General features: G+C 48.2%; 1 protein-coding gene across 2 annotated transcripts; it reads right to left on the bottom strand.

Moving 5' to 3' along the window:
* Positions 1–48,100: 48,100 nt before the first annotated feature.
* RAB34 (RAB34, member RAS oncogene family) lies at positions 48,101–141,643 on the bottom strand. Of its 2 annotated transcripts, none has more exons than XM_078680106.1 (11): positions 141,498–141,643; positions 139,042–139,142; positions 125,496–125,587; positions 89,912–89,980; positions 76,420–76,521; positions 75,821–75,885; positions 71,061–71,112; positions 70,840–70,921; positions 69,617–69,707; positions 67,988–68,095; positions 48,101–50,565 (listed from the first exon to the last, which is right to left on the bottom strand). In XM_078680106.1, exons 2-11 carry the CDS (start codon positions 139,093–139,095, stop codon positions 50,498–50,500), a joined length of 783 nt encoding a protein of 260 aa, XP_078536232.1. In that variant the 5' UTR covers positions 139,096–139,142; positions 141,498–141,643; the 3' UTR covers positions 48,101–50,497. The 2 variants fall into 2 exon arrangements, with proteins under 2 accessions (XP_078536232.1, XP_078536231.1); XM_078680105.1 differs by having other exon boundaries at positions 89,912–89,977; positions 141,498–141,617.
* Positions 141,644–144,179: the final 2,536 nt, after the last annotated feature.

The raw sequence follows: 144,179 nt of genomic DNA, 5'->3' as shown, positions 1-144,179 counted from the left end.
ATGGATGGGTGAATGAAAGGATGGATGAATGAGTGAAAGGGGTGATGTTTGGAGTCAAAGGGGGTCATTAGGATGGCGGATTTCCCGCATACTCCGGGCCGGCGGAAGCCACCGCCGGCCCGGAGTATGCGGGAAATCCGCCGAGGAGGCCTGAAAGACCCACCGCCAAATCAGGATGGCTGGTGGGTCTCCCAATCCGTCCGCCGCTTTTCCGCCGCGGTCGGAAGGCGACCACGGCGGAAAAGCAATAACATGGCTGGCGGTGTCTATCAGACACCGCCAGCCATATTAGGATGCAGGGTGAGTCATGCTTTTCCGCGGCGGCTTTTCCGCCGTGGAAAAGCATACGGACAGTCACTTTGGGGGCCCGTTGCGGGCCCCCTGGGTGAAGGTTGCGTGGGGGGTGCACATGGGGCCCTTGCGTGCACGAAGCGGCAGGCACCGCGCGGTGCCTGCCGCTTTGTGCATGCAAATGCACACCTTTCGTTTTTTGCATTGCGGCGGATGCTGCTTCAAGCAGCATCCGCCGCAATGTAAAACATACAGGATGTGACCGCCAGGGTGGCGGTCACATCCTAATTGCTATGGAGGGACCGCCGCTGCCCATGCGGACGGTCCCTCCAACTCAGGGGTGGCGGACGGACGCAAGTCCGTCCGCCATCCTAATCGGCCCCAGAGTTTGGATGGGTGGACGGATGGATGGATGAGTGAAAGGGTGGATAGAGGGATGAAAGTGAAAGGATGGATGGAGGGATGGAAGAAAGGATGGATGGGCTTATGGATAGGTTTGGAGATAGATGGATAGGTTTGGAGATGAATGGGCGTACAGACAGAATGGTGAGAGACTGACTGATAGATGAAAGAATGAATGGATGGCAGAATGTAAAGGTGAAATGATGGATATCAGTGGGTGAATTATGAAAGGATGAAAGGATAGATGCTTGGATGGAAGAGACAATAGAGCTCCTATGGGGAGGGTCACAGTGACTTGCTTCGTGCCTTAAGAGCTTTGGTTCAAAGTGAGGGATGTTTCAATTCTTTGGCTTCTCCCTTGCTCGCAAATCAATACACTTGTTAATGCAAGTTCAATTTAATTGTGAAACTATCTTCGTGAACCGTGCGGGCCCCACTGTGTTATTCCTTGCAAATCACTTGCACGCAGAGTGTCAGGCAATTATCATGTGCACGTTTAATTATCGTTCAGAAATCGCCTTTGTGTATGTGCACAGCATAGTTTTATCATTCAAAAAACTTTACTTGGCTTTACGCTTTTAAAAATATTTTCTCACACACGTATTTTTGCGTGAATAAATCTTCCATAAGGCGTTCGTTGAGTGTCCCGTGGCTAGCATGTCCTGCTACGCTCCTGTTTTGGGGTTTTCATAAGTGTTTTCTCAGCTCATTTTCCTTTTGGAGATTGTTACAGATTTACTTCTGGCGACAGCAGGAGTAAATCCATTTCCATAGTTTAAATGGTCAAGGAATACCTCCAAAATTGGTGAGGGTGTAGGTGATGTTAAAAAAAAATCTACGATTGACTCATTCAAGACATTTTTGCATGCGTAGCTGTACAATGTTTATAGATTTTCTTCCAAAACTCTCTTCGAGATTGAGGAAGTTTGAATTCACAAGGCATTTTTCAGGAGAACTCCTGGAATCATTTATGAGTTTCAAAAATGAGTAAATATAAGCTCAAACCTAGGAGTAAACCTACTACAGATGTACATTTATATATTTTTTAGAATTCATCCCATTGTTAGCTATTGCAACCGTTTAAGAACAGTATTAGGTAATATATATATGAAGCCCCGGGTGACAATGGACTGTTTCCATGACATTACGGCTTAATAATATCCTACCCATGGGGTGGCTTTGATTTTTTTGGTACCCTGCTGGCTTCTGTCCCCAATTAATAGCACACAGAGTCCTGTCCTCTCTGAAACCAGAGAGGCATTCACAGCCCAAACCGGCAGGGTTGGCCCGAGAGCCCGACAGATCATATTCCCGCCCATAATTACACAACTTCATCTGCAGGGCCTGGGATCGCACCAAAATAGCCCCTAATTAGAAGTTAGCAGTTTTCTCCCGAAGAGAGGGCGCTATTATCTCTTGATAATGGGTATTTTAATATATTTGATAGATGCGGTACTACTCGCATCATCTGTCATTTACAGCGCTTAGAAACTGTAGAAGTTGAAGCTGAAGCGCTATGCAGTAAAGTCACAGTCACACAGCAGCTCTGCTACCGGCACATGAACTCACTGAGCTATCTTGATGCTGTGACCTACCTCCGTGAGCATCCGGAATAACATGATGGGAACACTGTGAATGATGCTGGAACACCGAGACAAAAACATTCAACAAAAACACTCAGGTTTTATGGGAACTTTGGTGGGAGTTCAGCCTATCGGGTTTCGAGGACCCAGGAGCAGATCAAAGGCCGCGGCTCCTCTGTTCTGTGTTTGAGGAGTCTTTAAAGCGAGTGTGTCACGGGAGCCGGTGGGACAGGGGAGGGGGCGGGGGCAGATGGGGGCGGGGTGCCACCCAGGCTCTAGGCTGGTACAGTCATGGTCTGAAGACATCAGAGGGCGATGCTCTGAAAAAAGCCCCCCCCCCCCCCCACCTCAGGCAGGGTCATGAAAACAGGAGCCACCGTCGCTTCTGGAGGTAGAGGCCAGCCTTAAATTACAACCGAGGGGGACTGCCGCGGGCTGCAGTGTCCATGCAGCAAGATGATGGTAGGATAGCTCAGGGGGTTAACGTGCTTCCTGCTTAGCTCTATGTGTCATCTGTAGGGCAGATTTCAAGCCCAGTAGGGACAACTTAGCTATTTGTTGTTGGAGAATCGACAATGTGACTACCATTGACTTGATAAATAAATATATGGGGCCTCATTAAACCTTTAAAGTAAATGATGTAAAAGGAAACACAGGACAATATATTCATGTAGTGGCTGAGCTGAACAACGTGAAACAAGACAAGTCCACCCCGAGTCTGTTGCACCCCTTTTAGCAGGCGGGCGGAGGGAGGGGGGGGGAGCGGGACGGAGGAGAGCTGCGGGCGGAGGGAGGGGGGGAGCGGGACGGAGGAGAGCTGTGGGCGGAGGGAGGGGGGAGCGCGACAGAGGAGAGCTGCGGGTGGAGGGAGGTGGGGGAGCGGGACGGAGGAGAGCTGCGGAGGGAGGGGGGGAGCGGGACGGAGGAGAGCTGCGGGCAAAGGGAGGGGGGGAGCCAGACAGAGGAGAGCTGCGGGCGGAGGGAGGGGGGGAGCGGGACAGAGGAGAGCTGCGGAGGGAGGGGGGACGAGCAGAGCAGCTCTGGAAACCACCACCGTTAAGCAGAAATGCCTTGGAGAAAGCATGGTAATTTTCGCATTCGGGGGCGTGTGTTTTGTTGTTCTGAGTGACGGGTGATGTCACTGGCGAAAGAACAGCAAAATGTACGCCCCCAAATCCGAAAAGGACGGAGCCTATTCGGAGGGACAGCTCTCTCCCCCAATGGCTGGCCTCCATTTAGGAAGCCAGCCAATGGGAGAGAGGCAAAAACAGAGGCGGGACAAATAGTCCACACTAAGCAACATAAATCTCGGTACTTCCGGTTCTGCCTTCGGCAGACCGGATATTACCTCGACCTAAAAATGGGTGGGGGGTCTGGGGAGGCTATGGCACAAAATTTGTTTTATAATTGGCCAGTATTAGACCGCTGCTGTATTGTATTTAGTTGCTGCCTGTGTGGTATGCAGTACCAATAAACACTACAGTTCAAAGAGACCTACGGTTGCCTCTGGCATTCTAACGTGTGGGCAGGCCTCTTGCTGACCTTCCTTATTTAGAACAAGAAGGCATGCACGAAAGAAATGATATTGGTGAGCCATCCCCACATGCTCAAGTCGTAAAAAAATAACAAGTAGGGGCAAATCTTAAAAATTGTGCCATGCACCTAACGATGCCGCATGAAACGTTTGGTCTCGAATAACGCTAATCTCAAAGACATAAAGTATCTCCATCAACCTATAAAGTGTCAAAGCAGAGAGGTGTTACTGAAGTAAGTGACCACATAGTTCAGAGAAAATGTTTCACAGGTGTAGGAAACAGACTCTATATATACTACACCAAAATAAGGTATAGTGTGTATAGAGTCTAGGTGACCCCAGAGGTAGGCAGAGGTGAAAGTTAGATAGAACCTTACTCTCTATTTTTGGTAGAGTGGTCAAGCAGTAAGGCAGTATCAGAGGACAGTGTTAAGTATTTGATGTACACACTCAGTTAGCAAATTAATTCACACACTCAAGAACTGAGCTCTAGGCCAATTGTTTTTGTATAAAAAATATACTGTTTTAATTTTAGAACCAAGCAAGTCTGGCACAGGTAAGCATTAAGCACTTTACACTAATACGTTGCTGAATGTATAACAGTTTTAAAATGCAATAGGACTTGTACTTTGTTTGATTTACAAGGGATGCAGAAGGTTGCACTACTTAGCAAATACAGTAGTGCATTGAAATGAATAGGCTTTTTCAGTAAAGTACAGGTAAGTTACTTTTTACGTTACTTTTCTAACTCAGTGCTGGATACCTAGATTCAGCACTGGGACATTACCTTCAAATAGGTAAGTAAATATGTTTTGGTTATTCATGCGATTTTCAAAGAATATTTTTCGATTTCAAAACTCCACACTTAGAAACTTTTTGGAAGAAAATTGTCAATGTTATCCTATGGAGGAAAAACAGGTTATCGGTTCAAAGGTAAGTTATTGACTGTGGGAGTTTAGGTTCTGGGGTTAGACTCAGGGGCCCCCTAGGGTCAGTAATGCACTCTTGTTACACCCTCAGAGGCACTAGGGGGCCGGGTGCAGAGTGTTGAGGCCCAATGTTATCCAACGGGGGGAAGGGGCCTCCGGTTAATGGCTGCTGGCAAGTTGTGGGAGCAAGGCTCCTAGGGCTAGATGTAGGTAATAGCAAATTACCGAATGGTAAATACCGAATTTTACCGATTCGGTATTTACTAATTGGTAATTGCTATGTAGGAAAAAAAATTGGTAAAAATACCGATTCCGTAAGATTCGGTAATTACCGATTCGGTAATTACCGAATCAGTATTTGCCATTGATTCCTATGGGCCTTGAAGCCCATAGGCACAGGTGTACATGCACAGATGTGCATGTATACTGGAATTCGTTATTTACCATGTAATAGTATTACATGGTAAATAACGAATCGGTAATGGCCTGTGGCACTGTTTTCAGTGCCACCTAAATCTGTATTTACCGATTCGGTAAATTTACCGATTCGGTATTTTCCAGAATCGGTAAATTTACCGAATCGGTAAATATACCGATTCTGTAAATTAAGCCTACCTACATGTCAAATCACAAATACCGGTCGGTAACGGCCGAAATCGGCCGTTACCGACCGGTAATTGGCGACCTACATCGGGCCCCTAGGGTATAGTTCAGGGCAAATGGGGAAAGAAAGTAGCACAAAAGGTGAACCCTCAGCGGCACTGAGGCGGCCGGGTGCATAGTGCTGTTTCGACGTCTGGCAACCCTGTTGTTTCCAATGGAGAACCTCTGGTTTGCAAAAGCACTGAAGGCAGGGAGTCAAAGGACCACCACTTCCAGAGGTAAGTTGGGCAGTTAGGGGTAGGTTAGGAAAGGTCTGTTTGGGCACACAATGCCGTGGTGCGTCGGGTGCAGGGGTGCCTTATGGGGTCAGATCTTCTTAAGAGCTCCTGGTCCCGATTAGGGGAACCTTCTGGATTTAGACTGCAGGCTTCGGCTGGAGGCTTGAGGCAGGTCAGGGGGCACTGGATCTTGGTTCAAGATTGCTGGGGTGACCTCCTCGTGGTGTTTTTCCACTTGAGCTCGGGCCGGGTTCGGCAGGTGCAGAGTGGGCTGGATTCGCGGTTTCCGGCTGCGGCCAGAAGTTGCAGTTGAACAAATCCAGTGTTCAAGGGAGAAGCAGTCTTTGGAACTGAAGGGGCAGGCAGGTCCTCCGGGGTTTTTGAGGTTGCTGGCTGCAGGACACACCAGGATTTCGCAGGAGCAGGTTCGAGGTGAGACAGACCTGTTGGGCTGGGGCCAAGTAAGTCGTCGTCGTCCTCTTGTTAGATTTGCCCGGCTGTTAGGTCCTTCTTCTTTTCTTCTTGTTGTTTCCGGATCTGAGGAAGCAAGGTTCAGGGTGCCCCGTAAATACTAGATTTAGGGGCGTTACAGTTAGGTAGAGGGCAGGGACCAATGGGTCCCTTCCCTGGGGTGGGTACACCCCCTATTGTGCCACCCTCCAGTGGATGGGGGCACGAGCCTGTCCCTGGTTGGTTGGGTCCCCCCATCCTCAAGATGGTGGGGATTCGGATTTGTACTTCACCTCGCCTCCCCCACCTGAAGGGTTCAGTTGGCCGAGGTGGGCACACCTCTCTTCCTCTCTTGTTTTTGCCGCCCAAAGTGGGAGGCAGAACCAGTGGGGACCAGTTGCTGAAAGCAGTAAGTGGTCTGGGGAAGCTCACAAAGGCGGCATGCCTTTGAAGCTTCCCCTTCGTGAACCCTGCCCATTCTGGGGGAGAAGACTTGGCACCTCGACCCCGAGAGCAGCAGGCTCTCGACCCAGGGGTCCAGAAACATGCTTGTTGATGGCAGCCTAAGCAGCCACTCAGTCGGGACACTAGAGGTGGATAACTTTTCAGGGGGCATCTCAGAGATGCACTCTGCGTGCATTTTTCATTAAATCGCACACTGGCATCAGTGTGGATTTAATGTTTTATTTATTTATTTTAGAGGTTTTCTATAGCGCTAGCCAGACCACAGGGTATCAGAGTGCTTTACAACATGTTAGAGATGAGACAAAAATACAGGACAAAGGCATGGTAGGAAAAAAAATACATAAAAAGTTCAAAGGGAAGCTTTACAGTTCTGCTGAGTGTCGGTGGTGTGCCGTTGAGGTAGAACAAGATCAAAAAGAAGCTTTACAGTTCTGCTGAGTGCCAGAGGCGTGCCGTTGAGGTAGAGAGGTCGAGGAAGCCGAGGTATGGCATTGCGAATGAGTGGTCAAGAGGTAGTCTCAAATCCTAGGGAAAGGCAAGACTAATGCTGGAAAAGTTCTCTTCGTGGTGCCGACCCAGGGGATGAGAGTTCGGAGAGAGGGTAGGAGGTAGGTAGTGGTTATGTGATGACTGAAGGCTGCCCGTTGGGGGCATGCTGTCAGGTGACAGCCTGTGGAGGTGAGAGCATCACGTAATTGCGTTCGGGAAGGCGCGGTTGAGGTAGAGGGTTTTTAGGAGGCTTTTGAATTTTGGAAAGGAGGGGGTGGTTCTGATGTTGACTGGGATGGCGTTCCAGATTTTTGGAGCGTTTCCTGCAAAAGAGCAGGCAGCAGTCTTTTGTTTACGCATTTTTAGGGGAATGAGTAGAAGGGAGTTGGAACTCCTGAGGGTTTTTGCTTGTCCGGCTTTCTTGAGTTTGGAGGCTAAGTATTCCGGTTTCCCTGTGTGCAGGGCTTTGTATGTGAGGCAGGCAGTTCTGAAACTGGCCTGCATTTCGACTGGGAGCCGTTTTAGATCTCTGAGTGCAGGAGAAATGTGGTCAAATTTCTTGAATCTGGTGACCATTCTGGCTGCAGCATTGAGGGTGCCGGAGAGAACTGCGTTCCCATAGTCCAGTCTGGGCAACACCAGGGATTGGGTGGTTTGCTTGTGGTCAGAGGGAGGGATGTGGGGTTTGATTTGGTTGGGGAGCTTCAGATTGAGGAAGGCGCTCTTGGCGGAATTCTTGATGTGATTTGACATGGATAGTTTGTGGTCAAGGGTGATTCCCAGTGATTTGACCGAAGTAGCCAGGGTGAGATTTCCGTTGAGGGCATCAATGGCTTTCAGCCATTCAACGATTTGCGAGTTTTCTTCCTTGTTGGAGGCAAGGAGGATCTCAGGTTTTCCCTGATTGAGTTTGAGGTGGTTCGTTGATAGCCATTCTTGGACTTCTTTGAGGGTATTGTTGAGTCTTTGAATTTCAATAAAGGAGGAGGTTTCCAAGTCTGCATATAGATGAAAGGGGATATTCGCTTTTTTCAGAATGGAGGTGAGAGGTTCCATGTATATGTTGAACAGTTGAGGGGAGAGAATGGAGCCTTGAGGGACGCCTCTGTTTACTGGGACGAGTTCGGAGGCAAAGAATTTGATTTTTACTCTTTGGGAGTGGCTTTGGAAGAAGGAGGAGAACCACTGGAGGACCACTTCGTCTGCACCTACCCGCTCTTTGAGAGCTTTGATGAGAAGACTGTGGTCTACAGTGTCAAAAGCAGCTGACAAGTCTAGGAGGATGAGGAGACAGCAGTGGCCAGTGTCGAGGGAGTTGAAGATGTCGTCCATGATGTTGAGGATTGCAGTTTCGGTGCTGTAGCCTTTTCTGAAGCCTGATTGGTAGTGGTCAAGCAAATTTATGTTGTCAATATGTTTATTCAGTTGATGGAGGACACATTTTTCAAGGACTTTGGCAAGGAAAGGGAGATTGGAGATAGGTCTGAAATTGTTCAGCTCGGTTGCGTCTAAGCCTGGATTTTTCAGAAGAGGAGTGACTTGGCCGACTTTAAGGCAGTCTGGAATGGTGCCAGATTTTAGGGAGCTGTTTATAATTTCGCACCAAAGTGGAGCCAGGGAGAGTTTCTGCTCTTTGACCATTTGAGAGGGAATGGGGTCAAGGTTTTGAGATGATGGCTTGGAGGAGGAGATACTTTTGAGGATCTCCGCTTCTGAGATGGGGTCAAAGGAGGACCAGGTTGTTGCTGGTCGCCTTTTCGTGGTGATTTCGCTTGTCTGAGAGCAGTCTTTGTCAGGTGGAAGGAGGTTAAGGTTCAGAGAAAGTTCGATCAAGTTGATTTTTTCGTTAAAGAAGTTGACGAAGTTGGCGCATAAGGTTTTTAAAGGCTGGACGAGGGATGTCGTTGGCTTGGACGTTTGTTTTTTAATGATGTCAAAGAGTTCTCTTGGTCTGTTTTTGGCCTTTTCCAGCGCGGAGCAGAAAAAGTTGGATTTTTCGTTATTGATATGTTGTTTGTACTTTCTTCTTGCTGCTCTGAGTTCTTAGAAACAGCTGGAGGAGGGGTCCTTTTTTCCAGAGACGTTCATTGGCTCTGAGTTGCCTTCTTTCCTCATTAATGTCCTTGTTGAACCAGGATCTGGAGGGAATGTTCCTGGGTTTTTTCAGTTTCAAGGGGGCTAGTTCGTCAAGGATGGAGGACATGGTAACGTTGTAGTGGGTTGTGAATTCTTCGGTAGAGAGGCCTTCCGGGGAGATGGGCAGGCGGGAGGATATTTTCTCTTCTAACTCATCTGTGTTGATCTGCGATAAGTTTCTCGACCATGATGGGGGGATTGAGATGGAGGGCAGAGGCAAGGTTTGATGAGGGAGGTGGAATAGGATAAGGTGATGGTCTGACCAGGCGACCGGCAGGATGTGATCTATGGTGATTGCGTCATGATTGGCGATGATGGTATCCAGGATAGCTCCTTTGTTGTGGGTTTCTTAAGAACTGTGCTGGGTGAGGTTGTTGGAAAGGAGAAGGTGACTTAGGCTTTGTACAGGAGCACTGTTTTTATCATTCCAGTGGAGGTTAAGGTCGCCTAGAATGACCTTGTTGGTATCTCGGAGAGAGCAATATGCGATTAGGTCTGATAGGTGTTCTGTGAACGTGACGGAGTTGCCTGGGGGATGGTATAGGAGGTGGCAGTGCACTAGGTTATTGTTGGTGGTTTTGATGTTGGCGGTTACGCATTCGAGGGAGTTGTATATGATGTTATCGGTTTCGGACATAGATAGGTTATTGTTGTGGATGATTGCCACGCCTCCGCCTTTTTGGTCTATTCTATCTTTCTTGATGATAGAGGAACTCCGGGGAACGAGCATATCCAGGATCGGAGGGGAGGAGTCATTGAGCCAGGTCTCGGTGATGAAGGCAATGTATTGTCATGGCTGAGAATGGATTCGGCTAGCTCTGTGGCGTGTTTCGTGGCAGACCTGCAATTTATGAGCATGCAGTTAGTGCGGTGGGTCTCTTTCATAGATTCCGCGGGGATGGTGAGGAGGGAGGAGGGGGGTCTGAGGGGTTTCTGGACAGGTAGCTTAGTTCTGGTCCCGGTGATAACCTGGATTGCGGAGTGCAGGTCGAGGGTTTGAGGGGAGGAAGAGGAGGAGGCCAGCTCGATCGCTTCCTCCGGGGACATTGCTTCCATAGCCCTCCTTGGTCTCGGGGCCTGGGGATATGGTGGGGTGGACTGACTGCTTAGGGGGCAGGGGATTCGGAGGCCAAAGGAGGGTGTTGAGGGGAGGGGCTGGAGGTGGTGTGGAGGGGGAGTAAAGAGATGTTGGTTAGGATGAGACTCATGCCCTGTAGTAAGGTGAAGAGTAGGCAGTCAATACTGGTGAGGCGGCGATCTGTCCCTTCTTGACGGTGGGTGGGTTGCAGCTGGGGGTGATCTCTTCGGCGAGAGGAAGCGCTGTCGGAGTTAGTATGGCTTATATTGTTAGTGGATGTGACGGGTTGGGTTATGGGGAGTGACAAGGGATGCGAGGGATCGGGTAGAGATGGGCTATTTTTCTTGTTACGGGGAGGATGACGGGGGGGAGGCTTGCGGAGGGGGTTGTGGATACCCAATACAGGATGTTGGGGGTTCAGGGCCGGAGGTTGCTCAGGGGGAAGAGCTGTAGCGGGGGGGCCACGACTTTGGAGAGAGGGGGGTTTCCGATGGTCAGAGGGTGCGCTACGGTGGAAGGTGTAGCAGGAGGCTGAGTGTGGTGAGAGTTCCTTAACCCCTTCCACACTCATGACGAGCTGGGCTCGTCATGCAGTAGCCTCCCAGCACGCTCATGACGAGCCCAGCTCGTCATGAATAATGGGTTTTTGCATATTCCAGCACAGGGCTGGAACTCATCGAGCATCGATGTGGTTAAGGGTGATTGACATTCCAGGCGGCGGGTGAGCGAAGGGAGGGGGGAAGTATGGGGGTGCTGATTGTTAGTAGAGAGGGGAAGAGGAGGTCAAAAGCTTCCAGGTTGGCATTGTTGGCTTGGATCAGGACTGTGCCGTTCGAGTAGATGGTCACCGAGGTGATCCCACAGAGTGGCAAGGGGGAGGGGGCGTAAAAGGAGAGTTTGCAGCTGAGGGTCATCTTAGTAGTTTTGGGGATTTGGCATCTGTCTCTCAGAAACGATATCCAATAGGTGGCTCGGGTTGTGTGGAATATGAGGTCCGTTTTTAATTGGCCCAAGGCGGAGGAGTGATATAGGTCTGCAAAGAGGGATTCCGGGAATTGTCTGATTAGTTTGTGTTTAAGGGTTTTTTTTGCTTTCGGAGAGAGGATGGGTGGGAGGGTGATCGAGAAGGAGTTATGGTGGTGCTGTTTTATGTAGGGAGAGGAGAGGGGGTTTAGGGAGGGAGACGAGGTGAGAGGCATTCTAACTGGGCAGATGGTGAGGGATTTGTGAGAATGGTGTCTAATTGAGGAGGGGTAATTAGTAACCAGGGGAGCGCGGCGGTTAGCCGCTGTGGAGCGGAGCTGTTAGCGGAGGCCCGGGGCAGGTCAGAAATTAGGGGGAGGGAGCTCAGTCCAGAAGTAAGAGAGGGGGTAAAGAGGAGAGGTCGTGAGGGACCGGGGGAAGGGGGAAAGGGAATGGAAGCTTCTGATGTAGCGCGGTTTTCCTGAGCCGGCTTCCGGGTGCCCCTAAGGAGGAGGCGGAGTACTGAGAGGTGCAAGGCTGGATGTGCAGCCCAAGTTGAGTCCAGGGTGAGGAGGCAAGAAAAACTAGTGAAGTTTGATACCAAACTTCTCAGTTTTCAGTGTAGCCATGATGGTGCTGTGGAGTTCGTAATGATAAACTCCCAGCACCTTATACTCATAATGGCAGCACTGCACTTACAATATCTAAGAATGGGCTTAGACACTCATGCACCTCTACCCTCACCACTGGTATAGTACACTCAAATAGAGGGGTGACTGTTCTATGCCAGGGCAGTGGGTTGTAGACCTGGCACACAGGGATGTGTGCCATTTCGACTCTTCACTTTGTTCTGCAACAAAACACGCAGCCTGCAAAGGCAGTGTGTGAGTATAGTGGTACAGCCCTTAGAGGCCTTCTCTGGTCACAGTGCCCTGGTACCTGTTGTACCATTTACCAGGGGCTGACCTGTGCCAGAGATGCCAATTGGGTTTGTTTTGGGGAAAGAACACAGGCCCTGGGAACCTGATTGGCAGGGACCCAGGGCACACCAAGTAAAAGTGCATCAGTAGTCTGGCAAAAAGTGGGGGGGGTTACTGCAACAGAAACCCACTTTCCTACAACAGGGTACAGGAAACAAACAGACACACACATCTTATATTGGTACAGGTATAAAAACACGCTTCTGAATCAAAGCGGAATGCAGAAAATTACATGAATTCACATTAAACATGTTAGACCTTCGTGTTACAAATACACCAAGCGTGGGTTTGCTATTCAGTCTGCACATCTACCGACATTGTAAGTCTACAATAGAAGTATCTATACTCTCATTAGTAGGAGGTGCTCAAATTGGCATCTTAACACCCACCCACCAGGGTGTAAATAAATCTGAAGACCTTAAAGATCCAGATCAAACATTAACCACACTGCACCAGCGCACACTCGATCATTAAATCTATAATCCAGTAAAAACTTTTTTGAAATGGGAAAGAATTATGAGAAGAACTCCCTCGTAGTGAAAGTCCTTGGACCAAGGACTTTCACTACGAGGGAGTTCTTCTGATAATTCTTTGCCATTTGACTAAAGTTTTTACTGGATTATAGATATAAGGATCGAGTGTGCTCTGGTGCAGTGTGGTTAATGTTAGACCATCGATTTTAATAAAACGAATAAAGGGAGCGCAAAGATTAAATCTACATAGAACAATACGTAACGTTGGTACAGAATTGTCACCTTACCTCGTCAATGGTGATTTGAGCCGCAAAAACGCTGTGTAAGCGTATAAGTCTATCTAATCAACTTTAAGTAGGCAGAAATGAAACCAAAAAGTTAACATCAATGATGGAACAAGTATCAACCCCATACGTTGCCAATAAACGTTTGCTATGTTTTAAAAAAAAAAATCTTTTTACTATTAACAAACAAAAACTAAATAATAAGCATCAGGCAATCAGCAATAACTTTACAATAAACACTTGTACATTACCAACCATCATAATGTAAACACCGAGTTTCCTTGTGGATCATGTAGACTCCAGCACTGCAGCATCACTTTGCACAATTGGAGGGGCACAGATATTTCCTCTATATCTGTTCCAGGCGCCCCAGATCTTCCCCCACTTTCCAGGACGACCCCTCGCCTCATATACCGAGCTCTCTCTGAACATACTCCAATCAAGGTCTTCCATCCATTTCCCTATTTGAGCGCCTGATTAGCACCCCATAGCTGCGCGATGTTACGCTTTGCGATCATACATGCAAATGTCATCCATTGCTTCCCATGTGTTGTGAGATCCGAGGGTTCCCAGACATTCAAAATACATCGCCGGGTCTCCATCTGTATCTCCACCCCCAGTACCTCCCGGAACTTCTCATGAATCTTAACCCAATAGTGCTGTATCTACGAACAGTGCCACAATACGTGCATGAACGTGCCAGTCTCTCCACACCCTCTCCTAAACCCCCCCTCTGCAGCCAAACCCATCCGCACCAAGCGAGGCCCCGTCATGTAGAACCGGTGCAGAATTTTCAATTGCACCAGTCGTAATCTCATTTGGATGGCTACTGTTTTAGGGGAGGACACCGCTTCTCTCCAGTCCTCATCACCTATGACTAACCAGTTTGCACTCCATTGTTCTCTGAGTGTTGCTAGCGGGTCCTCCATGTGATTAATCAGTTTTCTGTAGATCAGCGAGATGGTTGGTGGGGAGATGTCCATCCAGTACTCGATCTTCCAGTGGGGAGGCCTCAGGAGGAGCAGTGCCCCGGGGAATATTTGTCAGCAGGGCGTGTCTTATCTGAAGGTATCTGTATCTCTCGCTCTCACTTAGCTGATAGCTATTTTGGACGGCCTCAAATGGAATTATCCCATCTTTCCCCCACATATCTTTGACCCGTGAAATCCCAATAAGGTCCCAGCGGTCAAATCCCTTAGTTTTCCATAAGTTACCTAAGCCCTCAGAGCTCTACAACGGAGTGGCCTGTGTGATCCTTCAATCCCACTTGAGATGTCGGTTAACCATGTGCCACACCCGAACGGCGTGCGCAGCCGGTCCAACGAGGTGGATCCTACCCGGTCTAGCGTAGAGGACTCTCATATAGTCACGTCCTGGCATCTGGCCCTGGTCCATAGCATATCCGGGGTCCAGAGGTGATCCATAGATTGCATGATTAATCGCCGCCAGCTGGGAGGCCCAATAATATTTACAGAGATCAGGCAAACCAATTCCCCCATCATACCATCGCAGTGTAAGTTTAGAAAACGCAATACGTGGTCTACCTTCCCAGACGGGCCGTCTCTGAAGAGACTCTATGCACTTGAAATAGGAGGGAGGCACCGGATCCATAGCATTCTGAAGCGCATATAAAAACCTGGGCAGCGCCATCATTTTAAACAGAGTGGCGCGTCCTAGCAGGGAGAGCGGCAGCCCCCTCCATCTCTCCACATCACGTCGGAGCCGAGCCAACGGAGGCCCCAGGTTATTGTCGTATCGTAGCTTCGGGTCCATGGTCATAAAAATACCCAGATATAGAAAGCCCGTCCGTTCTATCCGGAGGGGACAGTGGTTCGGGATGTCAGGTGGGTCACCACTAATCACGAAGAGGACTGACTTCCTCCAGTTAATGGCAAAGCCAGAGTACCTCCCGAATATGGCAAGGACGTCTAGGAAATTAATCAGTGACTCTCGGGGAGTAGTGAGATAAAGCAGAATATCATCCGCGTATAGCGATATCTTGTCCTCCCAGTCTAGCGTCCATCGTATCCCTCTGATCGACCTGTCCCATCGCACCCATGCCGCGAGCGGCTCGAGTGTCAGTGCAAACAGTAAAAGGGAGAGAGGGCATTCCTGTCTCGTGCCATGCCCCAGGGGGAAATCCGCGGACCTGTGATTATTTACCGCAACTCTAGCAAGGGGGCATGAGTACAAGAGGCGGATCCACCCAATTAACTCGGGCCCAAAGCCCATTTTACTCAAAACTGCACACAGATAGGGCCATTCGACTCCGTCAAAGGCCATGGTGGCGTCGAACGACAAGAGGACCGCTGGTTCATGTATATTCGATGCACTAGCCAGAATCCCGTGTAACCTCCGTATATTTAGCGCCGTGTTATGGCGAGGCATAAATCCTGACTGGTCCGGATGGATGGAGGCTGTAATGACCTTCACTAGTCTGGTAGCTAACAATTTTGCCAATATCTTGGGCTCTGCATTTAGCAGTGATATTGGTCGGTATGAGGAGCACTCCGTCCGCGGCTTACCCTCTTTATGAATGACTACTATATTGGCTATACGCTGGTCATATGGGAGTACGCCCTCCTCCTTGCTCTCAAGAAACATTTCTCGCAGAAAGGGTGCCAATTTATTGGCATTCGGTTTATACAGCTCTACGGTGATTCCGTTTGGGCCTGTGGCCTTCCCGGAGTTCACCCCCCTGATCGCCTGCGCCACCTCATCATTTGTGAGAGGAGAGTCAAGAAATTGCCGACAGAGTTGGCATCTGGATATCTTTTAGCATATCTGCGTTCTCAGTCTCTGTATATGCATTTGCCGCTGTGTAAACCAGTCTATAGTAGGACGAGAACTCCTCTACTATCTGTTGCGGATCTGTAATTTTACCTAAGTCGTTTGAGTGTAACTCAGGCACCAGTCTCGTCGCCCCCTCCCCTCTCTCTAACCACGCAATCAACTTCCCAGCCTTATCACCATGCTCGTAAATCCTACTTTGAGTGTCCGCATGTTACGCCCCAGCCCTCTCTCTCGCCAGGTTCTTATACTCCTCACGGAGGAGTTTCAGACGGTGTCCCACCTCCGGGGTGTTAGTCTCCGACTCCTCCCCCTCCAGTGCCACCAACTCTGCCTCTACTCTATCTACTTCTTCGCGGCCTTTTTCCTTCTTTCCGGAGATCAGCGACAGTGCCTCTCCCCGAATTACTGCTTTGGATGCCTCCCAAAGGGTGCTCTTTGACTCCACTGTTCCCACATTATCGTGGAAGTAGCGGTCTGTGGCCCGACTCATCTCCTTCTTGATGGAGGGGTCCTTTAACTGCCATGCATTTATGGGAACAACTCTGCCGACATCTCTGTGCCCCACCTCCATGCGAAACCAGACCAGCGAGTGATCGGAGATCCCTCTGCCCAGGTGGCTCACCTCCCTTACTCCGGCCACCTGCGGCGACGGCACAAAGACAGTCTATTCTCGAGAGGGAACCATGAGCAGCCGAGGAGTGAGTATAATATTTATCTAACGGATTTCTCAGTCGCCATCCATCAATCAAACCAGTGGTCTCCACAAACTCTAACAACCAACGACTAGATGACGGTAAAACTCAGGGAGGGGACCTATCCAATTCTCCATTCATCAGAGCATTAAAATCAGCCCCCACAATCAATACTCCAAGGGGCAAGGATAGAAAAATTCTACCCAGATCTCGAAAGGTTTCAACCTGGAGGGCTGGTGAAACATACACGGACAAAAAGATCACCGTCCTTCCCTCCCACAGCCCAGAGATCCCAATATACCTACCGCCACTGTCCATCGAAGTGGCCTGAATCGTCAGTGGGAAGGAGTATGTTACTAATATACCCACACCCCTGGATCCCGAGTTAAATCCAGCATGTGCTACCAGTTTGTACCCTCCCCTGTGCAACGCCATACAGCTATTACCAACCAGATGTGTCTCTTGTAACAGAACGACATCGGGAGCATGTGTCCTAATCAACTGGTTAACCACCCTGCGCTTTATTTTATCTCCCAACCCATTCACATTCCAACTGAGCACGGTAATCCCCAATCCTTGTCTACCTGTAGACATTAAGGTGGTACATTTTGTCGATGTCACCTGATGCATGAGAAAAAAAACAATAAAAACAAAATTCGCAAAAACCAAACATATAATATAAAATGCGTCTGATTCAGAATTAAAATAAAACCTCTCATTTTCAAACCCCCCTCAACTCTTGTCCCACCTCCCCCCTCCCTGTCCCTCTGCCTGAAGCTTGCGCTCATCCTCAACTAGCAGTGTGCCCGTCTCCCCAACCTACTCTAAAGCTAACTAAACTTAGAAATAGAGAAGGGCCCAGGAACCGACCCTCGCCACCCCTCCCCCGCCACGCTGCCCCTACACAGTCATGTCCCCAAAACAATCCCTTCGGATTAGCAACCTGTAAGGAAGCTTCATCCCCCCGCCCTCCCTCTCCCGCAATGCGCATGATGGTTCAATCCTACTTCAGCACCGTGCCCCATAGTTATTGTTCATCCGCGTCTTCCCGAGGTGGACCTTTGGTATCTGTTGCACCCGTACTGTCAAGCCAGTCCATCGCCGTTTCAGGATTGTCAAAAAACCAAGACTTGCCATTATGTTCCACTCGAAGGCGGGCCGGAAACATCATGCCATATCTCATTCCCTTGTCTCGCAGTCTCCGCTTCACAGATAAGGAGCCTTGCTTCTGTCTTTGTACCACCTGCGTAAAGTCCGGAAAAAAGGATAGAGTCGCATTCTCGAAGTGCAGTAGAGGTCCCACTCGGGCCGCCTGAAGTATGACATCCCTGTCACGAAAGTTTAGGACCCTGGCAATTACAGGGCGGGGGGGTACCCCTGGCCTAGGCCGGCCCCCCGGGACCATATGTGCCCGTTCAACTGTACAGAAATTGCTGAGGCCCTTCGGTTTGAGATGATTAAGTATCAAGTTTTCAACAAACAGGTCTGGTGCTTGCCCCTCAGATTTCTCAGGCACCCCCAGGATGCGAACGTTGTTCCGCCATGCCCTGCTCTCGAACTCATCCAGCTTGCGATCCGCGAGAACCCTCGAGGCCCTAAGATCACGCACCTCCTGTTGCAGTTGGTGGACGTCGTCGATCAAGCTGGTCGTCTTTACCTCCAACATCTTGACTTTTTCACTAGTCTTTGTAAGATCCACACTAATCAGACCCACCTCTATGGTGACCGTGTCAAGCTTGGTGTCTAGGGCTTCCATTTTCTCGCCCAGGGAAGTTTGAACGCCCGTTATGGCAGCCATGAGATCTGCAAGCGTCGGTTCCACCAACTCCGGAGCATCTTCTTCCCCTTTCCCTTGCGGCTTTTTGGTCTCCACCAGGGACCCCCGGGGCAGGGTGTACCTATCAAGCCTATTAGATTGAACATTTTTGGATCCCTTAGCGTTCCGTGACGACGCTCTGTCTTGGTCCGTTTTGGTCGCCATTTCACTTCTGTTCTACCACCAGGTGACTTCACGCAGTGTGTTTGCGCTCTGTGGCCCCTGCAGGTCGACCCGCCAACACGTCACTGGGCAGTTTTCAGCATACCCACTCCGGACTCATCCGTTGAGTCGCCGGTGGAAGCCGAATTCGAACCCTTGGGCGTGGGCCGCTACTATATGTTCAGTGCTCACTCCTCGCTTATTCCCCAAGCATGGCACAGGGCGCCCGCCCAATGTATTGCTCCCACCGGACTAGCACTCGGTCATTACCATGCCCGATCTCAGGGGCTCACCTCGGTTTATCCAGTGCCTCACTCACTGCAACTGGGGCACCTCCACGAGTCCGAGGCTTGCCTTTATCTGTCCCGTTGCCTGGGGGGATAGAGGGGGATCCACCTGTCAAGGCTCCCATGCTGTCAGGCAGCACACACCGGGCCGCTGTCTCATCTGCGGGGGTCAGAGGCATTTGTCAGCACCACTTGCGCACAATCCCTTGCCCAAGGCGCTCCCGGTCCTCAGACGGGCATTCACGGTGAGGGCCCAGCCACAGTCATGTCAGAAGGCTCCGCCCCCGCCGGGGCGATATGGTACACACCGTCTATGGTCTTCCCCATGGCGCTATCCCGGCAATCGTGGGCTTCACTTATTCTGGGGACAGTCTCCCCAGTCCTGCACAGTCAATATGTATCGAGGGCTTCCAGCCCCCGCCGGTGTCATTCAGGGCCGTCACACCTCCAAGCACGGTCTGGGGCCACTTCTCCCCCAGTCCGGCAATGTCTCCTGCCCCCACCGGACCCACAGATGTCCCGGCAATCACTGGCGACCAATCGGGGCGAGTCGGGCCCAGCGCGTCTTTTGGCCCCGCTGTTATTGCACTCCGGGGCGGTTCACCATTCACGCGAGGCCCCGGTCTGATCGCCCGTCCGGGCCTCGATCTTTCAGACGATGTGCATCCGTCCCCGAGTCTCGGGGGAGGCTCGCTCTTTCAGGCGCTGTTGCCGCTTCTCTTAGCTCACACGGGGGCAGGACCGGGGAATCAGGATATCATCAGGATAGCGTAGCGGGAGAAAGGGAACGGCGGAGCCGACCCCCTAAGCGGCCATCTTGGTCGCCGGCTTGGCTCCTCCCAACGTTTGCTATGTTAGCGTGGTTCTGCGCATTTTGTAAAACTAACGCCGACCCATTTTATGGCATATAGATACATTTTAACGATGTTGAGATCGGGACATCAGGTTGTACTATTAATGATTTAAGTGTCAGTAAGAAAGGACTAGGCACAAAAGACATGTTCATGCATTGATGTCTGTGAGACCACATTAGGAAGTGAGAGACAAAGCAACGGAGCATGCATGCACCATGTGAGTTACCAATAGATGGTCGCCATGTTGGTGTGGTTCATAACATTACGCAAATGTAAACAACCGGCCATTCTATGTCATGTAGATAGATTCTGATGCTGTCAATATAGAGAATCAAGTCGTACTAAGTGTGGTGTAAGCATCAGTATGAAAGGACACTGTACATAGGACAAGGTAATGTAGTGATGTTTGTGAGACCACACTAAGCGGTAAAAGACAACAGGGTAGCGTATCCTAATATTCCACATAATACTCCCATGAATTAGTTGGGTGATGAAAGATAGAAGCATGCACAAAGCCCATCCCTAAAAGCAAACATATCAAAGAGCATTCTTGATGAGTGGATAGACGGGTAATGGTTCTGTTGTGCAAAAGACATTAAACATGTCTTCATATGTTATACAATTTCAAGCTCGGATAACACATTCGAGCCAGTCTCACTACCCCCACAATTGTGGATAAACGTGCACATGATTCTATAAAAAGACATGCAATTCCTTATCTATATTTAACCCCTGTCCCACTGCTCGCAACCTTAAGATCCAATTTGTTTCCCCTTGCCTCAATCTGAGCAGTCTATTACCCCGTTTGCGTGAAGGTTTCACTTGCTCTATTCCAGCTGATATTAATAATTTAATTGTCTTAATGTAGCTTGTTGTAAGGCAAAGCAATGTGATGGTTTGGAGTATTGTTGCGTAATGCTCTGACATGTTCTTGAATCCTTTCTTTCAATGGCCTAACTGTGCTGCCAACATATATTAAGTCACAAATGCATTTTATACAGTAAACAACACATTTTGTGTTGCAATTGATAAAGGAACAGATGTTAAACTTTTTGCATGTACTGTGTTTAAAAGTGGTGCTGTTGTCAGAGTCAAAGCAACAAACACAACAAGAACCACATTCATAGAAACCCACTGGGGGGGGAAGTCGGGGGCAGTGAACCACAAGTCCTTTTTGAGGACTGGCAAAAAACTAGGGACACTAGTTTACTACCGATTACTTCCTCTAGAGTGTCATCCCGGTTGATTATATGCCAATGTCTCCTCAAGATTTTGTACACTTCTGTACTCAATACTGAATAAGGAGTAATCCGTGCAACCTTTCCCCTGTCTTTGATCTTGTTCTTACTCTTTCGTAGGTAAACTTGCTTGACTTTATTACATGCTTGCGTTAGTAGATCTCTACTGTAACCTTCTCATCACTACAATTCCTCTTGATTCTAAGCATCTCCCCATAAGGGATTTCCGTGATTTGTGATAGTGGATGAGCATTGGTGGCGTGCAACAGTGAGTTGCAAGCTGTGGGTTTTCTATAAGGCAATGTAGTGAGTTGTTTATCTTTAACCGGTATGCTGATATCTAAATGGTTTGTTTTTGATACCCTCTGCTCCTTTGTGAACGTTAGATTGTATACTTTATTGTTGAGATACTTGAAGCATTCTTCCAACGCATAGTAGTACCAGACCATAGCATGATAACGTCATCGATCTAATGCCCCCAATGCAGGATGTTGTCCAACCACTCTGCCGTACTCTCTCTCCAGATGTTTCAGTTCATACCATCCCATATAGAGGTTAGCATATCAGGGTGAAAATTTCGCTACGGTAGCTACTCCCTGAATCTGACGGAACCAATCACCATTGTGTGTAAAAAAAGTTGTTCTCGAGAAATAGTAGAATCATCTCCAATAGCATATTCGTATGTTCATAGAGTTCAGCTGGATGGTACTCTAAAAAATGTTGTGCTGCCCTCATGCCCAAGGTCATCGCGATGCATGTGTAGAGCGAACAGACATCAAGCGTGACAAGCAGATGTCCCGTTACCCTTTCCATATCTGCTAGTTTACTTAGCAGTTCTCGAGTATCCTGTGGGTATGATGGTAGATTTTGCAATAACGGTTGGAGAAATAGATCAATGTACTCTGATAATCTCTCAATACGAGAGCCTATTCCCGAGATGATCGGCCTATCTGGAGGAAAACCTTCTATCTTGTTGATTTTCGGCAAGATGTAGGGGTAGACCGGAGCATCATTCAACAGATATTTGAATTCCAAATCCATGATTAACCCCAGATCCCTCCAGTGTTTACGTCTGTTCTCCACTTTCAAGTTGGTTTGTGAGAGTGGATTTCCTCACAGCTTAAAATAGGCTTTATCATCTGATAATTGGCTATCAATTTCTCCAAGATATTCCAAGTGGTTCATAAGTACCACATTGCCCCCTTAGTCAGCTTCTTTGATCGCCAGGGTTTTGTCGTTTTAGCATATTCAATGCTCTTCTTTCCTTTACTGATACGTTATGTCTTATCTGTTTAGTCCCAATGGAGTATTGGTCTTCCAATTTATACAGGTCCTGGGTTACCAATGTCGACAACTGGTTTATCAGATTATCAGACGGAAAACAAGGAGTGAGTTTAGATTTGTTCCTAAGACCATTATCACCCTCAGGGAAAGTTGCAATGCCCAAATCTGTAATCAATGTCTGAATGGAGATTATATCATCTTGATCATCCAGGGATAACAGAAGTTGGACGTCCCTGATACCCCCTACGGTTGTACTATTAACACTGCTCTGGCAGGGTTGTGCGACATGTTCTTGTTTTTTTTTTTTAAACTTGTATAGTTTATGTTTTCTAGTGAATTTAAAACAAGTGATATGAAGTGCCTTAAGTCTGGCAAAGAGCTGGGCCAGAAACTCAGGCCTCTGCTAAGCATTTTTATTTCTTTCCAGTATGCCCAGGCTTTATGAATGAAAGAGCCCACCTGAGTCCAGCCTCGACACACATCTGTGAGGTACTTTTTCCATTTTGTGCAGCAGAGTTCTAGAGTCGAAGCTTTGTATAATATTCAAAGCTGTATGAGCGGAACCCTGATATAAAAGCGATTCCTCGAGGGCCCACAGTGCCTCCTACCATTTCTCCTCTTCTAACTTCAACTCCACTGCGCACGCTGTTCTTCTCATCTTTTTTTTTTGTATACTCTGTTTATTGAGCATAGCAAGAAAACAATACAATAGCGATATAGTAACCAGTTTCACTAGGCATCGCAGACAGTTACAATTACCAAGAGCTCTTGTGTACTTCAGCACCAATGCCACCTCATATGTCATCATCTGGCGCTCCCCTGCCACCACTCGCTCCATCTGTATGTATTCCTCGGGCATGAGGAGGACTGCAAATGTTCCCTCTGAATGAGTTCCATTTTCCCCAAACCTTTTCCCACTTCCGAGGGGATCCTCTGTTTTTATAGACCTCGACCTGAGCAATCATGCAACAGTACATGTCTCAATCCCAATCCATTGGTGTTGGCTGCTCTGCTGCTCCCCACCTCCGGGCAATATTGCGTTTTGCAATCCTGAGGCCCTTAGTAGACCACAACTGTTTGGCCGATTCATATTGGTTGCTTCCCATATATTCAGTAAGCGCAATTTCGGGGACAATGGGATGTCCCACCACCTGTGTCTTTTATACTCGTAACTAGTGCCTCCCAGTTTGACTGAATCGAGGGACACTCCCAGAAAATATGAAAGCCAGTGCCCTCTTTTCCACATAACCTTTTGCACCCAGCCTCAGCTTAGCTGGATGGGAGGCAATTGTGATGTTATCACAACTTCCCGGGACAATGCCAGTGCCTCCATCCACTCCTCCTCCTCTAGAAGCCCGATGTCAGCTTGTAAATGTTCACGTAAAGTGAGGAGCGAGTCAGGTAAGTTATTAATAATTTTTTTATAGGTAAGGGATGCATTGCATATGCTCGTATTGGAGCCTGTCTGTCAAAGCCCGTCTGAGCGCCTGCAGTACAGCACTGTGCGGTAGAAATGACTGTTTACACTTTTCCATGTAGGAAAGACTACAATTCCCAGAGGCCTCGGCTGAGGCTACTTCAGTCTGGGTGACACGCATCCTGTTGCGTGTTATCCTGTTTACTGTTCTCGATTCGGAGGAAGGAGGTCGCGTCTTGCTGCTTGCTTGGGGCTCGTCCTGGACGGCTGCAGTGGTTTCTTCAGCGTTCAGGTAGGAGCGGCCCCTCGCCTCCAGGTTACCCGTCATTGAGCGGAGCGCTGTGTTGATCCACGCGTTGCCGTTTGTTTTGAAGCGCGCAGTGAAGGAACTGCTGCGCTTTGCATTTCGTTTTGGGATTTGTCAGAGGAGCGGAGCGGAGTGGTAGGGCGCCACACGCTGCCGTGTCTTCTTCTTCTATTTTGTTTACTTTTGTGGCCATACTTGTTTTACTACTACGGGAAGTAGGTGGTGCGTGGTGGCGGTTGCAGCTCCGCGTAGCCAGAACAAGCGCTTGTAATTGTTCTTTGTTTTGGACATTTGTTTCTATGTACTCGTGGAGCGCTGTGGCGGTCGCAGCTACGCGTTGCCATAAGGATTATAGAAACGTCTAGAAGGTTGTGTTGTTCAGGCGGTGCATATATACTTTCTTTTCAACAACCTTCATTTATTATTTACATTGCTCTCTTCCTTTGTTGGTACCTGAGGACTGCCTTGTGTTTAGGGTGTACTTTTCCCGACGGAGCGGAGTGCAGTGGTTCTTGCTTCCCACGCATTACCGTGTCCTGGATTCTGACACTTTCTCAGCTACATTGTTCCCTCTCAGTCCTGTTCTTCTTTCATGGTGGTGACTCCCACCCGGAATCCCTTATCGTGCAGGCTTAGGCTGTGATTCAGGTATGAGAGGAGGTGTCCTGCCTGGGTCATGTGTGTGTCAGTACTTGATATCAGACAGATGTTAACCTATGTATGTTCCCTATAGGTCTCAAGCTTGTCTATCTAAAGGGGGAACAGAGAAAACCCATAGAAAAGTCCTGCCTTTTACCCCACAGGTATTTAGTCTACTAATAAGTGCATTAGATATTACGGTGTTGCACGATCGGTGGTCTTACCCCTGTATGTTCTGTCGTTTCAGGTACATCCCTTTCCCAGCTGTTCCCTTCCTTCCCTTCCCTGTTTATTATTTTACTTTTCCCCTCGCCTAATGGCTCAAATCCTCTGTTGACATATTATCAGAGTGTTTGTGACGTTTGGAGGTGGGCTTTATATTCGTCACCCGGATCCTGTGGAGCGTACCTGACAGAATAACACGCCCACGAATTCAGCTACACCCGATCCGGGTGGAGACTATACGGCTACCTTGGAGGATGTGCTTCAGGCGTTGGTATTGGTGCAACAAGAACTTGCTGCTTCCAAGGCTGAGGCCTCTGCCCTTAAAGAAAAGGTGGACAGATTGAGTAGGAACCCCTTTGATGCCTCTCCCTCACAAATCCAGGTTACGGTTCCTCCTCCTATACCCCTTGCCAGCCCAGAGAGATATTCAGGGGACCCGGCAAAGACCCAGATTTTTCTGACTCAAATCATGATGCATTTTTCGTGCAAACCGGCCTCCTTCCCGACCAACCATTCCAGAGTGGCTTTCGCCATTTCCTATTTGATTGGGGATGCGGCTAATTGGGCCGTACCACTGGTGCGCAATGATGACCCTGTACTGAACAACTGGTCAGCGTTTAGGGCCGAATTCGAGCGAGTGTTTGATCGCCGGGCTACTACCTTCAGTGCAGACCGCGAGTTACTGACACTCAGACAGGGAAAGAGAGACCTGATATCCTACATGACTGATTTTAACAGGCTGATAGCTGAAACTGCTTGGCCAGAGGAAAAAAGAATGTCCCTATTCTATCAAGGGTTGAGGGATGGCCTCAAGGATGTTATAGCCCAAATAGATCCTCAGCCAGCCACCTGCACAGACATGATAAACCTGACGTTACGTTTGGATAGCAGGATGAGTGACAGAGGGGGTGATCGGAGAAGATGGGATAGGGGGTACCTTGGGTCTGAAGCTAGCCCCCGAAGAGCATTAACGGCTCCTGAATCAGGTTCTGAACCCATGGAGATCGGGGCAGTCAAAGCCCCATTATCCAAAGAAGAAAAGGAACATAGGCGAGCCTTGGGCCTTTGCCTCTATTGCGGCAAAAAAGGCCACTATGTTAGGGACTGCCCTACCAAACCTAAAACCAGTGGTGCGTGGAACCGCAGCAAACGGTTGGCCATCACGGCAATGGGGGCAGTAGAAAAAGGAGGTAAGGCAGACTCTTCCTTCGATGCCAGTTCTCCCCCCTATCAGATCCCTTCGTTAACAGTCATGACACTATTAGAGACTGAAACACACATACTCCTTCCCATGTGCCTAGAGAGTCACTGTCAGATTCATCAAGTGAGGGCCATGATAGATTCCGGGGCCACTGGGAACTTCATCGATAGTGGGTTGGTAACAGCGCTGGCCTTGGAAAGAGTGCCAAGAGACGTTCCGGAGGACGTATTGGCCGTGGACGGAAAGCCACTAAAGTCAGGAAAGATCACTGAACAAACCGACTCTTTGGTGTTGTCAGTGGAAATCCCGGGAGGTCATCACAGAGAAGTATTGACGCTGAATATCATTGAGGCACCTCAATACGAGGTCATTTTGGGTATGCCCTGGTTGAGCCACCACAATCCTACTATCGACTGGAGGTCCAAGGAGGTCCGGTTTGCATCCGAGGAATGTAGAGAGCATCTGGTTCCCTCATGTTTGACGACCGCAGCGGTGTCTTATCTACCTTTGGTAGTTGCCACAGCTGCCGAGAAAATGGTGATTTTGCCTCCGCAATATAAGGCCTATGAGGAGGTGTTCAGTGAAAGCATGGCGGAACAACTGCCTCCTCATCGTCCTTATGATTGTAGGATAGACTTAGTGGATGGGGCTACTCTGCCTTCTTGTCGTGTGTATGCCCTCTCGGTTCCTGAGACAGCTCACTTGAAGGAGTATCTTGACCACTATGTGGACATTGGGTTTATCCGTCCCTCTAGATCCCCGGCTGCCTCCCCTATGTTTTTTATCAAAAAAGCCAACGGAGAGTTAAGAGTGTGTGTCGATTACAGGGTGTTAAACAAGAACACCGTCAGGAACAGATACCCCTTATTACTGTTTTACTGGATCAGGTGAAGGATGCTCGAATATATACTCGGCTTGATTTGAGAGGTGCCTATCACCTGGTCCGAGTAAGAGAAGGTGATGAATGGAAGACTGCATTCAAAACCCGTTATGGCCTTTTTGAGTATACTGTAATGCCGTTTGGGCTGTGCAACGCCCCGGCGGCATTTCAGTATTTCTTGAACGATGTTCTGAAAGAATTTGTGGATGTCTGTGCTGTTGTGTACATAGATGACATCCTCATCTATTCGGACAACACCATACAACATCAAGCTCATGTGTCTCATGTTTTGCAGAGATTGGGTGAGAACAAACTATTTTGTAAATTGTCCAAGTGTGAATTCAGTGTGACTGAAGTGGAATTCTTGGGGGTGGTGTTGAGTCATGCTGGATTACAGATGTCAGACAGAAAAGTGAAGGCGGTGCAGGATTGGCCGATTCCGACGAGCATGAAGGAAGTACAAAGCTTTTTAGGGTTCTCAAATTACTACCGCAGATTTATAGCACAATTCTCTCAGGTGGCTGCCCCATTATCTAAATTGTTAAGAAAAGGGGTCCCTTTTCAATGGACAGAGGACACCGACAGAGCCTTTCAGACCCTGAAAGACGCGTTCACTTCTGCTCCTATATTGGCACACCCTAAACCTGAACATCCTTTCATCGTTGAAGCTGACGCTTCGGATGAAGCTGTAGGGGCCATTCTGTCTCAAAGGAATCACCTCACGGGCCAATTGCATCCAGTGGCATATCTATCAAAGAAGCTCAGTCTGGCAGAGAGGAATTACACCATAGCGGAGAAAGAACTGCTAGCTATTAAAAAGGCATTTCAGGAATGGCGCCAGCACCTGTGGGGGGCTGCGTTTCCTGTTACTGTTTACTCCGACCACCGTAATTTACAGTATATGAAAACTGCCCGCAACCTCACTCAGAGACAAATGAGGTGGATGCTTTTTTTTTCAGAATAGGACTTTGTTATCACCTTTCGTCCTGGGGCTGACAACAAAAAGGCTGATACCCTATCTCGACAACAGCAGGGGGGGTGTCAGCGGAGATCGCCAGGCTGGAACCCATTGTGGAACCCGGAAAGGTGTTGTGTGTGATACATGCTGACTCGTTCCTGGATCGCGTTAGTCGAGCAAAGACCCCAGGGGAGTGGGTTGTGTGGGCTACCCAGGGGAGTGGCCGCACACTGAAGAAAGGCCTCCCTTTTCAAAACGCGAAGCTGTTCCTCCCAAGCGAAGCGCTCAAAAAGACTGCCTTTGAATGGTGTCACGATTCCCACTTGGTGGGACACCAAGGGGTGTGTAAGGGGTGTGTAAGACTGTGCAGTTGTTACAAAGGTACTTTTGGTGGGACACGATCAAGAAAGATGTCGTTGCTTGGGTAAGATCCTGCAGCGTCTGCGCTATGGCAAAAACCGAAACTGGGAAAAAGAAAGAGTTGTTGTGTCCGCTACCAACTCCCAACAGACCATGGCAACACATCAGTCTAGACTTTGTAACTGGTTTACCCCCGGATCAGGGTATGACCGCCATCCTAGTGGTGGTCGACAGTCTCTCCAAACTAGGACATTTCATCCCTTGCGTAAATTTGCCTACAGCAGGACAGACAGCCCAGCTACTGATGTCCAACATCATCAGGCTACATGGGATACCTGAGGTCATTGTATCCGATCGGGGTCCGCAATTTATCGCTAGGTTTTGGAGGTTTTGGTGTCAGGCCCTGGGTATCCGTTCCTCTCTTTCTACCAGCTTCCATCCGCAAACGGATGGACAAACGGAGAGGTTGAACCAAACCCTTAAGAAATATCTCCGGTGCTATGCTGCAGATGCTCATGACTCATGGGTCTCGTTATTATGGATGGCTGAGGTGGCCTATAATAACGCCTGGCACTGTTCCTTGGGGGTATCTCCATTTTGTGCAACATATGGGTATGATGCTAAAATCCTTCCCCTTACCATTCCTGGTGTCATAGCAGATCAACCTACGGTTCTGGGCCAGATGCGAAAGATTCAGGCAGTGCACAAGAAAATCAGGTCTCATCTGATAAAGGCAAAGAAGGAATACAAGAAGTACGAAGACAGACACCGAAGACAAGGACCAACGTACGCAGTGGGTGATAAGGTGTGGCTTTCGACCAGGAACATCAGGTTCAAACTCCGCAGCATCTTTCACCCTAAGTACATCGGGCCTTATGTGGTGGTGAAAAAGCTCAGTTCGGTGGCATACAAACTGAAACTGCCTGGTTCGCTTCGTATCCACCCAGTATTCCATTGCAATCTGCTGAAACCTGCGTTCTCGGACAGGCGCCTCCTCCGGTTTTGTGTGATGGGGGTTTTGAATATGTGGTGCGGAGCATCAAGGACTCAAAGTTTCGGAGGGGGGTGCTATGGTACCTGGTGTCGTGGAAGGGGTATTCCGTGGAGGACGACTCCTGGGAACCGGTGTCCAACATCCATGCTCCGGAGGCTATCCGTTCCTACCATAGACGGTTCCCTCTGCGCCCTGGTCCTGGTAGGCGCTAGAAGGGAGGGCATACTGTCAGAGCCCGTCTGAGCGCCTGCAGTACAGCACTGTGCGGTAGAAATGACTGTTTACACTTTTCCATGTAGGAAAGACTACAATTCCCAGAGGCCTCGGCTGAGGCTACTTCAGTCTGGGTGACACGCATCCTGTTGCGTGTTATCCTGTTTCCTGTTCTCGATTCGGAGGAAGGAGGTCGCGTCTTGCTGCTTGCTTGGGGCTCGTCCTGGACGGCTGCAGTGGTTTCTTCAGTGTTCAGGTAGGAGCGGCCCCTCGCCTCCAGGTTACCCGTCATTGAGCGGAGCGCTGTGGGGATCCACGCATTGCCGTTTGTTTTGAAGCGCGCAGTGAAGGAACTGCTGCGCTTTGCATTTCGTTTTGGGATTTGTCAGAGGAGCGGAGCGGAGTGGTAGGGCGCCACACGCTGCCGTGTCTTCTTCTTCTATTTTGTTTACTTTTGTGGCCATACTTGTTTTACTACTACGGGAAGTAGGTGGTGCGTGGTGGCGGTCGCAGCTCCGCGTAGCCAGAACAAGCGCTTGTAATTGTTCTTTGTTTTGGACATTTGTTTCTATGTACTCGTGGAGCGCTGTGGCGGTCGCAGCTACGCGTTGCCATAAGGATTATAGAAACGTCTAGAAGGTTGTGTTGTTCAGGCGGTGCATATATACTTTCTTTTCAACAACCTTCATTTATTATTTACATTGCTCTCTTCCTTTGTTGGTACCTGAGGACTGCCTTGTGTTTAGGGTGTACTTTTCCCAACGGAGCGGAGTGCAGTGGTTCTTGCTTCCCACGCATTACCGTGTCCTGGATTCTGACACTTTCTCAGCTACATTGTTCCCTCTCAGTCCTGTTCTTCTTTCATGGTGGTGACTCCCACCCGGAATCCCTTATCGTGCAGGCTTAGGCTGTGATTCAGGTATGAGAGGAGGTGTCCTGCCTGGGTCATGTGTGTGTCAGTACTTGATATCAGACAGATGTTAACCTATGTATGTTCCCTATAGGTCTCAAGCTTGTCTATCTAAAGGGGGAACAGAGAAAACCCATAGAAAAGTCCTGCCTTTTACCCCACAGGTATTTAGTCTACTAATAAGTGCATTAGATATTACGGTGTTGCACGATCGGTGGTCTTACCCCTGTATGTTCTGTCGTTTCAGGTACATCCCTTTTCCCAGCTGTTCCCTTCCTTCCCTTCCCTGTTTATTATTTTACTTTTCCCCTCGCCTAATGGCTCAAATCCTCTGTTGACATATTATCAGAGTGTTTGTGACGTTTGGAGGTGGGCTTTATATTCGTCACCCGGATCCTGTGGAGCGTACCTGACACTGTCCTCCAGTGGTGATGATTCCGGTATGGCCTACCCTGCTGGGACTACCCCTCCAAGAGCATGTCGTATTTGGGAATATCAGAAGAGTTCTTTCTCCGAGAGAAGGATAAGTTTGTGGGACGCTATACGGGGAGGCTTCCCGTCCCAGTGCAGGTTCCTAACCTCCCCATCTATGGACCTAAAGTATGTTTCAGGAATCTCATAGGGCGTGTTTTGTAGAGCGTAAAGGAACTGCGGCAGGGCCATCATTTTAAATAATGCCGCTGTTCCCAACCGGGAGAGAGGCAGGGCATGCCAATTTTGCACATCTCCCTCAGACCAATTGAGCAAGGAGATTACGCTCTTAGAAAAAATCCTCCCTAGTGGTGACATATATACCGAAGTATTTAAATCCTTCCGTCACAATTTTTGCTTCGCAGCCTGCAGGCAGGACGGGAGCAGGCCTCCGCAGGGGGAACCCCACCGACTTGGACCAGGAGATGGGTATCCCGAGAATCGACCGAAGATGGGGCAGATTTGGAGTATCTTATCAATGGAGGATGGCGGCAATGCTACATATAGGAGCATACCGTTTGCGTAAAGCAAAATCCTATCTTCGTGGCCCTCCATCCATCATAAAACTCGGATAATTGGGTCCCTGCAAATCCAGCTTGCTAAGGGCTCCAGTATAATGGCGAGCAGCAGTGGAGACAGTGGGCAACCCTGCCTTGTTCCTCGATTTAACGTAAAGATGATTGATATTTGCCTGTTTCCTACGACTTGTGCCAGAGGCGCTGTATATAGCAGCTGCAGCCATTTCATAAACTTTTCGCTCACCCCTATGTGCTCTAGAACTGGGAACATGTATGGCCACTCGACTGTGTCTAAGGCCATACGTGAGTCCAATGATAGTGTTGCTGTATCTTCCCGGATAGAGTCCCTTCGGCCAAAAACTGCGTTCAATCGCCTCAAGTTAAGAGCAGTGCTGCCCTTTCATAAACATTTCGCTCACCCCTATGTGCTCTAGAACTGAGAACATGTATGGCCACTCGACTGTGTCGAAGGCCATACGCGAGTCCAATGATAGTGTTGCTGCATCTTCCCGGATAGAGTCCCTTCGGCCAAAAACTGCGTTCAATCGCCTCAAGTTAAGAGCAGTGTTGCGTCCGGGCATGAATCCGGACTGGTCTGGATGCACAAGCTTGGCCACAATTGGGATCAATCGTCGAGCCAGGACCTTTGGCTAGAATTTTGGCCACCACGTTAAGGAGGGAGATCAGCCTATAGGGGGAGCATTCTCCCGCTGGCTTACCCTTCTTTTGTATGACTACGATCGGCGCTAGTCTCTGGGCGCAGGGTAATACGCTCCCCAGTCTACTTTCTTCGTACATATTGAGGATGTGAGGACCTACTCTGGTGGCAGTTAGTTCAAGGAGCTCAATTTGATACCATTAGGTCCCATGACTTTGCCGGTTTCTATGGTGTTTATGGCTGCGGTTATTTCCTCCACAGTACGGTCTTCCTCGAGCGATTCTCTATCGTCTTTTGAGATGGCACGAATTGGGTTGTGTAGGAAAGTAGCTCTGTATATACTGGACGAAAGTAAGGTACAGTGTGTACAGAGTCAACAGTCCCCAGAGGTTTGGCAGAGGCTAAAGTTAGATATAACCTTACTCTCTAAAGTGGTAGCTTGGTCGGGCAGTAAGGCAGTATCAGAGGACAGTGTAAAGCATGTGTTGTACACACTCAGTCAGCAAATGGTCTCACACACTCAAGAACTGAACTCTAGGCCAATTGTTTTGTATCAAAATATATAGTGGTTTTATTTTAGAACCAACAAGGTATCAAAATATACTTTCTCAGAATGAGTTACTTTAGTTTAAATACTTTTCAAATAGGCAATAGACTTTTAAGTACAGTAGTTACAGTTGTTGCAATGGGCAACACAATTTCAAACACAGTGCAACATTGAGCTCAATGGTAATTTCAAGTTAAATGCAATCAGTTACTATATGGATTACTTTTCTTACAACAGGACTGGATCCTATATTCAGTCCTGGGACATTTCCTGTAAACAGTTGAGTAAAAGCGTTTTGGTTACAGTAGTGATTTTTAAGTAATATTATTGTATTTTAAAAGTTGACACTTAGAAACCTTTTCACATAGAATCACCAATGTTATCCTATGGGAGGAAATTCACTTGGCAGGTAAGTAGTGTTATCGTTTACTCAGTGGTAGATCCTGGATCCAGCACTGGCGCATCTCCTGTAAACAATTGAAAGAATGCGTTTAAGTCATACAGGCGATTTTTAAAGAATATTTGTAGCTTGTGAAAATCGACACTTAAAAACTTTTCTGGTGAAAACCAGACAATGGAATCTTATGGAAGGAAATACAAGTTACTGGTAAGTAATGGTTACAAATATTTTTCATGGTCAGTGCTGGGCTAAAAGATGCAGCAGTGGATTCTTACCTGATAACAGGTGAGTAAATCGGAATTCGTTGTTCAGCTGATTTTATATGAATATTTTAAAGTTTCAAAACTCCACACAGAAGAATTTCCAAGTGAAACCAGTCAATGTTACCCTATGGAAGAAAAGTGAGTTATCAGCTTTTGGGTAAGTACTCGACTGGCAGAGTTAAGGTTCTGGGCACAGATTCAGGGGTCTCCCAGGGTCAGGTAGGTACAAGTGGTACACCCTCAGCTGCACAGGGGCAGCCGGGTGCAGAGGTAGTTGGGCCCAATGAGAGGCAGGGGGCCTTCGGTTGGTGGCTGCTGGTAAGCAGGCCATGCGGCTTTGGGAGTTGGGCTCCTGGTCACTTGCTCAGGGCAAATGGGGAAGTAGATTACGACAAAGGTTGCACTGCCAGGGTTACTCGGGCGGCTGAGTGCAGGGTGTTTTTGAGCCGTCGGGCGCTCAATGTTATTCAATGGGAGTCTTGGAAGATGAACAAAGGCTGCAGGCCCGGGGACGGAGATTCTTCAGGAGCGACCAACACTTCGAGGGGTAAGTTGGGATCTTGAAGGATAGGTAGGCACCCCGGAGTTGGGCGCAGGGGACGTGGGGCACCGGGTGTAGGGGTGTCTTTTGACGTCGGGAAATCTTACCCTCTGCTGGTCGCGGTTGTTGGGGTCCCTGGTTGTGAAGCTGCAGGCGTCGTCTAGGTCGTCGAGGAGGGTACTTGGACAGTGGATTTCAAGTCACAATCGCCGGTGGGAGTTCCTCAGGGTCTTTGTCCACTCGGGCACAGGCCGTGCTCGGCGGGTGCAGATTGTGCTGGATTCGCGGTTTCTGGCTAGCATCAGGGGTTTTGCTGTTTGAGCAGAACCACTGCTCATGGGAGTCCCAGTCTTTAAGATGTTCAAGGCAGGCAGGTTCATCGGGTTTTCAAGCTTGCTGCCCGCAGGAGACGCCGGGATTTAGCATGAGCAAGTTCAAGGATCAACAGGCCTGTAGGGCTGGAGCCAAGTCAGCTGGTGTCGTCCTCTTGTTTGCAGCTGCACGGCAGGTCTTCTTCTTGATCTTCTTTCTTGTTTTCAAATCGGGATATGAGGAAGGAAGGTTCAGGGTGCCCATAAATACAAAATTTAGGGGTGTTACAAGTAGGGCAAGGGCAGGGACCAATGGGTCCCTGCACTGGTGTGAGTACACCTCCTATCCTGCTCCTCTCCTGTGGGAGGGGGGCAGGGGCCTAGCTCTGATTGGGTAGGCTTCCCCATCCTCAAGATGGTGTAGCCCGGAGTCGTGCTTCATCTCGCCTCTCCCACCTGAGGGGTGGAGTTGGCACAGGCTGGCACACCCCGTTTCCTCACATAGGGTTTCCAGCCAGCCTTCCCACCAGAGTGGGGGTCAGAACTGATGGGGCCAGTTGCTGAGTACAGCAAGGGGCCTGGAGAAGCTCACAAAGGTGGCATGCCTTTGAAGCTTCCCCCTTCCCATCCTGGGGGAGGAGACCTAGCACCTCACCCAGGAGGTGCATTGTTGCAGGCCCAGGAGAGCGGATTGCTCTCTACCCAGGGGTCTAGCAACATGTCTGCTGTGTGGCAGCCTAGGCAGCCTCTCAGACATGACGTGGATTGTAGGTTAGGTTCAGGGGGCAACTCTAAGTTGTATTTGGCATTAAATCCTGGGTTTAATGTGCTGAGAAGTTTGATACCAAACTTCTCAAACTTCAGTGTAGCCATCATGGTGCTGTGGAGTTCGTAATGACAACCTCCCAGCACCATATATTCTTAATGGCATCACTGCACTTACAGTGGCCAGGAATGGCCCTGGGTACGGTAGGGCCACAGGGCTCATGCACCTGTGCCCACACCACTGGCATAGTGCACCCAGCTAGAGGGGTGACTGATGTATGCCACGGCAGTGTGTTTGTGGGCATGGCACAGGGATGTGTTCCATGTCGACTCTTTGTTTAGTTCTGTACCAGGACACTAAGCCTGCAAAGGCAGTGTGTCTATGTCAGGGTACAGGGCCCCTAAGGGTGGCACAATAAGTCCTGCAGCCCTTAGGGGTCTTCTCTGGTCACAATGCCCTGGGTACCTAGGAGACCATTTACCAGGGAATGACATGTGGCCAGAGATGCCAATTGGGTTTTAGCTTCAACACAGTTTTAGGGAATGTACACAGGTCCTGGGCACCTGATTGGCAGGAGCCCAGGGCATTTTCAGTCAAAGCACATCAGCAATTCAGCAAAAAGTGGGGGCATACCATGCAAGAAAGATGGCACTTTCTCACACAATGTCTGCTAACAATTCTCTAGATTCCTTGATCATGTACGGTGCCTCCGGGGAGTAGAGATGCATGTAGTGAGACGCGAAGGCCTCTGCAATTTCTTGTGGGACACACAGCCACTCACCCTCCGTTCACTTGATTGTCATGACCCATTTGTCTGCCTTTTCTCTTTTATCCACCCAGGCTAGCAACCTACCTGCTCTGTCTCCATGCTCATAAACTCTGTGGCGAATCGCCAAGAGCCTGCCTCTAGCTGTTTCCGTCTCCAAGTTTCTATAATTCTATAGCTTTACCCCTAATGGATGCTGGGTGTTTTCATCTAAGGGGGTGGGGCACTGTTCAATGGATGGCAGGTCTCGCTCCAGAGCCTCTAGCGTAGCAGTCTTCTCTTTTCTGTGTCGGACCATAAGGGAGAGAGCCTGTCCCTTAAGAACCGCTGTGTATGGCTCCCAAATGGTTCAAGAAGACTAGACTGATCCCACATTTTCTTTAAAGTAGTCATCTGTGACTTTTGTGATGTCTATTTTAATATGCGGTACTGTGAGGAACCAGGGACTGATCGATATGGACCTGCACTTGGATCTCATACCCAAGCTATCTTTTGCCCACAATGGTGCATGATCCCCCTAGCGAAGTGTTTGATTTCTGTGAAGTATTGTTTGTCTTCCGCGACCGTGAGGATGTGGTCTATTCGGGACAAGCTGTTGTGTGCCCCCGAGTGGAAAGTGAACTGTCGTGCTTCAGGGTGCGCTTCCCGCCACACATCTACAAGGCCGAGGGTTGCCAGGAATTCTCCCATTGTATTGCGGGTGCGTATATTGGCTCTTGGCGGGAGACTATCCATCTGGTCATCAAGATGTTGTAGTCGCCGCCTATCACCAGTGCCTCCTCAGGGAAATCCAGGATCATTTTGTTTATGTCTGTTAGTGCCAGGTTGTGTAGTGTAGGTGGCACGTATGCCAATAGTATATTGATTCTTCTGCCCTCCCCGAAACCAGTTTCTCCCACAAATCTGTCTGGTTAGTCCGTGTATATATTAGCCACTGTGTAGGGGAAAAGTTTGCGCACCATGATCCCTGCCCCTGTGGAGCCCGTAGTGAACCTATAATGGGCGACAAGTTTATAGCCCCATCTATTAAGCGCCTCAGTTATATTCCAACCAGGTGGGTCTCCTGTAGCAGCACCACGTCTGGAGCCTGTCTTTTAATGTATTGAAGCACAATCGCTCTTTTAACTTTGTCCCCTAAGCCACTAACGTTCCAAGAGAGTATTCAAAATGATGTCTCTGCCCCCCCCCTCCCTCCCCTCCATCAATCTCTTGTGTTCCGTTAGAGGTCATTTATGTGTTCATTATGTATGCAGCAAGAAGTGGACCGGCATGGTATGTGTGGTCAGCCTAAGTGATTTGTTAGTCTGCTATGGAAGGTGTGTCTTTTGGAGACCCCTGAGTGAACCCTAGTGCTGTTGCAAATAAACAGTGTTACAAAATAAACAACAAACATTATGACAAATCCCCCCCGAAACCAACCCCTTCCTGCATGACGGTTTAAAAAAAAAAAAGGCCCGCTTTACAGAGTGCCCGTCGCCACCCATCCCTGTATCGTAGGAGCCATGTGCCAACCCCCCCACCCCCCCGCCCGCCCACCCCTCAAGTCTGACTGGACAATTTGTTGCAATAGATACATGAATGCAGTTATTATTATACTCAGCTGTCTCTTCTTCTGTATAGTTTCAGTTATCGTCTCTTTCTTTGTCACCGTACCAGGCAGCCAGTCGCTAGTACAGGGTCTTTGCTGTGAGTCGGGCAGCCCCGGTAGTCTTGGAGACCGTGCAACCTTGTCATTGGGAGGTCTTTCGGCATCACTTGGGCAATGGAGTGGTCGAACCTCCCTATTCAGTTCCTGCCGTGCTGTATCATTTATCAGATATTTTATTGTTGAGAGTTCATTCTTCCTGATTTGGTTCTGACGTCTCTGTGTTTTTCCCTGTCGCCGCTCTCGCTGATCTGGATCGGCCCGATCACCAACTGTGCGCCATCCCTCGAGCCAGTCCCAAACCTCTCCTGGCTCGGTGAAGAACCAGCTTTAGCTCTCCGCCTCGACCCTGAGCTTTGCTGGAAACAACATTGCGTACTTTAGCTCCTTCTCTCTGAGGTCTTTTAAACTTCTAGCAAATTAAGCCTCTGTTTCTGTACTTTCTTAGTGAAGTTGGGGAAAAAAGGTTATTGTCTTATTTTTGCATTTGAGAGGCGGTGCGTTGCGGGCAGTTTGGAGAATGATGTCACGATCTTTGTAACTGTACACCCGCGCCAGGATGGACCTGGGGGCATCCCAGCCTTGGCATGCCTCCCGGTACTCGATGCGCCCGCTCTATAGAAAAGTAGTTGGAGAGATTTCGGGCTGCAAATGTTTTGTGATTAGGTCTTCCACAAAGAGATCCGCTGCCGGTCCCTCAGCTCGTTCCGGCACTCCCAGAATTCTGACGTTGTTTCTCCTTGATCTGCCCTCATAATCATCCAGTTGTGTAGCTAATGCTTCGCTGGTAGCTTATAGGTCCAGGACTTGTTTCTTCATGGCTGCCATATCCAAAACCAGGCCGCGAGTCACATCTTCCACTTCCTTGATCCGTGTGCCCATTTTTCTCAATTCCGCCTGCAGCAGAGAGTTATCTGTGGACAATGAATCCAAGCACCCCTCAAGGGAGGTGCGCACACTGGTGATGGCTAACATTATATCCTGCAGCGTGGGGGATTCCTTCTCAGCCTGTTTTTGTTAAGTCTCTTGCTCCGGGGCTGGCTGCCTGCCCAGCTGCCCCATCATGCACTTTTTTCCATGCAAATGTATCCAACTTTGATTGATTCGAGCGACGCCCGCCTCTATTGTCCAACATCATTGCGTTCATGTGGCGCCTTCAATGAGGTAGCGTGTGTGTTCTCCGGGTACTCGCTGCTGCCAGTCAGGGATCCTCACGCGGTCTGTCGGTTTCCCTCTTGTGAATTCACACGCCTTTGCGTTATGTGCTTGTACAGCTGCAATATTCAGGTGTAGTTTTGACTTTGGGCTATGGCCGGGCAGTGATTAGTAACTGCTGTGTGTTGCTGCAGTAGTCACAGTCTAGCGTCCACTTCCACTGCTTAAGTCCTGAATCCGCCTGGCCCCCAGCACTTAGGGCCCGCGGTGCCTTAGGATGGTAGCGTGGCACACCCCACCTGCCAGGAGTCTCTGCACACTTTGTTCTGGAGGGTTCTTTGATAAGGAATTTACTTGCCACAGCAGTGGCTCGCTAATTCCATTGATGGTGAACAGCCGAGGGACAAGATCTGGAGCTATTGCACATTAGCACTTACACTGCGGTCTCGCCGTCGTGAATGGTACTGGCCGCTCAGTGTTTTCATAGCGCCCCCAACGTGCTCTTGGTTTGCGCTGATCGCAGACTGCACGCTCTTAGCCACGAGGGCAGTTTCACTTTTTGCCCCGAGGGTTCGGCGCGCTCCTCACCGGTCTAGATGCGTCGTTCTTGGTGGACTGGACACCGGCCCCTTCTTGCTGGTTCCTCTCGCAGGTTTTCCGCTGGCTCTCACAGCCACCCAGGGCTCTCCATCAGTTTGCCGCTGAGCTCAGACTCTAGGCGATTCATCCGTGAAGCGATCCCCTCTGCTGCTGTATCATCGCGCAGGCTGCAACTGTACCGCCGGGATTGCAGACTCCACGTCCGGGTCGTGCCTGCGTCACATCAGGGCATCCCGGCCCACACAGGCCTCAACTTCTCTGGGCTCTGGCGGCCTCACTCGCTGCTGATCGCCATCCGGGTTGTTAATCTGCCGCACCAGGTGTTAGTGCACTGCAGTCAGTGTCCAGTGGATATGGATGTATTATGGATATTAACGGGTAAATGGCAGAGAAGGCCGGAGCTGCACTAGTGAGCAGGCCATCTTCTCCGGCTGTTGGCAACACCCCCCTCTTCTAATCGTTTTAAACATTTTAATTTACTATTCTAACATGGCCGACCACCATATAAGAATTGTAAATTAAAAATGGCAGATACTGTTATGATGCATTTTTTGATCCTTGTGTAATGTTAATGGGGCTAATTTCTTGCACTCTAAAGCCCTTGCACTGATTTTGTGCTATAACAAAACTGCAAAATATATATTAGCTTCATACGTCGTTTTATTTATTTGGTTAATATCGTTTGGCCGTAACACATAGCTTCTTTATTTAACATGCCATAGAATCTAGCTTTAACAGCAAGTATATTTTGTGAAGTGTTTTAGTAATAATTTATCCAGTTGAAGCTGAAACAATACATATTGGTCTTAAATTAGCGGACTAAGTGTCACATAATGAATTATGTATAAAGTCCTCACCTGTTCTATATTTACCTTAGCCACAGACTCGCCGAATTCCAATGGCTATACCTAATTTTCCACAACCTTTAGAGGATTCTTGAGAAACCCTCATGGGTGTTATGCGCTTTATAATTTATTTAGGTGTCTTGTTCAGTACTGTATATTAATTAAACAAACAATCCACATCAAGATTTTCTAAGCGTGGTCCCTACGATGGTGGGGAGCACACTGTGTTCTTTAAAAACCCCTCACACACCAAAAGGACCCTTGGTGTCATGCTTCATCATTGGGGTCTTCGCACCCCTCTACGGGATGCAGCGTGCTGCTAACCAGTGACTAAGCAGGAGCACGTTTTTAGATTGGCTATGTGTGGTGCGTATGAGGTTTCAGTGTATTAACCCCTTCCATGCTGATGACGGCCCCCAGCCGTCATGGCACACAGTGCGCGTGTGCTGATGACGGCTGGGGGCCGTCATGACCACTCCCGCGATCGGAATGTCCAGCACAGGAGCGGAATTCCGGCCGCGGGCAAGGGGTTAAAGTGAGTGGTGGGTTCTGAAAAGTGACAAAGTGAGGTTAAAAAGTACCTGGCATGTGAGGTCTACAGAAAACTTTAGTGGGCCCCCATGCTGGTATTATTAAAAAGAGTGGGTGTGAGGTATTTTGTATGTTAATGTACAACATCTCATGTGTGCCTCGTCAACATGTTTTGAAGCTAGACTTCTTCTTCAGGACGGGGTGCACAGATCCCCACCTTACTCACGTCCCTCGGTAATTCTAGTTAAATTACAGAAAAGTGATATTTTCAAAAAAGGCTAGTATGTGCCTACTTGTCTGTTTCGAAGTTTCTACAATGGGAACCTGCAAAGAAGGACAAAAAGAACACAAAGAAAAAGAATATTATAGGTATTATCGTTGTAATATCCAGTGCTGCTGGTTCAGTTACCTAAAAAATGTTTTGTGAGGGCTACAACTGCTAGAAGTAGTATTTCATCCTATTGTGGTGAAGTGCCCTGTAAAAAAAGAACACAGACAATACACACATAACATTTAACATAAAACACACGCTCTAGTCCGCTAATTTTTAAGGTTTTCTGATTAATCATATAGGAAAGAAACAGTTGTAAGCATACTTGTTGCCAAAGTGCTGGTTGGCACCATGAGCCTTCAAAACGGTGGGGTTGAAGTGCTTTTTGCACCCTGTAAAAAATAAGGTATACTCCTTAATCTGTATAGAAGCCTCATAGTCACTTACTTCATGTGATGGTAAGCGAGGTTGCTTAGTTATACTCACTACTACAGGACAATTGCTGTGCCTTACTTCCCCCGACTGCGGCTCCACTGGTAATGAAAAGAGCCCGTTTTTTTGTCTTAAATACCCACACCAATCGCCTTTAAATATTTACTTAATTGGTTTATGAACTGGGAAAAAAATGGAGGGCCATATAAGGCTTTTCCGGGATGCCGGAGAAATCATTGCTGCCTCCTGTGTAGTATTGTGAAAGCGGCGCGTACGCCGAGCGTACTGGTACTATCGTGCATGTGCTTACCTCTCAACAGTGTGTATAGGTTCCTGGGCAAGCGCTAGGGTGCCGCAGCATACCTCGCTGTTAAATGTTCGCTTAATTGGCTAATGAACCAGGAAAAGTTGTGGGCCATATAAGGCTTTTCCGGGATGCCAGAGAAGTCACTGCTGCCTCCTGTGTGGTATCGTGAAAGGGGCACGTGCGCCGAGCGTACTGGTATTATTGCGCATGCGCTATCCTCCCAACAGTGTGTATAGGTTCCTGGGCATGTGCGTTAGGGTGCCGCAGCATACCTGATGTTGGCTGCCTCTTGCTCAAAGTTGGAAAAAACTATGTAGCGCTTTGGAAGCATCTATGATCTTTGATTTATCAGGAGGTGGTGCTTCACCTGATGTTTGTGAATTTGCTCTTTTCCTTACGTTTGAAACTACTAGGGAGTCTAAGGGTAGCTGTCCTTTAATGTAGGCAGGGTTCCCAGGAGCTGGTCTGTACTTTTTCTTTATCCTTGGGTTTATGATTCTAGCTCGTACAGGATCTTTAAACACTTCTGGTGCGTGCTTAATGACTCCTTTAATCATTGGCAGTATTTGCACAGATTTTTGGGAGTGTTCAAAAGTGTCTAATAAAAAATCTTCCTCTGCCTCATCTGAATGCATGGTGACATTGTGATAGATGTCCAAACCCAATATTGTCTTCTGGAGGAGAAGGTTTAGATGGATATGTAGGTGGGTCAGGAATATCTGGTACATCATGTGGGTTTGGATACTTCCAGTCTGGTGAACCTGTTTGGTAGGGAAAAGGGTCATCTGGGTCTCTCCCTCCCCCACATGCTATACTCATCATCATCAACATCCTGAGGAGGTGTATGTGGTGGAGAACGAGGAGGAGAATTTTGAGGTTAAATGTTTAAAGAAAGAGGAGAAGAAGGAGATCCAGGAGAAGAAGGGTGCAGAGGAGATGTGGCAGCATCCTTCTTCTTGACAGGCACTGGAGGTGTAGGTGCTGTATCTGACTTCCTCTTCCTGTGTGGTGTAGTGGAAACATGTCCTGTTTCTGGATCAATGTAGATCCTTTTTTGTAAAGGATCTGGTTGGAAAAGCTCCTCTTCTTGAGGCACAGCCTTCGGCGACGATTTTTTCGGTTCCGAACCTGTTTGTTGCTTGTCTTTAGCCTTAGGAGCTGATATTGAGTCCTTTGGCGTAGATTTCTGCACTGAAGATATTGTTTTTGGAGCCGAAGCCTGTTTCGTGGACTTAGAAGCGCATCGGAAGCAGGCTTTGCCTGTTTTGGCTTCGAGGGTATCGGCTTCGGAGTGGAAGCTGTTTTAGGGACATGGGAAACAGGCTTAGTTGTTATTGGAGCCGCTTTGTCTCTCGGAGTCAACGGTTTTGGAGTGTCTTTCAGAACCGGGACTTCTTTTTGTTTCGGTGCCAAGGGAGCAGGTGGTATCGGCACATGCGGTCTGCTCGGTATGGAGCTACCGGAAGGCTTCCTTATTTTCTTTGGAGACAGGCTCGATGGCGGGGCTTTCAAAGTGTTTTTTTGGTCTCGACTGGGCCCCGCAGGTGGAGTGTTGACCTTTGCCTTCGATTTCGTTGTTTGGGCTGGGGTAGGGGCAGTGGTACTCACGCGTTGACCCAAAGGTATGGAGTCATCGGAGTCATCTGCCACAGATACGATCTGGAGATCATTGGAATCTTCTTCTGGGACGCATGGACCTTCGTCAAAGATATCCACCGGTCTGAAGCGTATCGCTGCATATTGCGTCGACGGGCCCTCCGATCTCAAATAGTCTTTTTCGATCGAAAGGATGCACATGCTTTGCAGCTGGATTCGTCGTGTTCTGGCGATAAGCACAGGTTACAGACCTTGTGATGGTCACTGTGTGGAACTTTTGCTCCACACTCAGGGGCATCTTTTGAATGGCGTCCTTTCCATGAGGTGTAGGCCTCACGGCATGGGTAGGCCCAAAGGCCGGGGTCGACAACCGGAATCAAGCTAATGAAGTCGAGTCGATGTTTATCGATATTGAAAGTTGTTTGTTGAAGTTTGAAGACATTTTTGTGTGTGGAAGTACTTGAAAAGTAGATTTTCGAACCGGAGCGGAAAAGTTTCATCCGAACCCAGTGGCGGGAAAAAACAATCTAAGGATGGAGCCGATGCTCATTCGCACTATCGTCCAAGGAAGGAGTCACCTATCTCGTGACTACAAAGACTTCTTCCAAGACGACAACAACATGCAATCATCTGAGCCCAACACCAGGTGGCGATCTAATGCAAAGTGTAGGATCTGCAGCTCATATGCTTCGAACATAATCAGCCACATGCAACAAGCGATTTAGGAATCGCAAACGGTGCGAATCTCAAAAATCGGCCGTTTGCGATTCCTAAATCACTATTTGGGATGCATCAATCCAAAATTCAATAAATCGCTATTTTTAGCCATTTCTAAAAATGCGATTGCATTTAAGGAATCGCTATTTGCGATTCCTTAAATGCAATGCATGACACCTAAAACAAATAGCGAATTCGCAATTAGGAGGAAAAAATTACCATGAGGTTGGACCTCATGGTAATTTGCGAAAAAGCTGAAAAATGCAATTTTGTGCATTTTTCAAACTGTCATGTTGTTCACACACATGCCCTTAGGGCCTGTGTGTGCACAACATATGTGCATAGATTGATTTCAGTGGTGCAACAGGGTGTCCTTTGGACACCCCTGCACCCTTGAAATCGCAATCTCAATTTGCGATTAGCTAATTGCGAATCGCAAATTGAGAGTGTCTTCCCATTCATTCCTATGGGCCTTTTGGCCCATAGGAATCAATGGGAAGGGATTCCTTAATTGCGATTCGCAATTTGTGAATCGCAATTAAGGAAAAATAAGGAATCGCTATAAAAATTGTGATTTTTTGATGCATTGCCGTTTGCGATTCCTAAATTGCGATTCCTTAATTTTCGCAATTAAGGAATCGCAAACGGCAACAATGATGCATGTACTTGAATGTTTTTAAAAGTATTCTCAAAGGGAAAGCAGTACTTCCTATTTGCGAATGGGTTACTATCTCTTTTGAGATTTCTGTAAAATATGAATGCTTTGCAACCACATTTCGTTAGTAAAACATTAACACATACCACTACGATATAATATGTGGATGGTACACCCTAAACACACCCGTTCCAAATACTGAATCACAAACCCAAAGTGCAATTCTGAAGAATCGCAGTTTGGTGTTTGTACATAAATAAGCATTTTTGTGGTTTCAAATCGTTTTACTACCTCAAAAATGCTTTGAACATTTGGTGCAGTGATTGTAGCATATGTTGCTGTCGGGGGGGGGGGGGGGGATAAAGGACCAATAAACAGGGCAAGCAGACTAAATTGTGCTGCAAAAAAATAATAAATATATATATATATATATATTTATATATATATATATATATATATATATATATATATATATTGGGCTGAATTCAACACATTCTGAGGACATATTAGTCCCTATTGTGACATTTTAACACACATTAATACTGTCAAAGCTTTCACCCCATTAGTACCAGTTTCACAATAGAACACAGTAGACAGCACCTGCAAGCTGACCAGTTAATCTTAGCAAACGGTCTCTGACTTAATGTAGCACCACATATGGCATTTCTATTTAGTCACTTTCGATCTCTTTGGCTTTTAAAAACTGCTTTATTTGTTGAAATCTACAAATTAGGATTATCTGGCAAGTGTAGTGTATTCATTATTATGTGGGAAACCCACCAGCGTCACAAAATTCAAGTGGCTCTGTACTCCGGATAAGAGGTCCTTGCACCTTTTGCACATAATAGTTCACATTCCAGTACCTCCTTTAGTTTAGCGGAAGAAGTAAGTCCTGCTGTTCCTTTAGGATAGGTTGTTCTGGGACAGAGCAAAAAACCGGACCAGCAGCCACATGCATCAAGCTAAAAGCTGGTCTCAAACTGGCAGATTCTCAGAATCTGCCCCTTTGCGACCAGTATTTTTAGGTCTCGTCCTTTACCATTGCGAAGCAATGGGAAATGGGGGAGAATTCAAGTGCTCAAACGGATTGTCAAACCACCGCTTTTTTCCGTGGCGTTTTCTTCGAGTGCACGTACAGGCACGCGCATTTGGCTCATACACTTTCATGGCCATCTGTTCCTGTTCCTAATGGCCCTCCCCCTCCCCCAGCACAGAGCGCGCATCGCGGCCGCACAGCACATCAAAGGGCTTCTCCCAGCGTGTGCTGTGCGGCTTCTCCTCCCCTAATTATGTGGCCGGCCGTACTTGTGTTTCCTGGCCGCTTCCCGGCCGCTCTTGTATTTAATTAGCAGCAGCAGCATTTCTCCTGCGCCAGGCCACATCAAAGGCTCTGTGCCATTAAAACTTAACTTATCTGCGAGGTAAAAGACTGCGAAGTACTGAAATCCTAACCTGGAAGTAAAACTCCTGATGTACTCACTTGCAATGTAACATCCCACGATGGAAAACCTATGATGCAATGGTGACGTACATACACCCACACCCTACTGCCCTGCATATCTGTGAATCCCAAAGCCGAGTCCAAGTGATCTTACACTCAGGTCTTGCATCAATCATCATTCCGTGTAAGGTGCATGTTTATTTCCCGCCATGCCGCACGCTGAATCACAGTCTTCAAAACTTGACAGATTTATGAACCTTGTGTAAAAGTTCCGCAGTGTCAGCAGGAGCAGCCCGTAATACCATGGTTACACATTTTACAGATTAAATTCATTTTCATGCCCTGAATTGCGCATTTGTTCTGGACAGTAATCCTTCAAGAAAGAGCTGAAACCTGTATTGCGCTTATCTTTCTCCATACTCTTCCAGCAAGAAGTGTATCCTAAAGGAAGCCAGACACACACAAAGGTCTCAGTAGCCTCGGGGGACCGGATGTGTTAGGGATGCCACTCATACATTATTGGCTCGAGAGCATCCTTCTTAGACAGACTGCAGCAATGAAGAGGCTCACACAGAGAGAGAACAGAATGTAAATCTCCAGAATATGATTGCAGAAGCACTGACTAATGCTCTGGCGGGTCCGTCGCTTTGATAATTTGTGCACACCCGGTGGAAACATAAAATATTAAGACATACGCGGTTCTTGTGCTATTCGCCGTTTTACTGTTCTTCCCGGTAATTGAATACGGGTTGGCTTGCCCAGGCGGTTTCAGCTCCCTTCCCTCCTTGTCTTCAAGGACAAGCCTGGTACATTTTACAGGACAAGCCTGGTTATTCCTTGCATAACTACTTAAGATATGAGGTTAATACACATTTTATCTTGTTTTATTTTGATAGATGTCTTTTTTGTTTAGTTTCTTTATAATTTCAACTGACATTTAATCCAGATTTGGATTCGGGATTCTGAGTTCTGCAACAAAATACAGACACCTTCTATATTTTCCTTTCACATTTCAGGAGGAAATACTGGGTGAAATGTCACATCAAAGGCTCTGTGCCACTTTCACCCACACAGCAACACTTACAGACACGCAACGCCACTCACACCCACGCAAGCCCACTATCATCCACGCAACACCACACTCACCCACGCAACGCCACTCACCCAAGCAACACCACTCACACACGCAACGCCACTGACGCGCGCAACGCCACTGACACGCGCAACGCCACTGACACGCGCAACGCCACTGACACGCGCAACACCACTGACACGCGCAACGCCACTGACACGCGCAACGCCACTCACACGCGCAACGCCACTCACACGTGCAACGCCACTCACACGCGCAACGCCACTCAAACGCGCAACGCCACTCACACGCGCAACGCCACTCACACGTGCAACGCCACACGCACACACAACGCCACTCGCACACGCAATGCCACTCGCACACGCAACGCCACTCGCACACGCAACGCCACACGCAACGCCACTCACACACGCAACGCCACTCACACACGCAACGCCACTCACACACGCAACGCCACTCACACACGGGTGCAGATTGTGGGTGCAGATTCAGAGAAAACTCAGCAGCACCACCACCATTGCAATGCAATAGGTCTCGTTTTAACGCAAATTTAAGCTATAGGCCTTGTAAATGGCAAAGCCTTTTATTTATGTTCCAAAAACCAGAACGCAAAAATAAAGGGCATAATCATTTACAATGCTAATAGTTCAGACTCGCGTTATTGCGAGACCTATTGCATTTTCAATGCTTGTTGCATTTGGGATGGATCATCCCAAATGCAAAAATCGCAATTTAAGGAATCTCTAAACTGAGATTCCTTAAATTGCGATTCCATTTAAGGAATCCCAAATTGAGATTCCTTAAATGCAATGCATCAAAGTAATAAAATTAGCGATTTCGCTAATAGGCGTAGCAAATTACCTTGAAGTTGAACTTCATGGTAATTTGCAAAAACTTTAAAAAATTCACTTTTGTGCATTTTTCAAAGTTTCATGTTGCACAAACACATGCCCTGAGGGCATGTGTGTGCGCAACATATGTGCACGGATCAGTTTCAGGGGGTGCAAAAGGGTGTCCTATTGACACCCTGGCACCATTGAAATTGCATTCTCAATTTGCGATTCTCTAATTGAGATTCGCAAATTGAGAATGTCTTCCCATTCATTCCTATGGGCCTTTAGGCATGAATGCGGAGGTATTCCTTAATTGCGACTCGCAATTTGAGAATCGCAATTAAGGAATGTTTAGAAATCGCTATTTTTTAAGCAATTTCTACATGCATAGGCTTTTGCGATTCCTTAATTGCGATTCCTTAAAAATCGTAATTAAGGAATTGCAAAAGCCATCAATGATGCATGTGCCTGTATGTTCCTTGTTTTAGTGAAAATACATTAACAAACAGGCCCCTTATGCGTCTCCATGCAAGATTTCCAATTATGACGTAATCAGAGAGAAAGTAGGCATTTTTACAAAATTATAAAATTAACTTTATTAGGCATTGCATTCCATTATCAGCCAACCACACATTCACACTTGCACTTTATACACACACACATAACATTTCAATGTACCAAAGTAGAAATGCATCACTTGAAGCAACTTTAACAATAGCCATATAACCACCAGCATTTCTGTAGAACACTCATGAGTAATATTGATCTATAGAGCATGTGCATACATACGGCAATATGTGGATTCTGATTCTGTGGCCTTTTTTGTGGTGATGGCCACAGTTCTGTACCATACGTAATACAAAAGTAAAGGTACCTTTGAAACAACAAGATAGTGCATTCCTTTTTTATGATTGCCAGTGCTGCTTGTATCAGGTGATACCTTGGATTGATTAAGGGTTGGAGTGCTGCACAAGTGAGGGTGGGTGATGATAGTGTAAAAGGGTAAAGGAGCAGGATGGTATATACTTATATAAATGCATATATGATATAAGGAGAATATGGATATATGCTGTCCTACATTGGGACATAACACTGGGAATGTGACTCGGTGTAAGTGTAAGCTCTACTGGGAATAACTAAGGTTTGTAAGGTAGAGTACAGGATACATTGACAGCACTTGGAATGTATAAGAGACAAGAAGCAGTCCTACAGACCTCTATGAAAATTAGGCACCATTTTATAACAAAAGTCCGTTTCATTGATTTAATGTGTAAGAGGAATTTAAAAAAAAACGATCCGCTACTTTTATAGTAGGAATGATAATCCAGGTAGATTTGAAAAAAAAACAGGGAACTAAATGGTGTTTGTCTTCAAAAGGAGGGGTGTACACGTTCTGGCTAACAATCTGTGAACTTACTGGTTAGGATGGTGTACTCTGTAGCTATAGGCTTGATAAAATTAGAAAAGGGTCCTATAGGGCCCAAAATGGATTAGGCCTTGGTAAAACCACTTGTAAGTGTTAAACACTTCTAGCAAAACGACACGGTAGGGAGGAAATAAAACCACATTGACCTGCATAGTTAAAACGACGTGACATGGAAACTTTCATATCAACCCATAGATTTAGGGCAAATCTAAAGAGTCCATTTCTTTAGATTCTTTACTGTTCATATTTTACAATACAATCTAATGTTTGATTGAGATGTCAGATGTATATATTGCAAACTAATTCATAACTGCAAAACAGGTTAACTTATATATTATCTCAGTGAAACAGTCTTTTGCTATAGAAGGGGATGTGACACTGGAGTACCGGTTTCAGATGGGATTTGGCTCTGGAGCACTGGTCATTACAGATCACACTGAAAACTTGTCACTCAAGCAAAAGGTATACAATGAAGCACTGGGGACCTGCAACAGGAGAACATGGTGTATAGTATATATAGGACACAGGGTTTGCTTCCGGAGAACAAGATGGACACGATATAGAGAGTACGAAACATGTTGGCAGCACGTACCATTAAGTAGTGGAGGACAGGGGACACTGGTTGCACTGAGGGATTTGGCACTGAGTATATACTTGACCGCAGTGGAGCACAGAATACGTTGATGGCAGATACAGGTAGAACGTGCGGTGCATTTGTGACATTGTGGGAGATTAGGTACCGGAGCGCAGGATATATGAGAGATGTAGTACTGTAATGCAGGGTACATTTGATTAGCACTTCTAGAACTGGAGTATAGAATGCACTGTTAGCGGATACTGGAGTATACATGCACTTGTGACCATGGGGAGTGTATGGCCCAGGGAACAGAATACTTGAGGAATGAGTCGCTGGAGTGTAGGGTACTGGGGATTGGTCCATTGTGAATCTGTTACATGGAGAGTAGATGAGTGAGTACAAGACACTGAGTGCACTGCATTATTTGGCACTGAGTATTGGATATGTGAAGGACGAAGCATTGCTGTGCAAAATTCTCTGAGTTGGGTATAGAATACAAAATGGATTTGGCATTAGTAGAAATCACACTGGGGTATTTGGCACTAGAGTGCATGATGCACATGGATTTGGCAGTGCAGGGTACATGAGAGATTTGCATAAGTACAGGATACACTGGAATAATTGCGGTGTTTCCAATTGAGCACAGTTCATGAAAATGTATAGAATTGGGGTTTTTCCCACTCCAGTACAGAATATTATTAATAATTAGGTACTGTTAAGAGATTGAAACTTGGGCCACAGTGGCACCAGATTAATCCTATTAAGGGGCCGTTTGCCAGGGTAAATGTAATGACTAAACAATGTCCCCTTACTGGCCACTACAACCCAAGGCATGGGATCTGGTAGCTCTTTGGTGTAAAAGTCATGGAGTTTGCCAGTGCCTTGTCTGGGAGAGGACTGGGCTCCTTCAGCACGGGCCCAGGGTATCTGATGGTGAAGGCACCAGAACTTCTTCAGACCGTCTTCACTGGCAGCATTTAGACTTGTTCTTCTTGGCGGGCAGGTACAGGTTACTGTCATTGCTGTGAATTCCTGAGGAGACAAACCGGATCAGTAGTCAGAAGCCTTTCACAAAGTCAGTACAAGACCCAAACCATGAGAAACTAGAAATCACAATTATAAAACTATCCGAAACTGGTTCACTGCTGCTATTACTGCCTGCACTTTAAAAGATCGAACCATTGCTGGAATGAGTGAAAAAATTCATTTTAGAACATTGACCATCATGCAAAACACAGAGTGACCACCTCAGGACAGTGAGTAATCCTGTGGATCTTATAAAATAGATCACACATGTGGATTTCGGAACACCAAGTGACACCATGGATCTCAGCAAACTGAGGGATCACATAGATCTCCAAACACTGAGCAACATCATGGATGTCACAACATAGATGATCACGTGTAAATCAAAACACTAAGTTACCACATGGATCTCTGAACAGTGAGCAATCAAAAAGAACTAAGCACACTGAGGGGCCACATGGATCACATACCAGTGAGCAATCACGCACAACTCACATACACAAGCTACAGTGATCACACAGCATCATACAATCACTACACACCCAAGCTACAGTGATCAAACAGCATCATACAATCACTATATACCCAAGCTACAGTGATCACACAACATCATACAATCACTACATACCCAAGCTACAGTGATCACACAGCATCATAAAATCACTATATACCCAAGCTACAGTGATCACACAGCATCATCCAATCACTACATACCCAAGCTACAGTGATCAAACAGCATCATACAATCACTATATACCCAAGCTACAGTGATCAAACAGCATCATACAATCACTATATACCCAAGCTACAGTGATCAAACAGCATCATCCAGTCACTACATACCCAAGCTACAGTGATCAAACAGCATCATACAATCACTATATACCCAAGCTACAGTGATCACACAGCATCATCCAATCACTACATACCCAAGCTACAGTGATCAAACAGCATCATACAATCACTATATACCCAAGCTACAGTGACCAAACAGCATCATACAATCACTATATACCCAAGCTACAGTGATCACACAGCATCATCCAATCACTACATACCCAAGCTACAGTGATCATACAGCATCATACAGTCACTACATACCCAAGCTACAGTGATCACACAGCATCATACAATCACTACATACCCAGGCTTGAGTGATCACTCAACATCATACAATCACTACATACCCAAGCTACAGTGATCATACAGCATCATACAGTCACTACATACCCAAGCTACAGTGATCACACAGCATCATCCAATCACTACATACCCAGGCTTGAGTGATCACTCAACATTATACAATCACTACATACCCAAGCTACAGTGATCACACAGCATCCTACAGTCACTACATACCCAAGCTACAGTGATCACACAACATCATACAGTCACTACATACCCAAGCTACAGTGATCACACAACATCATACAGTCACTACATACCCAAGCTACAGTGATCACACAGCATCATCCAATCACTACATACCCAGGCTTGAGTGATCACTCAACATTATACAATCACTACATACCCAAGCTACAGTGATCACTCAACATCATACAGTCACTACATACCCAAGCTACAGTGATCACACAACATCATACAATCACGTGGATTTCCAAACACTTATAGACCATTTGCATCTCAAAATACTGAGTATTTTGATCTAGGACACTTGAGTAACCAACTGGACCTGTAAACATGGAGGAAGAGCATGGATTTCAGCATCCTGAGTGACCACATGAATTTCAATACTGTGAGTGGCCACAGTAGACAGAAAACTAATAGCATGAATATCAGAACACTGAGTGATCCGGTGGATCTAAGGGCACTGAGTAAGCATGTGGAAATCAGGGCATCGAGTAACTGCATATATAGGAAGCTAGTACGCATGTAGGTGTCAAAACACTAGTAAGAAAATAATACAAAACTGAGTGACCATATGGATATGCAAATACCGCATACTCACGCGGTTATTAAAACACTGAGTAACACATGAATCTCAAAATACTGACCGAACACATGGAACACAAGATACTGAACAACCACATGAATTTCATGGATCTTTATGCAGCAAGAGATCACATGGAACTGACGACAGTTGCTCATCAAACATATTTGGTATAGTGGGTGACAACCTGGATCTGAGACTGTGGGTAACAACGTATGTCTCAGAGCACGGAGGGACACCATAAACACAGAGTGACCAAGGTGGCTATCTAATTAATGGGCACTGTTCATTTCCCAGAACAGTTAACCATCCACCTTGCATAACTGATCACTGAGCATCCAGTCAGATCCTAGAATAGTGATTCACCTCAAGGAGATCTTAGGGGACCGAGTGCTCTATGACCAGTGGCCTGATTATTCCAAGGGCCTGGTAACTGAAGTTACCTGCTCTATTGAACCATGTTATGTGGGGTTTCACTCTGAGAATTCAGCTGTAAAAGGGGAAAACATGCGATAATCAGTCTGAAAACACTGGTTCATGCTGGCTATTTCCGAAAATATTGTAATTCGCAATATTTCCAAGCCATTGGAATTACTAGGACCTCAGTAACGAAATGGTTACATACGATGAGTATTTTTGCAGCCTGAAGAGTTTTATGGATTCAAATACTTTGAATTTCTTCCGCCATCTAGTGGTTGGGTCCGGAACTGTGTTTTGTCCTTCTTTCTCTCTCTCTCGCTTGTTTTTAGGTCTCGCCTGGCGACCGGACACCGCAGATCTTGGCTCAGCATTAGAAAATCCAAGGCCGGTTCCCCAAAAGTAGGGAGCAGCATTTAGAGGTACAGCAATACAGGGATACTGATTCTGCGATACTTGATTTCCCAAGTACTGGATAGCAAAGAGCACTTCACACACTGTATGCTTTTAATCGGGCTAATAAAATTTGGTTGAACAACAGCAAAACTAAGATACTTATATTTTCCCAAACACACAGAGATTGGGGTCAATGGGAGATGGCAGCGAAATCTTTAATTCCACTTGCACCTGCATTTATTTAGGATTTTGGCTACCAGACATCAATATCCAAGATACCACTTCTCGAAGCTCAATATAAGGTGACCCTCGTTTTATATACGATATTCCAAAGCTCTTCAGAAATCTCTATTCTTTAAGTAATTAAAGCTACATTTCTTCCATCTTTCACCTAGAGCAGGGGTACTCATAGTACGGCCCGGCAAGCCTTCCCTGGCGGCCCGCGGACCTTGCAGACAATTTACCCACGTTAAAAAAAAATTAAGAGTGTCTGCAAACACTGCGCACCGAGACTCTGCTGCTCTGTGGGGGCCCGGGCGATTAATTCCATCCATAGTCAGAGTGGAGCTGCAGGGGGGCTAAGAGGTGAAATACAAAAGCCTCATTAACATACAAATGGTCTTTTAAATGAGGCTTTTGTATTTCACCTCTTAGCGCCCCTGCAGCCCCACTCTGACAATGGATGGAATTAATCGCCTGGGCCCCCACAGAGCAGCAGAGTCTCGGCGCGCAGTGATGAAGCCTGATTGACAGTAAGGCTGGGCACTGCAGGGCCGGGGAACAGGGGGTTAAAACCGAGGCCATTTGTGAGCGCTGCGCTACTCCGAGGCCCGGCTGATAACACCGAGTGATGTGCACTTTCCACAAGTGCATCACGACGGTGACCCCGTTCTCCCAGCAACAGCATCCCCACATGACCTGGCAGGTAATCTCGTACATGGCATCCGTGTGCAGCCAGGGAGGGAGGGAAAGGGAGGCAGACAGGGAGAGTGAGGGAGGGAAAGGGAGGCAGACAGGGAGAGTGAGGGAGGGAGGGAAAGGGATGCAGACAGAGGGAGAGCGAGGGAGGGAGGGAAAGCAGGGAGGGAAAGGGAGAGGGAGGGAGGGAAAGGAGGGAGGGACAGGGAGGCATACAGAGGGAGCGATGGAGGGAGGCAGACAGGGAGAGCGAGGGAGGGAGGGAAAGGAGGGAGGGACAGGGAGGCATACAGAGAGAGCGATGGAGGGAGGCAAAGGGAGGCAGATAGGGAGAGCGAGGTATCGTGTCCAGCGCCATCTTGAAGTCAGGCAATATTGACCAATACCCTGCGAGGGATCATCGGCGGCCATTTTTAAGTCAGGCAAAGAGCCTGAAACAGCAAATAAGCACTGACAAACAACAAACAAGCATTGGCAAGCAACAAACAAACATTGGCAAACACCACAGCTGTAACAAACAAGCATTGGTAAATGCAACAGGAGTAACAAACAAGCAATGGTAAATACAACAGCTGTAACAAACAAGCATTGGTAAATGCAACAGGAGTAACAAACAAGCATTGGTAAATACAACAGATGTAACAAACAAGCATTGGCAAATGCAACAGAATAAACAAACAAGGAGTTGGCAAATGCAACAGAAATAACAAACACAAGCAAATGCAGGTCTGAAACACAACAAGCACGAGCAAAGGCAAGTGCCAAAGTAAAGTTTTAACGCTACGCAAAGAAGAAGAAGAACATAAAAGAAGGTGAATTAAGGAGAACGCAAGCAAACAAAATAAAAAAAAAGAATAAAGAAGAGAAGACGGGAAGAAAACAAAGACAAAGCAGAAAAGGAAGATAAGCACGGAAAACGTCTGAAAAGAGAAACAAAGCAAAATAAATGTTTTGATTGAAGAATAAAGGATAAATAAAGCGCAAAAGAGCACACAAGTGGAAAAAGAGCAATAAGGCAAAGGAAAATGATGGTGCAATAAGAAAAGAGAAAACAAAAGAATAACAAAAGGACAAATAGAGAAAAGAAAAACAACAAAGAAAAGAAAGGAAAATAAAGGAAACAAAGCAGAACAACAAAGAGAAAGAAAAGGACAAAGATCGCACAAGGACAAAGAAAGACGCAAATATAAGAAAACAAGGAAATAAAGAAGAAAAGACTAGGAAAGCCCAGAAGAGGCCAAACAAGTAGAAACAAAGAAGAGAAAGAAGGACCCAGAAGAGGCCAAACAAGTAGAAAAGAAGAAAGGAGAAAGAGAAGAAAAGAAAACAAAAGGAAAGACACAAAGATAAGAAATAAGTCACAGGAAAGACGCAAATATAAGAAAACAAGGAAATAAAGAAGACAAGACTAGGAAAGCCCAGAAGAGGCCAAACAAGTAGAAATAAAGAAAAGAAAAAAGGACACAAAAGGGGCACAAGAGAAAAAGACAAGGAGAGCCTAGAAAAGGCTAAAAGGACAAGGAGAGCCTAGAAAAGGCTAAAAGGACAAGGAGAATAACAGAAGAAGAAAAAAGGACACAAAAGGGACACAAGAGAAAAGGACAAGGAGAGCCTAGAAAAGGCTAAAAGGACAAGGAGAATAACAGAAGAAGAAGAAAAAAAAAAAGGACACAAAAGGGACACAAGAGAAAAGGACAAGGAGAGCCTAGAAAAGGCTAAAAGGACAAGGAGAGCCTAGAAAAAAGGGGTAAAATGGAGCAACACGAAAAGACATACCGCAGGAGAAAGAGCAGCAAAAAAGAAAGGACAAAGACATGCAATCAGCAGAGCGGACAAGCGACACAAAGGAAATAAAGGCAAGAGGCACTTCAGGGCCAGGACCAAAGGTGTTGAGTATAGGGCCAGGACCCAAAGAGTCACTGGCGGTGACGAAAGTGAAAGGATCGATGATAACGGCTGCCCACGAACAACAACGAATAACAAGAAACAGATATCATTTTAAGGACAAAGAAGGCGGAGGAAGAAGAAATGACAGCGACAACGGCAGCCACATGGACGGTGGAAGATGGAGGATAAGGAAGCGATGGAGACACTAGATTCATGAAGAAATGTAGAATGACAAGTACTCTCTCTCTCTCTCTCTCTCTCCCTCTCTTTTTTTCTTTCTTTCTTTCTTTCTTTTTTCTTTCTTTCGTTTGTTTTGCAACAAGGGGGGAGATATCGTGTCCAGGACATGGGCACTAGGACCCTGGGACATCGCAAGGGCGAGGGGACACCGGATACCACATCCGGTCAGGGGGTGGAGAGGAACGGCATTCTGATGCTAGACCTCGAGGCAGGAGGTCATGATCCAAGCATGATGTAAACCAACAAATAAAGGAATACCTGTAAGATGCACATCGTGTCCTGTGTGAGTTCCTGGGTGGCAGGACACGACACGAGGGAGGGAGGGAAAGGAGGGAGGGACAGGGAGGCATACAGAGGGAGCGATGGAGGGAGGCAAAGGGAGGCAGACAGGGAGAGCGAGGGAGGGAGGGAAAGGGATGCAGACAGAGGGAGAGCGAGGGAGGGAGGGAAAGCAGGGAGGGAAAGGGAGGCAGACAGAGGGACAGCGAGGGAGGGAGGGAAAGGGAGGCAGACAGGGAGAGTGAGGGAGGGAGGGAAAGGAGGGAGGGAAAGGGATGCAGACAGAGGGAGAGCGAGGGAGGGAGGGAAAGGAGGGAGGGAATGGGATGCAGACAGAGGGAGAGCGAGGGAGGGAGGGAAAGGAGGGAGGGAATGGGATGCAGACAGAGGGAGAGCGAGGGAGGGAGGGAAAGCAGGGAGGGAAAGGGAGGCAGACAGGGAGAGCGAGGGAGGGAAACGAGGGAGGGACAGGGAGGCAGACAGAGGGAGCGATGGAGGGAGGGAAAGGGAGGCAGACGGGGAGAGGGAGGGAAAGGGAGGCAGACAGGGAGAGCGAGGGAGGGAAAGGAGGGAGGGACAGGGATGCAGACAGAGGGAGAGTGAGGGAGGGAGGGAAAGCAGGGAAGGAAAGGGAGGCAGACAGGGAGAGCGAGGGAGGGAGGGAAAGGAGGGAGGGACAGGGAGGCAGACAGAGAGAGCGATGGAGGGAGGGAAAGGGAGGCAGACGGGGAGAGCGAGGGAGGGAGGGAAAGGGAGGCAGACAGGGAGAGCGAGAGAGGGAGGGAAAGGGAGACAGAGAGGGAGACAGAGAAAGGGAGAGGGAGGGAGACAGAGGGAGGGAGACAGACGGAGGGAGGAGGGAGTGGGAGGGCGACAAAGGGAGGAGGGTGACAGAGTGAGGAGGGAGACAGAGGGAGGGAGACAGAGAGAGAGAGGGAATGAGAGAGGGAGACAGAGAGGGAGAGGTAAGGAGAGAGCAACAGACAGAAACAGAGAGAGAGGCAGACAGAGAGAGAGGGAGACAGAGAGAGAGAGACAGAGACAGAGGGAGAGAGAAAGAGGGAGTGAGACAGTCAGAGTGAGTGAGACAGAGGGAATCAGGGAGAGAGAGAGAGGGAGAGAGAGGGAGTGAGACAGTCTGAGTGAGACATAGGGAGAAATAGGGAGAGATGGAGGGAGAGAGGGAGGGGGAGAGGGAGAGAGAGGTTGAAAGAGGGAGATAGAGGAAGAGAGAAAGGGAGAGAGAGATGTATGTTTGCTGGGTCTGGTGGCTCAGTGGATGAAGCCGTCTGCTGCAGGGACCTGTGTTCAACCTCATGGTCACAGTTTTTTTGTTGCTCTAGCCCCGCCCCCTCCCCCACTGACCCCGCCCACACTGGTGCGGCCCTCGGACACAACCCATACTGTAAATTTGGCCCCCGAGAGAAAGTTTGTGAGTACCCATGACCTAGAGTGTGGTTGTCTTTCCTATAAAATGGGACTCATGGCTGGCTCAAACTCAGTGTAATACCTATTGAATATGCTACTTACCAGTATGCATCTGTTCTTGGCATGTAGGGCTGCTGACATTCATATCTATAGCATAGATCGCTGCCTAGTGTTGGGTCTGGATGATTGGACATTGTTGTCCTGGAAGAGTCTTCGAAGTATCACGAGATAGGTGGCTCCTCCCCTGGACTACAGTGTGCATGGGCATCGACTCCATCCCCAGATTGTTTTTAGCCATTGTGGCGAAGATGGAGTGTAACAGTGTGAGCGATGACCATGCTAAGAGTAAGTTTGAAATTCTGCAGCCGCTACAGGCGCCGGGGAGGAGGGCGGGCGATATGAATGTCAGCAGCCCTACATGCCAAGAACAGATGCATACTGGTAAGTAGCATATTCAGTTCGAGGCATGTGGGCTGCTGAATTCATATCTATAGCATAGAATACATAGCAGTCCCTCCATTAACGGCAGCCGCCTGTGCCAGCTGCAGACGTTTGAAAAAGTGTCTTAAGAACAGCCTGCCCTACAGCTGCTTGCTGCTTGGAGTGCACATCTACACAGTAGTGTTTAGTAAATGTGTGTGGTGTAGACCACGTGGCTGCTCTACAAATGTCTTCCAAAGGGATATTACCAAGGAAAGCCATGGAGGCCCCCAACTTGCGGGTGGAGTGGGCTCTGGGGGGGACCGTTAAAGTGCGCTTAGCCTTGTGATAGCAAATTTGAATACACTTAACGATGCACCTGGCTATACCTGCTTTGGAAATGGGGTTGCCTTTGTGCTGGGCCGAAAAGGCAACAAAGAGTTGTTGTGTCTTTCTAAAATCCTTGGTCCTATCAATGTAGTACATCAAAGCTCGTTTGACGTCAAGAGTGTGGAGCATTCTTTCGGCCACTGTCTCTGGGTTTTGAAAGAACGCGGGCAGTTCAATGGTCTGATTGACATGGAACTGTGAAACCACCTTAGGAAGAAATTTAGGGTTAGTGCGCAGCACCACCCTGTTGGAGTGAATTTGTATGAATGGCTCCTGTACAGTGAGCACCTGGAGCTCACTAACACGTCGCAGAGATGTAATGGCTATTAGAAAAGCCACTTTCCACGTTAAAAACTGAACCTCGCATGAATGCAGAGGCTCAAAAGGTGGGCCCATCAGCCTGGTGAGGACCACATTAAGGTTCCATACAGGAGCTGGCGGGGTCCTAGGAGGGATGACCCGTTTCAGTCCTTCGAGGAAGGCTTTAATGGCAGGCACTCTGAAAACGGAGAGATGCTGCCTGTTCTGGAGATAAGCCGCTATGGCGGATAAGTGTATCCGAATGGAAGCATATGCTAGATTGCACTTGTAAAGGTGTAACAAATAACAGATGATGTTGTGAGTGGATGCATCTAGCGGGTTGATGTTGTGTTCTGTACAGTAAATGACAAACCGCTTCCATTTTGCTGCATAGCAAGCTCTGGTGGTGGGCTTTCTTGCCTCCCGTATGATATCCATGCAGTCGGGAGGCAAGTTAAGGTAGCCAAATTCTAAGACTTCAGGAGCCAGATCGCCAGGTTGAGCTGTTGCGGATCTGGGTGCTGAATGTCGCCATGGCTCTGCGTCAAAAGTCTGGGTGTGAGGTGCAGCCTTTGATGCGGTACCACGGAGAGTTCCAGAAACGTGGTGTACCATGGTTGTCATGCCCATGTTGGAGCAACCAGGATAAGTGTCATTGAGTGTTGCTTTAGCTTTCGTGCCACCAGCGGTATGAGAGGTGCTGGGGGAAAAGCGTACGCAAATCTGCCTGACCAGTTCATCCATATCGCATTGACCTGCGACTGTGGGTGTGGAAACCTGGCGGCAAAGTGTTGGCATTTTGCGTTTTCCCTTGTGGCAAACAGGTCTCTCTGTGGATGACCCCACTGCTGGAAGTACGGGTGGAGTACTGATGGATGTAACTCCCACTCGTGCATTTGGTGGCTGTACCTGCTGAGCAGATCCGCCATCTGATTGTCCTTGCCCGGGAGGTGTTCCGCCATGAGGAAGATGTTCCTCTGAATGGCCCACTTCCACATGCTCTGAGCCAGATGAGACAACTGTGGAGAGTGTGTACCTCCCTGCTTCTGAATGTAGTACATGGCTGTCATGTTGTCCGTCCGGATCAACACGACTTTGTTGCAGAGATGTACTTTGAATGCCTTCATTGCCATGAAGATTGCCATCAGCTCTAGGCGGTTGATGTGCATCTTCCGTTGCTGAGTTGTCCATAATCCCTGCACTGTGTAGTGGAGCACATGAGCTCCCCAACCCTGTAGAGATGCGTCCGTCGTTAGGATGATCTGTGGCACAGGCTCCCGGAACGGTCGGCCCTTGCAAAGGTTGTGTGGAATCCACCAATGCAGAGAGTTGTATGCCCGACCGGTCACCAACACTAGGTCCTTTAACTGTCCGTGAGCCTGATTCCACTGACGTGGCAAGCACTCTTGAAGCGGACGCACATGTAGTCTCGCGTGAGGGACTATGAAGATGCAGGAGGCCATCATGCCTATCAACTGCATGAACACTCTTGCTGGAAGCGAGTGTTGCGGTCTGAACTTCTGGATGAGCGACTGAATGCTGTTGATCCTCACAGGATTCGGCTGAGCGTGGCCGCCAGAGTATCTATCGTCGCGCCCAGATACTGCCGCACATGGGCTGGCTGAAGGTGCGATTTGGGATAATTCAGTGAGAATCCCAGACTGTGAAGAAGGTGAATGGTGTGGGACATGTTGGCGGCGCACAGCTGGGCCGACTTAGCTTGGACAAGCCAGTCGTCCAGATAAGGGTAAATGTGAACGTTCTGCCTTCTGAGGTGCGCAGCCACTGTCGCCAAGCATATTGTTAACACCCTGGGCGCCGTGGTCACTCCGAAAGGTAGGACCTTGAACTGATAATGCCGACCCTGAATGGTGAATCTGAGGGATTTTCTGTGTGATGGATGTAGAGGAATGTGAAAGTATGCATCGTTGAGATCCAAGGTTGCGAGGAAGTCTCCCTGATTGAGCAACGGAAGAACTTGCTGCAGCGTCAGCATGTGAAAGTGTTCCGAGAGAATATATAGGTTTAGGGGTCTGAGGTCCAGAATGGGTCTGAGGGACCCGTCCTTTTTCGGGATTAAGAAGTACAGGGAGTACACTCCTGTGCCTTCTTCTTCCACCGGCACGAGCTCGATCGCCCCTTTTTGCAGCATGACAAGTACCTCCTGGTGCAATAAGTGCAAATGCTCTGTGGACATAGGACGGTGCTTTGGTGGCATGTTGGGTGGAGTGGATGTTAACTCCAGACAATAACCGAACTGTATAAGCTTTCTGACCCACCTGTCTGTGGTGATGGATGTCCAGACTGGCAGGAACTGCTGGAGTCTCCCCCCGAAAGGTGATTTGTGGTCGGGGGGCAGTGGCAGGGTGTCACTGTTTGGTGGCGGCAGAGGAACGGGAGCTGTTATTTCCACGGCCTCTGCCCTTGGCACTGTTGCCTCGATAGCCGCCTCTACTCTGCTTGGTGTAAGAGGACTGCGCCCCACCTTTATTGTATTGCGTTTGCTGGGACATCTGGCCTCTGGGAACACCTCTATTGCCTGAGCGACGAAAAGTATGGGCCCGAAACTGTTGGGACTGGAGAGCCCCCATGGACTTTGCAGTCTCGGTATCCTTCTTTATTTTTTCCAGTGTGGTATCCACCTCAGGACCAAACAACCTATCAGGGTTGACCGGCTGATTGAGGATGGTGGTTTGTATCTCCGGCTTGAAACCGGAGATTCTGAGCCATGCCTGACGTCTCAACATCACACTGGTGTTATGGCCCTGGCCGCGGTGTCCGCTACGTCCAGCGCACATTTAATAGAAGCGTTGGAGATGAGCTTCCCTTCTTAAAATGAGCATCTCCGCCGCCTCTTTATACTGATCGGGTAGATGTTGTAACAGGTCTCTAGTGTGTCATAGTGCGCCCTGTCATATCTGGCCAAGAGTGCCTGAGTGTTTGAGATACGCCAGATATTGGCTGCTTGAGCCGCCACCCTCTTTCCTGATGCCTCCAGCACTTTAGATTCCTTGTCGGGGGGAGGAGCATCATCAGTGGTTTGCGAATACGCCCTCTTCCGGGCATTAGAAACGACCAGAGAGTCCAACGGCAACTGGCCCTTGATGTAGGTAGGGTCGCCAGGTGCCGGCTTATATTTTTTTTCAATTCTAGGGTTGACCACCCTGGCACGTGTGGGTTCCTTAAAGATGTCTGCAGCATGTTTGAGAACCCCTTTTAACATTGGGAGAGTTTTGACAGTTTTTTCAGCTGTGGAAAATGTATCAAAAAGGAAGTCCACGTCAACAGGGTCAGCGTGCAGCTCGACGTCGTGGTTTTTAGCCGCCCTTTCAATGAGAGCATTAAATGCTGCAGAATCCTCAGTAGGAGATGTCTTAACATTGTACACTTGAGTGTCAGGGGCAGTTTGCGGATCCCCTGGGTCCCCTGCATCTGCCCAAGAGTCTTGGTGATCCTCAGGAAAGTTATACTCTTCGTCATCACCTTCCCCAGCATCCCCATCTGAATAAGTGGGTGAGGGTGTGGCAACTCTAGGAGTCTGTGGAGCAAGTGGCTCAACCAGAACCGGGGAATCCGTAGAAGGCTTCTTGCTCTTCAAAGGAATAGTGTAGGACTCCAAAGGCTGCGTGGCCGGGATTTTCCTTTTGTAGAGGGTCAGTTTACCGGTGTTGGCGTCGATAAAGTGTTCCGACTGCTCCTCCATCAAGGGTTGCCGATGCTGCAAGCTCTCAAGCTGCGGAGAAGGCTTCGACCCTGCAGACCCTTGTATGGGCGCGTTGGCGACCGACCTTGGTGCGAAGGCCTTCGGTGCCACCTTCGGCGGCAACGTAAACAGTAGTGGCGTCGAAGACTTTGGTGTTTTTGCATCCGGCTTCGGGGTGGAAGCATCCTTCGGATCGACCGCGGAAGCCTTGTTCCTGATGCGTTGCAGTGAGTCCGACACCTGCTTCGTAAAGGAAGCGGACGGTTTCGTCGACCCGACAGACGTCCTCGGTTCACCAGCGTGTGAAGACTTGAGCGTCGATGTCTTTGTTTTCTCCGGCCGAGGCACAGGAGCAGCTTTCTTAGGTGCGCCGAGGCCTCTGTCCGCGCCGACGGCCTTTGGCGCCGACGACTTTGGGGCGGCGGCCTTGACCCCCTTGTTCGATTTTGGATCGACGCCCTTGACCGACTTTGGCTCGACGCGTTTGGTCAACTTCACCGGGTCGACAGGCGTCTTCGGCTGCGGCCGCCCCGACACATCGGAAGTCGAGGAGGCGGCCAGAGGGACAGACGTCTTCTGTTTCGTTGGCGTTTCCATCACTTTCGGTTTCGTCGACACAGAGGGTTTTACTTTCGGTTTCGTTTTGACGACCGGCGGCTCCGCAGAAGTGTCCGTAGCCGGGCCCGTAGGCGAGGCCGTGGATTTGGGTGCAAGGTCTTGGGTAAGGCCGTGTGGCGATCCCGCGACCTGAGCCTTAGTGATTGTTCGAACGGGGCATAGCTCTTCGCCTGAGCTATCTTCCATGGCCCCATAGGCCTCATTGTCGTCTCCTACCTCGTCGACGACTTCTTCAGCATCGAGCACCTCAACGTCAGCGTCGTAGTTGTAGTCGATCTCCTCCGCAGGAGGTGAAATTTGCAGATGAACTTCTTGTTCGTCGGCATCTTCTCTCTAGAAGATGTCCACTGGTGCCGGGTCCGACTGCTGGGCCTCCAGTCGTGCAACGCGCCGAAGCCGAATCGTCTTCTTCGATCGAAACCGGGAACAAGCCATACAGTTGGCTTCATCGTGGTCCGGCGACAGGCACTTGTTGCACACTGGGTGGACGTCGATGTGGGGATACTTCGATCCACACACGGGACATTTCTTGAACGGGCTCCGTTCCATGATGTGTCGTCGAAAGTCTTGCTGCGTCGACTGGGCCTCAAGCACCAAAGAGTCACGCGACTCCTCGGGACGTCCGACTCGGGAACTGAGCCGGAACAGAGTTAGGCACCGAGCGCAAAAACAATACCGACGGATAGGAAAAAGGCCTTCAGGTCCGAACTGGAGAGAACAAATACACATCCGAACCCAATGGCGGAAAAAAACAATCTGGGGATGGAGTCGATGCCCATGCGCACTGTAGTCCAGGGGAGGAGCCACCTATCTCGTGATACTTCGAAGACTCTTCCAGGACAACAATGTGCAATCATCCGGACCCAACACTAGGCGGCGATCTATGCTATAGATATGAAGTCAGCAGCCCACATGCCTCGAACAGGGAAATATTTAATTTGACTTGACCCACTCCTCCAGCCAATCCCAAAAAAGGTTGTAATTTGTGCTCCTTTGGCAGGACTTAGCATAAAGCTTTGGCACAAATTATGGTTGCAGGATGATTGTTTTCAAGAGTCTAGTTTGAAACTACATTCAGAAAGAGTGCATTGATGCTTCCAACTCCTTTGCCAAGTATCTAGCTCTATCCTTAATGTAAATGGAAGCATTGGGCATTTCCAACTCAAGGCGGTTATAGCTGAACAGCATATTAGGTCCAGAATATTGGATTTTTCAGACTTTAGGCTAAAGAAAGCAGTGGTTTCTATAATGTTGTCTTATGAAATCAGAATGCAACAAGGGTTTCTGAAAAGGACTCTAGCTTGCACAATGATACACAAGATAATCGCCTATACTTTTTTCAGATTCCAATACCTGGGTTTATGTGAAACCGTACCAACTTCAAAACGTGAAGCAAAAATTAGAGTCTTGGCTTCAGTGCATCAGAATTTGAAATGGGCTACTGAGACATGCCACAGCGCTATCAAATTTTACTTTAATTGTGATTTGCTGTATGTTCTGTCTCGGGTCGTGTACTTTTTGCAGCAGTAGAGAAATGATTAATGAGGTTGTCATTCATAAGGAAGGCTAGTTCTACATTGGCAGAATGCATTTGTTTTATATGTTGTAGTTTAAAATGATATTTTTATAAATCAAATGTCTGTTACCAGTTTACCTATCTAATCATGGTTTTAGATACGCTGCTAGAATCAGTAAATTAGGATGTTGATATGGCAATTTTGCAATGGTTTTAATCATGCAATAAACTACATCAGAGATCCTCTGTAATTACTCCTTTGTATGCTTTGCCTACACAGTGCTTGAGCTGTGTTTGTGTAATCTATTGTTTTTAATATAAATCTTAACGGGGGATTACATCCTGTCCCCATGCTTTCCATTTGTTCCTGTGCTTGCTACTTACTTTTCCTCCATTTCTATTGGCTGTAGCATATTTTTCTGCATTTACCAATACTTGTTCCTCGTCTGCTTTTTAATCAGTTTCCCGTAGCTGAAATACTTTTGACATACGCTTTGGTGGAACAATTTTTTTTTTATAAAGTGTTGCCTCTTTCTGCCTTCTTCTCTTGGAAGATACTTTAAACTAAATTAGCAGATTTATATAGCACAATTTATCACCGGGAGAGATTAAGTAATTTGCCAGAATCACAGAATGATGCACCACTGAGACTCGAGCTGGGATCCCCAGCTCCAAAGTCAGCTGCTCTGGCTGCTGTGCCACATCTTGTACTCTTCAGTGATACTTGTCAGGGAGCTCTTTCCTTCGTCACAAGGTTTCTTTTTGTGCAAAGTTTTGCCTTTTTTGCCTTACGTGATACTATGAAATTTAATTAGCAGATTTAGATCACATAGGCGAAACCGATGCATTACCAATGCTTGCTTTATGATGCGCTGCCTAGAATGTCAATTCAATTTAATTACTTTATTCGGATAAAGCATATCAATAAAAGAACAATTTGCACGTAATACATAAAAAGACAAATTCTCATATATAATAAAAACCATCATGTAAAACGGATGCAATAAAAATGTTATTTATACATTGCACATCATGTTGGGTGCGCGAACAGCAGTTTTCAAGAAAGCACCCACACGAAAAACTAATTCATCGTCTTCCAAGTTTAAGATAATCCTATATGCAGCCCCAAAATCAACAAGTGCATGTTTAAAAAAAAATAGGTATTAAAAATAACTTAGTGTACTGTGTATATATAAACCTTCCACAAAAATAAAAAATGTAGTGTAGTTTGCCCAGTCCGACCGTCACACGGGCATGGCAAAGAGTCAAGATTAGCATGAAAACCAAGGGGGAAACATAATAAGAATTTCACTGTGCCAGCCCTTAAACGGAAGAGGAGACCCCGCTCCTAAAGGCCCATAGGTTTAGTGAAGTAGCTACACAGTTGATAATAAGTATTCTTAAAGGGCATAAAAGTAGCTCCAGTTGGTTTCCTGAATTCCCTTTCAAATCTCTCCTTTCTGTAGTACATATATAATGCCGAACAAACAACTTTTTGACTTGCAGCTAGCCATGGGATGTCCATGGCTTTCTCACACTTAAGGCAATCCCTTATAATTTCTCTTTTGAAGGACGCCGCTGGATTTTTCAAACCAGCTAGCCAAAATAGAGCAGGGCGGGCCTTTATGTAGTCTTCGATATAGTGTAAGTTTAATTCGCTATGACAAACATATTGAGGTGTAGAGATAAGGCCTCGAATGTCATCTATAATAGTGCTCAGGAAAACCTTCACTCCTAGCAATGCATCATGTCCATAAAGGCAAGGGCAAAGTGCAGTGCTTTAAATAGGCCGATACTGTCCGGTACGGAGTACCGGCACTCTTTTATTTTGAGAGGGAGAGTACCGGCGCTTCTCAAGAGATATGCTATACTTTGAATTGGAGAGTACCGGCACTTCTCAGAAACAAGCAGGGGCTCTGCTACAGAGTACCTGCACTTCTATGTTTCCATTTCAAGCACTGGCAAAGTGTGCTAGATTTGCGAGGGATGCTGCTACAGTCAAGAAAGAATACTTAACTTGTATGTGTTAGTTGAGGACTGGCATTACCCCAACAGTTGCACTGGAGCTAAGAATTGCCATCCCAGATCTAAAGTTTGGGAGTCACTCTTTTCTGGGGGAGATTGTGTATTACGTAACCGAGCCAGAGTGCATAACATACAGAAATTCAGTTGTGCATGAGCTTGGAACTATATGTCAGCGAATGGATAGTTTGGATAGCTGGAGGGATGACCAATTAATTTGAGAGAGTTTAAAGTACTAGTAGCTTGTTGGTAGTCTTTGTATCAGTTGAGGCACATGGTAGCACGAACTATAGTGAAGACTGGGCTGTGCTCTCTTGTGGTCCCATATCTGAGGAATAATTAGAATGAATTTGACGAGTACTAAGCTGGTTGGGGCATTTAGCAACTGTTTTTCCAACTTTACTAAGTTGATGGTCTTCATTATTCCAATCCCATGTAACGAAGGACAGGGTCTATCTCTGCCAACCTAAATGCAATAGTTACGCTGGTTATGGAGCCAAAGGGTTGAGGTTCTACAAGTCCCTAGATTTCCATTTGTCCTTTCCTGTAGCAGGTTGCTTATTGTACTGTTTGTCTGCTGGTGACTCGGTGACATATTTTCATAATTATAAGTAATTTAAATGTATTGATTAATATTGATGTAGACGATTAAAACAGGTTAACATTCTACTAATAGATTGGCAGGAAATACTGTTTGATTTTTTTCACTTAAGGCTAAATGTAAGATTTTTGTGTCTTCATTTAAAGCTCAAGCTATGCCAGCCATGTACATGGATGAGGGTGTGCCTCCCTTTGTCACAGTCTCGTCGTGGTCAAACCTGTATCATACCGCTGTCCTGTGAGAAAGAATGCTTCATTCTAACATTGATCCTCTTGACACAATAACACATGCTCTAACAAAATATTGGCCCATTTCCTTTTTAAATCGCAGAGCAATACTCACGCACAACATCCCCAATCTTTCTTGAGTTTGTTTTCTCGAGCTCTGCCAACACACTGGACTCAAAAGTCAGCGATGCCACCCGAAAGAAGAAATCCTTCACATTCTCACCTGCAGATCAGAAAAACATGCCTTGTGTTCATCCAGAAAAAACATCTCTGGCTTAAACAAAATATGTTTACAGTTTGTTTCTTGAACTTGATTTCTCCAGAGTCTGGTTACTTTGGTGCCTATAGATTTGAGGAAGTGTAAAAGTCTCTAATAGATTTAGTCAACTGTGTTGGTGCATACTGTCTCAAACTTCAAACTAGGTCAGTGTATGTGTACAGATCATTCTAGAGACCGCAATTTCCTGGACAAAATTGCCATCAGCACACCCTCCTCCTGTTAAGACTAAAACCCTAAGATGTGCCTCTTAATAGAAAAATAAAAAAAATATTTCTTGACAGTATACATTCTCCCTCAGTTCCCTTCCCCATACTGTGTGCAATTCTCTGACTGCACTCCATGGCCCTCACCACAGACCCTGTTCCTTTCTTCACAGCTAGGTTTGCACAATATGACTATTTATACGTGCATCCTTAAGGTTGCTGGACCTTCACAGGCACATACTAAAAATAATTCATTTATATAACAGAAAACCACAGACGTTGGAAATGTTGATAAATGGTTGTTCTTTACAACATAAGTAATCCTTGCTTATGTGTAGGTAAGCAACACCTCGGGTGACAGGAAATACACAGTATATCAAGTACAAAAACTAGTACTGCATCAGATAAGTACTCAAGTCCTGGGGCCATATTATACACAATGCCCTGGAGGTGCAACTTGCATTTGCACCCGCTTTTTGCCCCCCCCCCGGGCACTTTGGTACAACAGAAGGGGCAGCAGACACCTGTGCTGCCCCCTCTGTAATGCATATAGCGCAAGTGCTATCAGAGAGTCTTCCCTCATTTGCATAGGAGCGTGGCCCCATGCAAATGAGGGAATCTCTTTGCCTCTGCGCCCGCTCTGTATTATAGACGTAGGCACGAAGGTAACGAAGATGTTGTGAGCACCCTGATGAGGACCCCCGAGACATTCTCTTGCAGGCGGGTGCAGTCACTCACTGCACCCACCTGCAAGGGGATCTCTCACCCCTCAAAAGTGCAGGCGGGTTGCTGCCTGCATAGTGAAACAAGGAGAAGCTGCTTCAAAGCCGTCCGTGTTTCAATTGAATGTGCTGCCCCCAGGGCAGCACGAGCTCACGGCTGCCCGGGGAGCCGCGCATTTAATCTAATACGGCGCACTCTCCTTGTTAGCACCGAGAGTGCCTTTTGAAAGGTGCGCCCAGCGCTAAAAAGGAAGATGCTCAAAATGATATAATACAGCCCCAGGTCTGTCACAACATTACTTTCAGCAGACAATCTATATCTTCAGTCACTAGTAGAGTGACACAGACATTTAGGGTCTTGACTGTAGAATATGCCCCGATGCTGGCCCCAGCCTTCTCCTCTAGGACAATATTACACGCCATCCCTCCCTCCCCTACAGAACACACTGCACCTCCTGGACAAAAAATACTGAAATAGAGGAAGAAAATATATTACACACAGCACCTGCTGTGCTCTTTAGAATTCTATTGTGACCTACCTGTGAGAGATGAGACAGCCCAGTATTCTGCCTTCATTTCTTTGGCTATCCTGAGAGCATCCTTCTCAATGAGGGAGTACTGTGAGAGAGACTGACAAAAAATACACAAATCATTACATCTGACATAAGTCAACTTTCACTCTATTCCAAGAACCCCACGTTTCCAGGTAAGCCCAGAATGATGATGTCATTTAGATCTAAGGTAGTTTCATGCTGCAAAATCAACAAGTTTACCCCAGTTCTTAAAAGCCTGTGTGCATTGTGCATATTTCTGAAAAACTGAATGAGCTTGGAATGCACCGTGCAGAGGGTAGCTGATGTACACACTTCACCACCCACCTGTTAACTTAAAGTACTGTACTGTTTACTTTTTAATATTATAGATTATTGGATCGAACAGTGGTTGTCTTGTCACATGCTTTTCACTATAGGTTGGCGTACCTTGGAAGAGGACGTGTGATGAGAAGCTTGGGATGTCTCCGACTAATAACAGTGTGGAGTCTAACTGTGTCATTGCACGTCCAGCCCAAGACAGTAAACACTGAGATTGTCACAGTTGTAGTTGAGAACCCCATTAAGCCATTGTTAACTGTGTGCAATGTAGTGAGTAAATGCATGCACTGAATGATGATACGTGGGTAGAGGGGTGTTCCAGTTATGGTTGTGCTAGACTACAGCATGCACGGGTAGCATCAAGAGGCGTATGCGGGCTGGGTATCCACGAGAGGCAGGTCATCATTAAACTAGTCCAGTATGCCAATAGGAAGGACGTGCAGGGGCTAATGAACCTTGAAGGGAAAGGTACGTTGTAGTTTCTTGAGAAGCTTATAATATATCAACACTGATGGTGATCTATGGCAAGGAATTTCAGAGCTCCTACCAGGAGTTAACACATCATGACTAGCTTCGCCTCTGCATCTTTAGTTTTTACTCACTTTCTAAATATTTTGGAAGGGAACATTGTAAAAGGCTTACATATGAACCTCTGTCAATGGTGTCTGCATAGCAGCAGAGTTCCAGGCGTGGCTGCACTGAGGTCCACTATGTCCCGACCCCGTCACCACAGATGAAATGCCCAAAATCAGTATTCAGTGGCAGAAGCACCAAATTGTGGTATATGTGCCCAGCCCACTTGTAGAGTGAAAAAGGACCAGAGGTGGCCCTTGTGGGGCAACCCGAGATGGGTTTGTCATGCAGCCATTTTGTCTTCCTGCCACACTTACACTGAGATCCTTCTTTGTGCCGACCAGGAAGAGCAGGACAGAGGAAGGGTCATTCTCCTTCAGGGCATCCTGAAGCCACTGCCTGGAAGAAAGAAAAAGCCTATATGAAGAAAGAGAAAATTGTAGAAACGTTTCTGTGCTCTGCAAAAAACAGGGGCATGGCCCTAGTTTATTTTCCTCCTGTATCGCACGCAGGCAGGACCTCTCTCCCTTCTGTTTACCTGGTGTGATCCAGAGAAGCGACATCGTTAACATCAAACACGATAACTATGGCTGCAAGAGAAAACAGAGAAATGTCAGCACGAAATGGGGGCTGCCTCTTCTGTGTCAGTGGCATTTACAGGAAATCCTGAAAAATGCTTATTGCTATTGAGGAAGATAGTTAATACAGAGGGAGAATAGAGGCGTGGGAAGGAGAAGCATGACTTATGCTCACAGAACACGTGCAGCGCTATCAGCAGTGCAAGCTCCAATCACGTACAGAGTCCATGCAGCAGTGCAAGCTTCCCTCACACACAGCCCATGGAGCTTTAAGAGATGCAGTGTAACCCTCCCTCACACCAAGAAGACATAAAGCACTGGCAGCTGCAATGTAAGCTCCCTCACACACAGAAGATGTATAGTGCTGGCAGCTACAGTGTAAGCTTCCCTCACACACAGAAGATGTATAGTGCTGGCAGCTACAGTGCAAGTTTCCCTCACACACAATATGTACAGTACTGGCAGCTGCAGTATAAGCTTCCCTCACACACACACATTCACACACACAAGGTATAGCGCAGGCAGCTACAATGCAAGCTGTAAGCATCCCTCGCAGACACAAGATGTACAGCACTGGCAGCTGCAATGTAAGCTTCCCTCACACACAGAATATGTACAGCACTGTCAGCTGCAGTGTAAGCTGCCCTCACACACAGATATGTACAGCACTGGCAGCGGCAGTGTAGCCCTAACACACACAAGATGTACAGCAAAGCAGCTGCAGTTTAAGCTTCCCACACACAAAGAAGAGGTACAGCACTGGCAGCCACAATGCAAGCTTCACTGACACACACAAAACGTACAGCACTGGCAGCTGCAGTACAAGCATCCCTCCCACACAATATGTACAGCGCTGGCAGCTGCAGTGTAAGCTTCCCTCACACACAGAAGAAATGCAGACAAGGAGCAAAATAGCCAAAAAGCGCTATTCCTTAGCACACAGGAGAGGCACAGCAACGGCAACAGTTTAAGCTTCCCTCAGAATGAATGCAGTAATATGTTAAAAAATGCAAATCTGGTAGTCTAACATCTTTCGAAAAGTACCAAACACTTATGAAAGCCACAAAAACATTTCCGACTTTTCAAATTGCTATTAGCTTCAGCTTGAGTACAAAGATGATTAGTTAAACCCAGTTCACATGGAATTATGGGTTCCTCTTGTGTTTTTTCATATAGCTATTAGCTTCAGCTCTGGGAAGAAGGCTATACTGCTGGGTAAAATGGAGCTGTTCCACCAATGTGTTGCAACTTCTAAGATACCTGAATTAGCAAACCTTGCCCTAGAAAGTGTGGCAAACTCAGAAGGGTCACAATTTAAAGTGAAAGTCTGCGAAGGCAGCTCGAGACAGATTTTCATACACAAAAGGCTCCCATATCATTACAAATGCCTAATTATTAGGCCCTAATACTTTAAAAGCGGGTACAATCCATTCCTCCTTTGCGATCGATAAGCCAGACAAAATAGTAAGAAATTAACATCAGGCTCTTAGTTGCGCAACAAAAGCGAGAGTGTGTTGTTTGCAACCCCGAGGAATATTTTTGAGTTAAGGTGGCTAAGGGCAATGTGTCCAGGCTAAATTTCAAATTCAGTAGCTCAGCATATTGCTGTTCAACAAGAAACCGATAAACTTCAAAATATGGGGGGCTTTTAAAACTCGTAGGTCTCTACCAGACCTTTCTTTTGAGCTTTATCAACCCTCCTCTCTTTGACTTTTTTTCTAGTACTCTTTTATGAAGATATTAGAAGTACTGAGCGGAACAGAAGCTGGGCTGTCCCAATAGTGAGACAATCACATTTTGTTAAGAGTCATGTTTATATGGTAGGATCAGGTCAGATTCTCAACATTCCCTATAAGAAGGACCCACAAAGAGTAGCTTTAATCGGACTTAGAGTATTTTTCGACCTAATATGAGCTTAAAATGATGCTCTGAGCCATACAATGGAGTCAAGATTATTGACACTTTTTTCTATTTAGAAGGTGAATGTAGGGCGCTCAAAGGCAGCTTTACAACGTTTCAAAAACCTGTGTTCAGCTACAATTAGCTTATTCATTGTAGCAAAACCACAGATTTCAGGACTATATCAAGCAGCAGATGGCACCTGAGCCTGATAAACCTCAAAATCTGCACCAAACCTAAACCCGCTTCCAAAACTCAACATGGAATTTGCTAGGTGCTTCAAAGTAAGTGTTCTCTTATCACTCTGCTTAGACTAGGAGGTGTAGCAGCAGCTCCGATTCCGAACTAATGATACTCCAAGGACCTTTCAAGCAAAAGCCTTCCACATAGACATTAGCAGGAAAGATACCTAGATTATGTGCCTTGTATAGCACATTCCCAAACTGATGTAAACAATTATAGGTAGTGCTCTATTGAAGACCTATTAAGAGTGAAAGGCTGCCATGATGTTTAGATCTGTGTAGGGACCAGCGAGGCCTTTATTTATTTATTTATTTATTTATTCAAAGTTTTATATAGCGCGAACAGGATCCTAACAGATATCAGAGCGCTTCACAAAGACAGGGTAGGGGCAGTAGGAATCAACAGAGATAATGGGAGCAGTATAATAGTCAATAACATGGTAATAACAAGGATAATAATAACATACATAACACATATCAATATACAATCAGGTAAAGAAGTAATGTAAGATAGCACAAGTCATTTATCCCACTACAGAGGTGTTCAGGTACACCTTGGGTGTGTGGATGGCTTATACCAATGTTTTAGTATAGAGAGAACAATGAGTGAGGGCATCGGGAGAGTGGATCAGTAAACCAACGTGTATCATATATTGGTCGGAAGTAAGAGAGTATCGTAGTAGTGCCCCCATCCAGTAGAAGTATAATGCCAAAGGACAAGGTGAACAGTGATACAGAGCAATGTAGAGTCTCTGATCCAACACCTATAAGGTTCAGGAGATCTTGGCCAGAAGGATGGTTTTCACCTCTTTCTTGAAGAGTGCAGTGGAGGAGATAAGCCTGGTTTCAGGAGGGAGCGCATTCCAGATCCTGGGTGCCATTCCTGAGAAGGAGCGCTTGTATGTTTTCTCTTTCCGGAATCTACGAGGTTTCAGGAGTAGATTTTTTTGTACTCCTATTGGATCTCGAACCTCCTGATATAGACAACTTTTGAGCGAGGTAGTTGGGTGCATTGTGGTGCACGGCCGCGTGTGTCATAACTGCAATTTTTAGCTGTATTCTGGCTTCAAAAGGCAGCCATTTTAGAGACTTTAAGTCTGGGGATATATGCGAATGCTTTCTTGAGCCAGTAATGAGTCTCACGGCAGCGTTCAGGGAGGCTCTTAAGGGTGCTGTTGTGGATAGCGGGAGTCCGCTGAGGGCCACAATTCCGTAGTCTATTCGAGGGATAACTAAAGCTTGTACAGCAGTTTGGAAGTCTTCGGCAGGGAGGAAGGGTTTAATTTTCCTCAGTGTGTTGATTTGGAAATTAGCTGCTTTTGTGGTTTTGCTAACGTGCTGCTGCATGTTGAGCTTGGTGTCGAGTGTGATGCCTAGGGATTTCGCCGAGTCCACTATGGTAGGTTGGACATTGAGTGCTGTTAGGTTGCTGAGCCAGGTTTGGGTGGTGGAAATTTTCGCCGGGAGTGAGATGAGTAGGAACTCAGTTTTCAGAGCATTTAGTTTGAGGTGATTATCGGCCAGCCAAGATTGAGTGTTCATAAGCGTGGAATTCAGATGTTTGATATCATCCGGGGATTGTAGCTTTAGGTAAAGTTGTGTGTCGTCGGCGTACATATGGAATTGGACATTGGAAGCTTGGAGCAAGGTGGCAAGCGGTTCCATGACGAGGTTGAACAGTGTGGGGGAGAGGGATGATCCTTGTGGAACACCTAGATCTGCAGGCACAGGTGTAGATAGCACATTATGAATCTTGAACATCTGAGACCGGTTGTGAAGGAAGGACGAAAACCATTTGAGAACAGTTCCCGATAGACCCATTCTAGTGCTCAGCAGCTCCAGCAAGTTCTCATGTTTGACCGTGTCAAATGCTGACGAGAGGTCGAGAAGGATGAGGAGGCAGGACTCATTGCTATCAAGAATTTGGAGGGCGTCATCAATTATGTGTGTCATAGCTGTTTCCGTGCTATGTTTCGCTCGGAAGCCTGATTGATGAGGGTTGAGGAGGTCAAATTGGTCAATGTGTTTTGTTAGTTGGAGTTGGACACATTTCTCCAGCAGCTTGGCCAGGGTGGGGATATTGGTGATGGGACGATAATTGTTTAGGTCAGACGGATCAGCTGTAGGTTTCTTGAGTATAGGCGTGACTTGCCCCACCTTGAGGGAGTCTGGAATGAGGCCTTGTTGCAAGGAGCTGTTGATGATTTTGGTCCAGAGAGGGAGGAGCAAGGAGATGAAGTCTTTTACAGCATTAGCAGGTAGAGGGTCTGTGAGGTGATTAGAGGGCTTCAAGGTGCAGAGCAGTTTGTGTATTGCTTCTTCCTAAACGGGTCACCCATCACTTCAAATCGCTCCATCTCGATTTCTTTTTATTACTGAAACCTTTTGCCACTAACAGCATCATGTTTCCATGGTGCTGGGATGGCAGATGCATTATGTCATCTGACTCATGCACGTTATGGTCTTTAACTCTGACCCCTCTTTTTTGTTCTAGAACAGCTCATTGATAGCTAGAGCTCTGCTTACAATGCTCACATAATACAGCCTTTCTTTCCGTCAAGAGACTGCCCTGTCCATACCTTGCGCTCCTCTGTAGTACGTCGATGCGATGCACTTGAATCTCTCTTGACCCGCAGTGTCCCAGCTGGGGAGGAGAGAGAAGACGCAGCAGGTTAGCACTCAAGCCCAGGGAGAGACTGCCACCCTATCTTCACATCCTCTGCCCCATCCACTACAATCCCAACATTAATAATGACAGTAGCAGCTTGCTGTTCACGTATAGCGACTGTTCTGTGACTTCAAAGCACTTTAAGAACACCAGCCTAAGCAGCAAGTGCTACTACACAACGTTCCACACAGTCAGCCATTCTTTTGTCAGCAGAACGTATCTCATTTCTTTACTGCTCCTTCTCTAACTACCCCCTTCATCTGGTCTACTATTTCCTTGTCTCATCCCTTCATGTCCACAGTCTGTCTCTCCTCCTTGATGGCTCTCTCCCCCGAGGCAAAAACTGTTGTACCCCAAATGTCCTGTCTTTTTTATCACTGGTTTACACTTTGTTCACTTCTCTGGCCTCATTCCCACTATTTCACCTCTGTCCAGGCGTTCCTTATGTTCCTCACCTCTGTTTCTGCCCAGCCCATCTCTATCCCCTCCCTGATTACATTTGATACTTACAGCTGAAGGCTAAACGGGACACCCATCACTTCAAATCGCTCCATCTCGAAGTCTACCCCGATAGTGGCTTTGTAGTTCTTGTCGAAGGTGTCTTTGCAAAACCTTTGGAGAAGGAGAGGGAATGTAATGAGCCAGGAACTGTGGTTGTTCTCTTGTGAACAGTATTCAAAGCTTTAGGTGCAACAGTAAAGTGGGAACTATGTGTATTCTCACCAACTAGGAAACAAACGACGGAGTGGGAGGTGAGGAGCTTGAGAGGCAGGAAGTAAGATCAGAAAGATGCCTACCGGCCCAGTTTACTAAGGCATTGCACTGGTGCAAAGCAACCCAAACAGAGGTATGAGCCCATATTTATCATAGGTTTGCATTGTCCATGTGCCACGCAAGTACCCCTTCCTGCACAAAAACAATCCTGCCTACAGCGCAGGCACCCTTGCACCAAGGTGCAAGGGTGCCTGCGTTGGCAATAGATATGGCATATTCCTGCCCTTTCAAGTAGTGCAACAAGTTGGCTTGCTGTGTTGTATTGCGTGAAAATTAGGTGAAAATTAGGAAGGGTCAGTGCAAACAACCATAGGTTTGGACGCAAAGCTTGATCTACTGAGATAGCCAATGAAAGCAGACATGGACCGGGGGAAATGGGTTCAATCTTAAGACAAAAATAAACTCATTGTAAGTGTGCTGCGGTGCACAGCACACATACAATGCACAGGATTCTTCTGATTCTGTCTAAGCAAAGGTATTTGAATTAGAAGGGTATGCTTTCAGTACAAATCCTATGCTAGACAGTGTACACTGACCACTGCGCCATAGCGTGAGGTTGTGCGTCGCACAAAACAACTTTGGCAGAGCACCAGCGCAGGGATTGATAGTAGCAGTAGGGTAATCTTAGCAGATGTGGCTTCACACTGTCGTTTTCCTGTTTGTACAACAAGGGGCAGCACATTTGTTTGCTGTGCTGCATGAAACATTTGTAATCCTGTGTATAATCCATACAAATAAAATCAACAATCCAAGAGATAAAGAAACAATCCTAATTGAGGAGCTATAGAGGAAGACAGGAGGTACAGGGAAGATGCTGACCATCGAAAAGGAACGAAAGGCACCCTAACTGTTGAAAAAATGTAGAAGAAAGCTTGAACAGGGGTTAGGTATACATGTAACGCTGACCACAGTGGAAGTATACCTGAACCAATGATACCTGAACCAAGGAAGCTGAGAAGCCCTGGATTTGACAGCCAACAGAGAAAATCTCCAGCATGCAGAAGGCAGAGAGAAATTGAAGCTAGGCATACAGTAGAAGAAACACTGACCACAGAGGAAGTATACTGGATCAGGAAGAGACATTTTTTGTTTTATTGTTTAAAAATCGGCAGAGGCCCAAATGCATTACAGCGGTGTCAAAAATAAAAAACACATAAAGATGACAGCAAATGCAACCAAAAACGTCCTAGGCAATTAGCATTACAAAACGCCAATAATGATTAAAATACAAAAGACCTAAGGGTTAGGGAACAATTATAGAAAACTGAGTCAATGTTAATTCAAAACTTTTAAAAGCCTGGCAAGCACTTCGATATCATTGCACCACTATTCTCATACCTGAACAGGAATGATTCATGGTGCTGGACAACTTGAATCTCAGAAGCACCAACCTAAAGATATCAACTCTTTGGGCGCTCTCTGTTCTTTCCAAGATTTCACCTAGCTATTTTCAGATACCCGGGTGAACTGCTTGAAAGACCAGGCATGCTCTCTTAAACTTAGACCCACCCTTCACTAAGGTATTGGCATACCATATTCGCGATGGTAGCCTCAAACGCTACCCGTTAAAGTCAATGGTAAACGGTACCTGTACGAAGAGGCTGCAAGCAGGGACTTGGGACAAATTTGGCAGAACCCAACGGGAGGCACAGTTCTTGAGGGTCTCTAGGACACAGGGGCACCGTTGGTTTCAGCGGACTCGGCCTGTGGGGCTCGGGTGCATAGGTGTTTTGTCCGCCAGGGTTACGCTGTCAGTGGCTCTCACTCGGTGTTGGAGACCTGGTGAAGGGGAGCAACCAGGGCAAAAGGGCCACTCCCAATGCTGTCCTTGTAGATCCTGATATCCCATGATGGTAGGTTGGACTGGACACGCAACAAGCCTTGGTTGCAGCAACTGCTCTGGTACCCAGGGTATTGATGCAAGGCAGGTCCCAGGGTTCCTGGTGTCTCCAGACTTGGTGGGACGATGGATCTGACCTCCTGGAGCATGAAGACCTTGTGCTGAGGTGCCGCCTCTCGGTGCGCACGGGGGTGAGCAGAAAGCTGGACTGGGCAGCTGCAGTTGGTGCCTGCTGGTGCAGGGAAGTTCCTCCTTCACTTCAAGGGAGATCTTTCCTAGTTGTTGAGATGCTGGACAATCCTAAAGGGTTTGGGGAGGGTGCCCAGTTCCCTGTGAAGTCGGCCTCAACAATTGGCAAAGCATATGCAGGCTGGCAGAATTTGGCATAAATCTTCGGTGCAGGTCCTCTGTTCTAACCTGTCGGTCTTTTTCTTGACTGGATCTGTTTTCTTGATGTCAGGGGGCCACATAAATACTCAATTTAGGGGAAATCAGGGGAGTGTAGGGTAGTAAGCATTGGGCTACTTACCCCTGGGGTCATTACAGACCCTAGATGACCACTTCTTGCGAGGAGTGGGCTGCACCCTTTTCCAGAGTTCCTAATCTCACCACAACCAAGATAGCAAAATCCTTTCTTTGCTTTCCACTTCAGGCTGCCCGCCGAGGGGGTGTGCGCACCCTGGTAGTGCAACACGACTCCTGACTATTTCATTTCCTGACTGTCCTGGTTCGAAATGGACTCATGACAGGGGGTGGCATTGCCTAAGTCTGTGGGAAGCCGGAGTCACATATCAAAGGCAGCAGAGGCTTTTAAAGTATCTGGCCTTGGTGTGTAGTTTGACTAGCCATCATGCTGGAGGCATTGTTCCTGATGACCTCAGAGTGCGGGCTCTCACCTACAGGGGGTCAGAAATGCACCTGTAGTGGCAGGTTGGAAATGTCCAGCCAGCCAGCACACTCGGAGACTAGATTTCAGGGGGCACCTCTAAGGTTCCCTCTGGGTGCCTGTTATAATAAATCTGAATTGATAACAAACGTCATAGGTTAAAGTAAAGCCATCATGTAGAACTCGTAATGAAAAGTGCCCAGTACATAAACTTAAAGATGGCTTCACTGTTTAATGGTACCATCTAGTAATTGAACTAGACAGCACAGGGGCATATCTGCTCATGAACATATGCCCCCACATGTAATATAATGCACCCTGCCTTAGGGATACAAGGGCTGCTGTAGGGGTGACTTATATATATATATATTACATACAATGATTTTGGGATGGCATACAGGTATGTGGCATGACATGTTTTCAAACATGGTTTGAACCATGTCGAGCCGCCTGCAATGGCAGTCTGAGTGCAATTTGTGTGTTGGTCCCTTAGGGTGGCGTAAGATATGCTGCAACCTTTAGAGAACCTCTTTAGTACCCATGCCTTGGGTGCCAGGGGTTCCATTTACTAGGAACTTACAGGGGTGCTAACGTCCATGTCAATTTGGTTACAATTAAACTTTAATTGTGGGGGAAAGAGCCCTGGCACTGAGGTCTGGTTAGCAGTCCTCAGTGCATTGAGAGTTGAAAACCAGCATCTAGTAGTCAAAAATGGGGCAAAAATCTGGGGGACAACTGCAACAAAATTCCAGCTTCCTACAATGTCCAGCGAGCTTGTTCCATAGACAGCTTTCTGCCCTTCTGGGAAGCTGTGCTAATGACTCTCAGGAAAGGACACAATAGGGGCTTGCATGGGAGAGAGGAGTTACCTCCCTCCTGCAGGACGCCATACAGGTGTTAGTCCAAAAGGGGAGCTTCAAAGGAAAAGCCGACTTTGAAGGGCAAATAGTTAACACTTGGGAGGGCCACTCTATTGTTTAGGCAGACAGGCTGGCACTGGGGACAGGAGAGGTGAAGCTAGTTGTCAAAACATTTTTACCAGGGGCATGTGCCTCTTGGGAGCCACACCTCTGGGGCGGGCCTGAAAGCTCTGAGTGTCAAGAGAGGGGTCTTGCCATCTTGAGAGTGGGCAGAATGGTGCATTCTGGCATAGCCAGATACCACATGTCCTAGGAAGAGGTCATCAGGAGGAAGGGAACATGGTAGCCCATTGGCTCCCAACTGTGTCCTAAACTTTGGGCATTTTATGAAGATTAATAGTGTACCCAATGCATCCAGGACTCCGATCTTGACCAACTCGGAAAAAGGACTGCCCTGCTGCACCGACGGACCCGCAAAGAGAGGCTGCACCAACGGGGACTGCACTTGGTGACTAGCGATGACAGGGTCTGGGCCTGCCTTGTCTTGCTCAAGGAGAAGTTGTCTCCAGAGCCCACTCCAGCTAAGAGAACTCTAAAGGCCAGGTGACCGGCCTCCTGTTCGCAGCACAGGGACACAACAGCTAAAGAAGATTGCTGGGGCAAGTTGGTAGCCCAAAGTCTTCAACTCACTACCACTGCCGCCATGGAGCATGAGGACCAAGACTCGACACACAGAATTGCACCAGAGGTCACTGCTTTTGCCACCCGCGGGTATGAGCGGGGGGGGATGGTACTGGTGATACCTGCTTTGCTGTTCCACGGCAGCCGCTGGTAAGAGCACGGAGAAGGGGGTATCGCTGCCCCCAAAACTCGTGCCGCAGGGGTGGTCTGCCCCCCCCCCATTTGCTACACCATTGCCCGAGTTTCCTAAATCCGGGAGTGCTGTGGGAGAGTTTCCGGGACCCTCAGAAGGCGAGTTATTGACTCAGGAAGGATTGACCTGTGACCTTGACAACAGATGAGTGGTAGCCCAGTAGCTACCAGACCGGCCAGACCAGAGATGACTTTGTGGGAACGTCAACCTTGCAACTATTACCCCCTCACCCTCTTTGTGGACTAAGGAATCCCTGCAGTAAAACCCCCATCGACCACGTCGTATTCACAGCATCTTCAGCATCCTTCATCCCTTGCATATGCAGTCCACAGGAATCCATTATAATGAGGATAGAGTGCCAGGAACGTTTGGCGGACACCTTCTTCTGTAAAGGTTAACTGTTCTTGAGGACCTTGCTGGTCCCCCCATACTTGCTCCTAGCAGGAGTTGGTCGTCCCAAGTACTTCTAATTAACCAAAGTGACACCTACGTTTTCCTTAAAAAGTTTCTTTCCTATCTATATGTCCAAAACCCTTCAGTGGATCTTTTTTTATTCTAGTGTCTAAATCCCTATTAAAAAAATTACAACCTATTTTTATAGATTGAGAAACTTGTTCCTCTGTGTAAGCCTTGCTTCTCAGTGCCACAGCTACCCAGGACTGAGCTGAGGATTTGACAAATGAACCCTAAAGGTCCTAAAAGTGTTGGTGAATGTATAACACAGTGTGGTTGCACTACCATACCATAAAAGACACACAATTTCGTCAGAAAATGTGCATTTGAAGAATCAAACAATGAATGACTGTAACCTGCAACACAGTTCTACGGTTTGCCACTGGGCGAAAGTGTCATATCTTTGTTGAGGCAACCAATTGAAAGCTAGGCATCTTTATAAGGGTCGTTATGTGAAGATTTACATTCAGCCATGAACCAATGGTAAAGTCTGGGAGGAGACATAGAGGAAACCAGATGAACTATCTAGTTAAGTAGCAACAGCAACTAGATAAAGTGTATTAGAGGTTCTGATCAAGTGGGCAGTGCAGATGAAACCTAAACTAGGCATACTGTATAAAACAAAATGTAGACCATGCAAAAGGTTTACAGGAGTCCTCAATCAGGAGGATGGATTCCAGAATCAAGGACTTATCATGAGCTAAAGTAGAAACTTTTACCAGGAATAGGAAATAGGCTTACAGGATATTTGAACGAGGCAGGAGGTATAGAAAAAAGTCCGGCCCAGATAGGAGGAATACAGACAATTTGGCCGAGGCAAGAGATACTTCATCCAAGCTCCAGGTACAGAGTAACTCTGCCCATTCAGGAGATAATTACACTGTAATGCACTGATGCAGAATGTATTGTCCAATGTTGTTCCAACCAATGACGGTGAGGTAATTCTCCTTAATAGGTCAAATAAAGGACTCACAGTGTAGTCCGGTCACCATAAACTGGTCAGATTATTCTTTGGAGCTCAGCAGGTCTATCAAATCACCTGCCAATGCCAAACTCAATTCAGTCAGGTACAAAGCTATAAATGTGGGGCATTAAAGACCTGGGTATGACTTCAAGATGGGTGGAGAAGAAGATAATCGCACACAAGTGGGATCTTGGAGGTGTCCGGTTTTACAAACTTTATGTTATCGAAGTTGTGTTAAAACTGTGTACGACTTGCAAGGCCACAACTGCAGTCATGCCCATCTCTGGAGACCACATCTGGAGTTTTGTGCCCAGTTCTGGATGCTTAATCTGGAGTATGGTGTCCAGTTAAAGAGGCAAAATCTGTAGTTTTGTGTCAGTTTAGGGATCTACCGAATCTGGAATACTGTTTCAAGTTCTGAAAGGCACAGCAGAATCATTGTGCCCAGTTATGGAGGTCACGTCTAGAATACACTGCGCCCTTCTGGAGACCACATCTCCAGAAGGGTCTAGACCAGAGGTCTTTAAACTTTTTTATGCTGCCCCTCCTACTGTGGAAAAAAATAAATCATTGGGGCCCCTCCTCAAAATATTTTACAATTAATCTATTAAACTGCCAATGTTTAAATATGTCTAGACACATTTAAACATTACAGTTGAGTTCTGTCCTATTTTAAAAATGCAATCAAATACAGGATTGCCAAGCATATTATTCTGGTCAGGTAGGCCTTACGTGTAAAAGTACCCACAGAATAATTATTGGAAAGAGCGCGCTACTCACCCGTGAGGGTCTCAAGGCGCTGAGGGAAAAGAAGGGAGGTGGGGTGCTGCTACTGCTCGAATAGCCAGGTCTTGAGGTGTTTCCTGAAGGTGAGATGGTCCTGGGTCAGTCGTAGGTGTGCGGGGAGGGAGTTCCATGTCTTCGCTGCTAGGTAGGAGAACGATCTTCCTCCCGTGGTGGTTCTGCGAATCCGTGGGACGGTGGCGAGGGCGAGGCTGGAGGAGCGGAGCTGGCGGGTGGAGGTGTGGAACGAGATGCGGTTGTTGAGGTATTCGGGGCCCATGTTGTGGAGCGCTTTGTGTGCGTGGGTGAGCAGCCTGAACGTGATCCTCTTGCTGACTGGGAGCCAGTGCAGGTTTCTCAGGTGGTCGGATATGTGGCTGTGGATGTCGAGGATGAGTCGTGCGGAGGCGTTCTGTATGCGCTGAAGGCGTTTCTGAAGTTTGGCTGTGGTTCCTGCATATAGGGCGTTCCCGTAGTCCAGTCGGCTGGTGACGAGGGCCTGGGTGACCATCTTTCTGGTTTCGGTGGGGATCCACCAGAAGATCTTTCGGAGCATGCACAGGGTGTTGAAGCACGAGGACGAGACTGTGTTGACTTGCTTGGTCATCGTGAGAGAGGAGTCAAGGATGAATCCCAGGTTGCGTGCGTGGTCAGTGGGTGTAGGTGCGGTGCCTAGCGACTCGGGCCACCAGGAGTCGTCCCAGGCGGAAGGGGATTGTCCGAGGATGAGGACCTCCGTCTTGTCCGAGTTGAGCTTCAGACGGCTGTGCCTCATCCATTCTGCGACCTCTTTCATTTCGTCCTGGAAGTTGGCTTTGGCGGTGAGAGGGTCTTTGGTGAGGGAGAGTATGAGTTGGGTGTCGTCGGCGTAGGAGATGATGTTGATGTAGTGTTTGCGGGCGATGGTGGCGAGGGGGCTCAGGTAGATATTGAAGAGAGTTGGGCTGAGTGAGGAGCCCTGGGGTACGTCGCAGATGATCTTGGTGGCCTCGGAGCGGAAGGGAGGGAGGCGGACTCTCTGGGTTCTGTCGGAGAGGAACGATGTGATCCAGTCCAGGGCCTTTCCTTGGATCCCAGTGTTGTAGAGGCGGGTTAATAGGGTGCGGTGGCAGACGGTGTCGAAGGCTGCCGAGAGGTCCAGGAGGATGAGAGCGGCTGTCTCTCCGTTATCCATCAGGATCCTAATGTCATCGGTGGCTGCGATGAGGGCGGTCTCGGTGCTGTGGTTGGCTCGAAATCCGGACTGGGATGGGTCGAGCGAGTTGTTTTCTTCGAGGAATGCAATCAGCTGTTTGTTGACGGTCTTCTCGATGACTTTGGCCTGGAAGGGGAGCAAAGAGATGGGGCGGAAGTTCTTGAGGTCTTTGGGGTCTGCTGTTGTATTCTTCAGAAGAGCATTGATTTCTGCGTGTTTCCAGCTTCCAGGGAAGGTGGCTGACGTGAAGGAGCTGTTAATGACGTTCCAGGTGTGGGGTGCGATGTTGGTGTCGGCTTTGTTGAAGATGTGATGAGGGCATGGGTCGGAGGGGGAGCCAGAGTGGATGGGGTTCATGACGTGGGTGGTGTCTTCAGTGCTGATGGGGGTCCATGCGTTGAGGGTGGTGGTGGGGGTCGTTGGTTTGGTGGCTGGGAGCGGGGTCTGGGGTCCGAAGCTGTCGTGTATATCTGCAATCTTGCGGTGGAAGAATGTGGCGAGGGAGTTGCAGAGGTCTTGCGATGGTGTGATGTCGTTGTTGCTGTCGCTGGGGTTGGAGAGTTCTTTGACGATGCTGAATAGTTCCTTGCTGTTGTGGGAGCTGTTGTCCAGCCGCTCTTTGAACGATGTCCTTTTGGTGGTGCGGATAATCTGGTGGTATTCGCGGGTGGCGCTCTTGAGGGCTGTCATGTTTTCTGATGTCCGATTGTGGCGCCAGGCTTTTTCCAGGGTTCGGCACGATTTCTTTGCGATTTTGAGGGCGTCTGTGAACTATGGGGATTTTCTGTTGCTGGTCTTGCATGGGGGTTTCTTCAGTGGGGCGAGGTCATCGGCGCAGTTGGTGATCCACTGTGCGAGATTGTCTGCTGCGTTGTTGGTGTCAGGGGTGTCGACAGGTGGGTTCTGGCTCAGCGATGTGGTCAGCTGGTCTGTGGTGGTTTTGCTCCAGCATCTGCGGGGGATCTGTGGCATGTGGTGGTGGGATGTGGTCTTTTTGCAGGTGAAGTGGGTGCAGCTGTGGTCGGTCCAGTGTAGTCCGGTGGAGTGGCTGAAGGCAACGTGGCTGCTGGCCAAAAAGATGGGGTCGAGCGTGTGGCCGGCGTAGTGGGTGGGGGTGTCCACCAGTTGCTTGAGTCCGAGGTTGTCGAAGTTGTCGAGCAGGGTGGTGGTGTTGTTGTCGTTGCTATTCTCCAGGTGGAAGTTCAGGTCTGTTTGAAGAATATTTGGAGTCCCTTCCCTTTTGACACCTTCTCCCAGCCGGTATATAAATGACAAAAGATGTGAGTGGTAGCCCATTACAGAGCGGCTTACTGCTGCTCATTCCCTGTGACGATCTAGACTGTAAATACAATAAAAGTGTGAATACAGAAAACCAGGGGAGGATATATGTCAGATACATTATAAAATCTCGTGGTGTAGGTGGATTAGATGGGGAAGAGAGAGCTGAATGGTATGAATACAGTCAAGAAGGAAACTATATTGCAAAAGAGGGTTGTACAAGAAGCCTTTGGAGGGATAGCTCATAAATTCTTCTTCTCATGTAAATACATTGTACTGCTCTCCTGGAGAACAGGTGGGGGAAAATCATTACAAAAATGTACAATGCAATGGTCTCGGCATTATGAAAGGTAGAGCTATTGGCATTGCTCATGACATTTTTTTTCATTTTTTTTTTAACATAAATAAATGGTATTGTCATTTACAATGGCAATAGGGGAGCATTAGAGAGTTCTAGAGAGTATTCGCGGACACAGAGCCGCGCACACAGACAGAGAGCCACTCACACACACACACACAGAGCCACTCACACACACACACACACACAGAGCTACACACACACAGAGCCACTCACACACAGAGCCACTCACACACAGAGCCACTCACACACAGAGCCATTCACACACACACACAGAGCCACTCACACACACACACAGAGCCACTCACACACACACACACACACAGAGCCACTCACACACACACACACACACAGAGCCACTCACACACACACACACAGAGCCACTCACACACACAGAGCCACTCACACACACACACAGAGCCACTCACACACACACACAGAGCCACTCACACACACACACAGAGCCACTCACACACACACACACACAGAGCCACTCACACACACACACACACAGAGCCACTCACACACACAGACAGAGCCACTCACACACACAGACAGAGCCACTCACAGTGCTGCTCACTTTTCAGCAATATCGTCCAACATACCCTGCCTTTACCTATCATTTGTATCACAGGAATGCTCACAACAATTTACAACTCCTCTCAATTTTCAAAAAGGTACAGCTCTCTACTTTTGAATAAAAGGTCTGTGGCAAAGAAAGCGCCCACCCTGAATCAGAATGACGACTCCCTTTGATGCATCACAGCAAAACCAGTCCTGTCCTTTTCTGAGAATCACAGGCATATCACACTCCTTGGCATTACCACCCTCTGCAGAATCAAGGAAAAAACTTGTAGCAGCACATTTTTAAGTGAAACAATAAGGGAACCCTGGGCTCTCTAGAGAAGGCATGTTTGGCGTCTCTGACTCTTAGGTGCCAATTGTATGGGGGAACTACTGATTGTGTCCGAGAAAAGGCCTGGTGATCAGATATGGTGGACTACCAAATGAGAGAAAAGTAGAGCATCAACACACTCATTTGAAGGTCTAATGTTGGACTGAGATGACGATCCCACCAGCAAATGTTGTGTTATCTATTTTTCCTATGGGAGATCTTGCTGTTTTCTTATGTTATCTCTGAAACCAATAAATATGTTAAAAAAATGAGTGAACTGATATACACAACTTGCATGAATGATCCCAACCAGTGAGGCTTTACGATGTCCCATTAGTACTCTGTAATTGAGATTTCAATTTATGAAGCAGTTTTCCAGCTGTACATATTGCTATACATACATATGGTCAATCCATTTAGTTATATCATCTCTATTCCGAAGGCAACATACACACATGGGAAAAAAGCATGGGCACCTGGCTCAGGGGGGGGGCTGGAACCCTGCAGCGAGGGGCTGGCAGGCTTCAGGACAAGGCGAGTGCCGCGGACCAGCCTAGGGGACTGAGATCCTGGGACCGAGGTCCGAGGACTCACTGGCGCTCCCTGAGCGGCCGGCACTTGTAGGGGGAGGGACGAGCAGCTGGGAGCGGGGTGGGGTCACCGGGCGGAGATAGCAGGGGCGGAAAAGAACAGACAACAGCAGAGGGCAAGGCTGCCCTTAACTACAAAGTACTACTAAGCAGGCTAAATAAAGTGAAAAACGGGCACAGACTACTACAAAACAGAAAACTACAAAAATACTACTAAAAACAGGCTATATATGGTGAAAGCGGGCACAGAATAAGGGTTATAGAGCACAATCTACCAGACACAGTGCGGCAGGATGAGGAGACCAGCGGGTCAGGAAGGGCTCGAACCCTGCAGCGAGGGGCTGGCAGGCTTCAGGACAAGGCGAGTGCCGCGGGTTAAGTGGGTTAAGTATAAAGAGGTCAACCCACCAGCACACAGCTACAAAAGGAGAACAGGTGACTGTGTTTTTGACCAGATGGAATCAAATTCAGTGGCATTCACTGCTGGTATAAACGTGATCCTGGGTAGCATGCGTGATGGGATTAAATGGCAGACAATGTAATAATATTGCCATTAAAAATGTATGCATCCTCATTCAATTACAACTCAATGTTAATAGTACCCCTCTCAATGGTACATATCTGACCTCGGAAGAAAGAAAAGATTAAATTGGCACTTCACTGCGGTTGACGTTTATTTCACGAGGTTATCTTAGATGCTTGAAAAAGCATGGAAAGCTTGTAGATTCACATCTTTAAAAGCCAGATAAGTGCAAACATTTACTGACAATGTGGCAGAATATGAGAATCCTTTTACAAGGCTGACAAGGAGACACGGACAGCGGGGGCGGGAAAGGAGACACTGACAGCGGGGGGGAGCGGGAAAGGAGACACTGACAGCGGGGGGGGGAGCGGGAAAGGAGACACGGACAGCGGGGGGGAGCGGGAAAGGAGACACGGACAGCGGGGGGGGCCAGAAAGGAGACACGGACAACGGGGTTGGGGGGGTAGGAAAGGAGACACGGACAGCGGGGGGGGGTGGCCGGAAAGGAGACACGGACAAGGGGGGGGCGGGAAAGGAGACACGGACAGCGGGGTGGCCGGTAAGGTGACACGGACAACGGGGGGGGGGGGCGGCAAAGGAGACACGGACAGCGGGGGGGGGCGGAAAGGAGACACAGACAAGGGGGGGCGGGAAAGGAGACACGGACAGCGGGGGGGGGTGGCCAGAAAGGAGACACGGACAACGGGGGGGGGCGGGAAAGGAGACACGGCTAGCGGCACACACACATCATACATAAAGAGAGATGCCACAAGCCCGTGATCAGAGACAGATGAGGCGAGCCTCGGCCATGAAGGTTTCAGTCTAAGGCTCGTTTTTTTTCCTCTACCATGCGCTCATATTAAAAGCGTGCATCTTTAGAGCACGCTACTTACCCGCTAGCACCCACGTGGTGCCTACTTTACTTCACCTCAGCTGTGCGCCCATCCTGGCTGCAAAGAAAGACCCCTCAGCAAAACGCCCGGGTTGCAATCTCGGCTCAGCAGCGGGCCGTCGCCGCGGTGACGTGGGCAGCTTGAGTCGCGGGAGGAGGGCGGAAACAGAGACGGACAGCGTGATGGGGGCGGGAAAAAGACAGCGGGAAACGAGGACAGCAGCCTACCTCATCTTAAGGAGACTTAAAATGGCGGCCACAAGCTTTTGAAATTTTTCGGAATTGGGGGCGTGGTTTTGCTGTGCTGAGTGACGTACGACGTCACTGTCTAAAGAACAGCAAAATTTACGCCTCCAAATCCGAAAAGGACGGGGCTACATCGGAGTGACGGATCTCTCCTCCAATGGCTGGCCTCCGTTTAGGAAGCCAGCCAATGAAGGAGAGACAGGGCAGGGAGGCGGGACCTTCTGCGCTACTAAGAGTCATTAAATCTCCGGCCTAAGACTGCGCAAGCGCAGCCTTTTAGGCCTTCGACCTAAAAATTCAAAAGGGCTTAGAACTGATCTATAGTGATGATAGTTTGAGGACAAAGACAGAACTGAAGAAAGCAGTGGGGTTAAAATGTTACATCTGACAGGAAAATGGGAAAAACAGATGGGCCTCGATCTATTTTGTTTCTAAGTATCTTTGAAAGCCCCAGCCCCGGCATCGGCCATATCCTGAAACATCGAACACTTCTTCAAACAGGAATCATGCCCAAAACATGCAGCAGACCGTAGAAGACTTTGCAGAGCCTAACTGAATATCCACCAGTTCTTCTTACCCACCTGTACGTACCTGTTGATTAGACATGTCTTCCCAACCGACAGATCCCCCACCACAATGATCTTCGAGATCTTGAATCTGCTGGGGATGAAACAAATAAAAGATACAGGGGCTGTCAGAGGTGTTGCTGGGATGTCCATTTGTTGCTCTTCTTTAAGCAAGCTGAGTGAGTTAAGCACCAGCTGCGCAGAGGTTTGTACTCTGCAGTCACATATTTGAATCCCATTTTGGAGGTCAATAAAATGAGAATATCTATTGAGCACCAAAACATTAAACCTGTGGCGTGCCCTATACGTAAACACAATTGGTTTTTTTATAGCAAAAATGGCAGGTTTTTTCCAGCTCTCTCTGTAGCATACTCAGTGATGGCACAGCATGCTAGATTCCATGCACAGGTTGGTGTTTTCACACTAGCCACTAATACAATGTCCACATCCTACCACTGTAATAATGCTCTGAAACACAACCTTCAACTGATTGATTTGATTATCTCCCTGGACTGGAAACAAGCATCCTGTGACCGGTTTCGCGGTTTCACCCCCTCTTCAGCCAGGATAGCTTTATTCCAATGGCATGGGGAGCACAGGACCCACGTCTGGGCATACCCGTCCAACTCAAGGTGACAAATGCAAAAACAACAGTTGATGGACAGAATGCAGGCACAGGGTCAAGACTGATTTGCATATGGGCAGGTCTAAACTGGGGTGGCATGGTGAGCAAAAGAATGATGGATTTAACCCAGATCTGTTCTGCATTACGTCCATCAATTGTGTGTCTTTTGCTTTCTTGCCCTAAGTGCGCCAGGTATGCCCAGAAGTGGGTCCAAGGCTCACTGTGCCACTGGATTCAAGCTATCCTGGCTGAAGAGGGGTGAAACCCGAAATCGGTCCTAGGATGCTTTTTTCCGGTCCAGGGAGGACCTGGCTTGGCAGTTTGGGCTGGACTGTTCCCATGAGGCACAGGGTCACGACTGATTTGCAATTTGCTTGGTGCGAACTGGAATGGCATGGTGAGCAAAAAAACGATGGATTTAGGACCAGATCTCTGTACTGGGGTGAATGTATGACATTGTTCTGCATTCTGTCCATCAACTAATGTTTTTGCATTTATTATGGGTCCAGCAGGAGTCAAAAATGAGAAAGCCCAGTCCCAGCCTCCACGTTGTTGCAGATGGAAAGCAGACAACGTCCGTAGCGGCTCGTGGTGGGAGTGCTGTGGTGCGGGCGAGGGTGGAGCAGGGTGGGTGGTGGGGGTAGTAAACTATGGAATACGGTCCAACGGAGGTAAGTAAATAAATAAATAAAAACGAATTTCGTTGGGCGTGCTGCATCGCATTTGGCAATGCAGCGCGCAATTAAATTTGTTTTATTTATTTATTTGTTTACTTACCTCTGTTCGGCTGCATGCCATAGTTTACCACCCCTCCACCCTGCTCCTTCGCCGCACTGCATCACTCCCACCACCGGCCGCTACTGGACTGGGAACATATCACTTCTTGCGACGGCATTGGAAGAAAAGGGACCTCACTCATAGCATATATGATAAACCAACCAGGCAGTAGTGGCCAGTGGTGGGAGTGCGGTGGGGCGGGGGAGGAGCAGGGTGGGGGGTAGTAAACTACGGCATACAGCCGAACAGAGGTAAGTAAACAAATAAAACAAATGTCATTGTGCACGCTGCATTGCCAAATGCGATGCAGCGAGCACAAAAAAATTTGTTTTATTTATTTATTTGTTTACTTACCTCCAGTTTGTCACTGTAGTGGTGGCACCATCAGGGCTGCAGTCCGCAAGTGACATTTAATTTACAGTCCCTGGGTACACAGAAAACCATATACTATGAACCTATGGGTAACTTAAATATGCCAACTGGGTATTAGCCTCAATATTAAAATTTGTGTTCTTCGTTAGCCAGTGGCACTCCTTACGCTTAAGTCAAGTTGTGGTTTCTACAGAGTTGACTGAGAGCACAGGGACGTTAGCGAAGTTTGCCACATGTGGACAGGCTTTTGAGGGTTAATTAAGATGGCAGGATAGAGGAGTCCGACTTTGAGGCCAGAATCTGCATTCTCATGATCGCTCTGGCGCCTGGTACATATACCTGAATTATCACCACTGGTGAGTCTTCTTTCCTGCGCCTCATGGCTAACTGGCTGGTTGAACTAATATGGGAGGGGAAAACACTCTCAGGTTGGTTCATGAGGGGATTTATCGGAAAGCTATAAAGTGCTGGGACTGTTAGAGGACCTGAGGAACAGGCGCTCGGCCCACTGATTGAAGTTGTGACAGAAGGTGTCCATGTGAAACCTGTCCATCCAGGCTCCTGTGAAACCTGTCCATCCACCCCCGTCTCCCACCACACACATGCTCTGAAGCTCTCTGTGACTATCCGAGAAGTCATAAAGGCAAAGGATCCAGAGATATATGTGGTTGTGTATTCTTTGCAGTAGCCTGCGTGAATGCAGTTAAATAAAAAAAAGGCCTGTTACCTGCCCATGGATTATGCTGCCAGGGTAGAACGAAGAGTAGTCGCTCTTGCATGGAGGGTGCACTTAAGGTGTCCCTCGACAACAGAGTCCAGCTCTTATGAGTTACAGCTGTAAAACGTGTGTAACTACAGTGAACTTACAGGTAAACCAAGAGGCAACATCTGATTACTAAGTGACACAATACTGCAGATGAACCCTCACTTAACGGAGACACAATACTCTAAGAAGGGTTTCACTAGAGTGGAATACTTAAGACATCTCTGAGGGTGAGATTTCACCAGAGAAGGGACACCATAGAAGCATCTCGGGGGTATTCCCATGGGGCACAACAAAAAACTTCAAATACGGCTGCCGGCCTGAAGTGCAGGCTCGGTGTAAACACCAATCGTTCCCCGGACGACAATGGTGCGAGTTATTCCTTGGCGCTGTGGGCACCAAACCTGCGTGTGAACTGTCAGGACCCAGCGCTGCAGTATGATGTTGGGAAAGTAAACTTCCTGCAGCCTTCTAAATCAGGACACCCAGGAGCCGCGGCGGCCAGTGCCATGGTGACTGGGCACGCTCTGAGCACTGTAAACATTGCAACATTTCTGGCCTCAGCCAGTCACCCACGGAGCTCTGCAGCTATGTATATTACTAAGATAGATACACATGATTTTTGTTTCCTTCCTGCGTGAACGCCAGAAACCGCACATTACTCCCTTTGTGACGCTGTTACCCCAGATGCCAAGATACCGTTGACTTATAACGTTTTTAAAACTACCTACAAATTTAATATCTGATGATTATATTCCAAGCCAGCAACTTGATAAGGCCAGTAGGGCTGTGGGTAGCGTTGGGACACGTGATTGACACTTGTATAGCCCTCCGCTGACATTTATTCATTTTTTTTAAACTCTGCTCAAGATTAACAAGTAAATGTCCTGTTCTATCTCCAGCCCCCCACCCCCACGTCTCCGTTCACAATATTGACGCGTCCAAGGAGCGCGTTTAAATTATTTTGAAAATCAGACTTATACTTTCCTGCATTGTACTGTGGATGAATTAATAAAACGCGTCATGTCCCTGGCAAGGTTAGACTTACGATATTAATAAAACAGTGTCGGTTTATTGTATGGCTTATGAGGGACGTGTTTCAGAGTTGACTAAAGTCTTTTAGGTGATAACACACAAACCCTACCATAACAGAACTAGGAAGTTCCTGAGAGGAAGTACTTCCACACGCTCCTGACGCAGCTCCTCTCCTCAACGACGCTCCCGTGACGTAGCTCGGGCCTCAGCTGTGACCTGCACCTTTAAGGGGCTGCGAGCGCATGCCGATCATGGCGGTTATTTAGTAATGTGGCTGGAATGTGTTTATGCTCCGAGTCCGAGGGAAGGGAACTCTGAAGCAGTCGGTGTTTTTTTAAAACTATTCTGCCAGGAACGCTGACGCGGAAAAATAGATTTTAATGGCAAACCAGGACCGTCTGCGCCAGTGCCCGTCTACCCAACCGCCTCCTCTAGGCACAGACACAGTTCCAGCATGCCCATCATTGCCCCCAAGGCTTAGCTACACAGACGAAGGGGTTGAATTCCTGTCTTGTGTGTGTCCTATGCTTTACAGTCTTGCTCCAGGCATCACTTCTTCCGCCGAGAAGTAATATGGCCATAGGTACTGAGGGACCGCTCTCTGCAGAGCTTACCGTAAACAGGCCTCACAGGCACAGAGGGTGGGGTCTGGGTCACACAGACCAGGCAAGAATACAACTCAAACAAGCTAAGGCGAGGGCAGTGTGGACAGCTTACAAGCACACAGTTTATACAAGGAGGTGAGAGGGCGACCCCTGCAGACCTTAGAGGCACACAACTTAGACAAAAGGAGGTGAGAGAGAGCCGGCTGCAGATCTTACAGGCACGCAGCTCGGCTGCTTTAAAAGGGTGCATACTGTCAATCACCAAGTACCTGCATTTCTTTATTTTGAAAGGGGAAAATAACTGCACTTCTCAACTAGGGTGGAGTACACATTTAATGGGACAGTACTGACATATCCGAGGAGCAAATAGGTGCTCTATAATAGTGATCACCTACCCATCTGCATATTCATTTCAAGCACTGCAGTCTAAATAAATACGGTGGTGAGAGGGAGCCGCTTGTAGAGCTGACAGTAAGAAATATTACACAGATACTGAGTGGGCGGGCGAGGTATAGGCCCTTCTGAAGTTTAGAGGTCCCAGCTGATGTAGGTACTGGCTGACTGATGACAAAGTCCTCCCAGCAACGTCAAAAAATCACTCAGGGGGCATTATTCTCTAGTACAGTGGTTCCCAAACATTTTAGAACCATGACCCACTTTTTAGAACAAACATTCGCAACCCACCTATGTTTATTTATATGATGGGCGATTTTTTAATGTAACTAAAGTATTGGGTGGTTGCGCATTGTCATTTACAGACAACACATTTTGCATTGAAATGGCCGCTAGCTTTGCATAGACATTTTGTTATTTGTTGCAACAAATAGACATCCTATAGCCTTACCGTTCACACTCTCTGTACTCCAGCAAGATTGTCACATAATTCACTCTATAAAAACTCCTCTCACTTTACAGTCAGAGAAAGAAAAGTAAATACCAATCCCATGTTAGAAGAGGGGAGGAGCCAAGATGGCGATCGGTACGGTCGCATAACCGCCTCGCTCCGTGATCTCTTCCTCCCCGCCACCTATCCTGTATTTCATCCTGTTCGGGGTGTTCCGAATTTGGTCACTGAGGAAGAGCCGTCACTTACCGTCCTTTTCCGGGGCTCTGGCGTGCAGTGGTTCCGGCGTTCTGCCCTGGTCACTTTGTTGGCCTTCCCGGCCCTGACGCCGGGGCCTCGAGTGCTGTGCCTGCCCGGAGATGATCGGAGTGCCGGCGGTCCGGAACCGGTGGAGGGACCCGATGGTGGGGGCCTGAGAGCCGCGGGCCGGGGCCCCCGGGGCAGACCCGCCCCCGCTGGTGGGCTACCCGCATGTCCGTTCGCCTACCGGCCCGAGGAAGAGAAGCCGCGCTGTCCGGCACCCCTCAAGTGAGAATCCCACTCCTGTTGTTAGTCCCGCCCGGGATCCGGTGCTGGGCTCCCCCCGAGTGCTGTGGGGAGCACGCCCGTTCTTCTGGTGACTCTCCTTTCTCCGCCGAGCGCCATCCACCGCGGTTTGGCGGTGAGCCCTGGGGCCGCCGGTGCTCCTGATGGTCTTGGAAGAACCTGCGGCGATGGCGGAGGGTGCTGTACTTAAGATGGCGGATGGCCCCTCGGGGTGTCTTTCTCCTGGAGACAGGGAGGTTGCCGCATTTGCTTTCTCCAGCCCTCGTTTGGTTTGGGCGGCCCCTACTCGGAGTGCTATCTGGTTTGCCCTGTCTGCTCTGCGGATCGACCTGTCCTTGAAATGTCGAGCCTTGGAGTTGCGGATAGCTGCCATGGTGGCTCCGCCATTTTGTGACGAAGTGTCGTCTCCCCGAATTGTACTGCCTGAAACTTCGCCGGCGGCTGTGCTGGGATCTCCGGCTGGGTGCTCGATTCTATGGGATCTAGCGGACCCGGTGCCGATGCTGCAGTGCTTTCTACATCCTGTTTTCTTTGCTTCGTGCTGGACGGCCCAGATACTGTGCCTGACCACGTGGATCTTTGAGGAACTTTTGCATTCTGACTGTTGCCGAGTTCTCCTGGTTGCTTCTAGTTTGCCGGGACGTTGTTTTGCGGAGATCCCACCGGCTTTTCCTGACTGGTATGGACCCACTGTGTTCTGCTGTTTTTTGGCTGTGGCGGGGTTGGGAGGCTCGACTCTTCATAAAAGTGGACAGGGGTGATCGTGCCCGGATGCCTGTGGGACCCTTTTTACATGGCATCTCCGGGCCTCGTTATTCTGGATGGTTCCTGTTTACATCCTGGTGTAGGCTTTTCTTGACTCTCCTTTTCGACCTCGATTAGTGCATTATTGTTGCGGGGGGGTTGTGTTTTATGTCTCGGTCGCTGGCTCCTCTCCTCTCTCTTTCTTCCTTTTCCTCTCCTTCCTTTTCTTATTCCCCTCTCTTTCTTCGTTATAACTCCCTTTCTCTTTTTCTATATTTCGGGTGACTCTGGGCGACAGGCACGCTGTTTAGTGGGGTAGGCCGTAGCCATTACAGTGATGTAGGGTGGGGGGGGGGTTTGTTATTTTAGTTTGTTTTATTCTATGGTCCCTTTTTTGCCTTTTCCGGGGGGTGGGCTATGTCCCTTGGTGTTTACTCCTCTGTTTCGCTAGCGTCTGCACTTTCTCCTTTTTCGGGGCGGGTGGGCTGTACGTGTGGCGTCCACTTTATTTGTTTGCTGGTATTCTTCCTCTATTCTGCACCTGGTATGGGCGTGTGAGGTCTTTGGGCTTTGCCCTACTGTGGTCGTCTGCTTGCGTGGGGGGGCTATTTCCCTCCCGCCCCCCCCCTTCTTTTCTGTATATGTTGCATGACGCGCTGGTAGATATGGTTGCTGCCTCCTTTATATAATGTAAAATGAAACCTCCTTTATCCTGGCGCTGGCGATGTAACGACTTTATTTGCATCCATCCTGTATTCACTCTATCGTATACATTGCTTTGTTATTTTGATTCTCCTGACTTTGCGGCCGGCCCCTGTGGTTGTAGGCCAGCGCTTGTACTTATACGTGTCTTTCAATAAAGGTTTTTAAAAAAAAAAAAAAAATCCCATGTTAGAAGATAAGCAGTAATTTTTCAGAAGATAGTCTGACATTTGGCCTCTGTCTTTGAAGCAAAGGCAAACGTGACAAGATAAACACAGAATTTAAAGGCATCTTTAATTATTGCTTGGACTTTTCTGACCCACAAAAAATCGTCTTGACCTACATTTTTGGGAAACGCTGCTCTAGCACACTGCCAGCTGGGTATGCTTATGTGTTATTATATTCCCACAACATTATACATTTGACATAATATCAATGGTAAAACAAAAAAGTGATGGATGTATTGCTTGAATGCAAGTAATAACTCAGGGTTCCATTGTTTTTATGCTGACCATGCCACCTCAGACACAAACTAGCCAAATGCAAATCATCTTAAGTTCTGCTGCAGTAGGAACAGTCCAGTTTGAACGGCAGGGACAGGTCCCTTCAGGACAGGAACACAAGACTGGTTTCAGCTATTTGGGCCTTGCCAGTAGGGTGGTGCTTGAATCCTGTGGCATAGTGAGCATGGGATCCATGTCTGGGCACATCCGGCATCACACTGAGGAAAACAAATGTGATGGCTGGATTGCTTGCATTAATCTCAATGACTGATAATTGTTCTGAGCTGCAATCCAGGCCATCTTTCTTCTGTCTACCATGTTACCTCAGGTAGAAGAATCCATTTGCAAATTAGCCATGGTCCTGCTTCAACAGAAAGAGTCCAGCCTGAAGTGAAGCCAACCACCACATGAGGCCACTGGCTAAACACAGCTGTAGTGCACTGAATACGTTATTTCAGGATTTGCAAATTCAGCATAGGATTTGTGAATCACGTGGAGTGTTAGGTAGTCATGGAGAAGTGGGTGTAGGACTTGGCCATAGGCAAGGCCCTGCGGCTAATCTCCTGCTGTGCAAGGCCAAAGGCCATGCACAGCAGGTGTAGTCACACACTGACGGATGGGCACAGGTTTTGACCATAGGGCAGCGCCACCACCCATCCCTCCTTTGTATGTTGGTTGTAGGGTCTGGTGTGACACCAGATCTTGCAGACAACCTCTACTTTGTATGTCCACAGCCTATGAATGGTGGACATTGACCACTTGTGGAGGGATGGGTGCATTAAACTCTATGTCAAACTTGCTCTACGTACGGCTGAAGATTGTGTGCAGTCAATGTTTGTGGAGGGTTGAGCATAAGGCCTTGCCCAAGCCTTATCACTGAGCTCAAGTCCTGATGCGGATTGGATGCAGGGTCTAGCCAGAGGCTAGGACAGAGAAGTCATGAGTAATACAACAAGTGAAGACATAAGCACTTATGATGGGGGCACAAATTATTGATAGTTTAATAAACCATTTGAGGCGTATTTGTTTTTTAGATTTTTTAAAATTAGCTTGCATCTCATTCCAGAACCTAACTATACCGTCACTTTAACCGTCGCTTTTTTCAGTGAATTTCAGTTTAAAAAAAACAACAAATTAAGCTATTAACATCTCACCGAACTATAACCAGGGACACTGGAATTATGCGGTTATTCGGCAGCAGCGATTTCATATAATTATAGATTTGCAACATTAACCACATAATCCATCACCTGCTGTATAATCTGCAGCTTTTAACAAAAAACAAGTTTGTTGTTTCTATCTCAAACGGTTCAAAAGTTACTGAAAACACTGCAACACACGTTGCCACACAGTGGAAGGATGTTTGGAAAGGTTTACTGGTTGACTATTAATATTCGTGAGTGTTAAAATGAGGTACAACCAATGCTCAGACAGTGATAACAAATGTAAAAATACTGAAGTAATACTATTATAAAATGTGTCACATTATGCTGCATAATTTGCCTTTTCTTGCCACATAATGTACTCAACCCTGCCGCATAATTTGGCCCTCCACTGCTGCATAATTCCAGTGGCCCTGACTTTAACGTTAATTTAACCTTTATTTTTTTCAGTGACAAAATAAACTACCTGGTAATCAGAACTGTGGAGTGCGAGTTTTCTGGAGTGTTATACAGTTACCCCAGTTTCTGCCTGAACATTAATGACGGGTTTGTGTTCTCACACCAGCCCCATCAGTGTGCACGAGACCGGCTGGTCAGGGATCAATTTTGCTATATAAAGTGTCTAGGTGTGCTGCGGTTTTATTTGGAATTTATTATTTTATTAGCTTATGGGCCAGAATGGCTAATGAGCGGGAAAGACAGATGTTTTTAATGATTTCATCACTTTCACACCATTCTTCAGGATGACCGGCAGTATGGGAGTTTGGGCACTTATGGACTGGGCTGCCCAGTAGGACAAGAAAGTGCAGGCATGGTTTCAGTAACACTGAGCTGTGACTGATGGGTACACCTGGGGTGAAACTGATCCCACTAGAATGAAATTACACCTGCAATTAAAGGGTGGGATGTCGGTGCCAGGTATTCTCCTGATTCACCTGAGTAGATCTCACTACCTACAGGAGAGGTCCTCTGTTACATTTCATGAAGGCAACACAGTTCAATTTTGCAGCCCTCCTGGACCAATATGAAATAATTTGGTCTCAAATTATCCCACAAAGAGAATGACGGGGGGCAAGATGAGAAGCAGCAACTGAATTATCAAGGAGCATCGACTTCACCATCCAGTAAGCAGTAGAAAGAACACTGCCTTTGTCAGTCACAGACTAGCAGTCAATTGAACAGGAACCTTGCACCATATAGGGTGCATCTATCTGAGAGTGAGATAAAACTGTCCTTGCTAAATATTCAGCAAGCCTTGGAAGGGGCAGGGCTTTCCTAAGCACAGCACAGAAGCACATGGAGTCCTCTGGTATTTCAAGGTAATGTCCCCAAGGCTTAGCAGAGTTACAGGGCGATCCTGAAGCTTTATGGAACAACAAGTGCTTTCTGATACTGGATCTGGGAGGCACAAAGGGTACTTCTCAGGTCACAGGGCATCTTCACAGCTGCCTTGAAATGAAGGTGTCAGCACTACCATCAGGGACCTGCCATGCTGCACATGCCACTTCCACACAAGTATTTCCTGTACTTATTCAGGAAAGTATTAAAGGTTTTACTGATTGTTCTAGTCTGTACCACAGTTGTAAATCTACCTCCAGGAGATCATTCGCTATCACTGCCACAGACAACGATAGAACATCTTACACCCCTAAACTGCCAAACGCTTACTTTAGAAGGACAAGAGAGTGGAGATAGCAGGCCCAGAACACAAAGACTTACAGCAGTGCAGTTACTCGGTGGTCTTTTAGAGCAGGGAAGGAGGGTATGCTGGCAGAACTCGAGGAAGCAGACCCAGGATGCAAGGATACTCGTGGGAGGACCAGTCTATTCATGCTTCTGTGGACTGGCTAGATCGTTGCATAGAGGAGGGGGGGGGGGGGGGGGGGGGAGTCCTACCTGCTCATTTGGTGTAGACTGTATTGTCCAAAGTGAACCTCCTCAGCCAGTGGCAAAGCACAGACAAACTCTGGGAAGCAAGAGTCACGTGAGCGTGGAAGGAGTTGTGTTGGGACTGATGCATGCAGGCGGGTAGCTCCACTTTACGGTTTTCTATAAGGTCACAACAGTGAGGTAGGCTACAGCAATGCCTGATACTGGGTGATCCCACATTCAGCCCAGACTCGCCCCCCCGCCATCCCACCAGGGCCGGTCAGACGCAATTGCCAGGGCTGGTTTGCTAGCCCAGTCCAGTCCGGCCCACATTGGGGGAGTAAGGGGTGGTCGCCAGTGCTGCAATGGTCTTTAAGTCGGTTGAGAAAGGAGGTCCTAAAAAGCTATGCACACGTCCCCTCCATCCACCACCTCCCATATTGCAGATATCCTAGGGATCTTTGTACAAATATGTATATGTAAAATAAGGGCAAAAAAAGTAACGACTCTAAAATAACGGTCCATAAATAAACAAGCATTTACAATGCAATAGGTCTCGCATTATTAAAGTTTGAGCTATCGGCATTGTAAATGACAATGTCTTTTATTCATTTTTTTTAAAACCTGCAATCGGTACACGTACAGTCCGTGCTTACGATGAGCAAGGCTGACAGTAAAAGAGACTGCCAGCCTTGCTTCTCATAAGCATGGACTATAAGTACAAAGTGCTTGTTTACGCACTGAGTAAACTGGGTGGCATTGCTGTGTCACAGGAGTAAACGGGCTGGTGTTGGTACAGGAGTAAACGGGCTGGGATTGCTGGGGCACAGAAGTAAACCGGGTAGTATTTCCGTGGTACAGGAGTAAACGTGCTGGTGTTGCTGAGGCACAGGAGTAAATGGGCTGGTGTTGCTGGGGCACAGGAGTAAACGGGATGGTGTTGCTACAGGAGTAAACGGGCTGGTGTTGCTACACGAGTAAACGGGCTGGTGTTGCTACAAGTATAAAAGAGCTGGTATTGCTGGGACACAGGACTAAACTGGGTGGTATTGCTGTGGCCAGGAGTAAACGGGTGGTATTGCTGTGGCAGAGGAGTAAACAGGTGGTATTGCTGGAGCACAGAAGTAAACTGGGTGGCATTGCTGTGTCACAGGAGTAAACGGGCTGGTGTTGCTGGGGCACAGGAGTAAACGGGGTGGTATTTCTGAAGTGAAAAATTAAAGTGTGGTGCTGAGAAAAAAACACACAGGGGTATTTCAAAGGAACAGTTACATTGAGTTTGCAGGACGGAGTTTGGGGGTCGGTGGGGGTGTCGTCCAGTAGTGAAGAAGTTGAGTGACTCAGGGCGGTGGTACTGGGTGCAATAGAGCCAGGGCTGGTGATCAGCATGACAGTTGCAGGGAGGCTGCTTAGGGAAAGGCCCGAGAGCGGGGATACCCTGGGAGCTGGGGTAAGAATGGCACACTGGTGTTTGAGACTGCCAGTGCCGAGGAGAAGTGAGTGAGGGTGCACAACTGGCACAGCTGGGAAGGACACCTGTTGGTGAAAGCGGCACAGCTTGGGGTTAGGACACATTGGCTCTCTGGGAATCGAACTCCTGGGCGAGGAGTCCCCAAGACTCTGCAGATTCCACACATATTTCTCTCTCTACTTGAGTTAATAGCCAGACAACGTTTAGAAGACCACAAAGGAAAAACAAGGCCCTGGGAGAGCTGTACGTGTACACTTCGGGCAGTGCACACCTTGCTACACACATTGTCCCACTCACGCACACACACTCTCTCTCTCTCTGTATGGCATGGGATATGCGGAGTATGACGCCATCGGATTGCTGTAGGCGCACACACACACACACACACATCTGCACAGACTCGCACGCGGCGGTTAAGGGGTGTAAATACATGCACACTGGAAGTCATGACATAAACTAACGGGCCAGGGAGATCTGAACACGTGCACATAAGCACATGCACACACAAACATACACAAACAGACGCACATACTGCTAGGCGTGACAGCAACACTGCAAGATATGGGGATCAGTGCAAGGACGCACACTGGAAGGTATGATACGCACATACATGTTCAGGGGTGGATGTAAACACGCACACAGACACAAACAAGACAGCCCTAAATAAACACACACCTCGGCGTGAGTGGCACACCAGGGTCCAAAGACACACAGACTCACAGCTGAACACGGCGGCGTACTTCCACGGAACCCGAAGGCGGACAGATTGTGCCCCGGACACGAATCAAACAAGCACTGGTGGTGAACATGCCTGTTCCGAGACAGGCTTATAGCAGAGAGCCTCACAGACAGACAAGCGGATACAAACAGTGCGTAGACGCACACACAAACAGACAGAGGCGGACTCACGGCGAAACACTGAGGCAGTCAGGCACACTCACTGCAAGCACCCATACACATTTACGGCGTCTTAGAGAGGCAGGTCGGGTCACAAGCACCTTTACAGGCAGACAGACTTGTTGCCAAGCAAGCAGGCACAGTGACAGGTCCACAGGCCCACACTAGGAAACACTCGCAGACAGACACACAGACTGGCAGTGGAAGGGTCACAGTTACAGACAGGGTCACATACAATCTGTTTCCCAGAAAGACGGGGTGACAGAAAAGCAGTCAGGCAGAGACTCTAGATGCAGAGCACCCAGACAGGGTGGCAGCAGACAGGCAGACAGAAGCAGGCAGGCCAGACAAAGAGACAACCCCTACACAGAACGACATCCGGCAAACATACCCGAATGCGCAGAAAATAACGCGACACAGACCGCATGCGCCTGCCCTCACCCCGGAAGCAGAGCCATTCAGGGTAAATTTGGGGAGTCGCGAAAGTTTGGAGACAGCCAGAATCCTGGTACATCAAAGGCTTTTTGGGGCGCACAAAACTAATTCTACCTTCAGATGTGCGGCAGGCCTGCTTCATAACGACAGTAAACCAGCGTGAGGAGAGACTCCCGCAAAGTGAAGTCTGTGACCCGCATGATCAGTTGTTGGTTAATGTTAAATAAAATGTTCTTTTTTTATTTCTGCACTCAAAATAAGGGGTTTGGGATATTGTTAGGTTAAGCTAAGTTCGTAGATTTATATAGGGAAGCTTATCCAGGAATCTGTCCATAGGCACGGAGGAAGAGTGCCGCCGAGGCTCGAACCCAGATCCCCAGCTCCCGAGTTGACAGTTCTGACCACTGTGCCACATCCTATCGTCTGTTGACGGTACAACCTTTATTTAGTAATGATCGCTTCGTCTGTCTCGCACAGAAAGGACACATCATTTTACATGACTAAACGGGAGAAGGCAAACTAAAAACAAGGTGGAGAATACTAAAATGACAAGCCTGTGGGTGGGGATGTGACATAAACACAGCAAGTTGCAGAGATAAGAAAAAAAGGAACCGCCGGAATGCCTAGTGCGCAGGGAAACGTAGAGCGCGTCTCACCGTTGGGTCTCATGTTGCAGCACAGGGCGGCCACCAGCATCAGCCTGGTCTCCATCTCGCCTCCTTGTGTTCTCCCAACACCAGTCTGCGCCTCTTGTTCCTGACAGCCTCGTAAGTACGTCTTACACGGAGAACCGCCGCAGGCGCGGGGGCCGCAGAAGGCTCCCGCCTTCAACCTCGAGCGCATTGGGATGATGCCGGCAGGCACAGCGCAAGTGGAGTCCCTCCTGAATGACAAACAGCGCTTCTCCTCAGCCTTGCACAAAGCGCCGACCCGCTGACAACTCAGGCTGATGGGGCTGTCCAGGCGAGCGCGTGGTGGGTGGGAGCGCTTGAAAGTTAAGAGGCCCCTGCGCGTGCTCATCTGCTGTCCGAGGGCAAGATCCAGGCGCGAGCTGAAAGACAAGCCGTGCGCATGCACATGTGCTGTCGTGAACCAAGCTGATAGACACGCCGTGAAAAGCAGGCGCTGCCCGGGTGAGGAGCGAAGAAGCCCCTCCCGCCTGGCGTCGACGAGTCTTCCGTTTCAAGGCTTCTTGGTTGGTTGGCTATCAGTCAGAAACCAATCAGAAACCTATCAGAAACCAACCAATCAGAAACCTTGACTTCCACCGGCACCAATCCCAGCGCGGCTCCTCGTCTGACGTCAGAGGAGCTGTGCTCGGAGATTTCTGAGGCTCCCGACCTTCCCGGGCTGCGGCGGTGTTTACGCTGAGGCAACTTACTTAGAATTTCCCTACAATGCCGCTGTGGGAGGCGGCGGTGATTTTAAACAGCGCTCCTTCTTGCACAGAGCTCCACAGTGCCTTCCCATGCGTAAGGGGAGAGGAGCCCGGTGAGTGGGGTTGAGGGTGGGGGTGTACGCGCGTGTGTCTGACTGTGTATGTGCGTGCGTGTGTCTGCTTAAGGGGGGGTGCGTGTGTGTATGCAGCGTGTGTCTGTTTAAGGGGGGTGCGTGTGTGTGTGTATGCAGTGTGTGTATGTGCGCATGCGTGAGTGTGGCTTGGTTTCAGAATGGGAAAATGAGGCACGGCGACGTGTGCGCTCACGAGGTAGAATCTCCGGCAGGAGACGCTCGTGACAGTCTGCTGTCTACATTCCCCTGAAAGTGATGACATTAGTTGTCTCGCTAGACGCAAAAGCTTTGCTTTTGCGTACGTCTAGCGAGACCTAAAAAGATATACTGAATTCCACAAACATTAAAGTTTCTTTGAACAACACCCGTTTTACCTTTTACCTGTTTTTCCTAGCTTACCCTACGCTTTTCCTCAGCTGACATTAACAATCTGTGAATTACTAGAGATACTCTCCTTTTAATAAAGGTGTGTATGTTTTGAACGATGTATAGAACACAAACATCTTCTCTATGTTTTGCTGTATATTCCTTCAAATTTTGATTTTGTTATTCTACTGTTAATTACAAAATTACGACAGAATGAACACTGGTGGTGATCAAATTCACAAATGACTCATCATCAGACATCATTATTGACACAAAGATCTTTTTTATTGTGTGTATAACAGTTAATTCTTCTAAAAATGCATAGGATAGCTGTGTATTTGGTGGAAGAATTGGGAAATTTGCAGATCCGAGAGCCAGATGTACGACCCTTCCAATTTGTGAGTCACAAATTGCATCGTTTTGCGACTCGTAATTTGCAACTCGCCAGTTGGAATTTACAACAGTGTCTCAGACACTGTTTGCAATTCCTAATGTGGTCACATAATGCATGCCTAATTAATATTCATGAGGCAGGTGCAATTTGCGACCCTATTAGTAATGGCTAGGACTCCCAGGGACAGTGCCTGCTGGGTTCAGCAGACCACCATGCCTTTGTCTGCTTTTTTAAATAAAAGCAGGGTTTTTTTTGTGGTTTTTTTTTAATGCAGCCCGTTTTACTTGCAGTAAAACTAGCTGCATTTAAAAAACAAAAATTAAACCTTTCAGTTTAATTTTTTAAGGGCAGGCAGTGGTCCTTAGGACCACTGCCTGCTCTTAAAAAATATTTTTGCATCCATTCACAAAGGGGAAGGGGTCCCGTGGGGGCCCCTCCCCCGTTTGCGAGTGGCTCACCAGCTACCCACCTACTAGAAGTAGGTGGTAAACTGCGAGTGTTGTGCGGCCGCAAATATGGTCAGATAACAATGGTACATTCCATTGTGACCCGCTATTAGGAAGGGACACCTCTTCCTAATAGCGATTCGCAAACGCTATTTTATGAGTCCTTTACTCGCAAATTAGCGTCTTTACATGCCAGGACTCTTTTTTGCAGACGCAAATGGGCAATTTCCCATTTGCGACTGCAAAAAACGGTTGTACATCTGGCCCGAATCGAATAGTTTTCTTACCTGTCGGTGTAGTTTTGCAGCTTGAAGATCTTTCTGGATTCACTATGCTGTGCATTATTCCGCGGTCTTGTGGTTGGGTCCGGATTCGTAGTCTTTTCTTTTTTTGTAGCCCAGGTGGGCGTCGGCGTCACACCTCCTGGGTGTATTTCCGGTGACGTTGGCATGCTTCCTGCGGAAGATCCCACTCTTGGGCGCCATCTTCGGGTTCTTTTTTTCCGTGTTTCTTTCTTTTCCGAAGTAATGGCAATGTTCTATTTAGGTGATATTTTACCGCTTTATACTCTTAAAGTCCTTTCTCTTTTAACCACCTCTTCTCTCTCCAGCCTCATCTTTCTGGCGGAGGTGGGTGGGTGCGCTAGTGAATCCAGAAAGATCTTCAAGCTGCAAAACTACACGACAGGTAAGAAAACTATTCGTTTTGCAGCGTGAATCTTTCTGGATTCACTATGCTGTGCATAGATTTTGTAGCGGTTTCTCATCTCTGTGGCGGCTGGGTGGAAGATGAGCGTTGGTTATTGAATATGTGCTAGAGCACCTTTTGTCCGACTTGTGCTTCCTTGTTCATCTGTATGTCCACACAGTAGTGCTTCGTGAACGTGTGCACCGAAGCCCATGTTGCCGCCAGGCATATGTCCTCTATGAGTGTGTTAGCCAGGAAGGCTATTGTAGCACCCTTTTTCCTAGTGGAGTGGGCACGTGTCCCCTCTGCTAGCTCTTGTCCTGCACGTTTGTGGCAGAGTTGAATTGTCTCTGCGATCCACCGTGCAATAGTCTTTTTGGTTACTGCCTTTCCCATAAAACTGTTTGCGAATGACACGAAGAACTGTTTTGATTTCCTATGTCCCTTCGTCCTCTCAATGTAGTGCATGACTGCCCTTCTGGCGTCCAGGGTGTGCAGAGCCCGCTCTGCGCTATTTGTTGGTTTTTGGAAAAAACTCGGTATCTGTATAGACTGGTTCATGTGGAATTTGGATACCACCTTCAGCATGAAGTGTGGGTCAGTCCTCATCACAACCCTATCATTGTGTATTTGTATGTAGGGTTCTTGTAGCGTTAGCGCCTGAAGTTCGCTTACTCTTCGTAAGGACGTTATTGCAACCAGGAAAGCTGTTTTCATAGTTAGCATCTTTAGGGAGGCCCTGTGAAGTGGTTCAAAGGGTTCCTTCATGAGTTCCGTTAGAACTATGTTTAAGTTCCATGCAGGTGGCGGCACCCGCTTGGGTGGTGCGATCCTTTTCGCTCCTTCTAGGAATCTTTTCACCACCTGTGATGTGAAGAAACTCCTGCACGTTTCTCCCCTTGTGTAGGCGACTATCGCTGCCAAGTGAACTCTTAACGAGGATGAGCTACGGTTCTTTTCCAGCAAGTGTGTCAGGTACTTTAGCACTGTGGAATCCTTCTTCATTTTATTGTGAAGTCTTTCTTTCCTGCACCACATTGTGAATCTTTTCCATTTCGCAACGTAGCACTTCCGAGTGCTGGGCCTCCGTGCCTCCCGAAGGACCCTCAGGGTGCTTTCTGGTAATCTCAAATGTGCAAACTCTATGTCCTCAGGAGCCACGCTACTAGGCTCAGGCTCTCTGGTTCTGGGTGTAGCACCTCTCCGTCCTGCATGGAGAGTAGGTCTTTCCTCTTGCCGAATCTGTGGGGTGCACACTGTGTCATCTCCATGATCTGCGAGTACCATGTCTGCCTGGCCCACTGTGGCGCAACCAGTATCAGGGTCATGTTGCTCGCTCTGCACTTGCTCAGCACTCTGTGCATCAGTGGTATCGGGGGAAAGGCGTAAGCAAATGTCCCGGACCAATCTATCCATAGGGCATTCCCCAGTGACCCCTCCTCGGGCTGTCTGGATGCGAAGTTTTGGCATTTTGCATTCCGGCGTGTGGCAAACAGGTCCACTGATGGTGTTCCCCATCTGTCGAACAGCCACCTTGTCTCCTGAGCATTGAGCTCCCACTCGTGGGATGCCGATGTCGGTCTGCTGAGCCAATCTGCCTGTATGTTGTCCTTCCCTGACTGTGTGCCCCCCTGTTTGTTGATGTAGAACATCGCGGTGGTGTTGTCTGTCTGTAGCAGCACCTTGTGTTTGTACAGTCTTGTTTGGAAAGCTTTCAGTGCAAGGAAGATTGTCTTCAATTCTAGGTAATTGATGTGCCTTGTCGCATCTGTTGGCGTCCACAGTCCCCTCACCTTGAGCTCCTCCATGTGAGCGCCCCATCCCTTCAGGGATGCGTCTGTGGTGATGGTCACTGTTGGCGTTGGGGGTGTTAGAGGCTTTCCCCTTGTTATGTTCTCCATGGTCCACCATGTCATCGCCTTCTGCACTGCGTGCGTCACAACCCCTAGATCCTCCCAACTGCCTGTACCTTGTGACCATTGTTCCAGTAGCCATTCCTGAATGGGTCTCATGTGGAGACGTACATTGGGTACCAGGTGGATGCATGATGCCATCATCCCCATGATCTTGCTCGCAGTCCTCACTGTCCGAGCTTGTCCCTTCCGGTAGAGGCGAGTTTCCTTCACCAGCACCCTCGCCCTCTTCTCGCTGGGGAACACCTTGCCCTGTAAGGTGTTGATCTGTGCTCCCAGGAAGATCTTCACTTGTTCTGGCTCCATTGATGATTTCTTCCAATGTATGGAGAACCCCAGGCTTATGAGCGTGCTCGTCACTGTATGTGCGTGCTGCTTGCATTTCTGGTATGAATTTTCTTTCACCAACCAGTCGTCGAGGTAAGGGTATACGTGTATTCCTTGCCTTCGTAGGTGCGCTGCGACTGCAGCGAGGCACTTTGTGAAGACCCTTGGTGCCGATTTTAGCCCGAAGGCTAGTGTCGTGAACTGGTAGTGGCTTTCTCCGATGGTGAACCTGAGCATATGCTTGTGCTTTCTGTTCATTGGGATGTGCAGGTAGGCGTCTTTGAGGTCTATTGTGACCATGAAGTCCCCGATCTGCAATTGCGGGAGCACCTCTTGCAGGGAGGTCATTTTGAATTTTTGCGTTCTTATGAATTTGTTCAGGAACCTTAGGTCCAGAATGGGTCTCATTGTCTCGTCTACCTTTGGCACCAGGGAGTACGTTGAGTATATTCCTGTGTTTCTTTCCTTGAAGGGTACCCGTTCTATGGCCTGCTTCCGCAGGAGTTCCTTTGCCTCTTCCTGAAGACACTCTAGCTGTTTGCTTGCTAGTTGTTTTCTCCTTGGTTTTCTGCTTATTGGCCTCCCCTCCAACTCTATGCAGTAACCGAATTGGATGATGTTGAGGATCCATTTGACTGATGTGATTTTTCTCCATTCCTGGAGGTAAAATCTTAAGCTTCCTCCCACTGGTGTTATGTGGTCGTAGATGTCTAGCTTGTCTTGATCCCTCTGTACGCGCTGCCCCTTAGGATCCTTTCTGTGTGAGGGCACACAAAGTTTTTTGAAGTCACTTAGAGGTGGGCTGTTGTCCCCCTCTTCTATTCTGGCCACGTCCATTTCCTCTCCCTCGAAAGGACTGGCCTCTTTGTTGGTATTGCCAGGACTGCTTCTGCTGACCCTGCTGGGCCTGCGAGTCTGTCTGGTGCATTTGTTGGAAAGCCTGGTGTGATGTACCTGGCTGGTTTCCACCTCTCCCGCCAGGCCTCCGTGACGGGGTGCCCCTTTTGTTGCCTCTGAACTGCAATGCTCCCATGGACCTAGCTGTTTCATTATCTTTCTTCAGTTGGCTGAGCTTCTCATCCACTGATGTTCCGAAAAGCGTGTCGCCGTTGAACGGTGTGTTCAGAATGCTGTGTTGCACCTCTGGTTTGAAACCTGAGATCCTCAGCCATGCGTGTCTTCTTTCAGTGACACCTATCATCATGAGCCTGCTGGAGGTGTCTGCTCCATCCAAGGCCGTCTTAAGGCAAGAATTTGCCGCGTTCTTCCCTTCTTCAACCAGTTTTTCGGCCTTCTGCCTGGCCTCCTGGGGCAGGTCCTTCACCAACTGCCCCAGCTCCTCCATGATCTGGTACATGTGTCTGGTTATCAGGGCGTTGGAGTTCGCCATGCGCCAGTGGGTCGCGGCATTCCGTTCGATCCTTCTGCCCACCAGATCCATCCTTTTGCTCTCCTTATCCGGTGGTGGTCCAGAGGTAGTGGGTACGTTAGCCCTCTTCCTTGCTGTGGCCGTGATAATGGAGTCTGCGGATACCATCCCCTGAATGTAGGATGGGTCTTTTGAGGAATGTTTGTATTTTTTCTCTGTTCTGGGAGTTACTGCCTTGCATGTTGCGGGCTCCCTGAATGCTTCCTTCCCCTGGGCCAAGACGCTGTCGAGCATTGGCAGGTACTGGCTCCTAGTTTGTGTTGGGAGCAATGTCTCCAGAAGGAAGTCTGCTTTCTGCTTCTCTTCATCGAGCTTCAGCTTGAATGCCGCTGCGGCGGACCTTATCACCGAATTGTAGGCCCCGATGTCGTCCGGCGGCGAGGGCCTCGAGGGGTACGTGTCGACCACCTCCTCCGGGCTGTCGGTCTCGACATCCATGTAATCCACCTCCTGTAGGTCAGAGGGGGCCGACTCTGCGTCCGTCCTGCTGTCCTCTTCCTCCCCATAGTTGTAGCTATCGTAGGGATTCTCGTACTCTTCCTGGTCGTCGACCACCTCGACGTCCGGGTCTTGTTCTTGTTCTTCGGTGACCTCGTCTTCCTCCTCGACCACCTCCACCACCGGTGGCTTGGTCTTGTGAGGGATCGTGAAAGCTTTCATCTTTGCGTCGAATTCTTTCTTCCGCTGCACGATATTGTCCATTTCGGCTTCAAGGCGCCTTCTCTTTTTCTCCATCTTGGCCGCGTGTTCCACGTCGGATGGTTCGGCCGCTCTTTTCGGCGGCTGGCTCGGCGTCGTGCTTTTCGGTGCCGAAGTTTTCGACGCCGAACCGGATTTCGGGTCTCTTGTCGGCGTCGGTAGTTTAGGGTCCTTGTCCCTCGGCGTCGATCGATCCTTTTCGGGGACGATTTTCGACGACTTCTGCTGTTCAACAGCTCTCGGCGCCGGGGACTCCTTCTCAGAGGATCGGCTGGGCCTGTGAGTACTCGCGGACGCCATGTGCTTTGGCGTCGGTGCTTTCGAGGCCTTGCCCTCGTTTTTTCGAGACTCAAAGTCTCTCGGGTTCTTGGGGGCCGGAGAGTCTCCTACCTTATCGGAAGTCTTCGTGTAATCGGTCTCTACGACCGTGTAGCTGTCGTCTTCGGCGGCAGCGTTGTCCTCTTCCTCGGAAGACATCCCCAGGTCATGGAGGGACGGAGTCGGGGCCTTCCCCTGCAGGGTGGCGTGCGCTACCCTCTGTCTCTCTCTCACACGAAGGGTCTTCGGGGTGAAGGCGGAGCAGGCGTTGCAGTCCTCGCTTTCGTGATTCACCGGTAGACAAAGGTTGCATACCGGGTGCTGGTCCTTCTGCGCGTACTTGTGGTGGCAGTTACGGTAGAACTTGAACGGCGTGTTGTCCATCATCGATCGCTCAGGGCCTCCCTGGTCGCGTGTTCGTCGACGGTCGTCGAGGAACTCGATGAATTCGCCTCTTCCTTTGCTGACTCCTCGTCGATGAAGTTCTCTGGAGTCTTCTGATGACCTTCCTTGGTGATTTCTGTCTTTTCTTCTCTTCTTTCTCCAAAAATGTCTGGAGCCCAAACGGGAACGATCCAGACCCGACCGCCGAAAAAAAGAATCTGAAGATGGCGCCCAAGAGTGGGAGCTTCCGCAGGAAGCATGCCGACGTCACCGGAAATACACCCAGGAGGTGTGACGCCGACGCCCACCTGGGCTAAAGAAAAGACTACGAATCCGGACCCAACCACAAGTCCGCGGAATAATGCACAGCATAGTGAATCCAGAAAGATTCACGCTGCAAAAATATTGTTTTTTAAAGTTTGTATGTGAAAAAAGTTTTCCTTGGAGTAATTGTTAACCAACCTTTGAAAAATAACATAAAATTGAAAGTAATACTGATTTAAATAGCAAGCAAGGTGGGTTCAATTTCCTCTATACATTGGCTCAGCCCCCATGGCTTCATAGGGACCCCCCTTACTTCCATGTACTCTGAGAGATGAGGTAAACACAAAGTGTACCCCTAAAGTAAGGATGGCTATTACATCTTCAGGCTCTGAGGTGATTGGTGTTGCTGGCAATGACTACAGTTCAGGTTTACCAGCCTCTTTACCTGCGCACTTGGTGGGGGAGGGCACTTCCAGTCCCACAATAATGGGGTATGTGTAGCGATAGTTACGCATGATTGTGCATTTCTGTGGTAGAATGAATGGAGGGAGTCGCTTTGCTTGGGTCTAGCGCCCATATGGATATGGAATATGGATCCGTACGTTGATCACTTTCAACTGACCTGACTTGGGTTGTCTGCACAAGAAGTCATTCTAAAACCAAGGGCAACGAGCCAATGGCCTTTTCCCCCAGTTGAGAAATAAGAAAAAAATAAAAAAAAGATTTAATGTGGTTGGATAAGGCTTCTCACTTATGCTGCCCACAAGTGATACATACTGTCCACTTCAAGCCAGTCGGCCGTAAGAGCTCTGGATGTTAAGAAGCTGAACACCTTTTTGTTCCCTAGATACTGACCTACCAAATAGTATTCTTACAATTACCTTCACCGCACTCTGCTCAGTCTTAGCGCTGTGATGTCCCTTTGGGATGAATGTCACGCTATACAATTACCTATAAATACAAAATACAAAAGAACCCCTTGCATGAGTGTCTTGTAGAAGCACTGCACTGCAAATGACAGAACATCTGCTGGGAAGGTTTGTGCCAAGCCTGAATACTAACAACACGTTGCTACTGAGACAAGAGTGCGAGAAAAGTTGCTGGACTGACGTATGAGGAGAGAAGCGGCCTACTGATACCCATGTATAGGATCTGCACAAACCCCAGCTGACTTACAAATCAGACTGTAGGATGTCTTAAGAAGCCGTGATCACCCAAGAGTCCTGAGATTCCTGCAGGCCAGAAGATCAGTAAGCAAGACAAATCCAAATAACAAGAAAAATACATCAATTGGGTGATGGAACTACAGAGATGCTTTCTTGAACCGTCACCGGTGAGCTTACATAGTCCCTCACTCATATCCTTAGGCTGCCCAAAACGGCTTTTCCTTGTCCAGAGAGACCTAGAGATCCTGCACCTTTGTACTGTTGGTGTGGTGTCATGTTCCTGCTGCCTTGATTTTGGAAGCATTCAAACTATCTTTCAAGTACTTGCGATTTCAGAGGCATCATGATTTAAATATCAGCAGGTTAAAACTCTAAAGCACAGTTCCCATTTGAAACTGGTGAAGTCTTGTGCTCCAATGGGACAATATGTTAAGATAGCAAGGGCACTTACAGGCCCAAAGACATCCACAGGTCCAAAAGACTCAGTACCAAACAGGAGTTAGAATTTAAGACTAGGCTGCAAAGTACCTTTAAAAGTCAGTATTTCTGCAACATCAATGAAAGGAAAATGGGTTTGATAGCTCTGGTTACAGGGCAAATGACCTCCAGCAAGGGAAATAGCACAAGATCAGTGATGAAGAGAAGAACACCTTTTCCCATCTGTGATTGGATGAGGGAAATAGGTATTCTAGGGTTCCTGATAGTGTGGTGCAGTGCAGGCTTCACATCACTGGTAGTCATTCTTTCGTTGCTTTGATGTGAGTTTGGCCAGTTAGGCTGCAGGGTTCTTATTGTTCTTAGATGATTCACTGAATTATGGCCTGAGTGAATGGCCATTAACTGAAGAAGGTGAATGCCCGGCTGACCAGCCAAATGCATCATAAGCTTTAGGTTCTGTGCTCTGCTGATTTTGGATTGCTTCTCTGCTGGTCTTTACATTTTGCATACAGACGATCTCTCTCAGTAGTGGCATGATGGACTGGAGTCCAGCCTGAGTAATTATCAGTCATTGAAATGAAACCTGGCATTCCGCCCATCACTTTTGTATTTTTTTAAGTGAGATGCCCTAAGTGCGACTTGTATGCCCCGACATGGGTCTGCTGCTCACTGTGCCAGTGGACTCAAGCAGCACCTCATGATAGCAAAAACCAGTTTGGGGCTGCTTTTGTTTCCTTCTAGAGAGGACCTGGTTAAGAAGTTCAGGGTGGACAGTTCTGATTGGAGCAGGACTAAAGGATTGATTTAGACTTTGGCAGGCAGGGGTAAGTCCCTCGGTATGGCGGAGTACTGGACTGCCACCATACCGAGGGTCCTCTAGCTAAATTTAAATTTGTCTGCCAAACCTGCAACTCTAAACTTTGTCAGGAACCTTTTTCACGGCGGTCCTGTCTGTATGTTAAAAAGGATGGTGGCCACACTGCATGGGTGATTTCAACTTATTTACTGTCCCTTACGTCCACTTTTTTATTGCAGTAATTAAGAGGAAAAACTGGTCTTCTGACCGCCCACTCTAAATCGAGCGGGTGGTTGAATGGCCAAAACTCCAGTAGCACTTACTACATCGGGATGTCAGAGGAGTATATCAGTGATGGGGACAGAATAGCATCTGTTGCTGACATACTTAGTCCACCCGTCTTTACACCAGACGGGCGAATCTTCAGTTTGCTGAGGCAGGAGCTCTGTCGCTGCTGTGACTCTATATCACCCCTAAGTCTAACCGCAGTGATAGCTTTGTTCAAATGTTTATCTCTCCTCTTTGTTCAGGAAGTCAGATGTCAGGCTTGTCAGAATCAGCCTTGGGAATGTTCATATAGGGCTGGAATAACAGTTTTTCTTGGGGTAGCCAGGTCCCTCTTGAGCAAAAATGATATACTATTTTATAATGTTTTGTGTTAGGCTGTCTGCTAAACCTTCAGACCGCCTGCAATCTCCTTTCTGAAAGTCTTGATTTATGGCTGCTATTAGATGAAAAACAACTGCTGATAAGTCAGCTCTCAGGGACAGATGCATTAAGGATAAAATCCTTGCAGAGGCGAGAAACTAGCTTTGCCAATGCTTGTTTTCTCAGTTGTCACTTAACATTTTTGGAACCCTCTCTTGCTCTGGTATGTCCGGCTCTGCTTATAAGTCACAATGAAAGAAATTCAAATCATTGTCCAAACCACACCCTTAATCTAGTACTAATTTGAACGTTTAAGGCCTTTCCCTGTTGCGGAATGGGACAGCAATGCTGACTTCAAAAATGAATCAATTTTCTCACGTTTTGGAAAGTGAGTATTCTGGGGTGAAGGATGTGTCAAATCTAAAGAACTGAAACCAAAACCCTCCTATAGCTGTTTGAAGCTAGTGAGATAGCAAAATGAAGCCTGCCCATCTGCTGCTGCACTGACCAATAAAAGCAAGAGAAAGGAGAGTGAGAGCAAGCTTACCACTGCTAAGTAAGAGAAAGGAGAGGGCCGAGTAAGCCTACCAATGGTAAGGAAGAGAAAGGAGAGTGATGAGCAAGACCACCAATGGTAAGTAAGAGAAAAGAGAGTGACGAACAAGCCTACAAATGGTAAGTAATTAGTGGGTTCTAAGCCCCTTTTTAGATTTTTTAAAAAGAACAATTAACTTCCAAGAAATAGCGCAAGCACTGCTTCAGGCTGGACCTAAAAATGGGTATTCTGACAGGACCTAAGGGAGGCCTTGCATCTACTTGCGTCTGTGTAACTGCTATGCCGAAGCCCTTGGACCCCTGAGTAGTATCCTCTATTTTAATGTGTAAGTTAATGCATTTGTATTTTGTAGATTGAGTGGGTACAATATGTTTGAGGCATATGAGCTGCAGATTGTACACTATGCATAGATCGCCAACTGGTGTTGGGCTCGGATGCTTGCACTTTGTTGTTGTCTTGAAAGAGTCTTGTAGTCATGAGATAGGTGACTCCTCCCTTGGACGACAGTGCGCATGGGCATCGACTCCATCCTTAGATTGTTTTTTTCTGCCATCGCGTTCAGATGTAACTTTTGCGCTCCGGTTCTGTACCGTGTTTTCCAAACCTTTTCGACGCGCAAACTATCTACAACTCGACGGTATTGTTTTCGATGGCATAATCTTCGACGCGCATCGCAACTACTCGAGTTGAGTCTTCCACGTGGGCTGCAAGCCTATCGAAGCCGTTCGGGCCTACAGCACATGGAAAGGGCTCCATTCAAAAAATGCCCCCAGTGTGGAGCGAAAGTCCCACTCAGTGACTATCACAAGATCTGTAACCTGTGCCTCTCGCCCGAGCACGAAGAGAACAATTGCCAGGCCTGCCCCTCTTTTCAATCCAAGAAAACCATCCGTGATCGCTGGGCCTGACGACACATCATGGCGCAGCGAGCAGCTCCGGCACCAGTGGACATCTTCGATGAAGGCCCCGATGTCTCGGAGGAGGACTCTGAGGACCTCGAAATCGTCTCCGAAGCAGACCACTCACTCAGATGACCACATCACTCCTGGTCAACAAGTGAGTACAACTACCCCTACCCCAACTCCACCCGAAAAAATGAAGGCCCTGGTCAAGACTTCGCCTGCTGGCCCCAGTCGCGACCGAAAACAACCTTCAGAAGCCCTGCCCTCCGGCCCGGCTCTGAAGATAAAGGACAAGCCTTCCAGTTGCTCAGGACCGAGCAAAGCGCACATCAGTGTCACGCAGGTGCCTTCGGCACCAAAGACGGGAGAGCAACCTACTCCCAAAAAGAAGTTGGTACCGACCACCTCGACGCCAAAAGAAAAACCATTGGATCCGAAGCCAAAGCCTTCGGAACCGAAAAAGACTTCCGTCTCCATAGCCAAGCCAAAGGACCCAAAACCACCTCCCAAGGCCTCGGAGCAGAAATCCACACCCCGCACGGACCCGAAGAAGTCGGCACTGAAAGCAGTTAACGAAGAGGAAGAACTTTGGTTGATCTCAAGCAGAAACAACTCTATATGGACCCCAAAACAGGACGTGTGGCTACTGTTCCACACAACAAGAGGAAGCTGGACACACCAGACACTCCTGCAGTGCCTGTAAAGAAAAAAGACGGTGCCACTTAACCTATAAGACCCTCTTCTCCTATTCTTCCTCCTAAGCCTGTCTCTCCTCCACAGCCTCCAAAACTCCCACCTCATGCACCACAGGATGATGATGATGGTAATTTAGGGACTGTGGAAGGCAACAATGACCCTTTCACTGACACTGATGATGACACAGACACACCACAAGACAATTGGGACTATTATGATGATCCAATAGATCCCCCAGATCTCCCTGATCCCCAGCCATATCCAACAAAACCATCTCCCCCAGATGACAATATTGGCTTTGGTCAGCTTGTAAATAGAGCTGCTGTCTACCATGGTGTTCACATGCATTCAGACCCTGCAGACGAGGACTTCCTTCTAGACACCTTCGAACAGTCACAGAAAACTGTCCAAATCCTGCCAATGCTAAAAGGGGTCTTTAAACATGCCCCCGACATTTTTAAAGACCCTGTAAGAGCTAGTATTCTCAATCCCAGGATTGACAAAAAATATAAATCTGCCCCAGATGATCCCACCTACATAAAAGGGCAGCTACCCATAGACTCACTAGTGGTAGCTAACACTAGGAAACGCGCCAACTCTCAAACCTACGGTGATGCACCACCTCTGGATAAGGAATCTAAGTTGTTAGATGCCTCTGGCAAGAGAGTTGCTGCCCAAGCAGCTAATACCTGGCGCATAGCTAACACCCACACATTACTTGCTAGGTACGATAGGGCTCACTATAAAAGCGCTGCGAGGCCTCCGGGTAGTTACGCGCTATATAAGTGCAATTTTTCATTTCATTTCATTTCATTTCACTATAACCGACTAGAAACCCTATTACAATATTTACCTGATCAATACAAAACCCAGGCAAATGATTTAATTCAAGAGGACAAATTAATAACCAACACATCAATCAAGTGTGCCCTTGATGCAGCAGGCACAGCCTCTAGGTCTTTTAATACTAATGTGCTACTTAGACGACATGCCTGGTTACGCATTTCAGGCTTTAAACAGGAGGTACACACAACTGTCCTCAACCAGCCGTTCAATCAGGAACAACTTTTTGGACCGGCTGTAGACACTGCTCTCGAGAAGATGAACAAGCATTTACAATGCAATGGTCTCGGCATTGTTAAAGTTGGAGCTATTGCCATTGCTCATGACATTCCTTAGGTTACCTAAAAGAGTTGGGGGGTTTTTGGCATCTATATTGCCCCCAATTTTTTAGCAAAATGCCCAGATAGTTAGAGACTTTTTCCTTTCTAAGTATGGCATTATCCCAAAAACAGACACAAAGAGGAAATGATCCTTTTTTTTAAGGGAAGTCTGTTTTTCCAGGGAAAAGCCGTAAACACATGTTCCGGAATTGTAAGACAAAACAGTAGACTGGGCAAAGTAGTCACCCAGGGACCTGGGAAACTTGGCAGCTATGTAATGATATGCGAGCAGCCTATGTGAGAAATATTCTTTTGCCCAAACATTACTTCCGAAAAAGCGGTGCATTGTGGTATTTGTAGTCTTACTAGTCAGTTGGTGCTAGCTTCACTTCACACAAAGCAGGTGCCCTTACAACACATTGCTGTTATGTCAATAGGAGTTAATTTCTAGGCACAGACCTCTCACCCCCCCATCCCCCAACCCCCTCTGGCGGCACTTTGTCTCTCCAACAACAGTGAATGGACTTTCCTGTAAAACAGAGAAATACTCTATTAGCGGCATCAAAGGCAGTCTGGCAGCCATGTCTCTTGTGGTGGCGAGTGTTTTGTGTTTGAGTGAAAGGCTGCGAGTGAAAGGCACAGCGGAGAAGGGGTGGGGCACTTCTTAGAAAACCATTGGTACTGACAGGATGTTAGAAGTGTGCAGAAAAAGGGAGTTCTGCCGTGAGTGAGATCTGATCGCCATATTGTACAGGGTGTACCAGGGAGGGGTCGCATAACCATTAACCCTGTCTCCTCTCTGTGCCAGAGCATGCTGATGAGGTGCTGACAGGCAGGTGCATGGCCTATGTGTGAGAGAGGGGGTGCAGAGGACTGCAGGGGGCGCTGAGGGGCTTAGTGTCCTGGAGATGATGGATTCCAGGCCGTTTTGTGATATTACTGAAGGGGAGCCTAATGAGAGCCCGAGTGCCATGGATGCTTAGAACTTGCGTTGTGTGTGTGTTTTTTAAGATTATTTCGAGATATTTGGTTTTTGCTTATAGAATTGGATAGTGAAAGTCTCAGCCAAAACAGGCAGTGGACATTGAAAACTTTCTACATGACAAAGATTCAGGTGGCAAAAAATGCAGATAGTGAGAATGCTTAACCCGATACAGGCGCAGGATACATAAGAAACCAAATAAAACCTTGATGTTCGCGGCATGGGCTAAAAGCTGGTTTTGCTAATCTCTGGGACTCGAGGGCTGACATATATAAACATCCTAACACTGGGGATCAGAGAAAGTGCACATCAAGGGGGCTTCCCAAAACAAGTTACTTGTGCTCCGAGGGGGTGAGGTGGCTAAAGCGAAGAGAGGCTCCCTGAGCGACGTGTGCTCCGAGGAGGTGGAGGGGGAGGGGGGCGGGGACATGTTGAAGCAAGGAGACCTCAGTGTGCAGGGTAGTGCCTGCAGAATTTCTTCTCGTTAGGGGTGGGGGGCGGCATCTGTTTCTAATTAGCATGGCTGCGCTAAGGCATTAAGGGCAGTGCTGCTCTCTGAAAGAGGTGCTCTGAGTCTCCAGTGCGTGATTGAGCCTTACTGGCAGGGGGAGGGGTCCTCTCTAGTGAGAAACGCATGAATACTTATGTGGAAGCACTTGGACGGGACCTCGGATCTAGCTGCCGGTAGACCAAACAAGCTCTGCGTTTCACCGCTCCACATCACATTTTGATGACTTGAGCAGTAATTGAAATGTAAAAGCCCTACTAATACCTAATGGTCTCACCATCAAGGCTTATGTGGCTGTGGCTGACTCGCTTGATCATTTTCAAAACCTCCAACTTGCAAGGGGTCAAACTCCTACCCTTGTGCATTTTTTAAGAAGTGAGCTAACTGTTCAACACTCATACTGGACTCGCGCTTTATCATGTGTCCGTAACATAACATAACAGACAGAGGCCTAGCTAAACACTAGTGCAGCAGGTGTAGTGATAGGGAGGCCGAGAGATGGGAGGGGAGAAAAGCAACACAATTAATACTGTGTTGTTTTAGAACACTACCTGTGACAAAGTGGCCCATTAATCAACCTTACGCGAGGGCCCTCGGTTTCCTTGCTACGCACCTGCACCAACATTATCCAGGTATATTTTTTCATCTTGCTTCACACTCGGATACCTCTTTTGGTACGCACGTGCCTGTGTCACTGTTTAGTGTATACTCAACCGGTCTTGGACAATGCTTCACCTTCCTGCGCCACCATGTTGCGCTGTGCCAGGATTCCACAGAGCGGCGGTTGGCTCAGAGCGAGACTGGCTAAAACCCTGGTAATGCAGAATCTAAAGCTTTAAGTGAAGCTCGCAGCGTAGCTAAGTCTTCGGCAAAATGAGCAATTTACAAATCCTGCTACTTTTCCGAGCACAGCATTTCAGCCTTCTCACGTTCATTAACATGCATTAAACAAGTGATTGCTGCAGAATCTAAAGCTTTAAGTGAAGCTCGCAGCGTAGCTAAGTCTTCGGCAAAATGAGCAATTTACAAATCCTGCTACTTTTCCGAGCACAGCATTTCAGCCTTCTCATGTTCATTAACATGCATTAAACAAGTGATTGCTCAGTGCCTGCCTGTTAATCATCGCCGCGCGCCTCTCTGCAGACTCCCCCTGCATTCCAGAGAGGCGAGCGACGCGATCCGGTCAGCCCTGGAATGCCGTGGAGACAAGACCTGGCCGCGCGCACAACGTTATCCTATGGAAAAACGCTGCACGCGGCCAGGTCTTGTCTCCCTTCGGCGTCTCAGACTGCTGAGACGCCGACAATAGTTCTCGGCGAGAACGCGCTTTCAGCGTGTTATAGCCGAGCCCTAAAAAGGACACAGAGACTTGTCTCCATCCACACATGGGTCCTTTCATCGCTCCTTCTATAGAGGAGCATCCAAAAACATTGGAACAGAGACCGCCTCCTCTTCCTGCAAAAACACCACGCAAACATCAACCAACAGAGGATATTTTAGAGGCGGATACAGAGGAAATAACAACAAAGGGAGAGGCTGAGGTAACAACAACACTCGCGCCTCCCCCACTAATAAACAGTGACTTCCCTAAACTCCCTCCAGACCATTCCACTCCAGTCCAGTCGGGGGGAGACTCTCACAGTTCCTACCTGTCTGGGATTCCATCACAACAGACAACTGGGTAAGACAAATTATCCAGTATGGTTACTGCCTGGAACTTACAGCAACCCCGCTCACCATACCACCCAAACAGCGTCCAATGTCCTCTGAACACCTCACACTCTTAAAACAAGAGGTTGTCTCACTGTATCAAAAGCACGCAATAGAACCAGTTCCCTTACAGCATCAAGGAACAGGGGTTTACTCGCTGTATTTCCTAATCCCCACAAAGGACGGGACACTAAGGCCAATACTCAACCGCAGACCCCTCAATCTCTATATACAGTCAGATCATTTTCATATGATCACTCTCCAACGGGTCCTCCCACTGCTGCAACAAGGCGACTTCCTTGCCACACTAGATCTCAAGGATGCCTACTTCCACATAACCATACACCCTATTGACTGGAAGTATTTAAGATTCATAGTGGACGGACAACATTATCAGCACAAAGTCCTTCCATTCCGGGTGACCACCGCACCCAGAGTGTTCACAAAGTGCCTTGCGGTGGTAGCAGCACACTTGAGAAGACAACAAATCCATGTCTTTCCATATCTCGGCGACTGGCTAATAAAAGCCAAGTCATTCAACCAGTGTGTTCATCACACTCATCAAACCATCCAGCTGCGAAATGACTTGGGATTCACAGTAAACTACCCCAAGGAAAATCTTCAGCCCTTCCACATACATCAGTATCTAGGGGCCACAGTAGATACCTCCAGAGCTCTGGCATATCCCAATCCAGCCAGAATAGCCAGTATGCAAGCCTGAATCGACAAATTTCAACCACAGCACTCCCTCCCACCAAGGGTATTCATGCAACTCGTAGGAATGATGGCCTCTTGCATCTTTATCGTACCTCATGCAAGACTTCAGATGCGCTCCTTACAGAAATGCCTAGCATGTCAGTGGGTCTTGTGTTGGTGGACAGCCGCACGCATCGCTCTCTGCAGAGGTGAAACACACAAAACCTGTCCAAAGGGCGGCCGATCCTCGAGCCAGTTCAACAGATAGTGCTAACAGCAGATGCATCACGCCCCGGTTGGGGAGCCCATCTACTACACCATACAATTCAAGGCAAATGGACCACTCAACAAAAAGTTCTCCATATCAATCACCTAGAATTACTGCCAATATTTCTAGCATTTAAATCATTCCAAGTACATCTACAGCACAAGACTGTCCTAGTCCGGACGGACAACATGACAGCCATGTATTACATACAGAAACAAGGAGGCACACATTTTTTGCAGCTGTCCCAGCTCGCACAAAACATTTGGAGATTGGCCATTCCACAAAACATATACCTGATGGCAGAACATCTTCCAGGAGTTCACAATCAGACTGCCAATCGCCTAAGTCAGCAGACACAGCAAATACACGAATGGGAACTTCATCCTCAAGTTCTTCAACCATTTTTCCAAATGTGGGGTCAACCAGGAATAAATCTGTTTGCCACACACGCAATGCAAAATGCCCGAACTTCGCCGCCAGGTTTCCACACCCATTGTCCAAAGGCAATGCAATATGGATGAACGGGTCACACAGATTTGAGGACGCTTTTCCGCCACTCCCACTGATTCCCCTAGTAGTACGCAAGCTCAGACAACAGTCTCTCAAGATGATCCTGGTGGCTCCCACATGGACACGCCAACCGTGTTTCACAACACTACTGGAACTCTCAGTAGTTCCACACCAAAACCTACGCCTCCCCCCAACATTGCTAACGCAGAAACATGGAGAGATAAGGGACCTCAATCCAGGTCAACTGAATCTAGCGATCTGGCTCCTGAAGTCCTAGAGTTTGGTTATCTTAACCTTCCACCGGACTGTATAAACATCATTAAAGAAGCCAGACGCCCTACTACTAGAGCTTGCTATGCAGCAAAATGGAAAAGATTTGTCATCTATTGTAATAACAATTATATTGATCCGCTGGACGCTTCCTTCCAGGACATCATTTACTACTTGCTACACTTGCAAAGATGTAATCTAGCATATTCATCCATACGATTACATCTAGCAGCACTTGCTGCGTTTTACAAAACAGACAACACTTGTCACTATTTAGAGTACCTGCAATTAAAGCCTTTATGGAGGGCCTTAAAAGAATAATTCCTCCCAGACTGCCACCCTCTCCGGTGTGGAATCTAAACATTGTTCTTACCATGCTCATGGGTCCCCCATTTGAACCTTCACATAAATGTGAACTTCAGTTCCTCACATGGAAAGTAGCTTTCCTTGTCGTAATTACCTCTCTCAGAAGGGTATGTGGGATCCAGGCTTTAACCATACAAGAACCATTCTTACAAATACATCGTAACAAAGTGGTTCTCGGAACAAATCCTTAATTCCTCCCCAAAGTCATCTCTGCTTTTCATCTTAACCAATCAGTTGAGTTATCGGTGTTTTTCCAAAACCCAGACTCTGTGGCAGAGAGAGCTCTTCACACACTAGACGTCAAAAGAGCATTACTTTATTACATTGACAGGACTAAACCCTTTCGCAAAACAAAACAACTGTTTGTAGCCTTCTCCCCACCTCATAAAGGTAAACCCATCTCCAAAGCTGGGATCACCAGGTGGATAGTAAAATGCATTATAATATGCTACCAAAAGGCTAAACACACATTAACAATTCCCCCTAGAGCACATTCAACATGCAAATTATGGGCTTCCATGGCATTCTTAGGGAACATTCCCTTAGATGACATATGTAAAGCAGCAACATGGTCTACCCCACACACCTTCACCAACCACTATTGTGTTGACTTGCAGGCTAAGCAACAAGCTTCTGTAGGCCAGGCTATTCTTACAACACTGTTTCAAACCACTGCAACAGATACAGGTGACCACAGCTAGGGGAGACACTGTTGTACAGTCTATGCATAGTGTACAATCTGCAGCTCATATGCCTCAAACAGAAAATGCTACTTACCAGTATGCATCTGTTCTTGGCATGTAGAGCTGCAGAGTTGTACACGCCCACCCGCCTTCCTGGAACCTGTATCTGTTCCAGTATTATATTAATTAGATACATTCACATGGATATCTCTTACTTCTTACTGACTCCATCATTTCCCATCATGGCTAAAAACAATCTAAGGATGGAGTCGATGCCCATGCGCACTATCGTCCAAGGGAGGAGTCACCTATCTCGTGACTAAAAAAGACTCTTCCAAGACAAAAACAAAGTGTAAGCATTCAAGCCCAACACCAGATGACGATCTCTGCATAGTGTACAACTCTGCAGCTCTACATGCCAAGAACAGATGCATACTGGTAAGTAGCATTTTCCTTTTGTTTCTATCCATCAGGGCCTACAAGGGGAGCTGACTGGAAAAGCTTCTCAAAGATCCTTTGGCAGTGACCTTGGAAAAACGGTTACACTTCCATACCCTGATAAACAGTTTCTACTCAATGAAGAAACAGAGTGCTCTACTGCTTAAATTGTTTTCTGGAAAAGTGTAAGGCTCGTGCATGCTTTGACAGATACATCAAAAGACACACAGATGATGGATGAAATGCAGAGCAAATCAAACATTCAACCCCAGTCAATTGCTCTCCATGCCACTGAATTTAAGCTAGCCTTGCTGATGATGGGTGATGCCCCGAAAGAGGTCCCAGTGTGCTTGTTTCCAGTCCAGGGAGGACCCAACATTGCAGCTCGGGCTGGACTGTTCCCATAGGGAACAAAGTCGAGACTGATTTGTATATGGCTGGGTCTGAACTGGAATGCATGGGGAGCACATAATCAATGGATTGAGGCCCAGATCTCTGTACTGGGTGAATGTCTGACATTGTGCAGCATTCTGTCCATCACTTGTTCTTTTTGTACTTGACAGAGACATCATCAGACAGAATCTGAAGCCTGTGCTACTCAGATCTAAACAACAATATTAAACAACAATATAACACTTCAAACATAGCTTGAGTTTCATGCTCACCACCCAGTCCCTTCCCAGTACTCTGCACATGTGCAGGTGTGAGAGCGAAGGTACTTACCCAACCGTGCCGGTGCGCTGTTGCTGACACGCTGAGGTCACTTTGGGGTGGAAGGTGCCCCTGCAGTGCAGTGCCGCCTCCTTTGTGAAGCACTACAGCAGGAAACACAGAGACACAAGGTAAGGGCAGGATCCCAGAAACCAACAAAGCAAAGCAGGAACTGCAGCCGGCACACTCACAAGGAGAGAGAAAGGGAGGGGGGGGGGGAGAGAGGGGGAGTGAGAGGGTGAGAGGGGGGAGAGAAAAAGAGGGAGTGGGGGGAACAGAGAGAGAGAGAGAGAGAGAGAGAGGGGGGAGGAGAGAGGGAGAGAGAAAGAGAAAGAAATAGAGGGGAAGGGAGACAGAGAGAGAAGGAGATGAAAGAGAGAGAGACATTGGGAGAGGAGGAGGGGAGAGAGAGAGATAGCAAGAAGGAGACGAGGGGCAGAGGAGAGAGAGAGAGAGTTAGAGAGAGACTGACTATATGTAAGCTGGGTGATTGTGATATGCTGTTTATACGTGAACATGCAGGGACTGATATATAAGCATATTTGTATACAGTGAAAATTACGTAATACATGTGAACATTTGCAAATAGTGAGCGCCACTCACTACATAGATACACCGCTAGTGTGATATTCTATTACATATCTGTATGCAGTCTGCATGATACACAGTACAGATGTTCATACTTAAAAAAGTTTAATGTGATGCAATGCCCACATATTTACACACAGCAGGTGTGGTGCAATGTATGTGTATAGGAGTATGCTGTGAGATACGCTGTCTACAGGCTGAATTAACAAGCATTAGAAATGCAATCGGGCTCGGATTTATTTGAGTTTGAGCTAATGGCATTGTAAATGCCAATGTATTGTTGCTATGTGTTATGGAGTGTGTTCATGTGGTGTGTACTGCCAGTGATCTCCTTGTGAGTGTGCGAATATTGCACCGTTACTGCCTGTGATGTCCTTCTTGTGAGTGTGAGAAGCTTGCACCTCTGCTGCCTGTGGTCTCCTTGTGAGTGTAAGAAGCTTGCACAGCTGCTGCCTGTGATGTCCTACTCACTACTCTACTCTACTCACTACTCTACTCTACTCACTACTCTACTCTACTCACTACTCTACTCTACTCACTACTCTACTCACTACTCTACTCACTACTCTGCACTCACTACTCTACTCACTACTCTACTCACTACTCACTACTCTACTCTCTACTCACTACACTCACTACTCACTACTCTACTCACTACTCTGCACTCACTACTCACTACTCTGCACTCACTACTCTACTCACTACTATACTCTCCACTCACTACTCACTACTCTACTCTACTCACTACTCTACTCACTACTCTACACTACTCTACTCACTACTCTACTCACTACTCGACTCACTACTTTCTACTCACTACTCTACTCACTACTCAACTCACTACTCACTTCTCTACTCACTACTCTGCACTCACTACTCACTACTCTACTCACTACTCACTACTCTGCACTCACTACTCACTACTCTACTCACTACTCTACTCACTACTCAACTCACTACTCAACTCACTACTCACTTCTCTACTCACTACTCACTACTCTGCACTCACTACTTTAGTCACCTCACTACTCTACTCACCTCACTACTCTAATCACTACTCTACTCACTACTCACTACTCTACTCACTACTCTGCACTCACTACTCACTACTCTGCACTCACTACTCACTACTCTGCACTCACTACTCACTACTCTACTCACTACTCTACTCACTACTCACTACTCTGCACTCACTACTCACTAATCTACTCTACTCACTACTCTACTCACTACTCTGCACTCACTACTCACTACTCTGCACTCACTACTCACTACTCTGCACTCACTACTCACTACTCTGCACTCACTACTCACTACTCTGCACTCACTACTCACTACTCACTACTCTACTCACTACTCTGCACTCACTACTCTGTGTGCCTGGTGAAAGCGTGCACTGACGGCTGGTGGTGTGTGTATGCCTGGTGAAAGTGTGCACTGATGGTTAATGGTGTGTGTGTGCGCCTGGTGAAAGCTTGCAGTGACGGCTGGTGGTGTGTGTGAGCTTGGTGAAAAGCTGATTACCCTGCATACTCACATAGTGATTACCCTGCATACTCAAACACTGCTCACCCTGCACAGTCACACACTGCTTAACCTACACATGCACACACTGCTCACCCTACACACTCACACACTGCTCACCCTACACACTCACACACTGTTAACCCTGCATACTGCTCACCCTGCACGCTCACACACTGCTCACCCTGCAAAGTCACACACTGCTCACCCTGCACACTCACACACTGCTGGCGCTGGACACCAACGTACTGCTCACCCTGCATACTCACACACTGCTGACCCTGCACACTGACACACTGCTGGCCCTGGACACCAACGTACTGCTCACCCTGCATGCTCAGACACTGCTGACCCTGCACACACACACACTCCTGGCCCTGGACACCCACATACTGATCACCCTGCATACTTACATACTGATCACCCTGCATACTCACACTCTGCTCACCCTGCATACTCACACTCTGCTCACCCTGCATACTCACACTCTGCTCACCCTGCATACTCGCACTCTGCTCACCCTGCATACTCGCACTCTGCTCACCCTGCATACTCGCACTCTGCTCACCCTGCATACTCGCACTCTGCTCACCCTGCATACTCGCACTCTGCTCACCCTGCATACTCGCACTCTGCTCACCCTGCATACTCGCACTCTGCTCACCCTGCATACTCGCACTCTGCTCACCCTGCATACTCGCACTCTGCTCACCCTGCATACTCGCACTCTGCTCACCCTGCATACTCGCACTCTGCTCACCCTGCATACTCACACACTGCTGACCCTGCACACTGACACACTGCTGGCCCTGGACACCCGTATACTGATCACCCTGTATACTCGTATACTGATCACCCTGCATACTCAAACACTGCTCACCCTGCATACTCACACACTGCTGACCCTGCACACTGACACACTGCCGGCCCTGGACACCAACGTACTGCTCACCCTGCATGCTCACACACTGCTGACCCTGCACACTCACACACTCCTGGCCCTGGACACCCACATACTGATCACCCTGCATACTTACATACTGATCACCCTGCATACTCACACTCTGCTCACCCTGCATACTCACACTCTGCTCACCCTGCATACTCACACTCTGCTCACCCTGCATACTCGCACTCTGCTCACCCTGCATACTCGCACTCTGCTCACCCTGCATACTCGCACTCTGCTCACCCTGCATACTCGCACTCTGCTCACCCTGCATACTCGCACTCTGCTCACCCTGCATACTCGCACTCTGCTCACCCTGCATACTCGCACTCTGCTCACCCTGCATACTCGCACTCTGCTCACCCTGCATACTCGCACTCTGCTCACCCTGCATACTCGCACTCTGCTCACCCTGCATACTCACACACTGCTGACCCTGCACACTGACACACTGCTGGCCCTGGACACCCGTATACTGATCACCCTGTATACTCGTATACTGATCACCCTGCATACTCAAACACTGCTCACCCTGCATACTCACACACTGCTGACCCTGCACACTGACACACTGCCGGCCCTGGACACCAACGTACTGCTCACCCTGCATGCTCACACACTGCTGACCCTGCACACTCACACACTCCTGGCCCTGGACACCCACATACTGATCACCCTGCATACTTACATACTGATCACCCTGCATACTCACACTCTGCTCACCCTGCATACTCACACTCTGCTCACCCTGCATACTCGCACTCTGCTCACCCTGCATACTCGTACTCTGCTCACCCTGCATACTCGCACTCTGCTCACCCTGCATACTCGCACTCTGCTCACCCTGCATACTCGCACTCTGCTCACCCTGCATACTCGCACTCTGCTCACCCTGCATACTCGCACTCTGCTCACCCTGCACACTCGCACTCTGCTCACCCTGCATACTCGCACTCTGCTCACCCTGCATACTCGCACTCTGCTCACCCTGCATACTCACACACTGCTGACCCTGCACACTGACACACTGCTGGCCCTGGACACCCGTATACTGATCACCCTGTATACTCGTATACTGATCACCCTGCATACTCAAACACTGCTCACCCTGCATACTCACACACTGCTGACCCTGCACACTGACACACTGCCGGCCCTGGACACCAACGTACTGCTCACCCTGCATGCTCACACACTGCTGACCCTGCACACTCACACACTCCTGGCCCTGGACACCCACATACTGATCACCCTGCATACTTACATACTGATCACCCTGCATACTCACACTCTGCTCACCCTGCATACTCGCACTCTGCTCACCCTGCATACTCGCACTCTGCTCACCCTGCATACTCGCACTCTGCTCACCCTGCATACTCGCACTCTGCTCACCCTGCATACTCGCACTCTGCTCACCCTGCATACTCGCACTCTGCTCACCCTGCATACTCGCACTCTGCTCACCCTGCATACTCGCACTCTGCTCACCCTGCATACTCGCACTCTGCTCACCCTGCATACTCGCACTCTGCTCACCCTGCATACTCGCACTCTGCTCACCCTGCATACTCGCACTCTGCTCACCCTGCATACTCGCACTCTGCTCACCCTGCATACTCACACACTGCTGACCCTGCACACTGACACACTGCTGGCCCTGGACACCCGTATACTGATCACCCTGTATACTCGTATACTGATCACCCTGCATACTCAAACACTGCTCACCCTGCATACTCACACACTGCTGACCCTGCACACTGACACACTGCCGGCCCTGGACACCAACGTACTGCTCACCCTGCATGCTCACACACTGCTGACCCTGCACACTCACACACTCCTGGCCCTGGACACCCACATACTGATCACCCTGCATACTTACATACTGATCACCCTGCATACTCACACTCTGCTCACCCTGCATACTCACACTCTGCTCACCCTGCATACTCGCACTCTGCTCACCCTGCATACTCGTACTCTGCTCACCCTGCATACTCGCACTCTGCTCACCCTGCATACTCGCACTCTGCTCACCCTGCATACTCGCACTCTGCTCACCCTGCATACTCGCACTCTGCTCACCCTGCATACTCGCACTCTGCTCACCCTGCATACTCGCACTCTGCTCACCCTGCATACTCGCACTCTGCTCACCCTGCATACTCGCACTCTGCTCACCCTGCATACTCACACACTGCTGACCCTGCACACTGACACACTGCTGGCCCTGGACACCCGTATACTGATCACCCTGTATACTCGTATACTGATCACCCTGCATACTCAAACACTGCTCACCCTGCATACTCACACACTGCTGACCCTGCACACTGACACACTGCCGGCCCTGGACACCAACGTACTGCTCACCCTGCATGCTCACACACTGCTGACCCTGCACACTCACACACTCCTGGCCCTGGACACCCACATACTGATCACCCTGCATACTTACATACTGATCACCCTGCATACTCACACTCTGCTCACCCTGCAAACTCGCACTCTGCTCACCCTGCATACTCGCACTCTGCTCACCCTGCATACTCGCACTCTGCTCACCCTGCATACTCGCACTCTGCTCACCCTGCATACTCGCACTCTGCTCACCCTGCATACTCGCACTCTGCTCACCCTGCATACTCGCACTCTGCTCACCCTGCATACTCGCACTCTGCTCACCCTGCATACTCGCACTCTGCTCACCCTGCATACTCGCACTCTGCTCACCCTGCATACTCGCACTCTGCTCACCCTGCATACTCGCACTCTGCTCACCCTGCATACTCGCACTCTGCTCACCCTGCATACTCGCACTCTGCTCACCCTGCATACTCACACACTGCTGACCCTGCACACTGACACACTGCTGGCCCTGGACACCCGTATACTGATCACCCTGTATACTCGTATACTGATCACCCTGCATACTCAAACACTGCTCACCCTGCATACTCACACACTGCTGACCCTGCACACTGACACACTGCCGGCCCTGGACACCAACGTACTGCTCACCCTGCATGCTCACACACTGCTGACCCTGCACACTCACACACTCCTGGCCCTGGACACCCACATACTGATCACCCTGCATACTTACATACTGATCACCCTGCATACTCACACTCTGCTCACCCTGCAAACTCACACTCTGCTCACCCTGCATACTCGCACTCTGCTCACCCTGCATACTCGCACTCTGCTCACCCTGCATACTCGCACTCTGCTCACCCTGCATACTCGCACTCTGCTCACCCTGCATACTCGCACTCTGCTCACCCTGCATACTCGCACTCTGCTCACCCTGCATACTCACACACTGCTGACCCTGCACACTGACACACTGCCGGCCCTGGACACCAACGTACTGCTCACCCTGCATGCTCACACACTGCTGACCCTGCACACTCACACACTCCTGGCCCTGGACACCCACATACTGATCACCCTGCATACTTACATACTGCTCACCCTGCATACTCACACTCTGCTCACCCTGCAAACTCACACTCTGCTCACCCTGCATACTCGCACTCTGCTCACCTGCCCTCAGCGAACTAGCATCCACCTGGAAACCTTTCCAGAGAGGCCATGGACTGTATGGGCTTGGAACCATTTGGCGGTTATACAGCAGCGAGGGAAACTGTGCCTGTTCTGTTATGTATTAGTGAAGTGGCTGCATCAGACAGGGTTCAGAAAGTTCAAAATGCCTAAACTTCATTAGAAATTACGGAAGTCTGGGAATGTGCATCAGTCTTGCAGTCAACAGCCTGTTCTAGAAACTGTGGGGCAGTGAAGTTTTTAAAAATCTGATTACGTAGACAACGTCTCTCTCCTCCGTGTTCTGGATCATTGAACTGAAACCTACACACATTCAAACAACGGACGGACACACTCCCCTTCCCAGACCCTAAAAATAAACAGTCAGCACACCATCGCTCATTATTCTTACAGACTGTCACGCAGAGGCAGAAAAAAGACACCCCGTAGCAACTTAAAACAAGAACTACAGCGTGGACGAGCATGTATGAGTCATCTTCTGTGAGCCTCGCCTGCTGCCTCTCGTCATTTAACATTGAACGCGCTCACCGCTGTGAACGCGTTCGCATCATCTGGCTTGCATTACACGGGCACTCTGACAGCTCGTAATTAAGATTAATCACTCTGCCATGCTCGCTCTCGCAGACAAAATGCCACATCGGGCACGCGTACATTACTTACAGCCTATCACTTCAAGGCTACTACATACACAGCACAGGGAAGACGAATCACTGACCAGATGCCAGAAAACGCAAAGGAATGTGTGGAATTCCTCTCACCAAGGCCCTTCTTCTTCTTCTTCTTTTTTTTTCTTATAACATTAGGATCTCTTAACTCCTCCCCCAGGAGGGGGAGGAGTCCGAGCCCTAAAAAGCAGTATGTCATTGTAGGCAGTAACTGATTAAGAAATATTTGCTAAAACCTGATTTCCACACTTTATTATTTGCATGCTATATAGTTTTATCAATAAAACGACACCCCACTCTGAAAATTATTCCATCTCTACTGACATACAGTCAGGCCACAAGTCCTAAAGAAAGAAGTGGGGGGTACTAACCTAGGTAATCAGAATGCAAGTGGCATCACGGCGTGTGACATCAAGGCATGTAACATCACACTACGTGACATCACAGGAAGTGGCATCATAAGAAGTGACATCAGATCTTAAGCCCTCATATATGTTTAAGATGTCTATCATGAGTACATTGGAGCATATTTTGAGTATATAGGGCAATCCTCTTGATTTAGGCAGAAGATTCACACTTTTGTAAGCTACACATAAAACAGTGTTGTCTTTTGTCAGCGTAAACTTACTCTACCCATTGTGCTTTAAAAGAAAAAATAGTGGTACTTAAATTATTTCAACAAGTCAAGTCAAGTCACATATCTTTATTCGGTACTTAAAAAGATACCATAAAAGTACATAAAAACATTTATAAACCACATTAAAATGATTAAAAAAAGAAAGGGAGGGGCATTAAATTCATGTCTAAAATGTTCTGTTATCAGTCTCTAATTACAGAACGTTACAATCATTCACGTCTCTTGTATTCCTTAGCCTCATAGCCACCTTAATAAAACTTATTATACAAAACAACCACTCCTCAGGGGTGGTAAGCACAATATAAATTACATTTATTTTGTGTAAATACTGGGAAAGACCAACACATCTGACATTCTTACAGAGAATACATATCTTGTAAACAGGGACTGAACAAAGTAAAAAGCTGCCTCTCTCAAGTAAGTGTGTAGGGCTAACAAGGTGAGAGCCTTTGTTTCCCCTCTGCTGCATTTGCATCTAGGTGTGATGCTCCTGACTGCTCCCAGCCAGGAGACTCCAACAAAAGGAGACATATGACCCCTCAGATTCGGCCTTTGTTATGAGCCCCGCAGGAGTCTGAACTGAGAAGGCCCCCTCACCGCCTGCACCTTGTTGTGGATCGAAAGCAGACAACAACGTGCAGGCGCTGCGGAAAGTGTCCCGGTGTTTGCAAATTACAAAGGGACGAATTCAGCATATTTTTCAGTGGCGTCCACCCTGTGAAAATAGTGGGTGGACTCTGTCCACCAGCGTGTACCCCCGACTCGTGCCCTGCATACAGTGCAAGTCACACAGTTCACAAATTCACGAGAAACACTGTCACAATACACTTTAGGTGTAACACACATCGAGTGCGATACACTGTGCACGAGCAGAGAGTTAATTGTGTCGAATATAGGCCGTCCCGACTGAGCTTGTCAGGAGGAGGGTGTCGCCTGCTTACTCCGCCAGGCCCGAGTCAGGCAGACGCAGCCCTCCCTGGAGGTGCGTGCGTGTCTGCACAGGAGAGGCCGGGGCGCTGCAGGCAGCGCAGGGACCACACACGGAGTCTGCCGGCAGCTCGGCAGACAGGAAGCAGCACATGGGGCGTATGACAGCATGCAGTGAGCACAAGCAACCCAGTCAGAGCCTTGCAGGTAGCATGGGCACCGCACCCCACACCAATGTGTGCAGTGTCAGAGTTCTTTTCAGGGTGGGCATAGGTGGGTTTAATGTCAGCCGTTTTTTGTGGGAGTTAAAACAACTCACATCCTAGACACCGCATAATGACAGACGTATTCCAACATAATATAGGTTTGTTCCATAATTTTCACCTTTGGTTGCCTGTGCTCTGAGAAACAACATTATGAATTAATAAAAACATGTGCATTAAAACACGAAATTGTTCAACTTCTCCCTACAGTTTGCATCAGTATATTTTATACTCCTCCGTGCACCAGAGAAGCCCCAGCTGTATATAATATGTGTGTTCAGCCACTCCAGTTTGATGGAATGAACAGAAGACAGAGTACAGGTAGTGTTTTCTTTTTGCAAACGTGCAGCACTTTTTCACTCATCTGTCCTTAGAAGAAGGTCTTGGGTACACCCATTCAAGGTTCTTGGAGTTCATTCTTTTTTTGTACGGTGTTTAATCATTTCCTTCCACTTAGGAAACTAGTTCCGATATTGGTTGTATTTTAGTTGTGTTAGTTGTTTAGTTTTAGTTTTGAGTATTAGTTGTGCTTAGTCAGCATCTGATTTCTGCTTCAGTAAATTGATCTGTCTCCTAATCCTGTCTTTAAATCCTGTGAAACCCGAAAAATTGTATTTGCACACCTAAGCAACCAGGGCTTCTGTACTACATATTTTATTCATCAGAGCATCCGTTAGGAGGTCATAGTTTAATGAGGTACAGGCAAAAGGAAGCTGAAATAGTGCAGCAGCACTGGGGCCCGGGGGTCTGAGGAGCCCACTGCACATCAATTATATTTGGTTTTTTTTTCACCTCCATGGGATGGGGCCAATTTTCCTTGCTACAGACACACAATATCCAATCACAGGTATAACATTAAATGGCCACCCATCCATCATTATAAATACATAGAGCCACCATCATAGCCAGTACACCGACCATCATCCACCCATGCTGCCAGCATTTACAAATGTGACAGTGTCTACAGCAAAACACCAACCATCAGTGGGGTCATCATATATAACTACACCAATCGTTATAGGTCTGATTAAGCACTGGTATACTCCCAAACACCCCTCATAAAACAAACACACAGCCATCTTCATACACCGAATCCCTTACATATGATCATAAAACTGCCATATGATGCAACCACGCTCCCACCACTCTACAGCGTGTTTGACAAAAGTGGCTTAGTCCAGGATGATCCTGAGGATGCGTGCTTGGTTTGTGGGGGCAGGGGTCTACCAGGTGTGGTTCCAGGTGTTGGGGTGTGGGCCCATGATGAGTATTTCTGCTTTGTCTGTGTTGAGTTAAAGGCAGCTGCTCTTCGTCCATCTGGCGACGGCTTACATTACGTCTTGATAGTTGAGTTTGGTGATGTTCGGTTTGTAGGATAGGGAAGAGGAGGAGGTGGGTGTCGTCTGCGTATGATGTGATGCTGAGTCCCTGTGATCTGGCGATGGCTGTGAGTGGGGCCATGTAGATGTTGAACAGGATCAGGCTGATGGAGGATCCTTGTGGGACTCCGCAGATGGTTAGTGTTGGTTCTGAGTAGAATGGAGGGAGTCTGACTCATTGCCTTCAGCTGGAGAGGAAAGAGAGGATTCAGTCAAGGGCCTTGTTACGGATACCGGCGTTGTGGAGTCTGCGGGCTAGGGTGCGATGACAGATGTTGTTGAAGGCAGTGGAGAGGTCTAGGAGGATGAGAGCCAGAGTCTCTCTTCTGTCGAGGAAGAGGTGGGTGTCGTCTGTTGCTACAAGGAGTGTGGTTTCGGTGCTGTGGTTCTTCCTGAAGCCTGATTGGGAGGGGTCGAGGATGTTGTTCTCTTCGAAGAAGGCAGCGAGGTGGCGGTTGACTGCTTTTTCCATTACTTTGGCCAGATAAGGGAGTTGGGAGATCGGTCTGAAATTCTTGAGGTCAGTGGGGTCAGATGAAGGTTTTTACAGGAGAGGGTTGATCTTGGCATGTTTCCAGTCGTCGGGGAAGGAGGCAGTCTCGAAGGAGCGGTTGATGATTAATTGAAGTTCGGGGGCAATGACTTTGGTGGCTTTGCAGTAGATGTGGTGGGGCAGGGTCCGTGGGGGCCCCGGAGTGAGTGGTCTTCATTATCCTCAGTGTTTTCTATGCTGAGGGAGGTCCAGCTGTTAAGTGTTGGTTGCGTTCTGCTGGGAGCGGTGGGAGGTGGTTCCTCATGGGGTTGTTGACGTCAAAGTTGTCATAGATGATCTGGATTTTGTGGTGGAAGAAAGTGCTGAGTTTGTCGCATAGGTCCTGGGAGGGGGGATGTCTGTGGACTTGCTGTAGGGGTTGGGCGAACTCTTTGATGATGCTGAAGAGTTCCTTGCTGTTGTGGGCATTGGTGGCGATTCTGTCCCGAAGTGCTCCCTTCCTGGAGAGTCTGATGAGCTTGTGGTGGGCGGTGGTAGCTGTTTTGAAGTTGTCAGATCAGTCGGGTTTTGGAGTTCCTCCAGTTTTTCTAGTCGTCTGCAGGTGCGTCTGTAGTCCCGGAGTTCGGTGGAAAACCAGCTGGCTTTCTTGGCGTGGGGCTTGGGGGCTTTCTTGAGGGGGGCGATGGTGTTGGCACAGTCGGTGATCCAATTGTGTATGGTGCGGGTGGCGGTGGTCGGTTCATCGTCTGTGGTGGTGGGAGCAGAGCTGCTATGGGCAGTGGCGAGCTGGTTGTTGGGGATATTGTTCCAGTATAGCACAGTTGAAAAGTGCGCATTCAAAACAAAAATGTGTGTACTTTCAGAAACCATAAACTCATGTTTAGAGAAAAATGGTTGCGTTCACAATATATATTTAAAGTTTACTAATAGTATTACCTTGGTATCTAGGTCATTCAATCTATAGCTATTATGTATTACATATGTATAAGCGTTCCAAACTGGCAAAGCCTTTTTTACATTACTGCTGACTGCCCTGCCCGATGCAATGAGGTGATCATGGCTGGTAATCTTGTATGGGGTGGCTACTAATATAATCTTGTCTGATGCAGTCACAATTACAACACTCATATCAGTAGCTCTGAATGATTTTTATTGATCATAAGTAGCTCTCATTACCGAACAGGTTGGAGACCTGTGTGCTAAGGCATGCAGTTGTGGAGTATGTATCATGAGTGGTGATAGTGGCGGCCGGCATGTCTTGCAGGTGATGAGGCGGGTGGGTCACGTGGGGATTAGGAGAGAAGGTGCGCGGGATGTGCAGATTGAAGAAAATATATATTAAAAAATAAAATAAACGTACCTTGCCACTGGGTCCCGCGTATTTGCTCCTGCTCTCCTTGTGGAACTCGAGGAACAGAAAGCAGGCCCTACTGACCAATCACAACGCTGCAATGCAGTGTTGTGATCGGTAAGCAAGAACCCAGGCTCCCCTGACCAATCCCAATGCTGCAGTGCTGTAATTGGTTTTGAGCGCCCTGGTCTGATGCTCAACCAGTAAATGGGGGCCAGGGCTTGTGTTCTTCGCAGGCTGTAATGCAGCCTGCAGGGTTGGATTGGGATTGAAAATCGGACCGGGCACGCAACAACAACAAAAAATCGGCCCACATTTGCATAAATCACTGTTCAATCACTGCTTTAACGTAAACTTATAAAAAAAACTTTGAGGGGGGTAGAAAAATGCATGCATTCGTTTACACTGGTGAAACAAGTGAGGCCACTTCTACTCAGGCCCCCTGCCCCCACTCAGTATGTGCACACATTAATGGCCTGACCAGCGAGACAAAGGGAGTGACACCTCTGCCTGTTGCTAAACGGAGGCAATGAGCACTCATCTGCCTCTAGAGAGGCCACCCAAACACCCATTGGGCCGCTGGCTGTATTCGAACAATAGAGACAGCGCCCAAATGCCCCCCAGACTGCTCAAAAAAGCAGCCCACAGCAGAACTCGGACACCGGCCCCTCGGGCATTGCCCGAATGCTCGCGTTACCAATCCGACGCTGGCAGCCTGCATGGAGGACGGGGAAAGTGGGCATGACTCGTTTGGGTGGCCTGTGAGGGCCAACCAAATAGTCAATGCACACATAGGAGTGGGCTAACCACTCCTCCCCATGCTCCAAGGTATTATCATTTTATGCTTCTTCTTCGCACTGCTTAAAAGCAGTGGGTGATGCTCCTCCGTCATAGCAGAGGAGTCGCCACTGAGTGGGGAACCAAGGGTTCGACCAACTGTTCACCTAATGAAGAAGGCATAGAGATGACTATAAGCAAAGCTGACTCTCCCCGGAGAATGTAGGCACAGGAGCAACTCTCAAAGTCAACAAGCACAATACCCTGCTGTATCTTTTCCATCTCACTCCATATGACTGAGCTGAACTGCCCACCAAGGTTCTAGAGCTGTCCCTGTCCAAGAAAAAGTTAGCAAAACCCCTTGCATGTACCTGGTCCTCATGTGAGTGCCCTGATTACCTCTGGACCCCCATCAGCTGAACCAGCACTTACCTGAGGCTGCTGTGCTATGATGCGGTCCTTGCGTACCGGAGGCAGCACACTCATCCTCCACGAGCTGGATGGGGCTGGCTCACAGACAAAATCTCCTGCACCTAGAAGAGAGGAGTAAAGAGAAGAGAGTGAAGTAAAGTGTGTCCTACTTGGTGGAATCAGAGTCAGGCCTGGTGTCCATCCAAAGGCTGGAATGGCTGGGGAGCTGTCAGATGCCCCTGGGAGGGAGGATGGAGTATACATTCTGTGCTGTATCTGAGATAAACGCTGCATTTTCCTAAAAGTGCATGTCTCAAGAGCCTCAAGATCCTCATTCTGCTCTTCAAGTACCTACTTCAAGAACAGACACACAATTCACTGTTTACAGTGGCAGATTTCGGAAAGGAGTTGCTCCTCAAGCATGAATGCAGCCCCAACCCTGGCACAGGCTCAAGGACCCCTGGTCTCACTCCTGGCAAAGGTGTAAGCGCCCAGCACACTTTGATGCTGGCTTATTCCTGGCAGAGGCTCGGGGGCCAGTGGAGATTGTGCACATTGCACGGCTTTGGACTAGTCACTTCAGAGGACTCTGGCCCTCCTGGCAGCTGCATTGGTTTAAAGGAGACTCCCTTTCTGAGACAGCCTGAGGGAGGCTGAACAGGCCTTTCCCCCTCCCACAGATTAGACTAGAGGGCTCGCTCGCCCCAGACAGCCTCAGCGCCCCGTGAACTTTAGCGGTGTCCCACCCCTTGTCTTTAATGACGTCCTGCAGTTAGCACCACGTTAAGCTGGCGGGAGTCTCACTCCTGGGCGGGGCAGTGGCCCCACGAGCATTGCTGCCCCCTCCCCCCCCCCCCTGCTCTCCAGGGCCCAGGTAGCCCTCAGTGGAGTTTTACGAGGAAAAGATCTGTTGCATCAGAGGTCTGTATGTTAAGGCCACGGGAGCGCGTGCATGTAGAGCACGTACACGTGGGCGGAACAGCTGGGCTGGGTAGAAACATCTGCAGACTCAGGGAGCTGGAAACTATTGAGCATCTCCGTGAATCACCGCGAGCCAGACATGAGGAAACCACGGGCAGGGGACGGACTCCACGCGGCTCCAAGCCGAGAGCATCTTGGCATCAAACGGGATTCAAGCAGGCGACGTCTGAGCGGCACAAAGCGCCCAGGGCTGGGATCCGAGGCAGGAGGCGCCCCTCTGCAGCACTGCTGTGAGATGTGAGAGAATTGAGGTGCCCGTTACTAAGAGAAGTGTTGCTCCTGAGCAGAGCCATGGTGTATCAGAGGCAGGCAGGGGGTGCATTGTGCTGAGACAAGCGGTGCCAGAGGCACGAGACAAGGGCCCAGGTATCAATAGTGCAGCAAGAGCAGTTGCACCAAGGTCGAGTGGTCTGAGAGGCACACAGCACTCCAGATTCTCCTGTTTTTACAAAGTAGTCTGCGGAGAGGTGCTTATTTTCCGTGCTTGCACTGGGGGCCACGGTACCTTTGCTGAGTCACGAGGAGAGAGTCGAGACCCTCTGCCAAATGAGACGGCGACGAAGGGGGCCTGTGTTGAGGCAGGAGATGCTCTCTCCTGTGAGTCCGCTGCGTGCTTAGGCAGCAGGGGCAAATTTCACCGCGTAGGTGAAAAGTCACCAGAAGTAAGAAAGTAGCATTCAGCGCTGCACTATTCCATGGTGCAATAGTGTGTGCGCGGCGCTATGCAGACTCAAAGTGCACTCGAAAACAGGAAGAGCCCCATCCATGTGGACAGGGTGCTGTCCTCTCTCGCCCTTTCACGCAGCGGAACAGAAACACCTTCGGTTGCTGCGGTGAGTTAAATAACAGTACATTTTCCCCGAGGTGTCTTGGAACGAGGTGCGCTCTGCGTGGGGGATGGAAAGGCCTCGGAGCTCCTACAGTGAGGGGGCTCCAGTCCCCCTTGTGATAAGCCAGCAGGGTCACCCGGAAGGATGCGGGCTCTCTGGGGTTACTGGTACTTCGGGGGCGCACAGAGTAGGAGTGAGCGACAGACTTCTTCTGGAGTATGCTGGGGTTCTGGGGACCCCATTCTCCCAACAACTGAGGGCGGCAGGAGAAGTGACTCTTCTGCAACCCACGGAAGAGCTGAAGGCAGAATTAAAAGATGGAGCGAAAGCAATGGCACTGGAGGTGAACAAGAGAAGGGGGCAGAACAGAGAGGGGAGGAGGTTTAAAAGGAAGGCTCCACTGCACAGGGAAAGAAAATGAGTATGAAATGAGGGGAGAGTAACCGGGTGAAAGGAGGGCTGGGGGTCTGCTGCCTCTAAGGGGCTGTGTGAGGAGAACAGACTGTAATAGACGAGCCTGCAGGCAGAAAACGAAGAATCGGGGCGGAGAGTAAGAAAGGCAAAAGAAAGTAAGCACCGGAGGTGGGCTGGAGGGAAGGAGGGGGAGAAAGACAGGAGACGAGAGCAGAACCGCGAGTCGACACAGGAGATTCACCTGGGACTTACCTCTCCGCCAAGAAACAGCACAGGATGCTCTGCCCGCCGCAGCACAGGAAGAGAGGAAAGTGGGGCAGACGAGGCGGGGGTGGGGGCTGAGGGGTGGGAGGAGGAGAAGGGGGTGTTTAAGGAGGGAGGAGAGCTGGGATGAAGGCGGACCCAGCCCTGCAGCTGCCTCTGGTTACATGCTGGCGCTGGGATTGAAGCTCCTGCTCTCACGGCATGGGGCGCGAGCCCCCTCACCCCGCCCCCCGCGGGGCACTCATTAGTGCCCAGGAAGCGGCCGCGCAGAACACGCAGCGCGAGGGCACAGGGGGAGGGGCAGACACCCCCTCCAAAACACAGCGCGAGTGCGCTTCACTCCCAAAGCTACTACTGTGAGAGATGCTGAAAAGGATGCAGTGAATTCCCTGGAAAAAAACAAAGTACAACCTTTAAGTTAAAAGCGATTTTGAGATTTAAGAAAATATCTTTCATAAAAGAGGGCGTTATAAACTTCAGTTAATGGAATATTAACCAGTCATTGACTAAACACTCCAGTTGTCTCCAAAATGTAGGGAATTAGAACAATTGGGTGGAGTGATCAAAACACTTTTTGTTTAAAAGCCCCACTAGAGTATGCTAGGTTCGTCCCTATAAATCATCACATACAAACATTTAAATGGGAAAATTAAATGAATGCGTGTGGCGAAATTTGAAAACGGTGGGAAATAAATCTGCGATGTGGTGCTTCCCTCTTGTGGACATTCAATGAACTAGGCCCCGAAAGCTGAAGGAAAACAATTTAGGTCTTCTTAAGTACTGTGGCCCTACAACAATTTCCAGAGTAGGGGTGTCGGCCATAGGCGTCAGCTCAAGGCAATTTTACGGTTTAAAAAAAATCATGATGTTTATGTTTTGTCTGCAAAAACCCCATTGGAAGTGCTTTAAGTGGGCCGGGTCCTGCCGGTGCTAAGTGCTGAGACGGTCCCTATCAGGCTCTCCATTTTTACCCTCAGGGTGAAAAAACACACAAACAAAAAAAAACAGCCATTGCTTTTGATGTGACGTCAAAGAGACTCCCTTTTCAGTTTTATGTAGAGCACACTCGGAGGGTTTTACATGAGCACCAGTTACATTACAAAGGGATGTATTCCGTTTTTGAATCACAGAATGTAGAGCGGACATCAGGCTCGAACCTGCTTTCGCAGTTCAAAAGTCGGCAGCTTCAACCTTAGCCACAAGAACTGAAGCATTTCAATATTATATACAATGAAGTCGTAAATGTTGCTAATTTATCTCATGCAACCAATAACCATTGACAAAGTCAACAGTCCTGGCTTGTTGTAGGTGTAATGTTACTTGTATTATATATCTGGATGAATGGACAGAAGCAGCAAAATACCAGTGGGGCAACACACTATGCTGCTAAATACATATCCTTAGCTAAAGTGTTTTAAACCACGCCCCTATGAGAGACCCACTAATTATTCATGCCCAGGGCTTAAGTCCTATAAAAAGAAGTGAGGGGACTGACAATATGCAAATGGACTCATGACGTCACGTGCTGAACGTGCCCCGGTGTCTGAAAATTACACCGGGACACGTTCAGCAAATTTCTGTGGGGCCCAGCTTCCTGGAAGAGGGGACGGCGTCCACCCTGTGGAAAGAGTGGGGGGACGCCGTGTACCTCCGACTCGAGCCCTGTTCATGCCACTTAAAGCCTTGCCCATTCGGAAGATCAGTGAGGGGAAAGTATTTCTCCCCCAAGTCATGTTTACACCCCATGATTCTTTTCGCGTCAGGCGATGGCATCCTAGCCACATGCGAGTCTAGACTAATCAACAAAAGGCGGGTCCGCTTAGGTAGTAAATTGCATCCTATTTCTGATATCTGGATATCACCAGCACTCATAGCAAGAGAGGAAAGTGGGATTGAGTGGGCCGGGGGAGGGGAGATGGGAGTGGGGGAAGTGGGGAGAGGGCCGCAAGGAGGAATGGTGAAGGATGACAGCCCTGGCGATGATCCTGATATGTTAAATAGGATCGAAATGCTGTCAGCTACCAAAACGGACCCACTTTTTTAGGTCTCGTAGAGAGACCTATTGAGGTGAAACCAGAAAGTTAAACCAAGCGGTTTTCCACGAGTGCATGTGCTCTCGTGACCGCGCTTAAGCCATCTGTGTCTTCCCCAGCACACCCGGCCTCACTTCTCCTCCCCTAATTACACTTCTTTCACGGCCGCCAGGCTGCTGTCACTTAATCTCCCCAGTGCCCCACCCCCATCAGTGTCCTAACTACACTTCCAGTCCTCGCTGCCTCACTGCCTCCTCTCTATCCCTCTCTCTCTGTTCTTTTCCCATCTCTCCGTCCTCCCCTCTTCTCAATATTCTTGATCTACCATCCACTCAATGTCTTTATTTACACGCTATCGTCTTTTGTCCTGCTCCTCGCCCTTTCAACCTTCCATATTCCGGCTCTGCTCTTTCTCACCACTTACTACATACGTCCTCTCGTACCATTAGTATATTTTATCTTCCCACACAGGCTAGCACATGGTCTTCTTTGCATGCTTTCACTAAGAATTGTTGTGATGACAGATTTGTCAGAACAGTCTTGTTTTTTTTTACTTTTTTTACGGCCGGCCGGCCGTACTTTCAGTTTCACGGCCGCAAGGCCGTATCTCCTTTTTTTAAAACTTTTTTAAAAAATA

The sequence above is a fragment of the Lissotriton helveticus genome, chromosome 3_1, assembly GCF_964261635.1.
Source record: "Lissotriton helveticus chromosome 3_1, aLisHel1.1, whole genome shotgun sequence".
Classification (NCBI taxonomy): Eukaryota; Metazoa; Chordata; class Amphibia; order Caudata; family Salamandridae; genus Lissotriton; species Lissotriton helveticus.
The sequence above is the reverse complement of the archived record's forward strand: the minus strand, read 5'-3'. Positions and strand labels throughout refer to the sequence as shown.

Excerpts from the sequence above, each read along its gene's own strand:
- RAB34 (XM_078680106.1), bottom strand. The coding sequence starts at position 139,095 with ATGAGTGTGCTGCCTCCGGTACGCAAGGACCGCATCATAGCACAGCAG. Across the intron at positions 76,522-89,911 it reads AAGACATGTCTAATCAACAG|GTTTTGCAAAGACACCTTCG; the intron begins GTACGTACAGGT and ends CCTTCTCCAAAG. Across the intron at positions 68,096-69,616 it reads GGCTGTCTCATCTCTCACAG|GTGAGAATGTGAAGGATTTC; the intron begins GTAGGTCACAAT and ends TCTGATCTGCAG.